The following is a 133,878-nucleotide window of genomic DNA, read 5'->3' as shown; positions in this document are numbered from 1 at the left end:
ACATTTTTAATGTAAAAAAAAAAAAAAAAAAGCCAAGTAAACTTCTAGCACTTGAGAGGCGAAGGCCAGAGAATTGAAATGTCAATACCAACCTGGGCTACATAATAAGTACAACGTCAGCCGAGGATACAAAAAATTACATAGAGGAAATGTATAAATTATCAATTCAACAGACACATACTGATTTTTCCTTCTACCTAGGTAGATGCTTTCTGGTAACCAAAGTATGAAGAGAAAACCAGTTAAATAATTCCTATCATAAGACTAATTACTAATGAAAACATTCTCTTTCTGCAGGTGATTCTAAAATGAGCTAGAATGAACATCTATTTTCTAATGTGTATAAGCTGGGGAATTTACATATGAGTTTACATGTGAATTCGCACACATTATTCTTTCGATGAGCATAATGTCAAGCCATTTTCCATGAAATGAAATGCAGGTTCTGATCTAGGGCTGCCTGATCCACAGGACTAAACCCCTTTTATATTTGCAACCCCCTTGCCTGAGCACTTTAAACCTACCAATCAAATTGCCTTACAGAGATCATAGATGCTCATCTGCTTTTGGTATTGTTTCTTATGAAATGTGTACATTGAAAACATGAGTGAGTAAGTCTCCATCTTGAGTATATGAAGAAAGCACAATTCAGTATGTTTCATCCCCTCAATAGAATTCTAAAAACCTAGACTGAATTAATCAAGCAGTTCATTTAGGACTCTGAATGTCAGCAGATTGGTGAAGACCTGAATTTGAGTAACCCTTTGTTTCATGGCTTTTCCCAAGGAGTCTTTCTATCCAGCCCAGAAAGAAGGGCAAAAGCAGAGAAACAACTGTACCCCAGGGCAGCTTTGTGAGCCAAGTCAGTGGAAGCCTTTCCAGAACATGGGTGAGGGCTTGCTTACAGCACAGAGAAGGCTCAGCAGAGAGCCCACTCCTGAGTGGGCAACATCTCACAAAACTTGCATCCCTTGAAGTCTCTGTACAGCCTGCAAATGACTCTGCTGGGGCATCATTGCCTTTCTCCCAGAAGATATTTAGTGCTTATAGGACCTCAAGGGAGTAGAGAGAGGGGCCTGTAAGTTTCTTGTGATTTGTGAGTCTTCAGAGATGACCTACTCTCTTTAGCAGTAGTGTATCAATCCAGAGGAAATACCACATTTCTGGCAGTCACTACTGCATTTTTCCTTCTCTAGTACCTGCTAACTTCATGATCAAAACTTGCATCCTGAATCCAGCCAGGTCAATTGTCTCCTTGTGATGGCTAGTCTTGGTTGTCGGTTTGATTATATGTGAAATCAACTAAAACCAAGCATCTGGCAATGCCTGTGAGGGATTTTCTTCACTGTATCATTTGAGGTGGAAATACCCACCTTAAATCTGGGTCACACCTTCTGGGGGCAGCTGTCATAAAAGGACATAGAATAAGAAAGCTTTTACTTTTTGCCTGCTTGTCATCACTCTCAAATTGATCTATCCAACCAATAAGGTAACCCTTTACTAGCATTAGAACATCCTTCTTCAGGATTCCAATATAGACTAAAGAATATAGCAGTTCTCTAGGAATTCCCTGCTACTCTGGCACCAGAATGGGACTGCTAAAACATCTAGTCTTGTGGATTGAACAGCTACTTGGCCTTTCCATTGAAAGACACCCATTGTAGGACTACCCTGACCATAACCTGTAGACTTCTCTAATACATCCTCTCTCTCTCTCTCTCTCTCTCTCTCTCTCTCTCTCTCTCTCTTTCTCTCTCTCTCTCTTTCTCTCCCACTCTGTCTGTGTGTGTGTGTGTGTGTGTGTGTGTGTGTGTGTGTGTGTGTACATACCTGGTTTAAATTAGAATGACTTCCATAGGCTCATACATTTGAATACTTGGTCTCTAGTTGGTGGAACTGTTCGGGAAGGATTAGGAGATATGGTCTTATTGCAGATGTGCTACTGGCCACACTGCCCTCCACCCTGCTGCTTTCTGTTGTGGATTGGGATGTAAGATCTCAGCTCCAGCTCCAGCACCATGCTTGCCTGCTTTCTGTCATATTCACCATCAGTTCTAACCCTCTAGAACTGAACTGTAAGAAATGTCTTTCTTCTATAAGTTGCCTTCTATAAGTCACAGTGTCTCTTTACAGCAATAGAAAAGGAACCAACACACACACACACACACACACACACACACGTATTCATTTTATTATCTATCTGTCTGTCTGTCTATCCATCTATATTCATTTTATCAATTCTATTTCTTTAGAGAATCCTAACATACTACTCAAAGAAAAATACTCAACACTCTTCACAGGATTTCAAAATAGCCTGGAGCCTTATAACAAAATGCCAAAGCATAATCCAGCATTGGAATAACAAGAAACTCTCAACTCTTGTAGAAAAAGACATTCAGCAAATGCCAACACCAAAATGACACATACATTAGGATTAGCTAGTAAAATCTTTACAACAGCTGTTACAAAAATGCTCTAAGAAGTAAGGGTAAACATTACTGAGACAAAATTTAAAAGAGAGAGAGAGAGAAATGTTCAGTAAGGAAATAGATGAGAGCTAGGGATGTGGCTCAGTGGGTACTGTGCTTGTCTGGGTTTGATCCAGGATGGCATAAATCAAGCATGATGGTGCACACCTGAAATCCCGGCCCCTGGGAGGTAGAGGTTGGAGGATCAGAAGTTCAAGGTTACCTTTATTTATATATTGAGTTTGAAACTAACCTAGGCCACATGAGGAACCCAAAGCACGAACAAAACCAAAACAACAACAACAAAAACTAAAATAAGATTTTAAACAATGAAGCAAATGATATATGTGTGTGTATATATATGTACACATATATGCATATATATATATTTACATACATACATATATATGGGAGCTGGAGAGATGGTTCAGTGGTTAAGAGCATTGACTATTCTTCTAGACGACTTGGGTTCAGTTCCCAGCACCCACACGGCAGCTCATAATTGTCTATCACTCCAATTTCAGGAGATCCAACACCCTTACATAGACACACATGTAGGCAAAATACTGTCAGTTTTAGAAAGTCACCTTTTCAAAAAAAAAAAAAAATTAAAAGTGAAAAAAAAAAGACAAATTTAAAAAGATCCCTGTGCTCAGAGAGCATTCAATCTAAATTCAAAAGGAGAAGAAACTAAAACACTGTCACAGTGTGTAAGAGAACAAGGATCCACATTGGCAGGCTGGAATCTGGTCGCAGATGTCATCAAACTTGGAGCACTTACTAAAATACAAAAGTCCTAGCACTGTATTGGGGAAGTCTGTGACTGAGGTATAAGAAGCAGAAGGTGGGAATGGCCCACCCAGGGAGCAGACTGTCACCATAGCTTGACTACAGCACCAGGTTGGCGCACAAAATGGCAGACACGCAAAATCATGACAGCTCCATTTCTTTCTTGCAAATACTGAAGGGCGGAACTCCAGGCTGAAGCTTTCTGGCCATGCATACACTAAACAGTCAGGAGGATATGGGGGAGGGAAAGTTACACTTGACTGACTTAAAAAGAGTTACTTTATTTTCTTTAAGTGTGTTTGTGTGAGTGGATATGTGCATGTGTTTGCAGATGCCTCAGGGTCCTCTGGAACCGGAGTGACAGGTGCTTGTGAGCCACTGGACTTGAACTGAACTCACACTGCAGAACCCAAGAAGCAGTGGTATCCAAACGCGGAACCGGCCTCATGTGGACGGCTAAGGCAGTGGCATCAGCACTCGCTTACTCAGTCTTTCTGTGTCACACAGAAATATTCATAACAGAATGCTGGGAATCATTTCCTGTTACCAGGTCCCTAGCCCTTTTAATTGCTCTGTTCTTCATGAGGGTTGACATCTCAGTGGCTTTATGCTTAATAAAGTGCCTTGCTATGCTCAGGCTTGGTGGTTGTGTTGGTTTGAAAGAAAACAGCCCCCAAAGGAAGTGGCACTATTAGGAGGTGTGGCCTTGTTGGAGGAAGTGTGTCACTGTGGGGGCAGGGTTTGAGGTCTCATATGCTCAAGCCATGCCCAGTGTTTCATTTTACTTCCTGTTGCCTGCGGGATCAAGATGCAACTCCTCCTTTCTCAGCTCCTTCTCCAGCATCATGCATGTCTGCATGCTGCCATGTCACATGTGATGATAATGGACTAAACCTGTGAAACTGTAAGTCCCCCAATTAAATGTTTTCCAATTAAATGTTGCCATGGTCATGGTGTCTCTTCATGACAAGAGAACCCCTAACTAGGACAGTGGACCTTCACTCACTACTGGAAAATGAAGAACATATTTTTTAAAATTTCTTTTTGGTCTGCTCATTTCTATTCTTAGAGCCTTATAATTAACACTATTGGGAATGTGCTATCATGCAGCCCTGGGTTATCCAGGGCCAGGCCTCACACATTATGTTTGCATCAAATGATACATTAAAGGGCAGTGACTATGAATTTGGGGTAAAGCAGAAACCAAACTTGGAACTTTCTAGTATTGTCCTTTTCACAGGTCTGTGCCTTCATAATAGGGACAAATTTTGACTCATGTATCTCAGGTTGACCTAGCCAAGGATGACCTTGAACTCTGGATCCTCTAGCCCTAGCTTCTAAATATCACATCTACAAAGGTCTGAACCCAAATCATCCTGAGAGCTGTAGTAGATAATTCTTTAAAAATTTTATTTACGTATGTATGTATGTATGTATGTATGTTATGAGTGCTCTACCTGAATGCCAGAAGAGGGCATCAGATCCCATTACAGATAGTTCTGAGCCACCTTGTAGTTGTTGGGAATTGAATTCAGGACCTCTGGAAGAACAGCCTATGTTCTTAACTGCTGAGCCATCTCTCAGGCCTGTATTAGATAGTTTTAAACTGATTGAGAAATTAAATTGATTGCTTTGATCAAATAGAACATTTTAAGTCATGAAGGTAAGACTGAATGAAAATTTCTCAAAATGTCAAGAAAAGCTTTCAGATCTGCTTGGGATAATATCCAGAGTCAAAAGTAACATTAAGAAAGGATTAAAAGACTACAGGGGGAAATCTCCATGATTTTGCTGTACAAAATCCAGCTCATTCAAAAAGATGAAGGGAGTATGCACACATCTACAAGAATGGCAAGTCAAGGTGGATTCCATCATGGTTAAGTGGTTAAATGTCTCTGTGAACAAGATGTGCTCAGTACATAGGCATCAGACAGAAACATATTCCTTGCTTTGACAAAAAGTTAAAAAGAAAAAAAAAGAAGAAGAAGAAAAGAAAAAAACAGCCAAGCAGGGATCCATAAACAACACTGCCAAGCAAAAGCTTTGTAAGAATCTTCTTCACAAGATAGCTCCACTGACTCCTCTCAAAGACTAAAGAAGAGTGTGTCCAAGATCAAGATTGATTGTTCAACCAGAAAGTGAAGAATTCATGAAGGTAAGTCACTGCTAGCTCTCAACCAAGATGAAACAAAACTGAGAAACAAATCTTTTATTGTTGCTGTTCTAAGAAAGAAAAAGTATGGTCCATTTCCAGAAGTGCCTTGAATCAGTACAGGCTCAGCTATAGGTGAATAGAAAACAAAGGGGCTCTACTGAGTCTGCTGGTCAACCTCCCACCCTCCAGACCCAGTCCAACTTTCTCAACATCCTGAAGATGCAACAACAGCATGCTAAACTCTAAAATAAACAAGGTGTGAACCTCAGAGATAACACAGGGTGGTGGTGGCTCACACCTTTAGTTCCAGCACTCTGGAGGCAGAGGTGGACAGATCTCTGTGAGTTCAAGGCCAGCTTGGTCTACAAGAGCTAGTTCCAGGACAGGCTCCAAAGCCACAGAGAAACCTTGTCTCGGAAAAAACAAACAAACAAACAAAAAAAAACCTTAGCGTCAAACCCAAGTCCTCATTTTTGTTAAGAGACAGATAAATGTCCCTGTGCTCAATCATCATGCTTGTTATTCTGGGCTAGCACCCAACTTCGCAAAGCCAAAAACTGCCTCATGTTTGGTGTTCTGAGTCTCCAGTGCTCTTATATGGAGTGTGAATCTTTGTTCCTCACACCCCATGGTTTTGAGATTGGAGGTTTATTTGCTGTCATGGCATAACTGACCTCCACTGACTGATACAATATTTAACAAAGCTAAGGTACAAGTGTATAGAAAGTTAAATAACAATTTTACATTGTTATTGTTTCTACTGTTATCTGTGTTTTAAAATACAAAGTGATTGTGATGAGAGGTAAAGTATCCAGCACTGAAAATAGTGTTATGAATTTAGAGAAGGGTAAGGTGGGATAATCTGCTGCTTTTTTTTTTGTTGTTGTTGTTTTGTTTTGTTTTGTTTTATTTTTTACTTTCAGGATAGCCTTTCTTTGTGTAATTCTGGCTGTCCTGGAACTTGCTCTGTAGACCAGGCTGACCTCAAATTCACAGAGATCTGCCTGCCTTTGCCTTCCAAGTGCTGGTATTAGATGCATGCCCCAATACTGCTGGGTGATTTGCATTGTTTTAAACAACAAAATCTGTAAGCAAAACTAATAGAATATGGTAGACTACTATAAGGCCATTAAAATGATAGCATAGACAGTTTCAAGGCACAAGAAGGGATCATAAACTTCTTAAAAATTACAAATAGAGGCCAGTGAGACAGCTCAGAGGGTAAGAGTACTTGCTGCTTTTGCAGAGGACCTTGGTTCTGTTCCCAGCACCCACATGGTGACTCACAACCATCTGTAACTCAATTTTCAGAGGATCCAGAGGAACTGTGCACTAGGCAAAAGAGGGCACTGAAAGATGACATCATTAACAATGCTGCTCTAAAATTGTGAGCAGAGGCATTTGGATCCCAAGGCCCTCATAGCAAGCCAGGGGTCCTTTCAACACCCATAAGCCTAGTTCTGAAGGGTCTAGAAGCAGAAGTGCCTCTGGAGTTTCCTGGCTTCCAGTCCAGCTGAGATGAACCCCCAGATCCAGGAAGAAACTCCGGCTCAGGGGAACAGGCAAAGGATGGTGGAGAAGGACACCAGACACCCTGTTCTGGTCTTTACACCTGCACACACATGCACTTGCACTCACACAGACACATACATACACATGTAAAATAATTTTTTTTTTGGGACAAAGTTTCCCTGTGTAGCTTTGGAGCCTGTCCTGGAACTCGCTCTTGTAGACCAGGCTGTCTTCGAACTCACGGAGATCAGGCTGCCTCACAAATGCTGGGATTAAAGGTATGCACCACCACTGCCTGGCTTGTAAAATATTTTTTAAAAGAAGAGAACTATATTAAACTAAACTAAAGGGCCCTAGGGAAAGGCCTGGTGATAGTAATAAGAATGGAAACGATAGCCGAGCAGTGGTAGCTGTGGAGTCTCAGACTTTCCTTCAAGCCTCTCAGGGAACTGCTATATCCCCACCCCATTTCTTTCTGCAACTCTCTAGTTCAGGCATCTGCATTTCTCCTGAATTATGGTGCTAGTCCTCCTCTAATTATGTCCTTCCCTATCTTCAATCCTCAGTTTTTATTTTTTTCTTGAGACAGGGCCTGGGAATCACTCTGTAGACCAGGCTGGCCTCGAACTCAGAAGTGTACCTCTACCTCCTGAGTGTTGGGATTAAAGATGTGTGCCATCATGGCTTGCTAATCTTTGCTCTTTGATAACTTCCAAGGCTTTATTCTAGGCAAGTGCTCTATCCCCAAGCTGCATCCCCAGCCTCAACATATGTTTCTAAAAATGCACATCTCATTATATCTCTTCACTATTTTAAATCCTTTGAAGGCTTCCCTGAGAGTTCAGGAAGAAGGAAGGAGGGAAGGGAAGAAGGAAGGATGGAAGGAAGGAATCAAGGGAGGGAAAGAAGGAGGGAGAAAAACAGAAGACAAAGAAAGGGGCCAGTGAAATGTCACCATGGCAGGAAGCATGGCAGAGTGCAGGCAGACATAGTGTTGGAGAGGTGGCTGAGAGTTCTGCATTCAGACTGGCAGGCAGCAGGAAGAGAGAATGGCATTGGGCCTGGCTGGAGCATTTCATACCTTAAAGCCCATCCCAGGGACGCACTTCCTCCAACAAGGCCACAGATGTTCCAACAAGGCCACCCCTCCTAATAATGCCGCTCCCGAAGTACTGCAAACAGGAAGCAAACTGGATATTATGTGTGTGGAAAGACCTGGGGAAGCTGAATTAAAAACAGAAGTGGCTTGGTGAGTACCAAGCCCAAGCACAGCTATTTTGTGATCCCTGTCACTCACCTGATGCAGGTACCTCCATACCAGGTCACAGGGAGCGGTTGCTGCTTACTGGCAGAGGATGCTTGCGTGGTACCCACTCAGTCGCTTGCAGGCTCTCCTTTCACTATGGATTTCTGCTGGTCAGCCATCTTCACATCACAGCTTCTCCTTTAGCTTTAAGACTAGACATCTCAGAGAAGCAAAAGATCAAATCTGTCTTCTCAGAAGTGACAGCTCACAACTCCGTTAACCCACATTTCACATGAAAATATGCTTCAGCTTCTAAAAAACGGAAAACACTGAACTGGAAGAGCAGATAAGAGAATCATCAGTGAGTAAAGAGATAGCACGAAACCCCAGTCACCAGGGATTAAAGGTGTGTGCCTCCATCCCTGGCCTATTTATTCCATTTTTCCCCTTTTCTCTCTCCCTCCCTCCCTCCCTCCCTCCCTCCCTCCCTCCCTCTCTCCTTCCCTTCCTCCCTCTCTTCCTTCCACCCTCTCTCCCTCCCTCCTTTCCTCCCTTCCTCTCTCCCTCACTCCCTCCCTCCCTCCCTTCTTCCTTCCTTCTTTTTTGAAACAGAGTCTGAGGTGGCCAAGCTGGCCTGGAATTTACCATTGAGCCAAGGATGACCTTGAACGTCTCTCTCAGTAGGTGTGTAATACCTGCTCTGATCATGTGGTGCTGAAAATCAAACCTAGGACTTTAAGCATGTTATGTAAGCTCTCTAATCACTGAGTTATATCTCCAGCCCAGTTTTTTTTTTAATAAATCTTTTAAATATTTTTTTATTTATTTAGTTTTTTTTTTACAGATGTGTGCTCTGTCTTTTTGAAAAGAGAATCAGATCTCATTGTAGAGGATTGTGAGCCACCATGGGGGTACTGGGAATTAAACTTAGGATCTCTGAAAGAGCAGACAGTGCTCGTAATCACTGAGCCATCTCTCCAACCCCCCACCCCAGTTTTGTAAAAATGCATCTCCGTTTTATACAATTGAGAATTGTTCTTTCTGGAGAAAGGTTGTTGAAAACCAAATACCATGAAGCCATCTCTAATGCAATCTTTCCCACCGGGTGCCCTAGTTGAGTCTGCACACATTTTCCTTCCCATACACTGAAGCTACTAACAGGGGCACGGCCCATGTGCCCCTTGAATGAGCTTTGCACAGGCTGAAACCGAGTTATTTTTTATCTCTGCTACAGATGTTAGCCTGTGTTCCATTTTTAACTGTGACGTCAGCCAGTACTGGTTGCCCAGGAGATAAGAATCTGGGCAACTACAGAAGGGTGGCCCTGGGGTAGCAAATACTATTTCTTTGTTGTCCTGCTCACTCACAGCTTCCAACTCTATTGTCACAGAGGCAAGTAGGTGTAACTGGTCCCTTCCTGGTTGGCAGCATCCGGGCCAGTGGGGGTCCTGATAATGACCTGGTCTCTTCTCAGGTTCCACATACTCAAAGGAGCCCACTCAAGCCTCCCTGGCTGAGACAAGGCTCACTGAGCACTCTCGGCACCCTGAGCTTATCCCAGGTCACACTGCTCTCTGCTGTGATTTTCCATGTAGTCCAGTGCTTGGTTAATGCCTCTATCTGGGATGTAAGGGTAGGGACTGTCTGCTGTTTAATAAGAACTGTGCCTCATGGATGTAAGTAAGTCTTTGAATGCTTGGTCTCCAGCTAGAGGCACAGCTTTGGAGGTAGAGGAGCCCAGCTGGAGGAAGCGAGACTCTGGGGGTGTGGTCTTGCCTGCTATCAGGCCACTTTACCTTCCCACTAGGAAGGACTGAACCCTCATGGAGTCGCCAAAATAACCCCCTCCCTCCCTTCCTCCCTCCCTCTCTCCCTCCCTCCCTTCCTCCCTCCCTCCTTCCCTCCCTCCCTCCCTTCCTACTATTGACTCTTGTCAGGTATTTGGCCACAGAGATGAGAACATAGCTAATACAATTTCCTCCCTAGAGTAGGTTCTTACTATGGCTTGTCCCGGACAAGCTCCTGTGTTAAATGTTAGTTCCCAGTTGCTGGTGTTAAGAGGTGGGGCTGGCTGAAGGCGGTGGGGATAGGGACAGCCTTTGAAGGTTACCTTGAGTCCCTGGTATGACCCTCTCTCTGAAGTTGCTCTGCCCTGACACATTCCTGATAAGATGGACAGCCACCTCTGAAAATTCTCCTTAAAGCTGTTTTCGGAGGGACTGTCAAGATACCTCATGGGGTAAAGGCACCTGCTGCCAAGCCAGATGATCTAATTCAATCCCTGGGGCCCACATGATAGAAGATAAAGGACCTCAAGTGGTCCTCTGACCTTCATACATGCCATGACACATGTGTACCCCACCTCCAAATAAGCGTATTGTTAAGAAAAACAAACAAAAAAAAATCAAAAGTTGTCAAGAATTTTGTTCCAAAAGTAATGACTACATCACTACATGCACTGTGTAAAATAATGGGTTCTGCACTATTGCCAGGGTAAAAGACCTTACACCAGGGCTGCCTAAACATTTCCACTCTGACCCCTTTTCACCTGAAAATGTTCACACAACTTCAGCTCTGTAGATATACAGAATAGTTGTGCAAATTGTCCTAGTTAGGGTTACTATTGCTTTGATGAAACAGAACACACAAGCACATCTATGGATTCATACAAAAACTCACTTTCATCTTTATAAATAATATATACTAAAGAAATATTTTAAATCATCTTACTTTTCATTTAATATCAGCAGTTGTTTGATTTGTTTGCCAGCTAGTTTTCATGATAATGTGACACAAATTGGAGTCGTCTGAGAGAAAGGAAAACTCAGATGAGAAAATGTCCCAATAAGATTGTGCAGCAGGCAAGCTCATAGGGCATTTTCTTAATTATTGATGGGGATAGGGGAGGGCCCAGCCCATTGTGGGTGGTACCATGCCTGGGCTAGAAGCCCTGGGCTCTATGACAAGGCCGGCTTAGCAAACCATGAAGAGCAAGCCTATAAGCAGTACCCTTACACAGACTCTGCATCATCTCCTACCTTCAGGTTCCTGCTCTATTTAAGAAGTGTATGCCAAATCTTTCCTCTGCAACTAACTTTTCATCATGGTGTTTCATGCCTGGTACTGGAAACCTACTCAATTTCCCAGGGTTAGTAAAGTCACATGTCTTAAGGAAGAACCCACAACCACTACTTTATTAAACCAGCATATTCTCTAACTACATTTGGCCTTACACTCACAGGCAAGCATAGTCTTCACTCCTCACTAAGAAACCACTCTTTGCAACAGACAGAGACCATTACAGAAAACCACAACCAATCAAAAATGCAGATTGTGGAGCCCAGTCTCAGATCATACATCTACAACACAAGTCCTGTACCTAAGGTTCAGGGGTTATTGAGGAAGAGAAGGGGGAGTTTGCTGAGAAATTCTGTATTCTAGAAATGTCAGTAATTCTCACCAACATGACTGCCTAACATAACATGAGCTGAATGAGGAGAGCACTAATACACATGCTGATATGGAAGTGGGACATTTATGAGCCCTCAACCCTAGACAAAGAACTGTAGGCTGTAGGTGTTCCACCAGCCAGCTCTTGATCAATAGCTTAGGTGTATTACAAACTAGCTGTCACAACTTAAATAAACCCATATTGCCTTTTTGCCATTTTTTAAATTAAGCTATACATCTCCCCTCCTCCCCTCTCCCCTTTCACCCTTTACCCTATTCCTCATGCTCCCAATTTATTCAGATCTTGTTTCTTTCCTCTTCCTGGGTGGATCTATATATGTCTCTCTTAGAGCCCTCTAGCTTCTCTGGGGTTGTGGCCTATAGGATAGTTGTCCTTTGCTTTATGTCTAATATCCACTTATGAGTGAGAACATATTATATTTGTCTTTCTGGGTTTGTGTTACCTCACTGGGGATGGCTTTATTTTTAGTTCCATCCATTTGCCTGCAAATTTCAAGATGTCATTGTTTTTATATGGCTGAGTAGTACTCTATTGTGTAAATGTACCACATTTTCCTTATCCATTCTTTGGTTGAGGGGCATCTAGGTTGATTCCAGATTCTGGCTATTATGAATAATGCTGCTATGAACATAGTTGAACAAATATCTCCAGGACCTTTATCATATAGGGATGTTGAATTTTGTCATGGAATATCTTGTTTGCTCCATCTATGACAATTGAAAGCATGGCTGGATATAGTAATCTGGACTAGCATCCATGTCTCTTAGTGTCTGTAGAACGCCTGACTAGGATCTTTTAGCTTTCATTGTTTCCATTGAGAAGTTGGGTGTAATTCTGATAAGTCTGCCTTTATATGTTACTTGGCCTTTTTCCTTTGCAGCTCTTAATATTTTGATTATTATGTGGCAATGGGACTTTGGTTTTTTTTTTTTTTTTTTGGTCCAATCTATCTGTAAGCTTCTTGTATTTTCATAGGCATGCCTTTCTTTAGGTTGGGAAATTTTTCTTCTATGATTTTTGTTGATGATATTTTCAGTGCCTTTGAACTTTTCCTTATATCCCCATTATTCTTAGGTTTGGTGTCCCAGATTTCCTGGATACTTTGTATTAAGAATTTGTTGGATTTAACATTTTCTTTGACTGATGAATCTATTTCCTCTATCGCATCTTCAACACCTGAGATTCTTTCTTTCATCTCTTGTATTCTGTTGTTGATGCTTATATCTGTGGTTCTTGATCATTTACCCAGATTTTCCATTTCCAGAGTTCCCTCACTTTGTGTTTTCTTTATTGCCTCTATTTCAGTTTTCAAGTCTTTTTTTTTTTTTAAGGAATTTGTTGATCTCTTCCAATTTTTGTTTATTTTTTCTTCCATTTCTTTATGGGAAATTTTAATTTCCTACTTAAGGGCCTCAATCATCTTCATAAAGTTATTTTTATTGTTGTTTTCTTCTGCTTCTTCTGTGTTGGGATGCTCAGTCTTGTTGCTGTAGAGGCACTAGTTTCTGGTGGTGCTGATTGCTCTTTGTCTTGGTGAGAGTATTCTTACCTGGTTGTCTATCCATCTCTTCCTCCAGTCGGTATAGGTGGAACCTGTGCTTCAGGGGATCCCTCTTCCCCATCTGGTGTGGGCTCTTAGTCATTAGTGATCTAGGTGTAGATAGGCCCAAGGATCAGATGTTTCTCCTCTTGATGTAGGCAGTGCCATGACTCTGGTGATGGCTCCTCTAGGTGCAGGCAGGGATGAGGCTAAGGCTCAGGAGATCAGATAGTTTCTGGTGGCAGCTGCTGTCACTGTGGCCTACCACGGTGCTGATGCTCTCCTTTGACATGCCTCCCAGCTCAGGCCTCTGGCCTCCTGACTGAGCCACTGATTCTCTCTCTCTGACTCTCTGGGCTTCCAGGCCTTTTGCTCAGCTGCTAATGTACTCTCTCTCTCTCGGCTTCTGGGCAGCTTGTTCAACAGTTGGCATACACATTCTCTCTCCTTTCTTCCCTCTCTTTCTCCCTCTCTCTCTTTCTCTCTTCTCCTCCCAGCTTCTGGGCCTCTCACTCACCACTGATTCTCTCCCTCTCCCCCCCCTCCTTCTGATCCTTTCACTCAGCCGCTGAAACTCTCTTTATCCATATTTCTTATCGCAGTCTACTGCATGGCTTAGTACCCTCTTTAACTCCAAATATTAATTTTGCACCACATCTCCTGGTGATCTCACCCTTCTTCATCCCAGAGATTTCTCCCTGTCTGCAAGTCTTGGGAACTGAGGCTGGGTCTATGATCAGCTATGGAACGAACCTTGGCTGAACTCTGGCTGTTTCTCTTGGCTGTACATTTAGAGCCTTCAGTTATACCATTAAGGTTTGATGATTTAGTAACTAGCCCTATTTAGTAAGATCAGCCTAGCATATAACCACTAGCCCCATTACCATAGTAACCTTTCTTGTTCTCATAACTCCTCATCTGTCCACCATGCCAACATCCATTCTTTGTCATTTCTATATTCTACTTGCAAGAACACCTGGTCCTCAACCATTCTCTTCACTTCCCCTACCCCCTTTCCTACATACTTGCTCTGCTGTCTACATAAACTCCGGGTAGAAAAATAAAAATTGCCACTTGATCAGAAACTTGTCTTGTTGTCAATTCCGGAGTATCCTGCCCCTGCCCCTGCCTCTCCCCCCCATCCCCTTTTTTGAGTCTTTGGGTTCTAGGTTGAAGTCTCTTGGGTTGAGGCATGCAAGTCCCATCTAATCTCTTCCTGCCTACTATCAACCATTTAGCTCTTAATTAAACCAGTGAGAGCAACATATCTTCACAGTATACAAAAAGACTATTCCACAACAACAGGCAATTAAGAAATGCTGAGAGCAGGAGACATAGTCTTCCCCAGGGAAATTCATACCAATTGGTTATCCAATTACAGATGGTCAGCCTTGAAAACAGGCATATGAGCAATGTTATAAAGACTGAGCATGTTGTACTTAGTATTTAGGAATCTATCTATCTATCATTTATCTGTTTCACAACAATGAAAGAAAATGAGGCTATGAATTTGAAAGACAATCATAGCTGAGTACATAGGGGGGTTGAATGGGGATAAGGGAAGGGAGGAAACGATGTAATTATAGTATAATCTCAAAAAAATACTTAAAAGATTGTTGTGTAATCTGTGTTCCGATACCAAGAGTAAGTTCATTTTATTACATGTTATAAAAACTTAATTCAGGAACATAACATTTTTTTAAATTCCATTTTTCAGCTGGACAGTGGTAGCACATGCCTTTAATCCTAGCACTTAGGAGCCAAAGGCAGGTGAATCTCTGTAAATTGGAGGCCAACATGGTCTACAGAGTTAGTTCCAGGACTGTCAAGGCTACACAGAGAAACTTTATCTTGAAAAGCCAAGCAACAAAACAAAACAAAAGATATGGTTTGGGTTTATACACAGGAGGGGGTATAGCATGTTCACATAGCAATTATATTACTTTTTAAAAGATTCTCCAGGCTGATTTGCATAATGGCTGTAATATGATGGGGGGATCCTTCTGTATACTGTGAATATATGTTTCTCTTATTGGCTTAATAAAATGATGATTGGCCAGTAGCCAGGTAGGAAGTATAGGTGGGGCTACCAGACTAGAAGAAGACTGGGAAGAGAAGGATGGAGAGAGAACTGTGAGAGAGACACCATGAGGCTGCTAAGGAAGAAAGAGACCCGGGCTTCACCGTAAGCCAGGACTATGTGGAGATACATAGATTAATAAACAGTCAATAAGAAGTCTTAGCCATTGGCTAAGCACTCTATAATTATAGAAACCTCTGTGTGTTTATCTGGGTCTAAACAGCTGCAGGGCTAGCTGAAACAGAAACCTCCATCTTCAGTAATAGTTTGTACTCCTAACAGCATCATTGCTGGCTCACCTTTCTCCGAAATCCTGATAGCATTTGTTGTCAGATTTCTGGATGATAACTGTTCTGACAGGGGTATCTCAGACTAGTTTGACCCTGTGGCTAGAATTGTTGGACATTTATTTTTTTAGTCGGTCCCTCTCTCTCTCTCTCTCTCTCTCTCTCTCTCTCTTTCTCTCTCTCTCTCTCTCTGGTGTGTGTGTGTCTGTGTGTCTGTATGTTGGTGTTGGGTCCCTTTGAAGCTTGACTTACAGATGGTGGTTATGAGCTTCCTGGTAGAGGTGCTGGGAATTGAACCCTTCAGAAGAACAGTTCATGCTCCTGAGAAACCCCTCTCTATGTATCCCAGGCTGTCCTGAAACTTGCTATGTAAATTAAACTGGCTGTGAACTCACTGCCATTGATTCCTGGGTGGTAGGATAGAAGCTTGCTCCACCAAGTTCAGCTGTTGGACAATTTTTAAATATTGTTTTGGTCATTTGTGTTTCTTCTTTTCAGCAGTGTCTGTCTGCTTTATTAGCCCATTTGTTGATTGGCAGTTGTGTGTGTGTTTAACTTCTAAATTATCTGTATTACCATTGTGTGATGGATAACTGGCAAAGATTGTTTTTCATTCTGTAGGCTTTTTGATCTGCTGATAGTTTCTTTTGCTGTGCAGAATGATTTTAGTTTCAGGTGGTCCTATCTGTTGATTCTGGGGCCGGTTCCTACTGAACTTCTGTTCAGAAAGTTCTTGCCCACACTAGAATACTGAAGATTAACCCCACACGTTTTTTCTCCAGCAGTTTCAGTGTTTCAAGCTTGAAATGAGGCCTTTGATCCACTTTTAGATGGCTTTTAATAGATTCATTTTATTTCATTTAAATGATTCACTTTTACTTTACATGTGCTCGTGTTTTGCCTGTGTGTATGTCTGTGTGAGGGTGTCAGATCCTGAGACTGGAGTTACAGACATGTGCCTGCTGGTAATTGAATCCAGGTCCTCTTGAATGGCAGCTAGTTCTTTTAACTGCTGAGCCATCTCTCCAAGCCATTAGAATGATTTTTAAATTACATGTATTTAGTATGTGTGTGGTACATGTACATGTGTTCATAAGTCATGGCACATACATGGAGTTCAGAGGATAATTATCTGGAGTCAGGCCCCTTCTTCTACCATTGGGGTCTCAAACACTGAACCATCTTGCCATTACAGCTGAGTTTGGTTAAGACTGACTTTGGAATTTTTGTGGGGATTGGATTGAATCTGTAGATTACTTCAGTAAATAGCCACTTTTTACAATATTAATTCAGCCAGTGGAGGAGCATAGAAGATTTTTAAATCTTCTAATACTGTCTTTAGTTTCCTTTTCATTGTCTGGAAATTTTTAATGTAGAGATCTCTCACTTCCTTGGTGTGTTAGTTACTTTCCTACTGCTGTGTGGTAAAACACCCCACGATTAAGTGAACTTAGAAAGTGTTTAATCCGGGGTTCTGGGTCCAGAGTGTTGTAGTCCATGATGTCAGAGCAAAGGCATGGCCAGAGGGACAATTGAGAACTCACAACTTGATCCACAGCCAAGAATCAGAGCAGAGTTGTGGAGGAGACTGCAGATGGTATGAGCATTTTGAAGCCTCAAAGCCCACCCCAGTGACACACTTACTTCAACAAGGCCACACCTTCCCAAGCAGTTCTACCAATTGGGAACTAAGTGATCAAACATATGTGCCTATGGGGGACATTCTCCTTCAAACCACCACACTTGGTTAGTTTTATTCCTAGGCACCTTATTTATTTTATTTTATCATTATTATTTATATTTGGAGCTCTTGTGAAGGAGATAGTTTTCCTAATGCCTTTTCATGAAAGTTTATTATTAGCATACACAAAGGCTATTGATTTTTGTATATTGATTTTATATCCGGTACCTTTGCTGAAAGTTTATGAGACCTAAGTGCTTTCCAGTTAGAGCCTAAAGGGTTTTAAGTATAGACATAAAGCATGTCATCGACTATAAATCGGGATATTCTGACCTCTTTCTTTCCTGTTTTTATCACTTTTATTTCTTTATCTTGTCTTAGTGCCATAGCTAAAACATCATCAACTCCTTTGCTATTTAAGAGGAAATGCTTCCAGTTTCCCTCATTTATTGTAATACTGGCTATGGGATTGTTGTATATGGCCTCTATTATTTTGAGTTATGTTCCAACTACAGTTAATGTCTTCAGGACTTTTATTATGAAGGCATATTGAAGTTTGTTAGGTGCCTTTCCAGTCTGTGGTTTCTGTCCTTAGGTGAAGGCAGGGTTTAAATGAGTCCACTAGACCCAAGATAAATAATAACTAGGTATTTATTAGGGAAGCACTTACACAGATAAGAGTACATAACCGCTGAGGTCTTCCTGCTAGACAAGATGCAGTCTCTGCCCTTCCAATGTTCTCACTGCAACCCAAGAGCTCAAGCCAGCTGCTCCTCTACCTTATAAGGGATCACGTCTGAACACCTGAAACCACGCCCATAGGGTGTGCAAGTTCACTAGCAAAGCAAGATGCCACTACAGTTCCCCTTTTGTTTAAATAAGAAAGATTTAAGTCTGATATAGAAACTATATACAATGATAACAAATGTCAAGTATAGTCCAGGAGAAGGAAATATAAAAACACACAAATTTAGACCTACAACTAGCAAGAGCAACATTAAGCAATATACACATACTAAATGTCCAATCCCAGGGTAATGGCATATAATAGAGATTATTCTAATTGCTGTCCTGTTCTGGAAAATCTAAGTTTTGTACCTAATACTTTCTAGCTAAGATAAGAGAGGATATTAGCTGTGACTATCTAGTCTTCAACTTCATCAAAAGCATAGAAGGAAAATAACATTACTAGAGTAAGCAGGAAGTGCAAGTGGGCAACTTTCTAAAGGTGCAAGCAATGACAGAAACCGCAGGCTACCTGGACAGTCACCCAAGGTCTCGCGGTTTCGTTGGGGCAACCAACTTTGGCTAAGGTCTAGAGTATCTGACAGACCATGTTAGAAGCAGAAGAATTTGAAAGACTGTGTCCTGTCCCGATTTAGCAAGGTTCAACAGTGTCTTTAAGTTTATCTCCTGCTAGCCCAGTTAGGACAGTGTGTTCAAAGTCAGCAGCCAAGGCAGAGGCAGTTCTTTGCCCAAAAGGCCAATATAGACAAGAAGAAAACAAACTCCAAATAGAGTGTCATTGGCGACCATCATATTCTCGGGAATAGCTTGGTGCTGTCAGGAGTATTGTGTCTCATGTCAACAGAGTCCTCCATTATTAAAACATTTAAATGCCATATTTTGTTGGTCTTTGAAGTATCTATGTTGGGTACATCTCTGAGCACGTATAGAACCTGACTAACATCATTAGGTATAAGAAGCATGGGTAACTATAATCTGTATTTCTCAGAAACATATATTGCTTATTGACTGAAGCTTCCCAAATATAAACCATCTTTAAATAGATGTGCAGCAAAAGGATAATGACCTTAAATTTGTAACTATATACAGATATGTGTAAATCTTTAAATCAGAGGTAGAATTGAAATATCTTGACCAGAGGTAGAACTGTATAGTGTAACATGATAAAAATATCCTAAATTGTATCAATATACAAAATATCTTAAGCATATGTAGAAATATACATACATACAATTTGATAAAGATAGTTTTACATTTGTGTACAAAAACATCATAAACAGAAAGAAAAGCCTACACAGTATAACAAATATTATTTCAAGTTTGAAACAATATACAAATTATTCAAGATAGAATTAATTTGACTTAAGATTTAATATACAAGAATCTATAACTATGTAAGTTGTCTATAGCTAATAGTTGCTGAAATAGTTCATAAGAAGATACACTAACCTGCCAAATCCCATCCCATCCATTCTCTTTATAGTTTTCTAAAAGAGATTCCTGAGTCTGAGCATCATTTTCCATTCCCAGCCCTACACAACATAAAACCAACCCCTTAACAGGTGGCAATTGTCAATTTTCTAGGTAAAAAACCAAAACACCATCTAAGCCAACTGTAGGGAAATGGGGGGTTGCTTTCTTAGAATTATTTCCAGTTGTCAAGGGGCAAAGGTGACTCTCTAGGATACTGTAGGACAAAAAGAAACTAAAGTAATGGTTCTCAAGAGGAGTAGCTGTAACATTTGTAGCTGGTCTCAGAGTAGCAGGTGATGCTTTTCTGAAGTTCTTATCTGAAGCTCTGGCCAGAGTGTTATAAGAAGGTGCACCATCTCAGCTAGCTAAACTGGAATTGTCTAGAGCAGTTTTAGTCCCAAGTCAGTGCTTTGAGTGGTGTTTACTAGTTCAAAGACATCAAGTTGAATCAAGTAGAATCGATAAAGTGGGGCCTCATCTTCTTTCTGGAGACTTTAAAGATTGCTGTTAGGAAATTTTATTATTCACTATGGAAGACTTAAACATTAATATCAACACAGAAAGTTTAAATTTTAGGTATGCATACTGGGAAAGGTATCAAAAAGGATGAAAATAAGTGTGAGGAAAATTAGGATTTTTTTTGAGAGATAACAGAGTTTTGATAGCAATAGTCCCCAGATTTTTGGTTTTTTTCTGTCTCATACCAGTTGGATCTTTTGTTATCTTTGACTTTTTCTTTTAATGACATGCTTGGATTTAGAGAAGGAAAGTCACAGTCCAACTCCAAAGCCAGCTTTGATTTTTATGTTGATTGGGACTACTACTGTACTGGGAAGGAGATACAGGTATTTAGGTAGAGATTTTTTATCCTGTATAGATATTGGTGCCATAGGTCAAATTCTTTTTTGTTTGGTGATGTGGGGGGGGAGGGGATTGGATAGCTATACTTTTTTTTTTTTTTTTTTTTTTTTTTTTTTTTTTTAGGCATCTGCATGTCTTTTGGCTTCTTGAAGATGGGTATTTTCTGTTTTCCTGCAAAAACAAGGACAGAACCCTGCCCCGACCTTTATGAGGCTTCCTTACAATTTGTGGGATATGCCATGGCAGATGAACTATCATATCTCCTCATCAAGAGGTTTCTCCTGTTCAAATTGGATCTTGATTAGCTTTGATGGTATCCATAGCCTTTCTTCTCCAAACCCCTTCCCCAACATAGCACATATCCTGGTTTCCATGATGAGCTCAACACATCCTTGAAGTATACTGGTTGATTTAGCTCAGAAGTTTTTTCTATTGTCTTATATCTTTTCTTGGCTGTTGTTCATTTCTCATTTGCATTAAGAAAGTTTAAGCTTAGTAAAGCCTTATGTAATCAGATTTGGGGGTTCTTGGTTCCCCCTGCCCATTTATAGAGCATTTCCTTTAAGGTATGGTTAGATCTCTCAACAAATTCTTGTCTTGTAGGATTGTGTGGTATACCTGTAATATGCTTTATGTTATAATATTTTTTAAAAACTGTTACAATTTACTGGAGACTTATGCTGGAGCATTGTCAGTTTTTATTTGTGCAGGTATATCCATAATAGCCATTACTTCTAATAGGTGTGTAATAACAGAATCCAAAATTAGCACTTTCAAAGCTGTTAATATGTAGTGTATTTGTTGAGCCAACCTTGGATTTCTGGAATGATACCCACTTGGTCATGATTTTCTTGAATTCCATTTCTATCAAAAAAAAAATTAAACTAACCATGCTAACACTATGTATATATGTATATATACATACACACACACATATATATATAGTAATATCAGTTATATATTACATGATGAGAACTATGATAAAAAATATTCTGCAAAAGCAGAAGTCTTAGTATGTACAGTAAATACACTGCATTTTAAAATGAACAACAGCCTCAAATCTGAGCTGAAGTGCCCCAGTCAGTGCTCCTTAGTGTAGCGTGGTACAATACATGCACAGTACAAAGTGCATATGTGTATTCACAAACAAGGTTGAAGTGGCATCATGTGACATACATGGGTCAGCATTGCTGTAATCACCTCATGTTTATTCCATGTTACATTTTGAATTCACTTTTGATTGTGTGTTCAAAAATTTTCCCAGTTGCCCAACTTTTTGTGATCCCCACCTTTAGTTAGAATATAACACACAGTGCAGGAGCTGCCTCAGAGGAAAGCTAGCACTTTCTTCATTTGACAGATGAATACTCGTGCTGAAGACATCGTCCCAGAGCATGCAGGTTTCCAGAGATGCAGCATCATAGAGAAATTGAAACCCTAGATGCTCAAGGCAGGATATACATATATATTCGTACATCATTTACCTGCTTGCAAATTATTTTACATATCTATGCTTCAGTCACCTATGAGGAAACCGGGGAAATGATAGTAGCTCATACAGTGACTAGACTTTCCATTTCAGGTACTATTGAGCACACACTGAATACTACATTGTACTATGTATTTGTTTAAAGAGAAGAGAAAAAGGGAAGGTGGACTGGGAATGAAGCTCAGTATTAAGAGTGTTTGCAGGAAAACCTGAATTTGGTCCCCAGCATTGCACAAATTGGGTGTGGTCACACACACCTGTAATCTCAGCATTCGGGAGGTAGAGACAGGAGGATCAAGAGTTCAAAGTCATCCTCTTTTATATAGTGAGTTTGAGGCCAGCCTGGGCTACATAAGGTCTTGTCTTAATAAACAAACAAACAAACAAACAAGAGTGGCTAGAAAATTCTGAATTCTATGTCTCTTGGTGCCTTCTCTATAGCTTTTTCTATTCTCATTCACAAAGATCAGAGTTGCTCAGCAGAACTGTTATGCTACATAGCAAGACCACGTCCTGTCCAACCCAGAAGCCTCAAGCTTCATTCAGCCCAACTCTTACAGTATAGCTGGCATTACCAGAAACACAAGTCATCATCTTAATTAAGTTTGAATTTAGGTTACTCTGAAGGACAGTCTGGAGCGGAAATCACTTCAAGGATCCAAAAATCCTGGGGACACTTCTAAATAGAGCATTGAGGAGTCTGGAAAGTCAAAAGATTGCCTCCATCTTCATTCTGGTCAGGACTGCCAGGCAGCCTGATGTCAATTTGCTGTTCTATCAGCTGGCCAGACCCCAGAGAGGGGCTTGAGTCAGTCCATTAAGAGTGGACTAAGTTTATTAGTTTATTTTTAGGACTGTGAACCACAAATTTAAAAACCACAATTTGAAGATAAACCAAACTTCCAAAGCCCCAGAGTGAACTTTGCTTTGACCAGCTTTGAAAATGTTTCAGATGCTCTGTTTGGAGACTGACTTTTCCAAATGCAGAACCATCTACTGCCGTCTAAAAAGGCAATCCAAGAAAAAAGGCAAGACCTTAACTGCTTGGTTTCCCAATTAAACTACAGCTTTAGCTAAAAATAGCTTGCCAGTGTTGAGAATATGTTCCCTGAATTTAAATGGCTTCTTTCTCTCCCAGAGGACAACACTCACTGTGTTCCATGGCAGGAGAGGGCTCTTGGTAAGCCAGCCTCATGCCTTCCCAGAATTCCAGTGTTTTCTGGGATCAAAACACAGTGAAGGAAACTGGAAATACTTTAGGTTCTGACATAAATATAACATAAATATAAGTAGTGTTTCTTAGTTGGAGTATGTGTATATGTATATCTGTGTGTGGGAATTTAGCTTCATGTGGATAAAAACTGTGTGTGTGTGCATAGAGACAGGGAAGATTCTTTTCCTTTTTCTTGACTGGGGAATGGTATGAAATAGATTTTACTTCTTTTTTCAACCATATTAACCATGTACTCTACTAATATTTATCTTTGCTTAGTTATAACTGAAAAACTGTGTGTATGTGTTTGTTTTAATATTATTGTTTCAAAACAATCCCTACTCTTTCTCTAGGGCTCCTGGATTCTTGGATGACTTTCTTGTGGTAAAGACCAAAAGCTGAAGAGAAGAGATGGTAAGTCACAAGATCCATATACAGTAAAATTCACTTTTAAAGTAAAGAAAGTATAAGGCATTTGTCATGTACAACATTTTTGTTTAAAATTTTTATTATCTGGGCTAGACATGGTCGAACATGTCTTTAATCCCAGTACTGGGGAGGCAGACTGCGGCAGATAAACTTCTGTGAGTTCAAGGTCAGCCTGGTCTACATAATGAGACACTGTCTTGATAAATAAATATATAAGAAAATGAATGAAAAAAGTCTTATTTTGATCTGTTATGTGGGTGCACAATTTAAATGATAAAAGAAGAGGCTGGGGAGATGGCTCAGTCTTCTTACTTGAGAATGAGGACCTGAGTTTGATCCCTCCATCCATTCACCCTACACCCACATAAAAGCCTAGTGCATACCCATACTCTCAGGGCAGTGAGTCAGAAACAGAGGGTTCCCTGGGGCTTGCTGGGCAGTCAGATGAGGCAAATTAGCAGACTCCAGGCACAGTGGGGGATCCTATGTCAACAAATAAGGTAGCTAAAGATTAGGGAAGACACCCGACATTGATTTCAGGCCTAAACACACACACACACACACACACACACACACACACACACACACACACACAGTCACACAGGATGAAACAAGTTTACAAAGCTTATTTTTACTGTTTTTCAAATGAGCAGCTTGTCTTTGCTGATGCCTCCACAGCTCTCCCTACTGATCCTCTTGTCCACGTGGACAATGCATTTCAAGGTTGACCATGCTTTTCATATATATATGGTTTTTTGAGACAGAGTTTCTCTATAGCATTGGATGCTGTGTTGGAACTCACTCAGTAGACCAGGCTGGCCTGGGATTAAAGGCATGCACCACCACCAGCCATCTAATTTATATTTTTATTATTTTTTAGAGAGGCTCCCACACTGCTCAGACTTGCCTCAAACTGGCTGAGGATAACCTTTAACTTCTGAAATCTCCTGTCTCCACCTCCCCAATTCTGGGATTTCAAGCTCCCTAGCATGTCTCATTTATACAACAGCAGCCAGAGTTCTGTAAGAACTCTGCCAGTACAGCCATATCTCCAAACCTTGATGTTCTCTTTCATTCAAAACATCATATGTCTATGAGAGTGGCCTGCTCCTGTAGTCCCAACCGCTCAGAACACTGAAGCAGAACACTCATTTGAGCTCAGGAGTGTGAAGCCAGCTAGGGCAACATGGAAAGACTCTGTCTCTTAAAAGTATAGTTTTGCTATGAAAAGTAACCTAACTCGCCTTTAATCCCAGCACTTGGGAGGCAGAGATAGGCAGATCTCTGTGAGTTTGAGGCCAGCCTGGTCTACAGAGCTAGTTCCAGGACAGGCTCCAAAGCAATACAGAGAAACACTGTCGTGAAAAACCAAAAAAAGAAAAAAAAAACCAAAAAAACAAAAAACAAACAAACAAACAGTAACAAGTCAGATGCACTATAGATTATTTACACTGAAAGCCGAAAGCCCTCTGTAACCTTGCCTCTCCATGGGTAACCACAGTCAGCATTTGGGATATTTGGGATTTAACCCTGCTGGTCTCTCCGATTCCAGCTATACTTGCTTGTTACTGGTGTGCCAGTACTTAAATTTCTTTATTTTATTCACATATGTGTATGCATGTGTGGGCATGTGTGTACGTATGTGTGTGGATGCCCGCAGAGACTAGACAAAACCATCAATTCCCCTTTACGTACTCCTCCATCACATTTTTTGAGTGATCGTACTAAGGGTGATGGCGACGGCATGGGTAAGTCAAGAGAGGAGCTAAGTAAGGCTTAGGCTGCTATGAAGCAGAGACAATGTCGTTGGCTGAAAGTAGACCACGATGTGCTCTGAGCTCAGCCAATGAGAGGGGTCCTATGAGGGAAGGGCTGGAACAGAACAGCCTCCCAACAGAAGCCACTGAGGTCAGGTTCGGGTATGGAGAGGATTGTACAAGATGGAAAATCTCTCAGGGTGGAGCCAATGCAAAGGACAATGACCTCAGGCCCAAAGGGCAGCATGGGGCTGCAAACCCAGAAGGTGTCTACGAGGAAGCTAGCAAGGATGCAGCCATTCAGGATGGCTACAGAGGTTGCTCCTCTGAGAGTGGCTAAGTCAGTTTCAGACAGAAAATATCCCGTTTTCCTTTATTTGTGGGTCCCAGAGCTTATATAGATACATAAAGCCATGTATGCACGGATGATTTGGAAGTAGAATTGAAGGGGAACAAAGGGGGCAGTCGGGATAAGGGATAGAAAGGAGAGTAGCAGTAAACTGGCACATATGCTTAAAGTACATTGTATACTTGCAAAAAAAAAAAAATGGCCTTGTGTAATCCAGTCTAATACATAAAATAGTTAAAATGTGCCTCAGGACAAGAGCCCCAGGCACACAGTGATACCGCTACACTGAGCTTCTGAAGTCACAGGACAAAGCCCCAAACCCCAATGCCAATTTTTTATATTGTATTCTTTTATTTTGTATATGGGTATTTTTCCTGCATGTACGTCTGTGCACCACACACATGCCTATGGAGGACATAAGAGGGCATTGGTTCCCCTGGGAACCAATTACTAGGAATTACAGATGGTTGGTGTGCCTCCATGTGTATGCTAGAATCAAACCAGGGTTCTAGCACTCTTAGCCACTGAGCCATCACCCAGCATCTGCCATTGTTACTTAGTGGTAGAGGCTATGAAGAAATAATAAAAATTAAATGAAGTTGTGGCCTCTCAGAGTTCATTGAGGTCACAGTGAGGCATGATGTACTAGAGAGGCTTCTGGGTCAGCAGGTTGATGTTGTCATCTGGGACATTCAGCTTCCAGAGCCATGAAAGTAAAAGGTCTGTTGTTGTGGAATATTACTTTAACTGTGTAAAGGCATGTTGCATTTGCTGATGCTGCATTTGTTTAACAATGTAAAGATGTGTTGCGTTGCCTACCTAAAGCACCTGCTTGGTCTAATAAAAAAGCTGAAGGCCAATAGCTAGGCAGTAGAGGCTTGCAGGCAGAGAGAATAAGTAGGAAGAAGAATCTAGGCTTGGGAGAGGACAGGGAAAAAGAGGGAGGTATCTGGGGCCTGCCAGGCAGCTGCCAGCAAAACATAGGGGAAGCCATGAAAGCAGGACATACAGAAAAAAGGAAGAGAGGGGGGGGGGGGGGAAGGAAGGAAGGTAAACAGGTAAAAAGCCCAGAGGCAAAACAGATGAAAAACAGGTTAATTTAAGTTATAAGAACTAGTGGGACAAGCATAAGCTAAAGCTGAACATTCATAACCAATAATAAGTCTCTGTGTCATGGTTTGGGGCCCAAAAGAAAGCCCGATACAGTCTGTGGCTTAAGTTACCTGACCTGTGGCATTTTGTTATTGTCACCCTTTCAACCACACAGGGCTTACTTAGCATTTGGTTTGGAGTATTTCTTCCTTCTTACTAAAAGTAAGCTTTACAAAAGTCAAGTCAAAATTATTGAATTGTTCTTATTACGCAGCCCCCTCCTCCATCTGAGCAAGAATGACTGGACCGACTTCTGGATTTTATTCTTATTTAATTTGACAGCCTTAAGTGAATACTTATTCATGTTTCCAGAATGTTTCCTTGCTAGACTCTTGCAAAGTCACACAGCACTCTGAGTAACTTCCTTGGAAGGCTCCTTGGCAAAACTCACAACAATGAAATGGCTGGGTAAGACCATGTTTACAATGTATCACTTGGGATTCCAAGCATTGTTGGTGGTAGGATCATTGAATTCTCCCACAGTCCTAGGTTGGTTACTATTACCATCACCCACTGTACAGAGGAGGAGACAGAACAGGGAGGCCAGGTGCCAACTGGCTCCAGGTCACCTGGATAAAAGAGGCCACAGTAAACTAAAAACTAAGCTGGGAATCGACTTAATCTCCTTAGACATTTGACCTTATTATTCAGCCTCTAAGAGGAAGTAAAACCCTCTGGCCACTTGGAGAGGATTTTATTTTTAGATGTGACTCACAATCTCAGAGGAAAATGAATTTTGTGGTGACATCTTGGCTACATGTGACGTGATGAACATTTGGCCTCCAACTCTTTCCAGACACCAGGCTCTCTGCCTCTTTCCTTCTGACTCCAATTGCTTATGTGCTCAAGTGTCCCTTGCACAGTTATGCCAACAGCAGTTTCTGGGAGAGAGAAAGCCAAGGCCACTCACTCGGCATCTTCATGCCACACTCTGTTTTGGACATCTCTCATTAACTCTTTATTGCAGAAGCCAGAGCCATGTGCCTGTGCCAAGACTGCTCTTACACTCTAGACTGAGTTGTATAAACTCCAAAAAGCAGAGAACAACTTTTCCTTCCTCTTTCTCTGTTATTTTGGTGATGCTTCCATGCTACACTTAGAAGATCCCCCAATAAACAGTTCTGAGTTGGAAGGGGGAACCTGGGTGGTGTGTGGCTTGTGGCTTTAATCCCAGTACTTGGGGGGGCAGAAGAAGGTGAGAATCTCTGTGAGTTTGAAGCCAGCCTGGTCTTCAGAGCTGGTTCCAGGACAGTCAGGGCTACACAGAGAAGCTCCTGTCTTGAAAAACAGAAAATAAAGTAATTTTCTATTTGACTAGTATGGATGGGCTTTATAGGGTGTACAGGCTTAAATGAACCAGGAGAGACCAGCACACCGCTCTGCAAGATGAGGGAAAGAAAGTTGTAACTTTACCCACTGCTTTGTAAAAGGGGTCTTTAGTAGTGAAATGGTTAAAGCGCAGGAGGTCTGGCTGCATCTGGAGGGTGTATTTATGCAGGGAGACAGGAAGTGTGAAGTCAATGACTTATGCTGGCAGGAAGGGGCCCAAAAGGAGGGGGAAGGAACAGGATGCCAGAGGGAAGATTCTTAGCTTTTCTCTGCCTTGAAGACTTTCTTTCAAGATATTGGCCAGAGAACTTTTCCCACTGCTCCAGAAAAGTGTAAAATGAGCAGAGTGCAGAGTGAAGCTAAAGCTGGGAGACACAGGCACTGTGCCCAGAACACAGTCCGAACCTTAACATTTGAATGGAGTAACACAAAAGTGGGAGCTAGGATGCCCAGACATCTAGGAACCCAGTTGGTAAAGTCTCCTTACATAATGATGACAAAAATACTTGACATTTATTTAACATTTTTACACAAGTGTGGCATGACAAGGTTTGTAGCCACCATCTCATGTAATCCTCAAGAACCATGTGAGGATTTACAAACTATTCCAGCTTCACAAACTATTCCTCTTTTTACAAGCATACACATGGGCTTTGAAGGCGAAATAGTTTGCCAAAGGAGAAATTTAAATCGTTTTCTTGTGCCAAAATGCAATTTCAAAAAGTTAGAAATATAATGTTTCTTAAATCGAATAGTAAATGACTTAAAATAAGTATTCAAAAATAATATTTGAGGTTTTTAGTCACTATTGCATCACAATTGTATTACAATTCTAAGTTTCATATTGATACATATATTCATATTTATATATTTGACAAGCACATATATACATATATATATATGTATGTAATTTATTATTGGATATGTGTTTATGATGTTTGTTATGAGCCACATAAAAGGATAGGGAAGAAGGAAACATGGCTTTTGCCTGCTTGCCTTCATTCTCACTCTCCTGTTGCTGTGCAGGTATTAAATTCAATGCAGCCTGAAGACCAGCCCCTCTGCAGAGATCTCTCAGGACTCTGCCACCAGCTGAGGACTGCTGACACATACATCCAGCAGCTGAGCTGCACTACCAGATTCTCAGCCTGTCTGTCCTGTCCTGAGTTGGACATTGTTGGACTAGCTAGGTCACGTTCTGTATGCCAGCCTAATAAATACTCTGTCTGTGTGTGTTTGTGTGTGTGTGTGTGTGTGAGAGAGAGAGAGAGAGAGAGAGAGAGAGAGAGAGAGAGAAGGAGACAGAGAGAGAGAGAGAGCACATGTGTGCCTAATACAACTATTATGTTCATTTCATGGCCCATTGCTTTGGAAGAGTATGGTCTACAGATTACCCACAGAGCTACAAATGCAGGAATCCTTGAGGAACATAGTTATAAGTGATTATGTTATGATTGGCATGAAGACACATAATGTGTCTTCACTTTCCCATGATATTACTTATTGAGATTATCATCTCAGAGTTTGAAAACCCACTTAGGATGGTTTCAAAATGAAATTATCTCCCATAGGCCCATAGGTCATATGTTTGGGACTACAGGCTCTATTTTGGAAAGTGATGGAAACTTTAGAAGGCAGAACCTCACTAGAGGAGGTAGGTCACTAAGGGGTGGTCCAGAATCCTTTTTTCTTCTGCTATCTGTCTGTCATTGGGTGAATGTCCCCTGCCTGTTTCCCATCACCATGATTACAAGTCAACGCGGTCCTGAGCCCAGTAAATAACAGTACTGGAACCTCAGAAACCATGAGTTAAGAGCATTTTGCCCCTTGAGTTGTTCATGTCATGTATCTGTCAGCTACACAAACCTGAACAACATGCTTGAGAGAATTTTTCATTCTAGGGGTGACTAGGCAACATCTCTCCCCATTCCTCCTCATACAATTCCTAAAGGCAAGCCAGGATCATACTACAGCAGACTTCACCAGGAGGAACTGGAGGGTTTGGTAGACTTAGTCACAGATCAATGGGTGAGGAGTTCAGCCAAGAGTATAAGTGACCCAAAGCATCACCCCTGCAGTGTGGATGATGGCTGGCCTTTGACTTTGGAGAGGGATGCCTCCTTCCCAGTCTTTCCCAGCCCATATACTGTAGCCTCTCTCTGACCTCAGGGCCATGTGCAAATTAGAGCAAATTTACATATAACTTGTCAGGAGGTATGGGCAGATACTCAGGAAAGGATCCTATGACACTCCTGTCCTCCTACTGTGAGATAATGTCAACAGTCAACATATCCAGCTGTGGTTATCTCTTGAAAGAAAGCCCATCTGATCTGTGGATGGTGGAGGTGGTTTGGCTCAGAGGATGCCCGGGAGTGTAGTCTGTCACTCTGTTACTGCAGAATTTCTGCTTTGAAAGGTTGGGGAGACAGCTCAATGGGTGAAGTGCCTGTGGTACAAGCATAAGACCCAATTTGCACATAGAAGCCATGTATGTTCCTGCCATTTGTAAACTAAGCATTGGGTAAGGGAACAAGAGGATCCTCAGAGCTCACTGGCCAGCTCACTAGTAAATCAGTGAGTTGTGGTTCAGTGAGAGACTCTGTCTCAAAAAGATAAGGTGGACAGAAACTGAGAAAAACTCAGGATGTTGACCTCTGACTTCCATAGACACACATATGAGCACACTCCTGTGCTTGTCTGAGTGGATGCACAAAGCATGCATATACATACACCACACGCAAATTTCTACTTTGAAGTTTCGTCATCACATCTCATAGAATGTGTTGGTTTGAATGAGAATGTCCTCCCTAGTATCACATATTCAAATGCTGGTCTCCAGTTAGTGGAACTGTTTGGCCTTGTTGGAGGAGGTGCACCACTGTATTAAGGTTTCAAAAGTCTATGCCAGGCTTACTGTCTTTCTTTCTTTCTGTCCGCAATTTGTAAATCAGAATTGAGCTCTCAGCCACTTCTCCAGCACCATGTGTGCCTGCATGCTGCCCTGCTCCCCACCATGATGATAATGGACTTCAACCTCTGAGACTAAGTGAGCCTCCACTTTCCTTTACAAGTTTCCTGGACCATGGTTCTCTTCACAGCAATATAACATTAACTAAGACAGAGAATAACCCAGCATTCACTCAAGTGTGCAAATAAGTTTCAACTTTGTCTTTAAACAAATGAGTGGGTTCCTGTGCAATGAGTAATAACATCTTCCTGGGAGGTGGGATCGTTGGCATGGGAAAAGGAGGAGGAGAGAATTACTTTGAAATAACCATTGGGTTGGGTTCCTTTTTCAGATCTGGACCTTCCTGATTGAATTTTGAAGATAAGAGTCATGTCGTGACAACTCCTTTGGTCCTTACTTAGGTCAGTTAGCCAGTCATTGACTATCGGGAGATGCCACTTTGGTGCCTGGAGTTGCCCAGGACTATTGATATACTCTGAAGTGTCCATCTTTATATACCATGTGAAAACCAGTGTGGCACTCAGATCTAGATGCAATCTGACCTACCCTAAGCTCCTGTCCCTCATGGGCATGTGAGCTCTGTGTTCAATGCTCTGGGTTCTAGTGGTGACCCGCCCCGTTGCCATCTATGCTCTCGCTTCTGCTGCTCACTTCACTTAGCCACCTTTTTGAACACTTGGTTCTGGCAGACTGCTCCCATGAAGAGACCCATGAGTCTCGGTCTCAGAGCCCCATCTGGCTCACTTTCCTCCCCCAATTTAGTTTCTTCACCAGCGGAAAAGAGGAGGCCATACTGACATTTCTACACTGGCGAAGACAGCTCACTCAGCAGCCTGTGGAGTGATAATGAGTGTGGAACCAATGGGGATGGAGAGGAGGCTCAGCAGTTACGGGCATGTTCTGCTCTTTCAGGAGACCTGAGCGTGTGTTCCAGCACTCATGCCGGGCAGCTTGCCTGTAAGTACACTTCCAGGAGATCCAATGTCTCCGGTTTCTGCAGGCTCCTGCACTCCACTCGAGGACACAAACAGACACATATGCATACATATAATTAAAAGACAAGCAACTAGCTGGGTGGTGGAGGTGAACACCTTTAATCCTGTATTCAGGAGGCAGATGCAGGTGCATCTCTGTGAGTTTGAGGCCAGCCTGGTCTATACAGTGAGTTCCAGGACACTGAGGACTACACCGAGAAACCCCGTCTCAAAAAAAAAAAAAAACCCGAAACGAAAACAAAAAGAGTACAAAATGTTCAGAACATCAAAATTAAAAATATGCCACCAGAAGCAGAATATCTAGGGTGAGGTGTCACTGATAGTACAGTGCTTGCCCAGCAGGTGTGAGGTCCTGCAGCCCCTACACGGGAAAAAGACCACAGTCGTTTTTCTTATTTATCCCAAAGATCTCAAGTTAATATCACAATATCCACTTCACAGCTACCAATCTCCACTCCACAGCTACCAATGTTCTTGGTGGTCATCCCACAGTCCTGACACCTCTAATATGTTGGGGTCTCCACTGCAATAGAGGCTGTACCTATGATCTCCAGGCCTTTCCCAGTGCCAAGCCTCCCACATTTTCTCTACACTAACTCTTTGATCCTAAGGTCTCCGCTGCAATTGTGGCTGCACCTTCTTCCCCAATAGCCTGTCTCTTAGGCTCTCTTCGGGGCCTCTGACCCTGCCTTGTAGCAACAAGCCTCAGCTGCTTTCAGTCACCCCTTATGCTTTCCGAAACAGTACCACCTTGACACCGTGCTGGGTAAGAGGTGAGTACGCTGTGAATGGCTTTCCAAGCCCTTTGAAGGAGCCCAGAAGATGGTGAGTGACTCCCAAGTGTCAGATGCGAACGAAGCTTTACACTGTTGGGCTTTGGTTTTGATTAATCGTGACTGTGTCCTCTTGGAGTAAGAGAATATTTAGCTTATTTTGACTTTGCAGGAGATAACAGTTGACAGAGTTTGGGCTATTTTAACACTCCTGTGTTAAACAGATTTGGGCTATTTTGAAGACTTTGGATATTTTAGGGACCTTGAACTTTGAGAGTTGGGAAGTTTTAAGGAGATGTAACATTTAAGTGTTTGAATTTGTAAAGACTACGACTTTTAAAAGTTGGAATGTTTTATATTGTGATATTAATATTAATATGTGATCTTGGCAATGAACAATAAAGGGAAGGTTATGGTTTAACTATAATGTGTTTGCATGTCCTGTTAATATGAAGTCAGTGGTACTGGCTAGCTTTTATGTCAACGTGACTCAACCTAGAGTCATTGTGCAAGAGGGAACCTCAAATGAGAAAATACCCCCACCAGACTGACCTAGGAGAAAAGCCATGCTGTGTTTGCTTGATTGAGGTAGATGTGGGAGGGCCAGGCTCACTGTGGGCTGTGCCACACTTGGGCAGCTCCCTTACAGTCTCCTGCCTCCAGGTTCCTGTCCTGAATTATTATTTGGCTTCCCTCAGTGATGAACTTATAAGCTGCGAGGTGAAAATAACCCAAGTTACTTTTTTATTCCAGCAAAAGAAACCTTAACCAAAACAGAGACTCTTAAATATTATCAAACTCAGCTGCCAGTTCAATGTGGCCTTGACACCCCTGGGCCTGTGCTTCCGTGTGTGAATATGAGGGCCACTTCTCAGAAGATCTCACCTCAGTTAAACAGGCCTCAGCTTCATCATGCTGAGCTCCAGAGGACCACCATCAATTGCCCTAGTAAAGTATAGGCTTCAGTGACAGGATGCTGGTGTCTTATTAATCACAGCGTAGTCTTAAGCCTATGTTGAACAGAAACCTTAGGTTCTTAGTTCAGAATATCACATGAATGGCCCCAACAGAGTTTTGCGGGACACTGAAACTTCATGAGCCAAGCCTATGTTGTCTACATTGCTTTCAACCATCACCCAATCCCCAAACTAGTAGATCTTAAGTTCTATGCCCTCCTAGCTCGAAGCTCCAAATGCTTCTGCAACCACTCTTTGCCAAAACAACACAGCTATGTATATCACAGCAACAGCTCACTCTCTGGTACTGATGTCTGTTCACACAGACACACAGGCAGACAGACAGACAGACAAGAAAGTAGAAGAGTAGCTATCTAGAAAGAAGAGAATCAGTAAGAGTGGAGGGGACAAGAGAGTAATGGGCGAATGTAGTAATATATATCTGAAAATATGAAGATTGAGTCGGGGGACGAATAGCCGAGAGCAAAAAAAAAAAAAAAAAAGAGATACCATAATTAATAGAGGGAGCCATTATAGCTCTGAAGAGAAGAAAACTGACTCTACAAAAATGTCCAGTGACCTTCAAGGATGACCCCAACTAACAATCCGAGCAACAGTAGAAAGGCTACCTTAAATGCCCTTTCTTGATAATGAGATTGATGACTAACTTATCCACTATCATAGAGCCTTCATCTAGTAGCTTAAAAAAACAGAAGCAGACACCCACAGCTAAACACTGAGCCTAACTCCTGGGATCCAGTTGCAGAGAGGGAGGAGTGATATAAAAGTGGGGGGGGGGCTCATGGACAGGGGGGAGCTAATGGGCCCCCAGACTGATAGCTGGGAATCCAGCATGGAACTGACTCCCTGAACATGGGTCTCAGAAGGCCTGAGTAGTCTAAGGGACCTCTGACAGTGGAACCAGGATGTATCTGGATGCATGAAAGGACTTTGGGAGCACATCCCCATGGAGGGATACTCCCTTAGCCTAGAGACGGGAGGACCTAGTCCCTACTCCAAATGACTTGACAGATTTTGATGATCCCTCCTGGAAGACCTCAACCTCCCTGTGGAGTGGGGGAATGGGTGGGATGGGAGGGGGGAATGAGAGGGAAGGAGGGAGGAAGGGAGAGGGAGCTGGGATCAATATGTAAAATAAGCAAAAATAATAAATTATAAAAAATATCATTATGAAACATGTTAGTGTATATAATGAGTATATACGAATAAGACTTTTTTAATTCCCTAAAATTATGCAAGCTTTTGGTGTCATTATTTCCTAAATAGTTATTTTTAACAACTATTTACATAGCATTTAAATATGTTAACCATTTTGAGTAACTAGAGATGCTTTGAATGAGGGTAGGTAGGTACCTTATGGGCAAAAGCAGCCATTCTCTACTGAACATTTGTTTTGGTAACTTCACTAAGTGCTGGTACAGTCCTCTGATAGATACCCAGTGATAGCTGGTTGCCTTTTAAAAAACAGATATGATTTTCCCATGCCTGTCTTTAAGGTAAATAGGTCTTTCTATTGACTTTACCAAAACTTTACCTCTTCATGTATTTCTTCACGGGTGTGTGGTGGGGGGACATGGGTATAGAAAAGACTTGCTCGTTCTTGCCAAATCCAGCCATGGAATACAGAGCTGCAGAAACAGATATGGGAGCTCATTCCTGCACTTCCAAGTCTGGGTTTTTGTGAATTTCATCAAGTTGGATGTGTCATGAGTTTTAAATACTGTGTATCTGATTCTAAAAGAGGAAAAATAAGTATGTTGTCCTTTCTTGAAGTCTTGTGTCTGGTCATTACCCTGGCAACCCTTACAAATGGAAACTGAGATGAAGACGAGAGAGAGGGAACAGTGCTGAGGGCTGCACTCCATGCATTCGAGATAACCCATAGAATCACAGTCTCTAGCTGCTTCTCAAGGACTTGGAAATCCAAAAAACATCTGAGTTCCAACATAAATGGATGAGCATCCATTTGTTGTTTGGCTTAGGTGTTCTGTCCCACAGAGCTGCCAAGGAGCACCATAAATCCCAAATAACTCGAAGTTTCCATTTTGTTCTAGATGTAGTTTTCTCCAACATTTTATTGTGTGAAAAACCTCAGGCATAGCAAGCTGAAATAAGGCTAATATAGACACCCATGCATTTATTACAGATTCTTTCATTGTCAATATCCCCTAAAAGCCTTATCATGATGTGTCTGTCTGTCCATTTGTTCATGCATCCAATCGTGCATCTACCTACCATCCTATCCATTTCTTTATCTATCACTTATCTATCCATTCATCACCTAACCATGTATTTATCTACCCTTCCACCCATTCATCATCCATCTATCCACTCATCTATACATCCATTTATCTGTCCTTCCATTCATGCACCCTTCTATCATCTATTCATCATCCATCCATCCATCTATCTACATATACATTCTCCATCCATTCACTTAACCTCTATTCATATAGCAATACTTCTGATTTTGATGTATTGCAAAATAAGTTTCTCCCTTTGTGGTTTCAGTTTACTTACCATTAACTACAATTCAATACTTATTTGTGGAGTTTCTTCTGATACATGTAATATGCAGAATATTAAATATACATTGCTGAATACAACTCCATCAAGGTATAAAACTTGGATTGGTGAGATGGCTCAATGGATAAGAGTATTTGTTTCTCTTGCAGAAGACTCAAATTCAGTTCCCAGCAGCCACATGGTGGCAGCTCACAACTATTTGTAACCCAAGTTCCAGAGGATCTGATGCCCTCTTCAGGCCTCCCCAGGCACTGCACAGACATGGTGCACACACATACATGTAGAGGGCAGTTTCTGTCCTACCTGGTCCCTTAACTGTTTAGTTGCAAATAAGCACACGGAAACTTTTATTAATTATAAACTGTTTGACTGATGGCTCAGCCTTCTTATTGGCTAGCTCTCCCTTAATTACTAACCCATTTCTATTAATCTGTGTATTTCCACATGGTCTTGGTTTACCAGTAATGCCTGGGCCTCTTGCTTTCTCTGTAGCTACATGGCATCTCCTTGACTCCATGTACTACCTTTCTCTATCCTTATTTGGATTTCCTGCCTGGCTAAATCCTGCCTGTCCATTGACTGAAACAGCTTTGTTCATCAACCAATAAGAGAAACATATATTCACAGCATACAGAAGGGCATCCCCTATCACATACATACAAGCAAAACACCCATACACATAAAATACAAATAAATACATTTTTTTTCAAAAAGATACCAAGCTTGTCATGTCTTAAACCCTGATCCTCAGAAGGCAGAGGCAGGTTGATCTCTATGAGTTTGAGGTCAGTCTTGTTTAACACAGTGAGTTTTAGGCTTGACAGGGCTATAAAGTCTCATAAATTAAAAAGTAAAAAAAAAATGTAAAAGTTATAGAACTTTATTACCACCTAGATGATCCCTACTCTACTTTCTCCCCCCAGACAGCAACCGTTCTGACTAGTCTGGCCTCAAACTGATAGTCATCATTTGTTCCATCCTCCCTAGTGAAAAGTCACCACGCTTGGCATTGACTCCCTTCACAATGGCTTCTGGTCTTTAACTCCTGGAGATGTGATGTGTGGAGGTGGTTTCTCAATCACAGCTAGCTGTCTGTGAAGGAGGATCTGCTCCCAAACTAATTCCCCAACCCTGGCCTTGAGGCCTCAAGACCACAGAGTGCTGGGTTAAGACTGGCTTCTGTTGTCACAGTTGGGGCTGTCATACACTCTAGGCTTACCTCATGTTAGCAACGTTGGAGTCTGCTCCACTTTTTCTATAATAGGTCTTTCTTTGGACCACCCACTTCCAAACAATGACGCTGGGACTTTTTATTAATTATGAAAGTTCAGTCTTAGCTTAGGTTTGTTTCCTACTAGCTCTTAAAATTTAAATTAACCCATTTACATTAATCTACTTTCTGCCACATGACTTGTTACCTCTCCTCAGTACCATACATCCAATTTCTCTGTGCCTATCTGGTGAATCTCTCTCACCAGATTCTTTTCCAGAGTTCCTATCTTTGCTACCCATCCTCTTGTGACTACTTTGGCCATTCAGTTCTTTACTAAACCAATCAGGAGACTTAGGCAGGTGAGGTAAAACAGATACATCTTTACACAGAGGACAAAAAGATAATCCCAACAGTTTCCCCATTGTATGAGGGGATTTTTGTATAGTGGATAATAATCCTTTCTCAGATAGTATGTTTTATAAATGCAAATGTTTGCCTTCCTTCCTCCCTTCCTTCCTGTCTGTGACTTGTCTTTTTATCCTCTTGATGTTTTAGAAGAGCTATCTTTTTCTCTTTCTTTTTTCTTTCATTTAATGAGGGGTGGGACAGTAAACAGGAGGTCATCATCATCTGGAACCTGCATTTCAATGGCAGGTGTAATGACAGAAACGAGGAAACATGTAACAAAAGAGTCCTGGTGTGAAGTGGGCAACCCCAGCACTAGGGTGGCAGATACAGCAATGTCACCATAAGTTCCAGGCCAGCCTACAAAGAAAGCTCCAGGCCAGAGCAAGTGAGCAAGACTCTGTCTCAACAACACCAATAATACAAGCAAAACCCCAAAGACCTGGGCTGAGGAGATGGTTCAGTAGGAAAAGTGCTTGCCTAATAAGCATGGAGAGCTGAGTGGGAATCCCCAGAGCCCAAGTAAAGCTTGTTGTGCATGGCTGCAAACCTAGGGCTCTAGAGTAGGATGGGAAGTAGAGACCAGAGAGTTCCCAGAGTTAGTCTGCTGTAGATGGTGGGGAAAACAACAACAAAGATACTCTGTCTCAGACAGAGCAGAAAGGCAGAGCATACCCAAGGCTGTCCTCTGCTCCCGTGAGCAGTTACACACATAAACATGCACACACAGAGATAAAAATGAAGAACAGCAAAACCACAAAGCATGCATGATAGGTATTAAAGCGGTTGAGGTTTCCAGGGTGAAATCCCTACATGATACACGATACACGATAGAGAAGGCTCTCTCTGGCCGCCTAAAGACCTAGGGGGCTCAGACTGTCATCAAGCAGGAGGTAGGTACAATCATGAACTGAGAGGTGACAGGGCATGAAAGTGGCAAGAAGCACCCAGATTTCAGGCATTTCTTCCATTTGGTTATGAATAGGAGTCAAAGGAGAGTCTGCAAGAGAGAAACCAGGTGTGGGCTTATGCAACTGAATGATGAAAGTAGGAGGGGACAGAAGGAAAGGAATAGGGGACAAGATTTGGGGTGGGGCTTTCATGTAAAAATTCAAATGGAGGCATCCAGGTGGGGCATCATGATTCATCCTGGAACATGGCGTTGAAGATGTACAAATCTGAGTGTCTGCAATCTGCAACATTCATACACAACACCATATCCATTTTCCATGCCCTGAGTCAGTGGACTCCATCCATTTGGTTTCTACTTGAATTGATCCAGCCTGCTTGGTAGCAGGTCAGAAACAAGAAAGGTAAAGGAAAGTGCTTTCCTTCTGCAGGCTCCCTTCCTGAAGTTTCCACTAGGCCCCTTGTTTGAGTTTCTAGAGAGATGGATCAGTGTGAGCATGAGGATGAGAGTTTGGATCCCCAGAAACCTATGTAAATTCTGGGTGGTATGGAGGCCTCAGTAAGTGGGGACAGGAGATCCCAGAGCATGCTGGCTAATGAGAATAGCCATATTGGTTAGCTCTGCATGTGACTGAGAGGCTGCTTCCACGACTAAGGTGGGAGAATGCCAAGGATGATGCCTCTACATACACATGTGCATGTGTGTGCAACCACACATGTGGAAATAGCCACACACAAGAAAAAATACATGCATATACACCCACAACATACCAAACACAGACAAAGAAAATTTGGGGGGGATCCTATCTCTTCTTAGGCATATACCTTAGGACCCTTTCTGTTGGGAGTCAAGTATTGATTTATAAAGAAAAGAACTCAGGGTTCTGAGGGTGAAGAAGTTCCCACAGTTGAGCATCCAAGTCTGGCCTGTTTCTGTTGAAGAGCTCTTGCTGCTTCAGCTCATGGTAGAAAGAGGAAAGGCAAGTGGTCATGGAGGAAGGGCCATGTTACTTTAAGCAAGAACTCCCTCAGTGAGGAAAGCATTGATTCTTCAAGAGAACCTACTAATTCCTTAAAGGCTTTGCCTCTTAGCATCCAGAAAATGACCATCAGATTTTAATATGAGTTTTGGAGGGGACAAACCACAGCATCCGCCTTCACTTAGTGGTCCCATTCCAGCAGTAACCACTCCTGATTGGCTGAGACTGGATGGCATTGCTTAGACACTCATACTAATCAAAAGAGAAGTGGAGGAAGAAGAGGATGGTTCCACTGGTGTGGGGGGTTCAACAGAGCTGAAAAAAGACCAAGAATGTAGGAATGTGTGGTGTCTGGTGTCCCGTTGACAGCCAGAGGAGATGGTCCAGGAAGAATTTCTCTTGAGGTCCCCAAGTCACCACATCCCTGGCGCCCCAGGACCTGCTGCTGCTTTGATCATCACTCTTGACCTTTCCTCCCCTCAGGGGTCATGGGACTGCTTTGCAACCTGTCTTCCGGCACATCTGGATCAGATGATACTGTGTGTCACAGCCCTCAGGAAGTGATGGATGGAGCTAGCTCTCAGCAGCTCGGTGTGTCCACAGATATGTCAGATAGGAGGGCAGAACAGAGACATGTGAAGTCCTGGGGAACACACACAGGGACATACACCATTACAGTACCTTTGATCTCACTCTAGACTGAGACCATGGCCAAGGCTGGAACTAACCTCTAACTGCCCACTGATACTAAGTAAAAGCATCGTATCCATTTACACAATGGCTGCTCCGTAAATCTTTTATGAGTAATTTTTAAAAATGGTTACTGTGAGCCATCAAGATTGCTCAGTGGATAAAGGTGTTTGCTGCCAAGACCGATGACTTAAGTTCGATCCCTGACACACACATGATGGGAGGACGGATCCTTTCCAGTTGTCTTCTGACCCTGACAGTGGTCTCATGTGATACTCATCTCACACACACGTGTGTGTGCATGTGTATATGATGTAATGTTAAATAAAAATACAAATCTACTGTGATATAGTTATACTTTTATACATGAAGGTCCTTTCCCAAATCTGGCATCATTCCTTGAATTCCTCTATTACCCTACATTGCCTATTATACTTTTGAATATTACATAATGCCTGGGTGTGAATGCAATTAAAAAAAATAACAGCATCATATTAAGAAGATGACAAGATACACTGTGGAAACAAAGGCCACGGATTTAGGCTACTTGGGCTCTGAGCTGCTGAGGAAATGTGTTCCTCTCTGTGCTCCCCATAAGAGTGTCCCTTGTTTCACAATGTGACACTTACACACTACAGTCCTTGTGCCATTCTCAGAAAGTGGCCTTCAGAAGCAACAAGTGAGAACAAAGACCGGTCTGTGTTTACAGTCTTCATGTTAGGTAGCTTGGCAGATTTCTCCAACTTTTATTCTCTACGTCAGCTTAGGTAAAATGGCTCCCTCGTCTGCAGAATTTTTATAATCAATGAACATTTTGAAATGGAAATGCATGTTGACATTTCTCTTTCTGGGGATACAGCTTGGTTGGTGGAGTGCTTGCCTAGCAGGCTTGAGGCCTTGGTTTTCATCTTCAGAACCAGGTAGGCTGGGTATAGTGACATACACCTGTGGAAGTGCAGCACTAGGAGGCAAAGGCAAAAGGGCCAGAAGTTCAAGGTCATCCTTGACTATCACGAGACTGCGGCCAGCCTGGGCTACATGACATTGTTCCAAGTGAGAGAGGAAAGTATATGATTTGCCACACTGCATATCTGCAAGGGTGAGTTTGCACACAGGCTTTAGAGTCTCAACCTCAGCACCACAGAGATGCAGGAGAGCAGTGGAGAAGAGGGACAAATCTGTGGAGACTGAAGAAGCCACAGCCTAGGGCATGAGATGACTCAACATCCCTCATAAGGAATCTTGGTTGTTGATGACAGAAATCTAACCCAAAATAGAATAAGGGAGATGGAAATTTTTGTTTTGCAACTGCTGGGGAAGGGGTGGGCACTAGAGGGCCCCAGGGACTCTAGGAGGCAGGAAGAAAGAGCTGTCGAAATTCCCTGCCTTGAACTCTTTCCTGGGAAGTTTTGCTGGCTGAAAGGCCCAGGGTTGCCCCCAGAGTCATATACACAGACTCCTACTAAGGGGACAGTTTTGAAAAGTCTGAAGAGGGATTCTGACAGGCCTGATCTGTTCACCTGCCCACTGCTGGGATAGGGTTCTCTCCCTGTAGCTCCCAGGGGAGGGGAAGTTTGGGGCAGACAGGAAGGAGCCCAGCTGTTAGGCTCAGCCCAGCTGTTTGCTCTGGTGGACCAGTTGGTCAGACTGCTGGGATGAACTCTTGAACTATAAGTGACCTTAAACTCAGGCTGACCCCTGACTTCAAGTCCCTTAAAAGGATGGGCATCTGCATTTAGGGGAGTTTTGCGATGGGAAAAACTTGCTTTTTTTTTGTGTGTGTGTGTGTGTTTGAGTTATTAAACTTCCCCTTTCCAAAATATGTGCACCTTTCAGTGCTTCTCATCAAAATACGGGATGTGAAAGCCTTCTCAGAAAAGCAGAGAGGAGACATCTGTGAGAGCCCTGTTATCCACCGTCCAGGTGCAGCTGTGCTGTGGAAAATAGAGCCCAAACATCAAGGCAGAGGCGGGGGTGGGGTGGGCTAGTTTGTAAGAATTCTTTCTGCTGATGATGAAGATGATGAAGATGATCCAAACATCAAGGCGGAGGTTGGGAGGGGGCACCAGGAGGGGGTGCGGAAGGGAAGCAAGTATCAAACCTAAGTCAGGGTCCAGTAGATTGTGTTTCTCAATATGAATAGATCTAAGCTGAAGATGAATGCCTGGGTGAAGGGCTTGAAAATTTCCTTGGAGAGTGTGAGGACCTGAGTCTGGAGTCGGAGCACTCACAGTAAAACGTTCTGGAGGACCTGGCCCTGAGGGGCAAGGTGGGAGGCTCCTGGGGGCTCACTGGCCAGCTGATTAGGTGAAACCGTCTCTCCAGGTTCAGTGAAAGTCCTGGTCTCCTTCTCTACGAAACAAACAAAGTGTAAATTTAAAATAAGCAGAACCGTGATTAAAGACACCCAACATTGATTTTTAATCTCCATACATACCTGGTCCTTCCCTCTTTCCCATACACAGGGTCCTTGGAGCACTGAGTGAGTGTGCTGTCACTGTTAGCAATCTTGTGATACTGTAGCCAAGATCAACACCACTTTCGAATCTGGTTTTTAGGCGGCAAATGCCATCGCGTTCGTGTGAAAGAAAAGGAGGGAAAACGAGGAGAAAAGGAAACACTCCCTGTAGGTGAGGTGAGCCAGAAGAGCAAATGAGGAGTGACTGAACTCCAAATCAGGAAAGAGGCACAGGCTGGGGGGTGTAATGTGTTGAACTGTGTCCCTTCCCCCTCAGAAAGAGATAGCCCAAAGACCTAACCTGTTCTACCTGAGGTTGTGACTCCATGGTGTGCGTGCATATGGATTTATGGGCAGACTCACTCTGCATCACTGGAGTCCATATAAGAACAGGAAACGTGGACAAAGACATCTTCTCACAGGGAAAGACAATGCTGAGACAAAGGAGAAAGAAGGGGTCTGGTGAGGACTGGTGACAGGCACAGAGTCTGTGGTGGCCACCAGAAGCTGACCTAGCCGCTGGCAGACTTGAGGAGAGATCCCCCTCTAGTGGCTTCCAGAGGGATGATACGTTTTCAACCAGGGCTGAGAGTTGTAGACTAGATCTGCAAAACAATGCATGTCTGTTGTGTTTAAGCCACCAATGTCATGACAAACACAGGAAATGGATTCTGTTGGGGAACTGGAAGTTAGGGAGCTGGACCAAAAATGAATTGGGAGAAACTCTAACTCCATCATAGATGTGAGAGGACTTATCTATGTAAAATTATAATATGTGTATATGTATAAAGAAATGTAAATTAAAGTCGAATATAAGATGTTTCCTTCACATTCTAACAAAATAAGTAGACATTGATTTTATTTGGATTTACCAGCATCTACTTTAAACTGCGGACATCCCTGGGGAGTTTACTGAACAGCCCTAAATAGTTAATGGGAGACAGTCAATCAAAGTACTCCTTTCTTAATGTTCAACACATATAAGGATAGAGGAACTCTGGGTTTCTGCTTATGAAGGCCACAGTATAATTATCTTAACCATATTTCAACACTGACCTTTTCCTATTTTTTCTTGTCAATTCTGTTGCACTTGTTAGAACTCACCTGAGCATTTGTTTTAAAGACTATAACATATGGGGGAACTCTGAGTATAAATAGAATTCATTAGTAAGAGGGTTTCAGATGAGAAAGGGTCAAGGGAGGTCAAGGTCTTCTGTGAGAATAGGCTGGTTTCAGGGTGGCTGAGAAAAATTTTGCTGACAGTCACCCTTAAGAAAACTGCTTGGTAAGGACATGGATAACACAAGCACTAAGAGCAACAATTAATAAGCAGGACCTCAGGGAAACTGAGAAGCTTCTGTATGTTAAAGGACAGCATCATTTCAGACAAAGCAGCAGCCTACATCATGTGAAGAGATCTATCATTTACACATCCAACAGAGGTTTAATGTCTAAAATATATAAAGAACTAAAACAAAACAAAACTGGGCATCAAGAAATCAAGCAATTCAAATTAATAATGGGTACAGAAAAAGAGAGTTTTCTAAAGATGAACTACAAATGGCTGAGAAACAAAGAAATGTTCAACGTCCTTAGTCATTAGGAAAATGCAAATTAAAACTACTTCGAGATTTCATCTTATCCCAGTCAGAACTGCTCAGATCAATAAAACAAGTGGTAGGTCATGCAGGCAAGGATGTGGAGTAAGGGGAACACTCATTCATTGCTGGTGGGAGTGCAAACTTGTACAGCCACTCACCATGTTAATTAGTGTTGCAGTTCCTTAGGAAGCAGGGAGTAGATCTACCTTAAGGTCTAGCTATACCCAAAGGACTCTATATCCTACTACAGAGATACCTGTTCATCCATGTTCATTGCTACTTTATTCAAAATAGCCAGAAATGGAAAACAGCCTAGATGTCTATCAACTAATGAATTACATTTATACAATGAAGCTGGTAAAAACAAAATTATGAATTTCACAGATAAATATATGAAGCTAGAAAAAAATCATCCTGAGTGAGATAACCCAGTCCCCAAAAGACAATTATTGTATGTTTCCTCTTACATGTGTATGTTAGCTTTTAAGCCTTTGATAGGTGTACAACAATCCATATAACCACAGAGGATAGGGAATCACATGAGGACCTGGTGAGAAGAGAGGAAACCCCCAAAGATGGGGAAATAGAGTATATAGTTATGGGGGGAGGAGACTGGATGAGAAAGTTAAATGGAGAGGTAGTATTGAGGCTAAATAAGGATCAGGATAAACAAATAGGTCGAATAGATGTTTATTCAGGGAGAAATAACTTACAACCTAGACAGATGAACACCAGCAAGTTCCACTGGATGCTCTCTTCTCCAAGTCCTGTCAGCAAGAGAGTGTTCCCAGGCTCCTCCTCAGACCTCGTTCACAGGTCACTCCTGCCCCTCGCTCCACCCCCCAATGGGCACAGTCAGTGCCACAGAAGGAGACAAAGTGAATATCCCACTACAAGGTAGGGGAGGGGGGGGTAATAGAAGGAATATGGTAAACACTAAGAGACATTTGAAGGACCTGTGGAAACCTACTCTTGTAGAAGCATATATATATATATATATATATATATATATATATATATATATGCAAAGAGAGAGAGAGAGAGCGAGAGAGAGAGTCATAAAATTACAAGAAAGACAATTTTTTTTTTATCACCAAGTAAAACTTCTAACACCAGGAATAGGTTGCATCTAATTGAGTCATTGACCAAAGGGCCCTATGGAAACCCCCAAACAATCCAGGCTATTGGCTGCTCTCCACAAACTGATGATAAGGCCCTATTGCTAAAAACATTTATGTCCCTCATTGAACATAGACAGTTCAACTGGTGCCTAACTAGATAGGGCTCATGGTACTGAAAGGTAGTTTGCATGCTATCATGGGAGAAAGGTAACCACCAATGCAGTTACAAACCCTGTGAGCAACAAGCATGACCTGTCTGCATGACACACTGGTGTTATAGCATCAAAAACACTGTGAAAGTGACCAGCCATTCTCTCCTGGATTTGAGGCTCACTCTGCATGACAGAGCCCATGCCTGATGCTGGTTGGGTGGCCAAGAATGGAGACTATTTAGGTCACAGGTTCAGGGAAAACCCAATACTTTATTCTGTTAAAGAGCATAACAATAAAATGACTCCTAACGGCATTCTGCTATACTTATAGATCAGTGTCTCACTCAGCCACTGTCAGAGAAACTTCTCGTAGCTGATGAAGACTAATTCAGAGACCCACAACTGGACAATGTGCTGAGACTGAGAGACTTTGGAACACTCAGTCCTCAGTGGGATGTCTTCATCAAATTCCTACCTCAGGACTCAGGGAGCTATGAGGAAGAAGAGGTAGAAAGATGGAAAGAACCAGAGGGATTGAACCCAGCACTTGGGAGGCAGAGGCAGGCAGATCTCTGTGAGTTCCCTAGTGCCAGGCTCCAAAGCTACACAGAGAAACTCCTTCTCAAAAAACAAAACAAACAAACAAAAAAAAAAAAAGCCCAGAAAAAAAAATCAGGGCTGTCATGTATCCAGACCATTAAACATTAATATTGTTTTAATGATCCACAAAAGGATTTGAAGGTGAGCACTTTATTGGATGAGGTACTTTATTAGATCGTGTGTGTGTGTGTGTGTGTGTGTGTGTGTGTGTAGAGCTGGTGCTGGTACATAAATATTGGTAATAACTATGCAGTGCCCTGAAATAACTTAATAATCTATTAGACAAGATGAAATGTGCACAGCAATAGGTAGAATTTTAGAGACATTCCAAGCGCTGTTTGAGTTCTTACGAGAGCATTTGATCTCCTTGAAGGGTTACAGGATGAGGTGGGGCTGGGCTGGTTTCTGAGAAGCAGATTGGCTTAGATATGCAGAAATCAAGAAAGCTAAAAGAATATAGGGCAGTGAGTGACGCCCACGGCAACGAAGCCCAGGGAATGACCAGTGACCAGTTTGGGTGTCTCAGAGTCTATGTAAGAGGAGCTGGAGAGATGACTCCACAGGGAAGAGTGCATACTTGATGCACTCACTTATCTAATTATTCTTTACCAATAAAAACTCACGACTCAGATATCGGGGTAAGAACCCTGATCAGTGAAGCAGTGGAGAAGGACTCAGTGACCTTCCAGTCACTGTTCCTCCATCCAAAAGGCCTAAGACCCTCTCTAAGCCCCGCTCTAATACTTCCTGTGTCTATCTGTCCCGTCCTCCAAAACCTCTATGGTTAATTTTGGTAGGCTAGTTGCTAATTCTGCCCTCTGATTTAAAGCAAACTTTATTGTCATAATGTAACCAAAATATCACATAACACACACTGTTCTTCAGAGGACGCAAATTCAGTTCCTAGCACCCATGTGAGGCAGTTCACAAATGCCTGTAACTCAAACACCAGGGGTCCAGCATTCTCTTCTGGCCTCTGAGGGTACCTAAACACACATACACATACCCTTCTATATATGTAATTAAAAGTAAAATAAATACATCTTTAAATAATTAATATGATGCTACAATCCATAGAGCCAGAGAGGCTAAGTAACATGAAGGCTCAAGTGGGCATGCTTGGATTTCCCTAAGGAAGGGGAAATAGATTTTATAGGTAGACTGGAGATATAGGAATGGAAATGTGAGGGATGGGGGTCAGAGAGTACTGAAAGAGATGACTGGAAGAGGCAGGGGGGCATTTCCGGGTAAGGTAGAAACCTAATCCAAGGGAACCTCCCAGGAATCTACAGGAATGGCCCCACTAAGACACCTAGCATTAAGGGATACATAGCCTAAACTGGACATCTCCTATGAACAAGCAAGACTTCCAGTGGAGGGATTGGGACACCAACACAGCCACATAACCTTAGGCCTACAGTCTGTCTTGCCTATGGGATGTTCTGGGATTGGTGCCTAGCCCAGATGTCATTAGAGAGGCTTTGTTCACCAATTGATGGGAACATACAGAGATGCACAGCCAAACATTAGGTAAAGCTTGGGGAACACTGTGGGAGAAGGGGAAGAAGACATGTAGCAACCAGAGGGGTCAAGCCACCACAGGAAAACCCACAGAATCAACTAACCTGGGTTCACAGAGACTGAACTGACAGCCAAGGAGCCTGCATGGGACTGACCTTGGCACTCTGCACATATGTTACCGTTGTGTAGCTTGGTCTTCTTGTGGGTCTCCTAACAGTGGGAACAGGGCCTGTCTCTGACTCTTTTGCCAGCCTTTGGGACCCTTTCCTCATCCTGGGTCACCTTGTCCAGTCTTAATATGAGAGGAGGTGCTTAGTCTTACTGCAGCTTGATATGCTATGTTTTGTCTATATCCATGAGAGGCCTGCCCTTTTCTGAATAGAGATGGAGGAGTAGATGAAGGGCACAGGGGAGGGAGGGAGAGGAGCTGGAAGGAAAGGAGGAAGAGAGAAGGGAGAGAAACTGTGGCTGAAATGTAAAAAATAAAATAAACCAAAAAATTAATGTGAGCCATCAGGACATAGGGGTGATGGTATCATCTGAATTGGCCCCATATGTTCAAGTCATAATCCCAGTACCTCAGATGAGGCCATGTATGAAGATAATGTCTTTAAGTGAAGTTACTTTGTGGTCTTCAGTGTGGGACCTGACCCAATATTGTAGAAGAGGAATTTAGGCAAAGACACACAAGAACACACACAGGGGAAGCAGCCAATGGCAACTCAAGAGAGGCCTCAGAAGAAATGAAACATCAACAGCTTGATCACAGGCTGTTAGTGTCATATCGGGGTCTCAATTGCTGTGTTAAAATGGGCATGCTGCAAATTTTAATAATGTGGAAGTTTGAATGAGAATGTCCCCTCACCTAGGCTCATATATTTGAATGCTTGACTGGCACTTAGTAATACTGTTTGAGAAGGGTTAGGAGATGTGTCCTTCTTTGAGTAAGTGTAGTCTTTTTTTTTAAGGGGTTGTGTCACTGGAGGTGAGTTTTAAGGTTTCAAATCCATTCCAGGTCTAGTGTCTCTTTCCCTTTGCCTGTCTGCTACTCACCAGGATGATGATGGACTAACCCTCCTAAACTGTACACAAGCCCTCATAAAATGCTTTCTTTTATAAAAGTGCTGTGGAAAGTATTAGTACACTGTAAATATGTATAACTCTTGTTGGTTAATAAAGAGCTGATTGGCCTATACCTGGTTAAGAAGAGATTGGGTGGGAAAGCCAGACTAGGGGAAGAGGAAGGGCAGAGTCATGGGAGTCTCAAGGAGGCAAGGACAGAAGCAAGATGGATGTGCCATGCTGAAAGAAGATACCACCAAATGACAGAAGATAGATAAGAAATATGAGTTGATTTAAAATATAAGAGTTAGCTAGTTACAAGTCTGAACTATTATCTGAGAATATATAATTAATAATAAGTCTCTGTGTGGTTATTTGGGAGTGGCTGCCTACAGGAAATCAGATTAGGTATTCAAGCAGGGCAGAAAACTTGGGGCAGGGACCTTGAGGCAGGAAATGGAGTAGAGACTATGGAGAAATTCTGGTTACTGGTTTGTTTCTCATTGATGTATACTGTGAATATATGTTGCTTTTATTGGTTGATTAATAAATCTGCTTTGGCCTAGGTAGGGCAAAATATAGCTAGGTGGTAAATCCAGAGATCCATGGAGGATACAGGGATACATTTAACTTAAATGTAAAAGCTAGCTAGTAATAAGCCTGAGCCATTGACCAAGCAATTATAGTTAATATTAAGTCTCTGAGTGATTATTTCACGAGTGGTTGTGGGACTGGGTAGGACACGGAAAAGCTTCCAGCTACACCTCATGACTTGCTTAGCTTGCTTTCTTAAATCACTTAGAGTCATTTCATTTGAATTATAAGTGAAATGGTTAGCAGAAGTCTTCTTATCCTAATGGCAAGCACACATGCAAATTTTACCCAGTATCTTAGTCAGCATTCTATTGCTGTGAAGAGACACCATGGCTACAACAACCCTTATAAAAGAAAGCATTTAATCAGGGAGGCTTGCTTACGGTTTCAGAGGTTTAGTTCATTATCCTCATGGCGAGGAACATGGTGGTACATAGGTGTGCATGGAATCTGAGAGTCCTGTAATCTGTATTTGAAGGCAGCAGGAAGAGAGACACTGACCTTGGTTTGAGCATTTGAAACCCCAAATCCCACCCCAGTGGGACATTTCCTCCAGCAAGGCCACGTCTACTTCAACAAGGCCACACCTCCTAACCCCTGTTAAGTAGCTCTACTTCCTAATGACCAAGCATTCAAATATATGGCCCTATGAGAACCAACCCTATTCAAACCACCACACCCCTGTGATAAGAAGTCCAGATCTCAGTTGCCTGTTACCTCAGCAATGCTTGAACAAAATGTCAGTAAACAAGATGGTGCTTTCTATGCCTCCCCATATATATATACATGTAGCATTGCAAAAAATGTCTATGTTGAAACTTGCCTTTATTGCTTATGTATTTTACAGTATGAAGTAATTCTAGGTCTATCTCCTTTTCTTTTTAAAAAGTTCTTATTTTTTGACAGAGATGGTCTTCTGAATTTGTTTTCTAACTTGTGTCTAACAGTTATAGCTTTTACCTTCAGTGACTTTAATAAAAGCTATGGAAGAGATCTTTGAGGTTACATAGTGACTGCTGCATGGACCGGCTGTGCCAGTGATAGCTGGTGTGGTACTACAAGGACAGGAGACTAGCGCTCCCATGGGGTGAAGCTAGAAGTTGCACCTAGGAACACAGGAAATTCTCCATGCTTGGATATTACTGAGGTTTTTCAAAGTGCAATGTCTATTGATTTGGACTCAGAGTCAGTCTTTGAGTGTCTTAGTTAGGGTTTCTATGGCTGTGAAGAGACACCATGACCATGGCAACTCTCTCTCTTTTTTTTTCTTAAAAAAATGTTCAGTTTACATACCAACTCCTGTTCCCCTTCCCTCCCATCCACATCCCCCAGCCAGTCCTCATAGGGAGTAAGGCCTTCCTTGGGGAGTCTAGTCTATCAAGTCTAGTGTACCAAGTTGAGGCAGGACGAAGCCCCTCCCCTGCATCAAGGCTGAGCAAAAGTATCCCACCATAGGGAATGGGCTCCAAAAAGCCAGTTCATATCCCTGGGATAGGTCCTGGTGCACTGCCAGCCTCACCCCCGCAACAGATCAAGTTGCATAACTGTCGCCCACATTCAGAGGGTCTAGTTCAGGTCTATGCAGGTTCCCCAGCTGTCAGTCCATAGTCCATGAGCTTCCACTAGCTCAGGTCAGCTGTCTCCGTGGCCATAGGACCATGGCCACTCTTATAAAGGCAAACATTTAATTGAGCTGGCAGCTAATAGTTTCAGAGATACGGTCCATTATTATGGTGGGGAACATTGTGGCAGGCGTGCAGGCAGACATGGTGCTGGCTACAACTTGATCAGAAGGCAACAGGAAATGGACTCAGACACTGAGCAGTATCTTGGGCATAGGAAACCTCAAAGTTCACACTTCCTCCAACAAAGCCACACCTACTCCAACAAAGCCACACCTCCTAACAGTACCACACCCTATAAGCTAATGAGGGCCAATTACTACCACACTGAGCATCTGCTGTTTGGCCAGATGACTTTACTTGCATGGGTCTTCAATGTATATTGCCTCTAGATTGGTGTACCTAGTGTCCAGATTTAGAAAGAAGTGATCCAAGTATGAATAGGGACAACTGGATTGCTTTCTTTTGTAGCTCAGAGCCCTGAACATGCTAATCATACACACTGCCGCTGAGCTACTCCCCTATCCCACACACTTCCAGTTGTGATAGCTGTACTTGGGAGAGGTAAAGAAACAGCCAATAATAGTCTTGAGTTGTTTTTGTTCTTTAATCTGACTGAGAGGCAACCAAGACTGTAGACAATAGGCTACAGGGGAGAAATAGTCATATAAAAAACATCTTACAGCTCTCAGATATTGTATATAACATATAGTACAGACTCTGGTGTTTTGTGGTGTGTTGGGGATCAGGCCCATTATTTTTCTCTTTTATGTATTGTGTAGTAGTTTCTTTTGTTTCTCTTTTTCTTTTTCTTATTTTGGTTTTCCTTGGCAGGGTTTTGTCAGGTGTTGCGTTGAATGGGCCATTCAAAGAAGGAGAGTCACCCCAGAATTTAATTTTAGACTCTCTGGCAGGAGAGAGGAACAGTTTTTTGTGAACTGAATCTCAAAGTCCATTCAGAAGAGTATTTATTGGTTGTACACAACAATTTGCTCATATCAAGCCCCCTTTGATGTATTTTATATGTTCTCTAAAGGAAATCATCACAGCCCTGCAACTTTAGCACTTATTGTGCACTTTTGGAGTATCCAATAATTCAAGACCTCCAAGGAAGTTCCTATAAACCACAGAAAACAGTCACTGTTTTCTAATGCCTTTTCTTCAAGGTCTAGGTACCTTCAACAAACACTGATACATACTACTGTTACCTTAAATACAGTAAGAAACAACTTTTCATTCTAATGTTTACCCTAGATACAATGACTTTACTAGATTTCCACTACAGGGTTTCTCTGTGCAGCTTTGGCTGTCCTGGAACTCACTTTATAGGCAAGGCTGGCCTCTAACTCAGAGATCCACCTGCCTCTGCCTCCCAAGTGCTGGATTAAAGGCCTGTGCCGCCACCACCACCACCTGGCAGTTTTCCAATTTTTGAAGACATATTTTGTTTGTGTAGATGTTTTGTCTGCATGTATGTCTGTGCATCATGTGTGTGCAGTGTCTGGGGAGGTTAGAAAATGGTGTCAGATCCCCAGGAACTGGAGATATAGATGATTGTGAGCTGCCATGTGGGTCTTGTACTTGGGTCTTCTGCAAGAGCAACGAGTGCTCTTAACCACTAAACCATCTCTCCAGCTCCAAATTTCCTATATTTAAGAATTAAAAAAAAACCCACAAATTTCTTCTGAGGATGGTGGTGGTGCATGTCTTTAATCCCAGCACGAGAAAGAAGCAGAGAGAGAGAGAGGCAGAGAGAGGAAGAGAGGCAGAGAGAGAGAGAAAGAGGTGGAGGGAGGGAGGGAGAGAGAGGCAGAGGCAGAGGCAGAGGCAGAGGCAGAGGCAGGCGAATCTTTGAATTTGAGGTGAGTCTGGTCTATAGAGGGAGCTCCAGGACAGTCAGGGCTACACTGAGAAACTGTCCCCAAAACTAACCAAACACACACACACACAATCTGCATTACTGTATCATATCAAAGGAAGTAATGTTATGATTACTGAGTTCTCTTAGGCTGTTTCTTAATTTTTCTTTCCCAGCAGATTGTTCTACAATTCAACACTTTAGGGTCATTAATTTTAGAGTCATGTTTCACTTTTTAATAATTAGCTGAGGTGGTAGAGTGCTTCCCGAGCATTGTGCAGCCCTAGTTCTGATCCTCTGCATAGTGTTAAGCAAGGTGTAGGTGTGGTGGTCCATGCCTAGACCACTGGAGGTGGAGGCAGGAAGATCAGATATTTGAGGCCATCTTATGCCACATAGTGAGTTCAAGGCCAGCCTGGATGTAAGAGATCTTGTTTTAAAAAAGAATTATCAAAGGCTTAAGTGTGTGCTTTCATGTATTTAATGTGTGGTTAGTCCTAACACATCAGATATAGAGTGAGGAAGTTAATTTGAAGGTTACCAAATAGGTTCATTAAGTCACTGAGACAGCTGAATTGACATTATGAATGAATGATATGTTTTCTAATATCTTTATCTTTTACTTTGTCAAAAACATCTAAGCACAGCTTCCCAACAATCTTTCAAGTTGTCTTCTTTGCCCTTGGTGCAAGAGTTATAGCTCTGAAGGGAAAGGTATCCTGGCAGAATTGTTACATTTCTGCTCCAGCTGGGGACAGTTTCCCCAGCAAAGTGTTACAGTCCTTGCTCAGGAAACATTTCCCTGATGCAAGTGTAATAACTCTGCTGGGCTCTGGCTCAGCTCTACTCTGCAGAAGTGTTCTAGCTCTTCTCAGCTCCCCTGGAGTAACAACTCTGCTCCAGTAAAACTGATACAGATCTGCTCTGCTCCAGCTGCGCTCCACTTACAGCCCTTCTTTGCTGAGGGGAAGTTTCCCCAAGGAAGTGTAGCAGTTCTCCTCTACTACAGTGAGAGCCATTACATCTCTGCTCTGCTCTGGTCAAAGAAAGTTGTGACAACAAACCCTACAAGAGATTTATCAGGAGTGAGTGGCTGACTCTGCCAGGGTAGAAAAAGGTAGCCCCAAATTGACAAATTCAGGGCTTATATAGGGTTTCTTGGGTTGAAGCTTTCTAGGGTGAAGATTTTCAGGGTGGGAATTGGTAGGATCTCAAGCCTTGAGCTTGGAACAAGCTCAGAGAGTGGTTGGATTTTGTGCTCATGGATTGTTTGGATTTCAAGTCCTGAGTTGTTTAGGAGCAGGGTGTTTCCTTGGCTCTGGTGTTCTGGCTAGGGTGTTTTGAAACTGACCCTTTTTACCCTACATTTAGACTTTGGATTCTTCTGGGTTATGTGCAGCTAGCTCAGAATGCTATCATCAGACCGGATGAACAGTTTTGACTTCTGTTGAACTCTGGACTAATGGGACTAGTGGGACAAATATTTGATTCTTCCTCAGCCCAAAGAGTTATTATTGTTCCAGAGTATACTCTCTTAACATTGATGGGAGATATTCCAGATACATGTGAGGGATATACATGTGTAAATCCATCAAACTTGTAAATGAATTGCTAAGTGTTTAAATGGTAATGATTTGAATGTATTACTATATATGTTAAACTAAAAACATGTCTCTTAAATATTTCATTATTGGATACATAGTCTTTTTTGGGGGGCAGAGGGACAGAGTTTCATTATGTAGCCCTGGCTGGCCTGGAACTCACTATGTAGACCAGGCTAACTTCAAACTCACAGAAATCCACCTGCCTCTGCCTCTTAAATTCTGGGACTAAAAGTGTGTGCCTTGGAATCACGGTCCCTTATAACTAACTCATCAGCTTTCTTTAGTCAAGCATGAAACACAGACTAGAAATAGAACTATTTTGGGGTGCTGATCTGCAGTAAGCACGATGATCATGTGGACCACAACACACAGCAGTCAGGCAGGCTGTGTTAGGTGTCTGAGAAGTAAGCAAGCCCTCCCAGTAGGTCACTCGGCAGCAAACATGCTTCATCTACAGTGTAATCAGGTACATAGCTTCAATCATACTTACTAGCTCTGCTATTAGAGCCAAAGCAGTGAATACATTTGGTTATGCCACAACAAAACTTAGCTTAAGTTTATTGACATGTATCATAGGATTCTTAAAAATGTTTCTGAGCCACATAAAATGTAATGATGGCACACACCTACAGACAGCTCTAGAACCAAGGAGGCAGAGGCAGGATTGCAGCTTGGAGACTAGTTTGGCCTACACAGTGAAACCTTGTTTCAAATCTGTGTTCCCCAACCTTAGCCATCACTGTTAGATTACAGCACACCATATCAGCTGAACAGGAAAGTGTTATTTAATAGCTGTATTTTCCATTCTTGACAGGTCAATTTCTGCCACCTAGCTGGCACTGAAATGGATGGGGTTTTACTCAACTTTCCTTAGACCCTTGACACTCCAATTTAAGTACTGCTATTAGTTATGAAGATACATGTAATCTCAACTTTGAGTATTGAAATGACACAAGTTTGGGCATTTTTATAGATCAAGCTGTCTGTAAAGCCTGAAGAAGCAGAGGGAACAAACTGTTGCAGTAATCCCGGGAAGAAAAGACAGTGTTCTGAACAACACTGGCAGAAATGGAGACGAAGAAAGTAGACACAGATTGGGGATATATTTAGAACTGGGTGCTTCCTTGACTGGAGCTCCATTTTTATTTGGTGAATGAGTTTTTTTTCTTGGTGAATGACTTTCATGGGATGAAAGAAATTGATGTCATGATTTTTTTTTCCAGTACTGTCTGAATCTAGTCGGAATAATATACTGTCTCTTATTATAGATAGCCATTTTTTTAATGCAGTAATATATTATTATATCTGATTTGTTGATCGTTTTAAAGTGTAACACACTTTTATTTCACGTATGTTAGTTAAAGTTTTTTCTGATTAAAAAAAAAAGTCTGAATTCATCACAATCCAAGGTCAGGAATTTCTAGGAGGTAATTCTAATTCAATTTCCAGACTCCTTGTCGGCACCCGCCTTTCTCCGCCTGGGCTCCCATTGGCTGCTGGGGTCGGCCTCTCTCCACGACCACAGCGCGGTTGCTGGTGCAGCCTGGCTTCATAACTCCCAAGTACCTCATTAGATCACCCTTAAGACCCCGCCCACTCCCACGAAGTTCCTCCCACTCGCCCGCCCACCTGAAAATCCCCTCCCACTCTCTTCGCGCGCGACGCCCAGTTCACTGTCTCCCATCTGTTTGTGGAAGCTCCGCCCACTCTACCGCTCGCTCGCGAGCCTCCGCCCACTTCACCCGTCGCAAAGCTCCGCCCCCTCCTGCCCGTACCCCAACTCTTTCCCTTCTTCCGTCGTTTCTACCTCTCCCCGCCCCCACAGCTGTCTTTCATTGGCTCAAAAGGCTAAACCGCGCGGGGATGCAGCAGAGCCACATTCTGATTGGCTAAAGGCTAAGCCGGGCTTCTTCTCATTGGTTGATACAAGACACCAGCAAGAGTGGCTGTGCAGCGGGCGTGCGGCCGCTGCTTTGTTGCCGGAGGGGGCGGCGTTGGAAGTTGCAGGCTTGCGGGACCAGCGTTCTCGGGAAGTGGAGTCGCGGCCGCTGATATCTTTCCCCCGGTAGTCTTCGGCCAGTCCCCGCCAGACAGCAGCCATGAGCGGCGGCGTGTACGGCGGAGGTGAGTGAGCGCGGCGGTGCCTCAGGGTATGCGGGCCGGAACGACCGGCCCGGTCCCTGGCCGCTTCCGTTTCCCTCCGGTCCCCGGCGGACCCTTCCGGTCTTTGGCCGGTTCTTCCGGTCTCCGTTCGGGCCTCGGCCTCTCCGCCTCTTCGGACCCGGAGCCCCGCGTGCCGTGGGCTCTCGGAGATGGCCTCGAGGGAGGAGCTTGCCGCGTCTTGCACCTGGGGCTCCAGGACCGGCGGGACTCTGATGGCAGTCACCTGGCTCGCCGGGTCCCTCACCGTACCGGTTCCGCAGCGCGGCAGCTCGCGGAGGTTTTGGGCCCTCGGGGTGGGCGCTGGGTGCGAGTCGCACACGGTGTTGACGCTGCTGCTACAGACTACACCTTGTTCCTGGTGTGCCCGGTCTCAAGATGAGCGGAGTGCTGAGGTGCACGCTGGTGTTCCCGTCCAAACGGGCAGGAGCCTTTTATAGATTGACAATAACGAAGTCAAGGCTCCCAAGTACTTGTTTTGTCACGTGCAACTAGTTAGGGACTCTTCTCTGCGAGGATGCTGACAGAAGATGGGGCCTCTATCCCCCGCGTTAATGAAGAAAGCATTGGAAAAGTTAAACAACAAGCCAAAAATTAAGACTTCCTTTGTAAGTTGGGAGCAAATAGTTTCTGGGATGAGGAAAAGGCCATTTCTTTCTCTGCTGTGTACCGATAACATGCACCCAATAGTATCGTCACACACTACACATTGGCATCTGTATTGAGTCAGTAAATAATTGCCCACTCCTTTTAAGTATGTTTTGTATGAATGAACTGTAGCTGCTTCTCTAGAAACTGTTAAGTTTATATGTCTTTTCCCTGGCAAGAAATGTGACAGTAATAACTACAGTTAGCTAATATTTATTGTGCTTATTTATCAGCACTATTCGAAGTGCTTTTATACGTTAAAGCATTGAAGATATGTTGTTATTATAGTATTCTATGAGATAGGAAATATTAAGTACATTTTACAAATTAGGAAACTAAGGCAGAGACGTTAAATTACCCAGTTCACATGGTGTAGCAGTCACTTTTCTGTTATTGTGATTAAAACAGAACAACAGCAACAAAAACCCATGCCCAGGGCAACTTCTAGAAGGAAGAATTTAATTTAGCTTATGAATCCAGAGGGAGAAGAGTCCATCGTGTCAGGGAGGCATTGCAGGTATGGTGGTAGAAGCAGGAATCTCTGAGCTCACATATTGAAACCCAGGCATGAAGCTGAGAAAGCAAACTTGGCAAACTGGGAATGATGAGACTTTAAATTCAAAGTCTGAGCCCAGTGACTACTTCCTACATCAAAGCTCATGCTTTCTAAATCTCCCCAGATATCAGGGGTGATAGGAGACATTTTCATTGAAACAATTGCATGTGTGTTTCCTTTTAAAATAGGAATTGCACTAAGCTGGATGTCTGAATAGCTGTTTAATTTCTCTTTGGGTGTCTGTAGGTAGCACTGAACTGCACATAGTGGCTGTTGTGATTTATAGCTTTAGTTAGCATTATAGAAGACCTTCTCTTAAGGTCTTAGCAATTCAATGATGGTAAATAGTATTAGTGTTTTAAATATTGGGGAAGAAATCCTTTGACAAGTCAGCACTGAAAAACCAAAATGCATTGTTTTGGGATGCTTGCTGTTTGGGATGAAAAAGATGAATGGAGGCTTTTCCCTGAATTTGAAAAAAATTTGCCAGCTTTCTTATTCAACATTAAACCATCTCCTAATGTCTAGGATGTGTAGCTTCAGTGAGACCTTCATTTAATGCTTTTTATTTGGCCTGTATAATTACACTCTAAAACTCAGATTCTCCACGCTCTCCAGTTTTCATGTTTTGCTGAGTTTCTTGATTACATGAAACATAATTTCTTATAGATAAGGAAATGGTTCTCTGATATACTAGGTGAGGTGTGTTTTGTTGTTTTTGTTGTTTGTCTTGTTCTGGTTTGGTTTTTGTCACCAAGATTGCCTTGTTGCCATTTGCATTCTTCCTGTGCCTATAGAGAGATGGCCTCAGTGGTTTCCTTGGCCTCTGGTTTTAGCTTTGATTTGGTGACAGCAGGCTAACTGTACTTCTTGCCTGCACCTTTTGTTGTAGGATAATCATTAAAAGCTGGTGCCTCTGACCCAAGTTAAAAGTATTCCAGTTTGGATGCTAGATTATAGAATCTCCCTGGAGGTTGGAGTCTATGAGCTTGGTCCTCCCTCCCTGAGCAGGCAGCCATAGCTCACTGTAATGTCATAGCTCCCAACTGCTCTCCCCACACAAAATCTTCTCTCTGAGGTTCTGGTAACAATTCCTTGTTTCCTCAATTCAAAGGATTACCAGGGCGATGGGCTTCCCTTCTTCCTGTCATTCATTCATTCATTCATTCATTCATTCATTCATTCATTCATTCAGTTTGTCTCCTTATACTGTGACTATAGGTGTTTATAAACAGCCCCTTTAAGAGTAAGGGAACTTCCTGTTTGTGTACCATGTCTTTCCTGATTAAACCTCTATTGGTAAGCAATGTTAAATAAATTTGGAGGTATATTTAAAACCAGGTTTAAGCCTGATAGACATGGTAGTGCATGCCTGTATTTCCAGCACTTGGGAGGTAGAGATCGCTGGGTCTCTGTGAGTTCCAGGACAATTAGCATCACAAAGAGAGACCCTGTTTGAAAACAATGACAAAAGCTAGCTTCTAGCTAATAGTATATGAAAGTAATGAATTTTTGCAAATAGTCTGATTTCATACACAAAATATGTTACTTGCTAGTAGTATTCTCATTCTCTCCTCTCTCTCTCTTTCTCTCTCTCTCTCTCAGTTTGTTTGTTTTCTTTTTTGAGACAGTTTCTCTGTGTAGCCCTGACTGCCTGGAACTAGTTCTGTACACCAGTCTGGTCTGGAACTCAGAGATTTGTCTGCCTCTACTCTGTCTCCCTCAATGGGATTAAAGCCATGTATAATTGTCTTTTAATCTTTTCAGATGAAGTTGGTGCCCTTGTTTTTGACATTGGATCGTATACAGTGAGGGCTGGTTATGCTGGTGAGGATTGCCCTAAGGTAAGAACAGTGATAAGAATTACTTAGACAAGAGTCATCTGTACAAAATTAAAATTAAATTCAAACAGAAACTCAAAACAAAAATGGCACTAGATATTAGAAATACCCCCCAACGAAAGCAGATATTACTTCATACTGTGTTTAACTCTCCCAGGTTGATTTCCCCACGGCTATTGGTATGGTGTTGGAGAGAGATGATGGAAGCACCATGATGGAAATAGATGGTGACAAAGGCAAACAGGGTGGTCCCACCTATTACATAGATACCAATGCGCTCCGCGTACCCAGGGAGAACATGGAAGCCATCTCACCACTCAAGAATGGAATGGGTATGGATTTGATTATAAATAGTGCTCACAGTCATTTTAGATATAAAATGGTAACTGATAGATATCAGGTATGTGTTTATTTTAATTCCACAAAGTAATATTTTGGGTACTGAGAATATAAAGATGTACAGGAAGTATTCTTTCCCTTAAACGTGGTCTGGAGAGTTTGGTATATGCACAGGAAACTGTATATTGTATATTGGGTAAGAGCTATGTAGGTGTGGTCAGGAAACAATGGTATTAGAGGTGTGTAGCTTGAATTCTAATTGTTCTTAATAAAAACCCAGAGCTAGATATCAGGGTAAATGCTAAAAGATCAGAGAAACAAAGGAGCAAGCCACAGCCACCTCTTATTTCGCCAACTGCTCAGCCTGAAAGGGCAAGATCCTGTCTCTACAAATTCTCAGGCTGAAAGCGACCCTGTTTCTAAGAATCCTCATACTGAATGCAGTAAGCTCCTGTCTCCTCCTGCTTTATATTTCCCTCTCCTTCCATTCATATCCCTTCCTGTCTCCACCTCTCTAGTACTGGAATTAAAGGTATATGATCCAAGGTACTGGGATTGATGGTGTGAGCCACCACTGACTGGCTCTGTTTCTCTTTTAGACTGGATCAATCTTGGGTAGCCCAGGGTGGCCTGGAACTCACCAAAATCCATCTGCCTCTGCTCCCGGGTGCTGGGATTAAAAGTGTGTGATACCACTGTATGACCTCTATGGCTAACTAGTGGCTAGCTCCTCACTCTGATCTTCAGGCAAGCTTTATTTGTTAAAACACAAACAAAATATCACAATAGTGATAGGAGAGGAGAAAGTTTCCAATGGAAATGAGGGTTTAAACCCCTGATGGCAGAGATCCTGAAGTGGCTTTTAGGGATCCAGATGGCACTAAGAGCCTGAAGAGGCAGAAAGGAGAGGAGAATGAAGTTTCCTAGAACTTCAGTTGAGGGGACAAATAAATAAATACATTCACTAAGATAAGAATTTAAGGGGGAGGAGGAAGGGTTATAGTATTGGGATAAAACTTGGAGGTAAGCTACTCCTAGGACTCATGGGACCATACTGAAAAGACACATGAGTCCAAGGAAAAAGGGAAAGGGGATGGAATCCAGAGGAGACCAAGCCTTGTCACTGTGGATGCGTGGGATATGTTTCCTGTTTCAACTGCACAGAATGGCAATATGTGTATTGTCCACCAAGGGCTCAGCAGAGACTCTGTATATAAGGCTTTAATTGAGGCTGGTCACATAGGACCACCACCTTCTATCTTGTGCCCATAGCTCTAAAAACACAGGAGGGAAGTGGTAGTCAACATAGGCCACTGTGCAAACAAGTTGAATACCATACAAGGGACGTTTGATGTCAGTGCCAGGAACCGTTGACTAGATGAGTGCCAGACAGCATGCTGTAGAGAGTCAGGTTTGCATGGCCCCACACAGCAAGTGAATGGCCTGACTCAGGTAGTGTGGGACATCGGTTATGAAGTCACGAGAAAACATTGAAGATGTGGAATTGCACTGTATGTCCCAGAAAGGACATGGGACTGACTTATAAGAGGTTAAGAATAAGAATGGGCTTTCTGTTGAAAACTGGTTCAGTATTGGCTAGTAGAGAGGAGTGCTCAGGAAGGAGGATAAACAGTCTCATGTTAGGGGTGGTGGGGGGAGAGTCAAGTGGTGGTCAGTTTTCTCAGAGGTAGGTTGAGGTTACACTGAGGGAAACATATGTCCCAGCTACTGGTGAAGTCCACAGACTCAAAAAAAAAAAAAAAAGATCCAATGGGCTTGTGGGAGAAAACATTGTAAACCATTGTAAACAATAGTGCCAATTAATTTCAAAAGGTCACATGCATTTTAAATTACTAATTGTCCAGTAGAACTGTCACCAGTTAACTAGTACCTCAGGAACAGTAGAAGGGGATGCCAGAAGACATCTGTGGTTTTGTTTGTTTTGTTTCTTGAGCCAAAGCTTATCTCTAGTCCTGGCTGACCATGAACTCAAGAGACCTGCCTGCCTCTGCCTCCCCAGTGGTATCTATGTACAGGGATTAAAGGCATGCACTGCCATGTTTGGCTACTCTCTGAATTCTTAGTAATGCCTTTAAATCTTATTTTTCTGATAGCAAGTTTTTGTTGTTGTTGTTTGTTTTCCTGGTTTCCGGGTTGTAGCTGTGTCTAGCCCGAAAGCTGCTTTCCTTTGTCTTCTTTCTCTTCTGATCACTCACCTGGCCCCTAGCTAAAACTGTTGTCTTTTAAGCACTCCACTTATATTTGGGGCAGATCTGAGGCCCACCTGGAAGAACCAGATATATTTTATATGCAGAAAATAACACTGGCCTCTTCTGTAATGTTCTGTGTTACAAAGTAGATTCTGTATATTCAGGTATTAATTTGTAAGTCACAGAAACAGTCTGTCCACCTTAGAAGATGCTCATTCATTCATCGTCAGCTAAGCTTTGTTTCAGACCATGACTCTCTGTTTTAGTTGAAGACTGGGATAGTTTCCAGGCTATTTTGGATCACACCTATAAGATGCATGTGAAATCTGAAGCCAGCCTGCATCCTGTTCTCATGTCAGAAGCACCGGTGAGGCCCACTGCCATTTTCTTCTTTTACTCTCTGCTCATCTGTAGCGTTTCTTTTTAAAAAGCAACTCATTAATTTGTCATGTGTGTGTTTACACATACATAGGTGCTCATGTGCCAGGCACACTTGTAGAAGTCAGATAGCAACATGAAGTCATTGGGTTCCAGGGATCTCACTAGGGTTATCAGGCTTGGTGGTGAAATCCTGCTGAGCCTTCTTACTGGTCCTCCTTTTAAAGAGTCATTGGAATTTATGTTTTGAGTTTGGAAATTTAGGGAAAGCTTAATTTTTATTATTGTTAAAACATTCCAGCAAATGAAATAATTGGCTTTGTTTGTGAGTACCAGCTACAACAGGGATAATTGGTTGTTTTAAATTTAGGATTTTGGTTACCAGATTTAATATCTAATAATACTTTGGCTTTTAGAATCTTGATTTCCCTATGATTTGAAAAGTCTTTATTTTTAGAACTCATAGCAGCTGACAGTTTTACCTATTTAATAATAGCCTGTTATGATTTATTTAAAAAGGCAGTTCTTAATATCATTGTTTTTCTTTTTGTTGTTGTTTTTTTTTTCCCCACCAATATGGCTCTGTAAAGTAGCATGAAATAGCCATTGCTTTAATATCTATACATTGAATAACCTGGATCCTTCCTCCCTTCTGCAGTGGAACACCAGGGCAAAGAGAGAGAAACTGACAGAGTTGATGTTCGAGCACTACAGCATTCCTGCATTCTTCTTGTGCAAAACTGCAGTTTTGACAGCGTATCCTTCAACAATGTGATGACTTTTCTTTGTGTGTCTAAGATATTAGTGAAGAAGTGTTTTCCTTTTTTCTAGTCTTCTACCTATCTTTGAGTATTTTTAAGCTTTTTTTTCCTGTTGTTGGTATATAATCATTATACATAGTGCTGGGTTTTATAAACACAGTCTCCTTCAAATATATCATGTACCTAAACCATATTCACCCACTTCCTCTCCTTAAACCCCCCTTGGATTACGTGTGCTCTAATAGTCTCTCTTCTTTCTTTTTCCACTCTGCCTTCCAGGGTGTGTGTGTGTGTGTGTGTGTGTGTGTGTGTGTGTGTGTGTGTGCATGAGCACACGCACGATTATTTGTGCACTCAAATGCACGTGTTTGTAATGTATCTGTGAAGAATTCTTGAATTTACAAATAACATTGCATGTATATCTGTTTGCCTTGTCTCATGTAATTTGATCTCCAATTTTCAAGCAAGCAGCATTATTTCATTCCTTCTGGCTGATCAAAGCTCCAGTGTATGTGTAGACCAGTTCTCTTCATGTTGATGGACACTTAGGCTGACTTTATGACTTGACTATTTTAAGTAGTGCTGTGATGAGCGTGGGTATGCAGGTATCTCTATGCTGTGTTCACTTAGTTCTTTTGGCCTAGCCCTAGTAGACCTAACTGGATACTAAGTAATGTTTTGAGGACCTTCTTTACTGATTTTCATAGTGGCTGGACTAATTTACATTATCACTAGCAATGAGTTCTAATTTCCCATATCCTCATCAGCTTCTGTTGTCTGTTCTTTTGCTGATAGCCATTCTGATTTGGGTGAGATCAAATTTCATTGTGGTTTTAATTTGTGTTTTTGTGGTAGATTTAAGGGTGTTGAACATTTTCCCATGTTATTGGCTGTTGATAATTCATCTTTGAAGAGCTCTGTATTCATGTCATTAGGCCTTTATTGTGGTCTTCGGTGTAGTGTTTGAGTTAGGTATGTATTCAGATAGTAATCCTGTGTCTGATGTGTAGGCAGCAGATTGCAGCTTTGGTAGGTACTGTGTGCTTCTGGAGTCTTTCTGAACTCATTCTGTGCTGAGTCAGGATGGTTTTCTGGGTTCCTTTTCTCTTCTCTATTTTGAGGCTATTCTGAGCCTACCATGTTCTCTTGCCTCTTGTATCTCCTACTTGCTCCTATTCCATCCTCATCCTCCACCAGGTTACTGTTGAAATCCCAGGAATAGGTAGGGTGGTTTCTTCCTCATCTTTCCAGGACATGCAAGCTTTTCTTTTTGCAGATAAACTGACCTCCGCTTTATTAAACAAGATACCCTTAGGGAAGAGATGGATTGGATTAGTTTTGTGTATCTTCTGCCTTTAAGGAATGTTAGTGGCAGCCTTGTTGTGCCCTCTACCCCCACCCATCTTTTTTGTTTACCTCCTCTGAAATGTTATTAGTCACCAGACTCGGGGGGGTGGGGTGGCGTAATAGTTAAGGAACCAGTGAAAGGCCCAAACTTGCATATAGGTCTGTTGTGTGCAGTCGGGGAAATGGGGGAATTGCTTGTTGGGCTTACTGGGGTAGATGCTGGAACTACCCCTAGCTGCCTTCTCAGCACAGTGCTTCTCCAGCATTCCCCACCCCAAGGGTCACAGCTTTTTGCCTTGTGTAAGTTTTGTTTAAAAAATTTCTCAATTTTTGTAAGCCTTTTGGTCAATTGTAGAGGTTTTCAATATGCCCATTTTAACCAGCTTAATTAAAAAAGTGTTCTGCATAGAAACCACTCTGGGAGTCCTGCCTGTGGAAGTTTGTTTTCAAGATAGATAAATTACTGACACCCGTTTTTCTCCCTTGACAAGCTTTTATACAATGTAAATGATACAGTATGTTTAAAGAACCAGCTTGAACACTACAAGAGCCATTCTGTCATAATCAGCGTTATCCTTGGAGCCTCGATGCTTTTTTCCTTAGTGCTTTAAACTAGATTTGCTAATGGTCGTTCTACTGGGCTGATTTTGGACAGTGGAGCCACCCACACCACTGCAATTCCAGTCCATGATGGCTATGTCCTTCAACAAGGTAACTACTTAATGAGGGCACAAGGTGACTTTCCTTGTTATGAGGACACAGATAATGAAAACAGACCAGGCTATATTGGAGCCCATTCATTCCCAAGTGATATGTTTTAAATGAATATATGGCTTCATGCTTTGAGAGGATAGTTTGGATAATTCTACTAAAAGAAATCTACACATATTCACAGTCCCAAGGGATTCATACTTTTGGCATCTTTAACCTTGTTTGATTTGATTCTCAGGCATTGTGAAATCCCCTCTTGCTGGAGACTTCATTACCATGCAGTGCAGAGAACTCTTCCAGGAAATGAATATAGAACTCATTCCTCCATATATGATTGCATCAAAAGTAAGTAGCGTGAGAAGTTTCTTAGTGAGCCCTGCCTTGTGCTTCCGCTCCTGTGTGGGGAAGACTCTTAGTTAGCATGTGCTCTTGGTGTTCTCAGGAGGCTGTTCGGGAAGGCTCTCCAGCCAACTGGAAAAGAAAAGAGAAATTGCCCCAGGTTACAAGGTCTTGGCACAATTACATGTGCAATGTAAGTAATCCCTAATGTCTTTATAAAGTGTTGGTTCTAAGTTGCATGTTTTTTAACATTTGACAAAAAGAATACCTTAGGGGTGGGGAGCACTTGCCATATTATCAAAGAGTCTCTATAAACAAACTGCTACATAGCAGTTTGAAAAATGGAAGAAGTCTTGGTTTTAGTTTAGAAATAGTTTTAGCACACTGTTTTATACTGTTGTTAAGATGCTTTTAGCTAGGCACAAGTTGGAGGTCAGCCTGGTCTACAGAGTGAAGTTCAGTACAGCCAGGGGTACACAGAGAAACCCAAAAAACAAAAAAGATGCTTTTAGTTCATGTCAAACTTGGTATAACTTAGGTATGATTTCTTCTCCAGCATTAATTAGACATGCAGAAGTATGTCTCATTGCTTCCACAGTTAGCCAATGAGACTTTTTATTGAATGTGTAGACCTATGTGGGTGAGAGGTCGGTGGGTAAATTTGCCATTCCTTAGGTACTAATTTCTAGTAGTAAAGGGATATGAAAGCCATAATTGACTAAGTGTATTCTGAGAGCATGTTGCACCCAAGGTTGTATATGTTAGAATGTGTAGTGATGATTCTGTGCAGACATTAGACAAGGTTTCCCATATCAGCCTGTAGTCACTAGAAATTTTTATATAAGATGTGAACTGTCTGCATGTCACGTATCCAGGTGATAAAATCTTGCTTTTAAAATCCAGGAATTTTTAAGGAAGATAATGATGAGGCAGTGTTGTAATCTCTTTTCATTATTCCATAAGTACTGTAATTGAAATGTACTTAAATTGTGTAATACAGCTGTAGAAATGAATTTAATTTGTGTTCTAAGTTGTTAATCCCAGGTAACTGTAGAATTGGGTGTGTTGCTGCTCACTCAGCTATGTGAAACTGATGTGATGTCATTCACAGTGTCACAACGAGGTCGGTTACACAGGCAACTCTGCATCTTGTTTCTTACTTCTCTCTGTCCACAGTGTGTCATCCAGGATTTTCAAGCTTCAGTCCTTCAGGTGTCAGACTCCACCTACGATGAACAGTATGTTTTCTGTGTGACTACCTTCGGGAATAAGGGCTATTGTTTGTTTACACATAAAGAGTTGGAAAGTGTGTGTAGCCCAAAAACAAAGTATATTCTGATGCTGCTCTTAGGTATTTGTACCCTGACCCCTCACAGATTGGTAATTCTTTATAGGTGGTTTATCATTTGAATAGGGTTATTTGCTTTTTATGAAATACTGTTTGCTGTTTGCAGAGTGGCTGCGCAGATGCCAACTGTCCACTACGAATTCCCCAATGGTTACAACTGTGATTTTGGTGCAGAGCGGCTAAAAATTCCTGAAGGATTATTTGACCCTTCCAATGTAAAGGTATGAAGCCAATTTTTTAAAAAGTCATTTTCATATGACTTTGATAAAGTCATATACAACTATGTGTTTATGGCCCTTTTATACAAAGTGTGGCTTTCTTGTGTGGAGATCTTAGTCTAAATTTGGCAGTAGGGATTTCCATGTGAATGCTTGCACTCTTGTTTCAGGGATTATCTGGGAACACAATGCTGGGAGTCAGTCATGTTGTCACGACAAGTGTTGGAATGTGTGACATTGACATCAGACCGGTAAGTGCCAGTCTCCTGTTACTGTCTCTTATGGCAGTTAAATGTCCCACCTAGATTAGGTGTGCTGCTTTGACCACTGACCTTGAGGGCTGTTGGTAACCATGTATAAGGAGATGGACACCAGGAAAGGGGTGTGTGACCAACGATGCCCAGTACAGCCGACACTCACTCAGCTCAGATCCTGAACTGCACTCTCCAGCTCAGATCCTGAACTGCACTCTCCTTTCTGTGAATATGGTTTGTGGCTGCTCACCTGGACAGGGCACATTCCTAGAACACTTCCATCCTCATAAAGTTTCTTTGGACATTGCTACTTTAGATCTCTAAAATGTAGTAAATCAAAGTACATAGAAATTGGTGACTTCTTGACATTTACTTTTCAGAAAGGTGTGGTTTAAAATATGCGGCTTTTACATGGATTGTATTAGATTATTTTTGTATTCTGCTCTGTCCACTATAAAATGCTAACACACTATATTGACTTGATTATATACTGTGCTTATTTAGATTAGTTATAATTTATTAAGCTATAGATTTATTTCATAATCTACTGTTTTCTTCAAGTTAATTTGCTTAAAGTGTGGGTGTGAATAGTGTAAACAGCATATTCACAAAAGGCTTTTGAATGACCATGAAAATAATTTCTTCCAGGATAGTGGAAGTGTTAGTTTAGAATTTTAAAAAGAATTGACTTCTTGTGTGTTGTGTATGGAGGGTCAGTTTTGTGAACATTATATGGGTTCCAGGAGTCAAACTCGTGGCCAGCATGCACAACCATCACCTCTAACCAGCCCACTGAGCTATTTTTCTGCTCTTAAGTTTTGAATTTTTTTTTTTCTCCCATGCAAGGTCACTTCAGGGTAGGGAATTAAATAAATCTGCAAGAATAGGATGTTTGTACTGAAGTTGTTTTCTGTTTACTTAATTAGCAGGTGGGGCCCAATTTTTGCATTTTCTGTTTTAAAACTTAGATGATTTAGATGCTTGGAGCAGGTTTTAAAACTAAGAACATAGCCAATTAAAAGAGAAGGCTGACATTTACATTTTGATAAATACATACATACAAATTAGGAGTAAATATATCCCTATGAATATGAAGTTGTTTTACTTAGGAGGCTTAGCCTGTGTTAAAACTATTGCATCATCCCCACAAAAGAGAAAAAGCAAAGGAACATTATCTCTCATGATCATAAAACAATTGTGTCTAATTTAAAATACGATGACTTCCAGATGAACGCAGATGAGTACCAAATGTACCACTGATATTAGTTTCTGTCTGCCAATAAGAACAAATACAAATTTAAGAATAATTGTTTTAAGTTAGTGGCTCTGGGCTGGCAAGATGGCTCAGTGTGTAAAGGTGCTTGCTACCAGAGCCTGTTGACCTAAAGAATCCCCAGAATCCACATGCTTGAAAAGAACACTTACAAATGCCCTCCAATTTCTACACATAAACTGTGACATGTTCTCTCTCTCTCTCTCTCTCTCTCTCTCTCTCTCTCTCTCTCTTTCTCTCTTACACACACCACAAACACACACACACACACTAAATAAATGGGAAAACAATGAAGTTGGTAGCTGGGTCCAACTCCCAACACCAAACCATACTATAGGGTTGTTGGAAATGTTTGAAAATGATGTTTCTCTTCTAGGGTCTCTATGGCAGTGTGATTGTAGCAGGAGGAAACACGCTAATACAGAGTTTCACTGACAGGTTAAATAGAGAACTTTCTCAGAAAACTCCACCAGTAAGTTTTCTTTGTTCTTTGTGTTATTTAGTTTTATGGAATTTAATAGTTAATTGTGTGCCTTTACAGTGTGAATAATGTCTGTTATTAATCAAGATGTCCTACTTGGTTCCTCTTCTATTACTTGAATCTCTTTGATGTTTGTGTGTGCTGTGTGTACATGTGTGGGTGCATTCTCTCTGCATTTCTGTCTTTCTCCACCTTATTGACACACGTACACATTGGCATATAAGTGTGCACACATACAGGGCACATGGTAATTTTCAAAGGAGAGAACCTGGAGAGGTCATTTACATGTATCAATATAATACCAGGTGTAATAGGCTTTAAAAGGTATTGTATGTGTGTAGAAATGGTCTGGTTTTGGCTGCTCCTGTTTTACATGTGCTGTATGTTTATAGTTAGAAGTGCTATTTGGGTATCTATACATTTTCATTGTTGACATCTGCCTTCACCAACTGCATTGTTGGATGCTCTAGACCAGTGGTTCTCAACCTTCCTACTACTGCGATCCTTTGATACAGTTCATGTTGTGGCGACTCCTGACCACAACATTATTTTTTGTTGCTATTTCATAACTATAATTTTGCTACTGTTAAGAATCGTAATGTAAATATCTGATATGAGACTCCTGTAAAAGGGTCATTTGACCCTAAAGAGGAACCTGCAGTAGTTGTTCTGACCATTGGATTTCATAGGAAGTCTACCAATACAACTATAGACGTGAATGGTCTGAGGTCCATTAAAGAGTAATTTAGGGGCTGCAGTATGTCTGTGCTTCACCTGTGTAAACTGAGTCCCCAGAACCTATATAGGCCCATCATACCTCCTGTAACTCTAGGGATCCAGTGCCCTCTCTTGTCTCTTCAGGCACTAGCATTCCTATGCATATATTTTCACAGAGGCATACACAAACATAATTAAGATAATGAGTCTTTTGTTGTTGTTGTTGCTTTAAAGAGTAATTTAGAAACTCTTGTCCTTTAGGGAGTAATTAAAATCAGTGAAAATATCAGGAGAAAAGTTCATACTGGAACAGATACCTGTACCAGCGCCTCCCCTGGTCCTATGCTCTACCCCACCACATAATGTTTATTTCATTATGAAATACTCCATATGTGTTGTGTAGCATGTCTCTGGTATGGATGCCTTGGAAATTATCCCCAGAGGTAGATTCCTAGGGAGGAGGAAAACATCCCTTAATACAATAAGTGAGATTAAATATAGTATTGAAGCAGCCTAGTGCAGCTACTGGGGGCTGAGGCAGAAAGATCATAAGTTCAAGGTCAGCCTGGGCTGTTCCATGTCCAAAACAGAAGTACTAAGTCTTTAGTTTTTTGAGATGAGGCATATATTGTAGTACCATTGTAGAACAGACTAGCTTAACTCAGCATTCTGCACCCCCCCTACCCCCCCGCCTGAATGCTGGGGTTGCAGATAGGAGCCGCCCTGCTGGCTTCCTGATTTGGAAGACAAGCAGGATGAATTAAAAGTTACATGATCTGGCATTTTGTTGGGTAGAGTTGAGATATAGGGTGCTCTGGTGGGAGGCTCAAGGTGCAAATGAATAAAACACCTACCTAGTGTGAAGTATGTGTATGAATTGCAAGTGCTGTCCTTTTACTATGCAGTTTCAAAAGCTTTTGTTTATATTGGTTTGTCAACTTGTTATGTTTAACAATTGAGTTATATACACATATAATTTCCATATTTACATCTCTAAATGAGATCACAAAGTAACAGTGTCAGTGTTTAAAGGAGCTTCATAAAACATTATTAGTGGAACTGTTCAAGGGACAAAGACTTCCAGCTGCATGTAGTCTCTTTGTTGCTGCAGAAATGAAATTTGAAGGGGAGTATTATGCTGAGGGTATTCAGATAATTTATGGGCATTGAAAGTTAGAGCTCAGTTTCAGTTTTTATAGGCCAGTGTGTCTTCCTACTTGGCAAGGTGCTAGCTGCCTGTATTTGTCCAGTTCTGAGTTGTACAATTTATTTTCTGTATTGGGACCTTGCTTGTGAAGTAGTCTAACCTATGTCATCTATTGGCTTAGCTACCTGACAACATGTAAAATTACTTGATGTCAAGCAAGTATTTTTCCCTTTTTGTGTGTAGGTGCTTGTGTATTGGGTGGGGGCGAGGGGAAAGCAAAGGAAGGAGGGAGGGAGGGGTGTATGATATGGATGTTATCTAATCCTGGCTGTAGACCAGAATGGCTAGAAACTCAGAGATCTGCCTGTCCCTGTGTCCCAAGTGCAGGGATTAATTGTGTGTGCCAGCATGGCCCTGGAGTTTTCTCAGCACTGAATCTCCAGGTTGGCTGTTGTGGCTGTCCCGATATCCTAATGCTTCCTGTCTTACAGAGCATGCGGTTGAAACTGATTGCAAACAACACGACGGTGGAGCGGAGGTTCAGTTCATGGATCGGAGGCTCCATTCTAGCATCTTTGGTTAGTAGATGAGCTGCTTTATAGGAATGAAGATAGGAGGGGGAACTGTGAGAGTGGGATTGATGTGCAGCAGTTTATGAAGAGAATTTTATTATCTGACAGTGTTCCATCTTTTTCTCTGAAAAATTATTTATTACATCTCTCCTGTTATTGTTGGGACTCAAAATGCTTTTTAATATTTATTCTATACTGATAAACATCTTTTTTGGAACTATTAGTAACTATTCCTGACTCAGTTTTTTTCCTAGAACAGCACTGGTTTTCCTGGTAGTGATTTTTTTTATTAAATATTGAGTTATAAATTTTCAATACAAGCAGAAATTTCCATCAAAACAATGACTCTTTGACTTAAATATACCATTGAAAATACTAAGTTTAATAAAAAAAAAATACTAAGAATTATTTTGGTGCTTTATTGATCTTTGCACTTAAAAGCTGACAGATGAGTGGAAGACCTGGTAGGTATCTACTTAAACATTTACATGTAATGATGACACCCCACCCTCCAACAACCTCAGGCTGGCCTCCACCTTGCCATTTTCTTCCTCAGCCTCCAGAACGCTGAGACTACAGGTCTGCTCCAGTGCACTTGTCTCCATGTTGGGGTACATTTATTAGGGGACATTTGTCAGCCTATAGTGAGTCTCCCTTTTCAGGGAGAGCCCCTGTTTATAATACCTCTTTTGGCACTGGGCAGGCCTAGGTGTAATGAACTTAGTTATAAGTTATTCCTTCTTGAAGTTTGGTTATTTCCCAACTCCTGATAAGGCTATCAGGAGTTGGCTCTGTGGGCCAAGTGAGATTACTGTGCTGGGTCTTGATGGGATAATCAGATTGTGTCTCAGGAGGCCAGATGTAGAGCATTCCCTCTTTTCTCCTACGATCTGAAATACTGGCATGGGCCTAGTGACAGGTTCCATTACTGTCTTAGGACCATTTGTCTTATCTTTACCAGCCCCTTTGTAATTCCTATTCGCTGTAACAGGTATAGAGAGGCTTAATGTTCTCTTAGACCCAAAAGGTTAGGGTAGACTAAACAGTGTCTCTGAGTTTGAGGAAGGCAAAAGGCATAGGGGTACAGTACTATTTTGGAGGAGGGATTTTAATAGTGTAGCAGTTGTTAAAGACATTTATGAGTAAAAACACTACCTTCTAATAAAAAGTGAGGCATAATTATGTAATATTTCTTTCCATCTTACAGGGTACTTTTCAACAGATGTGGATTTCCAAACAGGAATATGAAGAAGGAGGGAAGCAGTGTGTAGAAAGAAAATGTCCTTGAAGGGTCCCACCCTACCTGCCCATCACCTCACGTCTGTAGCTTTAGTACACTCAGGAAAAGATGACATCTTTTGTAGAATGTTTATAAATGTTTGCATATTTCAATGTCCACTTAAAGTTTTTAAGGCTTTAACTGGCTCTATAAATTGAGTTTGTGCTTTCCTTGAAATGCACTTATTCTTATTACAGGCATTTTATAATTTTGTATGAATGTCTATTTTCTCTAAATATTTTCTTTCAGAAAGTACTTTCCAGCCCTCCTGTGGGTTGGTGGAGTTACTTTTTATTGACTAGTCAAAGTTACTGCCTATGCTTTTTACCTTAGGCTTACAAAACTAAATAAAAATCACTACCAGTCCTAGAAGGGTTTTGGATTCTTGTCTGTGTTGTGACTTGATATTGTCATTACTTCTTTTACCATTATTTTGATGGTAGGAAGTGATCACTGTTTTGCTAACAGTATCCGTGTCCCTTTCATGCTTAAAAAATTATGTGTGGGTATTTCATCTGCACCACACTTGTGCTTGGTGCTTGTGGAAGCCAGAAGAGGGTGTTGACTGCCCTACAAGTGGAGTTTCAGATGGTTCTAAGTCTCCATGTTTGTGCTGGGAATCAAATCTGGGTGCTCTGGAAGAGCAATTAGTACTCTTAAGCTCCCTACCCCTTCACACTTTTATAGTAGTGGTGAAAACAGCATTCCCAAATGGACTTGATTCTAGCATCACTTGGCAGACAGCTTCAGATTTATACCAAGACATCAGGTGCTATTAAACCTGCTCAGCGGTCAGGACCTGTTCAGTGGGAACTGAACTTGAACTCTATGCCTGGTTTTGGTAGAAGCGGCACCATTTCTAGGGTTAATTAACATGCCATATTATCCAGAAAAACTGATGTCATTTGAACAAGAGCATTATTTTATAAACTGCTTAACAGACATTCACATCAGGACCCAGAGTGCTTTAAGAACAGAACTGGACTTATGGATCTCATCTTAGACAGTACTTGATTTCCGCTCTTTAGATAGGTGTGGGAACTTTGCCTGGAGAATTTTTTCTTTCTTTTTCTGTAAACTTTTCTTTCTTGCTTCAATCCGAGCTTGTTTCTCAAGTCTTAGTCTAGAATAAAAATGTAATTGCAATTAGACAAAAATCATTCCATTTTGCAAAGCATGTCCAAGCCAAGTATATAAGTCACAGTCATGTCAGCAGTACTTGGTGATCACTACAAACAAGATGGTGGAAGTCGAACCACCTCAATACTGTGCCTGCAGAAACTGAAGAGAAGTGACGGAGCAGAGTTCTTCAACCACTTGGCTTATTAGCTAGATGTAGCTTATTAGCTAGATCAACATCAGGGGGCGGGAATGAACAAGGTGTGTTAGGGAAAGTTGTCACTGATGAAGGGCGCACCTAACTAGAGTGGGTGGTATTGAGTATGGCTGTATTTTGGAGATACAAAGCTAGTTTCTTAAGTATCAGCTGGTATCTTGGGCAACTAACTGCAATCCTGTAACAGAAGCACCATGTTTTCCGTCTCATAAACTCAATGCAGAATACCTTGGGAAATGCTTGAGGTAACAAACAGCTTGTAGCACCACACCATCTCAGACCCCCTCCATTTCCATGAGCCCTGGAACAGGAGCTCACACTCCACATGGTACAGTAGGATTTCCCTCTTATTTCCAGACATATACAAGTCATATGAACTATTGGTACAGTGACTTTATGGAGGGTAAGATTTCAGATATATGGCTTCAATTTTTTTTTTTTTTTTTTAAAAAAATCTGGTGCTATTTAAGGTAATGAAAGAATTACTTATGTAATGGAAATCAAGGTATAAAGGCAGCTGAGGGCATAAGCCATATGGTGTACGGAGGCAGCTTCATCAAGAAGGTATTGTGCTTACCTGATAAAGTGATCCACATAAGGCATCGTGAAGAACCGTTTCCTGTTGTATCTTTTATTTAGGTACCAAGGTAGAGGCCACTGCTTGAATTTGTGCCTGCCAAAAAAAAAAGTAAAGTTATTGCTTTAGACAAAATATTTCATACAGTTTCTTAAAATTTTCATTGTTCTCTAAGTAACCTAAAATAACAATTATTATTAGCAAATGGGGCCGGTGGGACAGCTAAGCAAGAAGGTCCTTGCCATCTGAGTTCAATTGCTAGGATGTGTGTGAACACAGGGAAGGAACTGACTCCTGGTAAGTTCACTCTGACCTCCACACATGTGCCACAGCACATACAAGCATACATACAAACAGGTAGTGTTAAAAAAAAATTTTTTTTAAAGTTATTAGAAAATGCAATTAAAATTGAATGCTGGAGGTTTTTCAAATAAGTGCTATATCCCTAAATCCTTGGAAGAGCTTTGTTGTTAATTTTTTTTTTTTTTCTTTTTTAAGACAGGGTTTCTATGTAGCCTTGGCTGTCCTGGAACTCACTCTGTAGAGTAAGCTGGCCTTGAACTTTTAGGTCCGCCTGCCTCTGCCTCCCAAGCGCTGGCATTAAAGGTGTGGGCCACCACAGCCCAGTTCCTCAGAAGAGCTTTAAGTGAGAAGTTTTGGCAATTTCTCTTTCTGCAGTGATTAGATGGTTCTGGACTGGATGGCTGAAATCCCACATCAAATGAGAAGGTGCTGTCTGTTAGGGTTAGGTCTGGAGAATGTTCTAGACACCTTAAGCCTCTCCACTTGCCAACTCACATTTAAGGTACATGTTAGCTTATCCTGGCTCCTCTGGGGTGAGTTAGCTTATCCTGGCTCCTCTGGGTCCTTTATTCCTCAGAGTCCATGCTGACACCCAGATCCTTCCCTGGAAGGAGGTAAGCTGTACATTACTTGGCTCAGAGCTTATCCTGATGGTCAGTGAAACAAATTGACCTTGTTACTCAGAACTTTCAAGTCTCAGGTTCTTACGGGGCAAGGTGGGCAAAGGAGTATCTGAAATTAGCTCTTTGCGTTTTAGAATCCAAAATTACATGTTAATAGGCAGATTTTTGTGTCAGAGTATCTTAACTTTCATGAAATCCTTGAAAGGACTCAGGATTCACACAAGACAAGAATCCATGGGGATGAGTTGTGTGGTTTGGAATTTATTTTACCAGACAAAGCAACCTTGGTGCACATTTTCTATTCCTAGGGTATGGGGACCTCTCTTTACATGAGATCTCTATGTATCCACAGGGGAAGTATTTGAAAGGCACTGAGAGGGGTACCAAGGCAAGTGATCTCCACTCTTAGAAGTCACAGTGTAATCACATACCAGATAATTCGTCCGAAGATGTCCCTTCTCCAAGCACCAGGTCTTGCCTTTTCTTGCCCGGTCTGAAGAAGCCTTAGAGCATCTTCCCTCTCCTGGACAACTTTATCTAAGGCATCCATGGAATCAACAACCTGAGGTGACAAAAAGACAGCTAACTTCAGCTGTCACCTACAATTGCAATCCACAGGAACTCAATATTTATAAAGCAGGGGAGCTATGACATTTTTATTTAGAAACTGCGCTTTACAGCACTTTCTAGGAAGCCCTTCTGGCACAAGTGTATGCGTCGGTCCATTGATGGCTACAGTATGACTTCCTGTAACTTCTTTAAAGTTTTATCATTTCATTTCTTAATTACTAGTTTTCACGTATCAGTCTGTTTGGAATGGACACAGCTCTAATGCTGTTTGAAAGTGCAGTAAGTTAATGAGATGCATAACCACGGCTGCCGTTGTCAGCAAAACCCTTGACAGGTCCCTGCTTCCCTCACACATTCAGCAGGGACTCTGGCATACTTGGCAACTCATGCTTTCACAGGGAAGGATGTTAAGATTATTGTGATGCAAGAGAATGCTTTTTTCTTTTTATTCTTCTCTCATATATTATATCCTGACTGCAATTTCCCCTCCCTTCTCTCCTCCCAGTTCTTCTCCCACTCCCTTCCCCCTCTAGATCCACTTCTCTGTTTCCCTTCAGAAAAGGGCAGGCCTCCAAGGGATATCAACCAAATATGGCATATCAAGCTGTAATAAGACTAGGCACATCCCAATCTCAAACAACCACTCAGAGTCTTAATATTAATTACAAAGGCTTAGCTGAAAGCTCAGGCTTGTTACTACCTAACTCTTACATTTAAATGAGCCTATATTTATTATCTATGTTATGCCATGTGGCTCATGTTATATTACCTCATTTTCTACACATCCTGCTTCCTTGGAGTCTAGCTGGCTGGTGTCTCCCTGATTCCACCTTCCCTCATTCCAGCATCCTCAGTTTGATTGTCCAGCCTAACTTCATCCTGCTTTGCTACAGGCCAATCAGCTTCTTTATTAACCAATGAGAGTAATACATATTCACAATGTACAGAAGGGTTATTCCACAGCATTTTCACTATTTTGTCTAATTAAAAAGGTTTAAACCTTAATATAGGAAAAATTGTACATAACAAAATAGTAAGAATTACTGTTGCATATCCAGCCCATTTGTATTTTACAGAATTAGAGAAAATATTCTATTATCTATATTATCTTGGTGAGTCTAAAGTTTTATACCTAATTTGCTTTCTATCATAACTACAGAAAACTATATGTTTAACTATTTAGTCTTTAACTCCATCAAAGACTCCAGAAAGGTGAAATGTTACCTAATGACAAGGACATCAGTCTGTCTGGACAGACACCCAAAGTTCCTCTGTAACACTGAGGCATCCAACTCTGGGCTACAGCCCTAGCATATCTGACAGACTTTAAGCAGGGAAGTATGAGGCTGTTGATGAACTACACTGGAGCCTACCAAAGCCAGGGCAGGGCTGGAGGGCCAACAGAACTCTACTGAGGTTGGTAGTCCACAGCTGCTAAGTTCACAGAGTGAGCATTACATGTTTTCACATCAAAGGGTCTATCAGCAGAGCATCATTACATGTTCAAACCAACAGTATTAGCAGGGCATTATTACATGTTCACACCAATGGTCTATCAGCAGTGAGCATTACATGTTTACACCAACGGTCTATTAGCAGAGCATCATTACATGTTCACACCAAAGGTCTATCAGCGGTGAGCATTACATGTTTACACCAACGGTCTATTAGCTGAGCATCATTACATGTTCACACCAACGGTCTATCAGCAGTGAGCATTACACATGTTCACACCAATGGTCTCTTAGAGCAGCACTTCAATGTTCAGAGTTTTGGCTGTGGAACATTTTGGATTTCAGGCTAGGGATAATCAACTGATATTCCCAAATTAAAACAAAAACAAACCAAAAACCCTCCAAAATAGAAATACCACTGGCCCAAGCTTATCAAAAGGGACACTTATCAGCACATACTAATTAGGTCTATCTCACTCAAAGCGAGCCTCCAGAATTCTCTTGCTATAAATGATACTGTTAAGAAACTCTATACAAGGGAAATAAGACCTATGGATTATACTATCACATCAATGTTCATTTCCTGATTTTTATTTTTATGTGTATTGGTATTTTGCTATAGGTGTTGGGTCTCCTGGAACTGGAATTACAGACAGTTGTGAGCTGCCATATGGGTGATGGGAATTGAACCTGGGTCCTCTGGAAGAGCAGTCAGTGCTCTTAACCACTGAGCCATCTCTCCAGCCCCTTGTTTCCTTATTTTAAGTGTGAAATGATTATATATGAAATGGTATTTGGAAATTTGTAATTAAATTCTATGGAATGTCCTACTTTACTCTCAAACAGTCAAGAAAACAGTGTTACTACACATGTAATCAGGGTGAAGGCATGCAAGATGTGTTTATACTGTTCATGTAACTCTGCACCTAATGTTACATAAAATCAAGTTTAAAACTCAAAACAAAACTCAACTCTTAGTATGTCACCATAAGGGAAATAACTAGCACTCCTGTCTGACTTTTGCTGGGGACACCATGTCCTGTCCTGTCCTCTGTGGGAGTGTGGTGAGACTGCTTATTAATAGTGTGGGGAAGGGAAGGCAAATGAGCTAAGAGGCTCCATTCCACAGCAGTTACAAATCTCAGCTCTTACTGACTACACATGGCAGAAAAATCAAGTGCTGACCTTTAGAATAATCCAGGGGGTAGAGAATAAAACATAGAAAAGCAAAACACAACAACAACAAAAACAACTTCACCCTAAAAATTGGGCTAAGTTATTGGAGAAAAGCAAAACTGGAGCTAGAATAACTACTTTGCTACAGCTGGGGATACTGGACACCAAATCTGGGCTTCATGGCACGTGCTAACTGTACATGGCTGCTTCAGAAAGCAGTTCAAGAGAGACTTACTGTATGACCTGGCGATTTTACTCCCAGGTAGCTGCTCAAGATAAACAAAAACAAATACCCATCTGTAGGTTGGAAGTTGCAACTAAGAATAAGGAAACATGACACTTGTTTTTTTTTTTTTGGGGGGGGGGGGGGGGGGACACAATTCTCTCAAGTGCAAGTGTTGCAATGGTGTATAAAACTCTGCAAATTAAAAAAAAAAAAAAACCATACACACAAATAGAAAGAAGGTTTGAAAGAAATATAAGAACCATATATTCAGTCTTTGCTCCCACAAGCCTACCTTTTCTAACCGCTCTGGACTTGGCATTGGCAATCTCTGTCGCTTGGCCTCCTGCTCTAGAGTTAGAAGCATGTTTCTTTCCTTCAGAAGGACATACCTGTACCAAATACAAAGCCATGATGCTATTCTATAGTGATTAGTGACATCAAAATTAAAAGCCCCTGAAGTCTTGAAGTCCTCTGGAAACCTAACACTGGGCAGCATTCAGAAGAGCCGTGCACCAGGCTGTGCACCTTGTGAGGCGTCGGGGAGGGTTATTAAAGCATCAGCTACAGTCCTCCCCTCCACTGGGAAGGAAGGTGAGTAACATCTACCGAGGAGCTAGTTCACACCCCAGTGTTGAGCATTCCAATCTCCTCACAACCTTTGGAGTAGGCACAACTAAAGCCCCCTCTCTAATGAAGACAATGCAAAGCAAATTCTGGATTCAAATATTAGACCCGTTGTGTAAATTCTACCACTAGCCTGCAATGCCACTGTGACTTACTGGGTAAGAGAGAGGACATGTATTACAAGAGTAAAAGAGTGATGTGAGACACCTATCTCCTCTAGAGCTAAGGTGACCAGGGAAAGTCTCCTAGTGACGGGATTTAAGATGGAAGGAGACAAAGCAGACATTATACATAGAGCACTGACCTGGCTGAGCTAGGGCGAGGGCTTTGTGAATACCATTTCAGAATTAAAGCAATAACTTTGGAGGGTAGTGCAAATGAGACAAGGGAACCAGGCGGGAGCTTTACACTAGGGACTACAGTCCTGGGGGAAGGAGTGGCAGAAGACACTGGTTTTAGCACAGTGAATGCTGAAATAGCCCCAAGTTCACCTTTACTGATAACTCATAATAACAGTGTTTTAACTCAATCTTACTTTTCTATAACAAATAAGCACAGTATGAGTGGTTTTTGTAAACACTGTAATTCTTTAATCTGCCAAGAAAGAGAAATAACCCTTCAAATTGGGACAAAAAGTTAAATGTCTACTGGAGTGCCCAGGCAGATAATAATTATGTGTGAAGTAAGTTAAGTGACAGCAGACAGATGAGGAGCTGGGGAGGCATTGCTGCACATACTGTCAAAGAGTCTAATTAGTCAAGAGAAGCCTAAAGCCTATATACATCAAGTGAAACTTCCCTCAAACAAGTATAATTTAAACAAAACAGCTTTGGGCTAAATATTAGACTGTAACCTTGTCTTAACAGGCTCAGACTTACCAGGGCCATGTGCCCACATTCACAATTAATGTACCCTATGACACAAACCACCGGGACAATAGGCTAAAACCCAGGCCATGAAATGGAATAAAAAGGAAGGCAGAAGTTGTGAATGATCTGGCTCATGGCTAGACTTAGGTTGGAGACATTATCTTCTGAATGTTCTTTTAGAACAGAGAAAAAGAACCCTGCTTGAAATGGAACATTTCTGTTCTTTTGTTTAATATTTCTAATTTTTAAACAGCCTTCCAAACAAGCGGGGTGGGAAAAGAAACAGGAGTGTATTTAGGGCAATGAACTCAGGATCTCAGCAGTGCATGTTGCACCTGCTACAGACTTTTAGAGGGCGAGGGCCTTCTTTCTCAGTTTTGTCTTCTCTGTATGCATGCTGTTTATGTCAAAGACCGCACATTTTGTTAAATGGTTATGTTATTGTCCTGGAAACCTACCTAGCCTCTTGTTCCTAATTAGGGTTCAAGGCTCCTATGAGTTGCAGATAAGAGAGTACATCTGAACAAGCAGGAGGAGAGTCACCTTTTGGGCTGTAAATAAGGACTGTCTACAAGGTCTTTACAGCTTCCTGTCAGCATTTATATTAAGCAATAAATTAACAGGAAAGGGGGAAAAAGGAAGGCAGTGTAAATGTGGCCAACCAGTCCCCATGTCTTCTCTGAGTGTGTTTTTTGACACTACTGGTCTAATGGCATCAGTCTGCCTCTTACAGCACTTGCAGCACAACCTTACATTTCCTACTACCTTTGACCTGTGAAACATCTCTGTCATACTTAGACAAAGCTCATATGATCACCCATGGTTATCAGGAAACAAACCATTTTGCTCAATTCTTTACCACATGGGTATAGTTTTGACCTCACTGTTAAACTGTAACATTTCAATATGCAGAACACCCACCAAAGTTTATGTAAATCTTCATTACTTTTGTTCCTTAGCTGCTGGCAGGTCCATGAAGCTCCTATGAGTAAGAGAAAAGTGTAACATTAAGTGATGCTTCTAAATCTGCCCCTGGCTAATTACCCACTCTAGAAATCTGTTTCTGTGAAACGTGGGACAAAATATATTATATTAGACTAGAATTCAATTAAGTAACATGAAACTATCAGTAACATTTCTCTAACAACATTCAAAGACCGTTAGTATTTGTGTCAAATGCATTTCTATTCCCTAATGTCACTACAATTTATTTTAAATTAGTACTTAACACCCTAAAATAAACCCAAACCTCATGTTAGCTGACACTTTCAAAGCACCCTTCTTTTAAACATCCCACCAACATGCCAAGGAAGTTATGAGAATGACCTTTAAAATGCAAAGGAAATTTTAACAGGAAATCCTAAACTGGTGAATCCTAGGATGATGGAGGGCCCAATTCATTAATTCAAACCATTTTAAAGAACTTACCAGATTTGACCTTTTCTTCCCCCCAGTTCTTTGGGTCATCAAAAAATTCTTCTAGTCCTTTCCTTGACAATGTGGTGTGAAGTAATTTACACTGGAGAAAAGATGTGACATGTGGTGTGTTCTTATGCAACAAACTAAGAGAAAACCTGCAATTGAACACAAGTAAATAATGGTTAACGATTATAACGTTTGGATTTTATAAGTAAGAAATATTTCTTTATTACAATGCTAAAAATTCTACCCAGGATTTTGACCCCAGAGGCAGTAAACTTTTTAAATGTGTTAGAAAGTATCTTTTATTGTACAGACTGCTACCCTATAGTTTCAGAGACAACGTAATGACACAATTATATGTGTATATCTTTTTACTTTATTTACTATTAGTGCCATGGCACACGTAGAGGTCAGAGGAAACGTGGGTTCTCTTCTTCCACCTTGCTGAGGCACCGTCTCTAACTCATACTGCTTTGCTGAATACTCCAGGTTAGCAGGTCTGAAAGCTTCTCTTTTCTCTGCCTCCTATCTGGACATAGGAATGCTGGGATCCCAGATAGGCTTGAATGGCAAGTACGTTTTACCTCCTGAGCCATCTGCTGGCCCCCACAATTATATTTTAGAGTAACATTTTTAGATGCTTCCTCCACTGTAGCAAATAAATCTATGAGTACAACAAAACCATTCTGAAAGTGACTTTGCAACACTGAAAAGGCACAATGTTTTCTCCTTTAAGTCAGTAACTCTGTATCTAGAGATTTTTTTTTAACATCAGAGATGGAAACTCACAGGTTAAGATGTCCACAAAGGGGTTAAATGTGGTATCAAAGCAATGTGAATTACATAAACATACAACTAATAACTGTGCAACTGCATGAGAATCTTATGTAGTAATTTAGAAATTATGCTTCTAAAATTATTTAATGACCTGGTAAAATGGCCTAAAAACAAAATGTGAAGTTTCTCAAGTGCTGTCTTGTGAGCCAAGAGTATATGCTTGACTCCACATCTGTTTTTATGTGTACTGGGGGCTGAGCCCAGGGCCTCAGCATGTTAGGTAAGTGCTCTACCACTGTGCTACATACCTACTCTTGACTTGAATCTAATTATGATCAAATGGAGGCATGTTCTAAACAAACAAACAAAACCCAAAACACTAATTTTACCCAAAATGCCGGTGTAGCAACAAAGAAATAAAGAAACATAATGTATTAATGGCAACCAGGGCAATAAATAATTCTTTATTGGGTCCCAAACAAAAGAATGGAACTGGGGATAAAACAGAAAGAAAAAGAATAAAGAAAGAAATTTTCTTTTTTATTTTTGCAATTTTCATTTTTATTTTTGATTGCAGCTAAATAACGGCAGTGTATTCGCAAAAATAACCACTGGGTCATACTTGATAAGGCAATGTTTGAAATTTGACTTCTGTATAGTACAGAAAAAGGAGCATAAACACAGGAGCTTTGAAAAATGTGACAAGATGCCAATGACTGGTTACTCTGGGTGAAAAGTATATAGTTACTTTTTTACTCTAATAACTTTTCTATTGTTCTGAGGAAATAATGGTAAATGAAGTGTGTTTACCTGCAAAATTAAAGGACAAATGGCAATTAATCCACAACTGCCTTTACCATCTTCAAAAACCTGGCCTCTCTTCTGAGTGATAGGTATTTATTTTGTTAAAAAGAACACACTAAAATTCTCTCACTAAAAATTTTAATGCTTATGTATATGAACGTTTTCTTTGCATATGTGTGTACCACGAGTGCGTGGCTGAAGTCTTCAGATGTCTGAAGGAAGGCCTCGGATCCCCAGTTAAAGATGTTGGTGAGGAACCTAACTTCGGTCCTCTTTAAGTGCAAGTTCTCTTAACCACTGAGCCCCAAATTACTATCTCTCCAGCCCCAAATTATTTCATTTTTAAGGAAAATAAAGATGACGAAGACGAAGTCATTCAAATTTTCCACCTTGATCAAGTAACAGCTCTGCAAAATTTTTAAAAAGCTAATTTCCGAAGTTAGTGTTAATAACACAGAGCATAACAGATGCACAGAAGCTGTGTGTTCAACCAAACATGGGTTGCTTCCTTCAATTATAAAACTCGGCTCCTGTAGGCAAATGTCAAGGAGGAGTAAGTTGACTCTTTCTCACACTTGCAGAAACCCCTGTTAACTCAGCTACTCTCATCACTCAGTATCTGCCAGACAACAATTTGGGTCAAACCCGACGATACCATTCCCTTTCTGTCTCTCACCTGGCAAAGCCTTCCGTTCCCAGCTCGACTCCTCGGAAGCGTCTCTCCCGACCCGCCCAGCCTCAGCACAGAGCGCGTCCGGGTAAACCCGGAGCATCTGAAACTCCTGGGCCTCCAGACCCACCGCCAGCCGGCAGCACCAGAACGCTGGCCCAGGAACGGGACGCGCCAGGGTGGGCGACTCCAAGGTCACGCCCTCTGCCCCCGAGGGGGCCTCCGTCCCAGGGCAATGCTCTGTGCAACAGGCACCCAAAGGCGGGGCCAGTCATCCCTTCTTTCAGCACTTACCCGGAACGCGCGGGGGCCTGGGGACTTACTAGGGAACCGACAGCCTTCAGGAACGCGGAGACTCTCCTGCAGGCACCCACTACACTGGCCGCAGCCATGTTTCTAAAGCAGACCCACTGTGCCGGGGGCCCACAGTGTCACTTCCGGTGTTGCGTGCCGACTAGTGAAGCAAGCAAGAACGGGCTTTGCCCTTATTAAACATGGCCGCTCTCACTGCTTTCACCCCCCTCCACCCACCCTTAATCCATCATGGAGCCTCTAGCGGCTCTCTTCGCACTCCCCACCTACGATGTCGTCACTTCTGTCCGCGAGCTCCTACATTTGAAGCGAACAGGAACCCGCCGCTGCCCTTACTCAACATGGCCACCTCTAGCTTTCGCCGTCACAGGTAGATTGTCCCTCCCGGCTCCCGTTGCTCACTACACTTCCTCCCCTGCCAGGAGAAGCCATGGCGGCTATGAGCCTGCTGCAGCGGGCTTCGGTCTCCGCGCTGACAGTGCTGTCTGGCCGCGGTGCTGGCTCTAGACTCGGAGCGGGAAGTTTCCTCACGCGGACCTTTCCGAAGGCTGTCGGTGGGTGCAGGCCTTGGAGACGCGGGCGAGGGGTGGGAGGGCTGTTCCCAGGTGACCTTGGGGGCCGCTGAGGGAGGGAGCAGGGACAAAGTTGGCCTGGGGTTCCTAGAGGACGCGCGGCGCTGGCTGTGTGAGGAGCTGCTGCAGAAATCGACGGCCCTGTTTTAGCGTTTGTGAAGCACGCTGTCGCTCACTGTGCCTGGTGCTGCTTCTCACTTGCTGCCGGCTAGACTGGCCTGGAGCTGCGGCCCGCGTCTCCAAGGGCAACACATTGTTATTGAGACAAGGTCTGGTCAAGTGCTACCCTGGAGGTCCGAACTTCCCACCCTCCGGCCCCAGTCTGGATAGGTGGCACTGCAGCCGCTTCTAACCCGCAGATAGGAAGTTGCTGAGAAGCCCACCGAAGTGATGTTCATAGGCACGAGTGGAAAAAGGCTCCTGGTGACAGCCCCATTAGGCACAGTAGTAACTGCCCGTGCAGCTCACGACGTTTTAGAAGTCCACGAAAATGTTTGTTTTTTGAAAAAATACTGTAGTGTTAATGAGTGTGTGATGATGAGTTCAGCCCAAATTGTATCAGTTGTATGTTAATGCAGTTGTAACTTTACTATCTTGCAGTGGTTCTCAACCTGTGGGTGGGTCACGACCCCAGGTTTCACAGGGGTCTCCTAAGACCATCGGAAAAAACCAGATGTTTACATTATGATTTATAACTAGCAAAATTACAATTATGGAATAGCAACAAAAATAATTTTATGATTGGGGTCGTCATAACATGAGGAATTGCATTAGAATGTCTCAGCAATTGGAAAGTTGAGGACCACTTCTATCTTAGAAAGGAGCCTAAGAGGACTAAAGAGTTCAGGTCTGAGGACAGTCATAGTGAGGGCCTAGGAACCTGACCCGGTAAACATAGCTTTAGAATTCCATTTATTTTCTCTCTCCAGAGGCTCTGGAAAGTAAATGCAATGTTATTCCCTCACTTTTACAAAAGTGAAAACCGACGTAATTAATATTAAAAATAATGCACCACTCTATTACATTAGCAATAATGGTGACCAATGTTTACTGAGCATCTGTCTGTTAAGAGCCAGGCACCATTTTAAGTGTTAAATCAGTTAATCCTCTTGGTCAGAGATACAGTTTATTTTCCTTGTGCAGTACAAAGAAATGAAAATTTTACCCTAAAACCAAAAATATCCACTCTCTAAATATCCAATATGCAAGGGGACCTTCTGGAATATTATCGAAAAGATGGGTGCTTTTAAATTTTCCAGCAGGAATTTAAACTTCATGCAAACTTAGTAAAATCTTTGTGCAAACCATTTTTCCCTCTTTCTGTACTATTCCCCACTCCTGCAATTTTGAGAGGATCCTAGGGAGTCAATGTCCTTTCTAATGAAAGCATGGGATGTCTACTAGCCGCTTGTTCCGGATAGTGATTGTTTCTCTGTATCACCGCTTTCATAGGCATACCATGTCTCCTGAAAGTTTTCATCTCTTCCACCATTTCCTTGATTATCCTAGAAAGATTGTTAAGCCCTGCCCCCATCTTGTTTTTTTTTTTTTTTCCTGTCACTGGACTGCCTAGATTCAATCCTGCTTGCAGAATTTAGAAGCTCTGTGACCTTGAGTCAACATCTCTTGGAAGCTAAAGTGGAAGGCACTTACTTGGTCCTGCTCTTCATTTCCTCATCTAGAAGATGATCATTGTTGACATCACAGAGCTGTGAAGTGTTGAGTAGGAAACGTTTCTAGCACCATGCACCTGTATCCATGCATTTTGCACTCATACACTATGCATCTGTACCCAGGCATTAGTCTTTCCAAAACAAATTATAAAATACACACAGCATTTATTTATTTGTTTCTTTGGTACTGCTGATGAAATACAAGCCTTTGCATATGCTCGTCAGCTGAGTTCTTTCCCGTGGGTTGCATCCCTAAGCCCTCTTTTTCCTTTCTCTATATGAAAATTTGAGACAGAGCCTGGCTAAGTTGCCCAGGCTGGTCTTGAATACACTCTGCATTACAAGCTGGCTTTGAATTGTAGGCAGACTTTTCTTTCCCAGCTGACAGTTTCCAAATAACTGACACAGAGACTTATTATTATGAAAGCTTGGCTTTACACTTGTTATTAGCTAGCTCTTATAACTTAAATTAACCTGTTTCTATTTATTTGCTTGCTGCCACATGACTCATGGATCCTTACCTCATTTTGTACATGTCCTGCTTCCTCTGTGTCTGGCAACTCTCAGACTCTGTACTTTCTCCCAGTGTCCTCCTAGTCTTACTCTCCTGCCCCATCTCTTCCTGCTCAGCTATTGGCCAACCAGCTCTTTATTAGCCAATGAGAATAATATTTTTATAGTGTACAAAGATTGTTCCACAGCACTGAATCTGTCATGTTCTTGCCCCCAATCTTCCAAGTAGCTGGATTGAGCATCAGAGAGGTGCAATTCCAATCTAAGATCTTCTTGTCATTGAAGTTGTGCCCTTGAAGGGAATATTTGGGGCACCAGCTCCTCCTCTTCCTCTCTCTGCTTCCTGGCCTCTAGAAGATAAGTAGTTTGTTATACTACATACTCCCCATCATACTTTGCCACAGGCTCATACAGCTTATGAATGGAAAACACTGAACTCCTTTCCATTCTAGAGCTAATGTGTCATAGATATATGAACACAAAGTACTGTGAACTCAGACAAGGAATGTCTGTAAAATGAATATAAGTATCATTTTAACAAGGGAAACTGGCAGAAGTAGGTGGGTTTTTTGGTGTCTGGATGTGGGGCTTTTGGAAGACCTAGGTGTTAAGAGAGTTGGGCCAAAGGTGGTCAGCACCTGATTGGGGTGGAGGAGGAGGACCTGGACACAAAACCTAAGTGTCTGTATATAGAGAGGTCAGATGACAACTTGTGGGAAGCAGTTCTCCTTCTACTGTGTGGGAACCTGGAGGCAGAAGCTGATATAGAAGCCATAGAGGGGTGCTGCTTACTGGCTTGCTCAGCCTGCTTTCTTAGGGAGCCTAGGAGCACCAGTCCAGGGATAGCACCACCCACAATGGGCTGGGCATAGCTAGATCTTAGTGAGGCATTTCCTCAATTGAGGTTCCCTCCTTTTCATATAACTTTAGCTTGTATTGAGTTGACATAAAACTAACCAGCACAATTGACCCTTTGCCAACTTAACATGCAAACACATCTCTGTTAAGCCATAGCCTTTCCATTCTTGTTTTTCCCCAAGATCATACTTTAATATCAACATTAAATTGTAAACATTCCAACTTTTTATACTTTTTTATTTAAATTTAAAACAAGCTTGTTTTACATGTTAATCCCAATTCCCTCACCCTCCCATCTTCCCCTGTCCCCCCGCCCCCCCACCAGCCCCCATCCCATCCGCTTTCTGCTCCCCAGGGAGGGTATCTTCAAAGTCATATCATTTGGAGCAGGGCCTAGACCCTCCCCCGTGTGTTTAGGCTGAGGGAGTATCCCTCTATGTGGAATGAGCTCTCAAAGTCCATTCATATACTAGGGATAAATACTGATCCACTACCAGAGGCCCCATAGACTTCTCAGTACTCCCAACTATAACCACATTCAGGGGGCTGGGTCAGTCCTATGCTGGTTTCCCACCTATCAGTCTGGGGGAGCTCCCCCTTGTTCAGATCAGCTGTCTCTCTGGGTTTCTCCAGCCTGGTCTTGACCCCTTTGCTCATCACTCCTCCCTCTCTGCAACTGGATTCCAGGAGTTTAGCACAGTGTTTAGCTGTAGGTGTCTTCTTCTGCTTCCATCAACTACTAGATGAGGGCTCTGGTATAGCATATAAGGTAGTTATCGATCTCATTATCAGGGAAGGACATTTAAGGTAGCCTCTCCACTATTGCTCAGATTAGTTAGTTGGGGTCATCTTTGTAAATCTCTGGACATTTCCCTAGTGCCAGATTTCCAAATTTTAAAGGTCACACAATCTTTAAAAATTCAAACACTTATAAATTCAGTCTTTTAAAAATAGCCAGTCTCTTTTAAAATCCAAAGTTGTTTAAAATTCAAAATCGATCAATGTGGCTTCCTGTGAAATAAAAAATAAGGTACCTTCTTACTTCAGCAGGGAAGAATCAGGGTACAGTCACAATCTAACAAAGCAAAACTGAACTCCAATTGTATAAGTAACTTAATGTCCAATGTTTGGGACTTATAGTCTGCTGGGTTCCTGCAAAGGGCTTGGGTCTGTCTCTTCTCTGGCTCTGCCCTTTGCAGTGTACATAGCTTATATTCTAGGCTCCCACTGGCTCCATTCTGCCATTGTGGCTATTCTTGGTGTTCATCCTGTACTAGCATCTCTAAAATGCTGGGGTCACTTACGTGCCTGGGCTGCACTTTCACCAGTAGCTTCTGGTGGGCTCTTCAGCAATTGCAGCCTTACCACACAGTACCAGGCCTCAGCTGCTCTCCATGCCCCCTTCATGCCTTCTAAACCAGTTATACCTGGGTGACCCATACACCCAGCAAGAGGTACAACTTTGGTTGCTCTGGAACACAGTTTCCATGTGCTGACCCTGAGGAAATACTTCTGAGAAGAATTGGGATGCTGCTGCTGTCTTCCTAGTCACGGCCGGTTCTTCAGCCCAAGCTGGCCAGCATCCATTGTCCCAGCAAAGCAAAGGTTTTACTTCAGTGGTTCTGGTCTGTTGTTAATCTCAGGCAATTCTTCAGCAGCAGCTGACCAGATACCTCAGCTTCTTCACACAAGAGGCCCTGTAGAGTCATTGCTTCCCTCTGAAACTGTACAAGCCATGTTTCCATCAACCTTACTGCTCTGAACATTTTTATCTGCCCAGCGCCTACAGAACAGCTCACTGAGCTCTGAGTATACAATGGACTCCAGTCCACAGTTCCAAAGTCCTTTCACAGTCCTCCCCAAAACAACATGATCAGGTCTGACACAGCAATACTCCCTGTTCTGGTACCAATTTGTCTTAGTTAGGGTTTCTGTTGCTGTGATGAAACATCATGACCAAAAACAAGTTGGAGAAGAAGGGTTTTATTGGTTTACACTTCCACATTGTAGTCTATCACTGGAGGAGGCCAGGACAGGAACTCAATCAGGGCAGGAACCTACCTGGAGGCAAGAACTGATGCAGAGACCATGGAGGGTGCTCAGCCTGTGTATTTTTTTTTCTTCCTTCCTTCCTTCCTTTCTTTTTTTTTTTTTTTTTTCCTGAGGTAATTTTTATATAAAGTCAGGTGGGTTTTGTTTATCTATTTATTTATTTTTCTTATTTTATATATCGATCCCAGTTCCCTCTCCTTCCCTCCCTCCCTCTCTCCCACCCTTCTATGCCCCCCCCCCCCCGCACTCGACATGTAGGGTGATGCCTTCCAGGAGGGGTCATCTACATCTGTCAAGTCATTTGGAGTAGGGACTAGGCCCTCCCTCCTGCCTCTAGATTAAGGGAGTATCCCTCCATGGGGAATGTTCTCCCAAAGTCCCTTTGTGCACCAGGGAATCATCCTGGTTCCACTGTCTGAGGTCCCTTAGACTTCTCAGGCCTTCTGAGACCCATGTTCAGGGGGTCTGAGTCAGTCCAATGCTGGATTCCCAACTATCAGTTTGGGGGCCCATTAGCTCCTCCTTGTTCAGGTCAGCTGTCTCTGTGGGTTTCTGTAGCCTGGTCTTGTCCTCCCTCTTTGCATCTGGATCCCAGTTCGGCTCAGTGTTTAGCTGTGGGTGTCTGCTTCTGTTTCCATCAGCTACTAGATGAGGGCTCAATGATGGTAGATAAATTAGTCATCAATTTCATTATCAGGGAAGGGCTTTTATAGTAGGGTTTCTACTGTTGCTCATATTGTTAGTTGGGGTCAGTCTTGTAGGTCTCTGGACATTTCTCTAGAGTCGGTTTTCTCTTCAAACCTATAATGGCTCCCTCTTTTATGCTCTCTCTCTCGCTCTCTCTCTCTCTCTCTCTCTCTCTCTCTCTCTCTCTCTCTCTCTCTCTCATCTATTCCTCCCCTGACTCAATCTTTCTAGTCTCACCTGCTTTCCTCTCCTCCCTTTCTCCCTATCCTAGCCCCCTCTCCACTCACTGCCACCCATCTCCCAATATGGCTCAGCCTGCTTTCTTATAGAACTCAGGACCACCAGCCCAAGCATGGCCCTCCCCCATAAATCACTAAAAGAAAATGACCTACAGGCTTACCTACAGCCCAGTCTTATGGAGACATTTTCTCACTTGAGGCTTCCTCCTCTCCAATGACTCTAGCTTGTGTCCAGTTGACATAAAAGTAGCCAGCACCACAACCAACTTCTTCCCTAAGTGAGCAGTGCTTCTCTGCTCCCTCCACTGGCCTCTCTGAACTGGCTCTTCCTCTGGGCCCGTTCTCTACTGCTGGCTATGTTCCTTCCCTTTGCTACCCAAAGTGGACTTTCTAGCCCTTGTCCACTGTTTTTCCCCCACTGGGTCTGTACTCATCTTGGACCTGCACACAGATAAGCGTTTCAGTCCTTAGTGAATAGTGAATGATTTATGGTATTATTCAGATGACTTTCTTCTATAATGGTAACTTTTAAAAGGGTTTGCGAAGACATGTCAGGGTCTCTTAATCTTGTCACTTCTGTAGTGTTAGTAGTGTGATTTGTATTTAGCATATGCAAGGTCCCGAGTTTATCCCAGAGCACACCACACACACACACACACACACACACACACACACACACACACACACCACACGAGATAGAGTGTGTAGTCTGCAATACTCAGGTTTCTGCTGGAGATTGGAATAGATACTGCCCAGTCCTGTCCATCTGTGTTGCAGCACCTTCCTGCCTTCCACTTTCTTGTGCTACAAGGCATCCTTCACCTTTGTTTGTAGGTAGCTTTAGCGTGTTTGTTTATTGTCAGGGAAACAAAGCTTGTCAGGAGCAGCTGCCTTCCCTGCCTGCTTCTAAGGTACACTGAAGGGATTGCTCGATGTTGCTACAGGAATTGAAGTGAGCAGCACTCTAACTGTGGAACACGTAACCACATGTGTGAAGACTGGGCTTCACCTATTACTCCTAAAAATACAAGCAAACAATGCAGCAGCTATCTTTGAGAACAGCATGCCAGTCTCGAAACTTGACCTACTCATTCTGATGTGCAAGCAAAGCACATTTACTCATAGTGTCCCATGGTCTTCTCTGCCCACCCCCTGCATGAGCCCTGTTAAACAGTCTCACATTTCCAGCTCCTGTGCGGCACAGTGGGAACCATGGCAAGAGACTGTTTGTCATCAAGCCCTCTTCATTTTATGACAGTCGCTTTTTGAGGTTACTGGTGAGTTGAACATGTTACTGACTACAAAATGTTTGTGTGGGGGGGGCAGGATATTCCTATTTAGGAGATGGTTTTCATTTTAAAATTACTATTCCCCCAGGAGATACTGAGATTGTGTAGTAAGTTCTTGATTTACTACTGAATTTTTTTATATTTTTGGTTGTGAGCCTAGTCTTTAACGGCTGTGCCATCTCTCCTGAATTTTTAACTGTTAGAACCCTTTTTTCAAACAAGAGTTCATGCTGACTGCAGGTCAGGTGCCAGCCATTCCTTCTGTTCAGGATTATGGGGTCTGAAGTCGAATGTGTGCTTCTTCCTGAACTATAAAAATGACCTGCAGCATCAGGTGGGTAACGGCTGCCCAGTGCATGTCTGCCTCAGGTCCTACCATCCATTCCCAGCACCATGAAAAACTGAAGGTTTTCAGAACTTAAAAGCTGAGCCAGTCAGCTTGTTATTTGTATCACAAAGACAGTTGTGAATTAGCAAAAGATCCACTGGAAGATTTGTATTGAATGTGATTTTTTTTTTTTTTAAATTTATGCTATTTGAGGACTGGTTTTAAGGTGACATTCTTAATTTAGCAGTTGTGCAAATAATCTGCTTATTTAGAATGCTACTTGTCTATCTCATGGACTAAAAGAGTACCATCCAGAGGCTTAAAAATGGAGGGTTGTTTGGACTCTGCTATTTCTCATCAACAGAGCTCTGGCCACTCCCTCCCATTGCTCTCACTGCCTCTCCTTAGCCCTCTCAGGATAACAGGACCTTTTGTTATCCCAGACTGGCCTCAAACTTGCTATGTAGCCAAGCAAGGCTGACTTTTAACTCCTGATCCTCCTGCCTCTTCCTCCTGACTGCTGGATTCCCACATGTGTGCTATCACACCCAAGGAGAGCCCTCTTTTCTTACCATGACCAACTCCAGTGACATTCACTGGCTAAAATGCTGTTATTTTCATACTTTGTTCCAATACAGAATTTTCTTTATTGTGTTGCTTTAAGCAAGAAGTCAAAGTCATTTCACATATATTGTACTGTACTAAATAGTTGTGTTTAATGGTGGTGCATGCCTTTAATCCCAGCACTTGGGAGGCAGTGGCAGGTAAATCTCAGTGAGTTCAAGGCCAGTCTGATCTACAGACGTAATTCAAGGACAGGACAGGTTCCAAAACAATACAGAGAAACCCTGTCTTGAAAAACAAACAAACAAACAAACAAACCAAAAAAAAAAAAAACTAAAGCAGAGGAATGTGGCAGAAATCAGTAATTCTGTTTCCTAAATTGACATGTTTGTTTTTAGTAAGAGTATTAAGGAAATTGAATGAGGATAATTTTGGTGGGAAAAGTAGGAATGATCATGAGAAACGTTTTTGTTTTTCTTCATAGAGATTCTACATTTTGTTGACTGGGATTCCAGTTGTAATTGGCATAACACTGGTGAACATATTTATTGGTAAGTCCCTCATCTAGGCTTCACTCCATGAAACAATAACATTTGTAAACATATACACAACATTTTTAAAAAGGAAATTATGAAACATTTACATAGCTGTGACCAACAATCTGACATAGACAGTATAAGGAAGGAAGGTGCATTTTGCCATGGTTTCAGAGAGACATTGTTCGGCCATGAGATGGATGCTGGAGTAGGAGGGTACCAGGAAGCAAGAGAAAGCTTGCTGGAATCAGGTGGTCTTGACCTTTGAAGGCTGCTTCTAGTCACTGATTCCTCCCTCCAGGTCCCACCTCCTAAAAGCTCTGGGACCTCTAAAATAGCATGTGCGCCTGTGGGGACATTTCTACAGAGGTGGAGGCTTCTCAAGCCTTATCTTCCTTCTCTCCCTTGTCTTAGTCACTGCTCTATTGCTGTGAAGAGATACCATGACCATGCCAACTCTTAAAAAAGAAAGCACTGAATTGGAGACTTGCTTACAGTTCCCATTATTATAGTGGGGGCACGGTGGCAGGCATGGTGCTGGAGCAGTAGCTGAGAGCTATATCCTGATCCATAAGCAGGAAGAGAAACTGGGTCTGGTGTGGACTTTTGGAACCGCAAAGCCCAGCCCCCATGACACACTTCCTCCAATAAGGCCACGCCTCCTAATCCTTCTAACCCTTTCAAACAGTTCTGCTACCTTGTGACTAAGTATTCAAGTATATGAGCCTAGAAGAGCATTCTTCTCCAAACCACTACATCTCCTTTCCAAAGCCAGTTTTGTCAAGCTGGGTCAGGAAAGTAGAGTAACAGTGGGGAAGAGAGAGGGAGGGAAGGAGGGAGGAAGGGGGGGGAGAGAGAGAGAGAGCCTGGAGCCTCTAAGTTTTATGTGCATATAAAAGGTCTTCTGAGTAGTATCTTAAAATGCTGAATTATTTTGAGTCTTAGAATATTTTGCCTGGTAGGTACAGAGAGGAGCAAAAAATAAAAAGCGTGTCCTTTATTATTTCTTGTTATATAAGAGCAATATGGGAAGTTCTGCTGAGATGCTAGAGGTCCAGTTGTAAATTTAGAAGATGGCTAGAACCTGTCATGAGGGACTGATCTTCCCCCAGTGAGTTTAGCGTATTAGAGGGAGCAGCCCTTAGAACCATGTGAAGCTGGCTGCTGACTGCTCTGAGACAGCTGGTGTGGGGCTGGTGACTGGCACTGCTAACTGAGCACCATCATCATTTTCTCTCTCTCTAGGTGAAGCTGAACTCGCAGAAATCCCAGAAGGCTACATCCCAGAACATTGGGAGTATTACAAGGTTTGCATAGTTCTTTAAAATTGGATAGCTTGTTAATGTTGTGGTAAATTAGACAAAAATGATACCATTTTCCATATCAAGTAGATGGTAATTTTTAACTTAAAAAGTCTTCTTTAGATTTTGTATGATTGGGTATTTTGCCTAAATATATGACATACTCCACATGTGTCCTTGGTACCCAAGGAGGTCAGAAGAGGGTGCCAGATCCCCTGGAAGTGGAGTCTTTTGCCTAAATATATGACATACTCCACATGTGTCCTTGGTACCCAAGGAGGTCAGAAGAGGGTGCCAGATCCCCTGGAAGTGGAGTCACTAGGAGTTATGAGCCACAAAGTGGGAATTGAACCCAGATCATCTGCAAGAGCAACAAATGATCTAAAATGTTGAGCCATCTTTCTAGCCTACAGTATTTTTTAATTTTTTATAAGTAATGATTCTTGGCACTTTTTTCATTAAAAATTATGAATATGCTTATTTCTGCAGTCTAGTGGAAAGGTCTTTTGCATTTGTATCCATAGAATTTGGTTTGCTTCCTGCCCTGCCCTGCCCTTGAACTGTAGCCCCTCAGTGCAGTGTGAAGGGAGCACATAGGCTGACTGCCCAAATGCTGCTACCCTGGTGCTTATCTCAAAAGTGGGAGCAAAATAGTGTGAACCTAGTGTTTAAAATGGTTTAAATGTGTGAAAGCTGTTGGCAGATAGTGCTTTAGTCATTTGAAACAGTAGTCAACCAGAAAAACAAACATCCTTCAGAAGATAATTGATTTTAAATAAATGTTTCCTTAGCATCCAATATCAAGATGGATTGCCCGAACTTTCTTTGATTGTCCTGAAAAGAATTATGAAAAAACCCTGGCTGTCCTCCAGATTGAATCTGAAAAGGCTGACTTACGGTAGGAGAAAGGGATGGGAAGGATTGATAGCATGCGAGGCTGTGGAGAGGGCTCACCTGGTAGGAGGAAGGACTGTGTTGCTGATTGGGGAGATGATAGTGCATATCAAAAGGAACACTCTTCTTTTTTATCTTATGGTTATGGATATGTCTCTGTGTACATGTGTTCACTGTGTGTGTGCAGGCCATGGAGGTCACAAGAGGGCAGCTGATCTTCTGGAGCTAGACTGACAGGCCTTTGTGAGGCACCAGACATCAGTGCAGCAATGCTCTTAACAGCTGAGCCGTGTCTGCTGCCCTGGAAAGGAACTCTTCAATTAGCTGCTCTGTGCACAGACTGGTGCACTCCACACCTCTGATATATATATCCTTCTGGCCCACATCCTTAGAAACTGCCCTATACAGCCATTATAAACTACCCATATGCAACCCTGTGAGCCTAGAGAAAATACTTGTCTAATATTAAGTTACATCATACAGACCCTACCTAGCACCGTGCCTTTCAGCTAACGAACTGCCTGTCATGATGCGTGCCTGGAATACTGTGCTTCTTTCAGTCCAGGGATTGCCTTAGTTTTGTTTTTTTGTCTTTGTTTGGTTCTGATTTTGTTTTTCTTGTTGTGTGTCTGTGTGCAGGTATGTGTGTAAGTATGAGTACAGCTGTGTGTGTGCATGGGGGGGGGGTGCCTATGGAAGCCAGAGAGCAATCTCAGGTATTCTCACTCTCTGCATACCATTTTTTTTTTTTTTTTTTTTTTTTTTTTTTTTAATTTTGAGACAGGGTCTCTCACTGGCCTGGAGCTTGTTAAGTAACTAGTCTGGCAGTTGACTAGCAAGCCTATGATCTGTTTCTACATCCTCAGCATTGGAATATGAGCCCAGATGATTTTACATGGCTTTTCAGCCAGCACTTTGCTGCCTGAGCCATTTCCTCAGCCTTGGGTTTTTGTTTTTTTGGCTGCATCTTATTTTATAAGAACTTTCTGCATGAGTGCTATATTTACATCATTTCTATTCCCCTTCCTTTCCTCACTCTTAACTCCTCCCACTCCTTCTCAAATTTATGAACTCTTTCTCGTTAATTACTATCGTTACACATTTTATGTAATGATATTTAAAAGAATAGGGAAAAGAAGGATTGTATTTAGTCTTTAGGTCATAGTTACAAATGTATATAATCTTGTAAGTAATGTTAGAAAGCTGGTTAATGTACAATTCTTGTCATAAAAAGATTAATATGTGTATTTCAGAAGGTCAAGGGTTGATGGAGAATTGGCCTTGGGTGAAGCATAGGGAAAGCATCTTGTGCAGTCAAGATCACCCAGATCAAAGGATGACAGCTGAGTGGGACTCTGAGTTGAGGATGTTTTCAGAAGTTCCCTTTCCTAACAGTGATAGCAGCAGTATAGGCAGAGGGCAGCGGGTCCTTCACAAGGGCAGACATATCACCCTACAGCACAGGACTCACTCTCATATGGGCACATTCACAGGTCCTCTGTAGCTAACTGTACTAACATTGAGATGGTGGGAAAACAGGGCCGCAGAGCAGGGCCTGTGGGGAGAATTGATCAATGTAAGCGATGCTTTAACTACATAAGTAACATGGGCAAAATCACGAATCCCTGACTTTGTGGATGTCTAGTAGATGTCTGTCTCCATGTGGCTGTGTGCATAAGAGCCAGACACTAATGTGTACAATGATCAAATCTGTAGCTGGGATTATCAGATTATTTTCTTTTTTTCTTTTTTTTTTTTTTTGAAGTATAAAATAATGACTTTCCTGATAACATCTGTATAAATGTATTTCCTTGTACATTACTCATCTTTACCTTCTCTTATCCTCTCTTCTGCTTTCTTCCTGAACTCCTTCCTCCCTTCCATTGGCCCCTTTTTGCCCCTAGTAGTTCTCCATCTGCTTTTGTGTCCTGTGTATATCTGCATATATCAGTATGTATGAACTCTAGATTCCACATAAGAGAGAAGACATGTCATGCTTGTCTGGCTTTATCACTTGACACGATGATCTCCAGCTTCATGGTTTCTCTGCCTATGGCATGATTGCATTTTTCTGTGACTGAATAGAATTCCATTGTGTACATGTACCACATTTTCTTTATCCATTCGTCTGTTAATGACCTGCTAGGTTGCTTCCATATCTTAGCCATTGAGAACAGGAACATGGATGGTCAGCTGCGTGTCTGGTGTGCTGACTTAGACCCATGAGCAGTGTAACTGTGTCCTATGCTGGTTTTGTTCTCTGAGAACCTCTGTGCTGACTGCTGCAGTAGCTGCACCTGCTTCTGTGTCCATTCTCACACTTTTATTATTTCCTTTGTTTCAGGATAAAGGAACTGGAAGTTCGAAGACTGATGCGTTCCCGGGGTGACGGACCCTGGTTTCAATATCCAACCCTTGAGAAGGAATTCATTGATTATTCTCCAAAAGCAACTCCTGACAACTGACAACTCACTTGTCTAAGAACAGCATGTTCTCCCTAGTGGAAAGAAATGAATAAATAGTCTGTATTTTTACTCTGATGCACACAAGCTTCCATGGCTGTTTTTTCATGTGGCTCAATTCCATGTGGGCTTTTCAGCTTCTCTGTTGACATTTACAGGGTAGTAAGAAGAACTGGAGGTCTGGAACACTGTAATGAGCAGCCCAGCTCTTTGTCTGGCAGGTACAAGTACACAGGTACTGTGAGTAGTCAGGAACTGTAGTCTATATACTGCATTGAGGATAGGGGTTATTCAGGACTACTTGGAATTTTAACTTTCATGAGAAATGCAGAACAATCATATAAAGAAGTCAGCACCATAATAAACAAATGTTAGTAAACTAGTCTTAGTGCTTATGTTGTGACATCTTGCTTTTTTACTGGTGCTGGTGTATGAACCCAGGGCCTTCAGTAGGCTAAACACACTCACCTCTGGCCATGTCTTCAGTCTCCATTTGTGTTTTGACTTTTATATCCTTTAGAAGGACACTGTAGGGCTGAGGATTTGGGAGAGTGGCAGAGTGCTGGCCCAGCATGCATGAAGCCATAGGTTTGGTCTCCATTACTGCATGAGGTGTGAGTGAAAGCTAACTCCTGGCTGTGGTTATCAATCATTTACTGTCTGCCAATTATGGCACCAAAGCACTGCCTCTTTCCAAAATCACCATGCCAATCGTCTTCTGTTTTACAGGCGAGGATTAGAGACTTCAGACATGTCGAGCGTCTCCTCTTTCTTTCAGTGTTTTCATCTTTAACTCAGCATGGGCTTTCTGTCTTCATTTCATTCTTCGTGACAGTGAAGTGAACTCAGATTGTGTAGATTCAAGCCAGTGGTTTTGCAGCTGCTGCCCTTGGCCACACAGGAAGGTGTCTTTTACTATCTATATAAAGTGATGGAAGTGAAAGGCTGCCGGGCCACTGTCATGCTGCTGCACTTGACATCACCAAGGGCTTCGGGAGTGCTTGCAGTTCCTTGACTCCCCAGAAGGGGTGGCCAAACCCCAGCACCCCAAAGTTTCATGGTGAGGATTCCCTATGCAATCAAATTACCATCTCATAATTCTGCCTACTTACTGAGAGGAGGGCATAAGGTCTCCAGGCCCCTGTTTATGCAAACCAGTTTTTAGGAGAAATAGGAAAGAAGGCCCTGGTCGTGTTGGTTATAGAAGCAGCGTTCATCTTTATGGATTTTAGGTTGTTTTTGTTTTTTTTATTCTTTCATACAATAATCCAGATCTCAGTTTCCCCTCCCTTCACTCCTCTCAGTGCCCCCCCACCAGTAGTAGATTTCACTTTACCATTGTACTAATATGAGGAATAAATTGTTCCTTATATTCTGTTAATATAAGGAAAGCAAGGCACAGGAAGAATACAGTCCTCTTAGAAGTAGCTGTCATTAAGGAACTCAGCATATGTTATCTAACTCCTTACAATCATGCATACACACACCATTCTCACTTTAGTTGGCTTTGAAAAGTTGAATAAGTCACATTAGGTTACATCTGATAAAAGTTCTTCCTTTTGGAGGAAAGTTAAAGTTATCAGTTAAAGTTACTCTTTTGGGATGTTTTAGTGAAGTACAGGAGACCAAACTCAGGGTTTCATATATGCTGGGCCAGCACTCTGCCATTTTTCCAAATCCTTAGCCCTATATCAGCCTCCTAAAAGGATCTGAAAGTAAAAACACATGCTGGAGACTGAAGATATGCCAGAGGTAAGTGTGTATTGGGCCTACTGAAGGCTGTGGGTTCAAACACCAGCACCAGCATTAGCAAAGAAGCACCTTGACTGCGCCTGGGACATACCTGTCTTGTAAGCCCCTTTCCATGGGTATACAAACTTTGTTCAATGATGTTCTTTTGCCAACAGTTATTTTGCCTTGAATTTCATAGCTAAATACCACCACGCACTTATAATGGGTTTGATGGAGTGTGTCTGTAATTCCAGCACAGAGAGGCAGAGACATAAAGACACTGGTAGCTCACTAGCTTCTACCAATCAAGCTCTAGGTTTAGTGGTAGACTTTTAAGATAGAGTAAGGCCCTACATCCAGTTCTCAGCTCTCCAAAGACAGACAGAGACAGACAGACAGACAGATAGATACATCAACCTCAGGCTTCCTTATGAACTCTCCCAGGCTTGTGGTGGAAGAAAACAAACTCCTGCAAATTGGCCTCTGACCTCTATGTGTATGCTGTGACACAAACACATACACACACATAAATGTGAAAAAAAAAAACTTTTTAAAAATCATCCCTGGACTGTCATGACAGCTCAGAGGTGAAAAGTGCTTGCTGTGCAATCCTAATAGCTTATGTCTGATTCCTGAATCCCAAAGTGGAAGGAGATAACCGACTCTTTTGTGGCTTTTATGTGTGTGCTGTGTCACGCACAGCTGGTACTCAAACACACATACACACACACACACACACACACACACACACACACACACACACACACACGGGAGAGAGAGAGAGAGAGAGAGAGCACTTAAAATTAGGTGTATGTCATGAGCAGCACATAGTTTATTTTTAGGGCATTAATGATTGTTAAGAAGTTCCTTCTCAGGGCACAAACAACACAAAAATAAAAACAACTCCCATGAACTGACATGGCTCTATTAAATGGACTCACAGCTCTCTGACAAAGCTAGCTAGTTGGGCCAACTGTCAGCCACAGGCATTGGAATGAAAAGGACTAGACCACAGTTCAGGTATTTTTTCAGTAAGATAGAAAGAATGTTTTCTAGGCTCTTGGCTGGCTTGCCAACCATGTTATTGGGGCCAGGTTTGGGCTATCTGTGAGCAAGGTTCTTGGCCTCTTATTCGAAGGGTTGATGTAAGGGCACATACAGAGTTTCCAAAGCAGCAAGGTGACTTCATTCAAAACTAGCTGACTTTAAAAGACAGGTACACTGTTGAGCCTGAGAACCCACCATATGAGTGAGGACACTCGCTGTGGTTAGTTTTTATGGGGTTCAGAGACAGGAGTTCAGTGGCTGGGAATATAGTTTGGATAGACTTGGACAATGTAAGTAACATGATCAATGGTTCATGTTCCTTCCCATTATGCATCAGATTTTAGTCATATGCATATTGTACCACACTTTTTATTTGTGGCTACCAACCAGATCCCAAATCATGACATGGAGACTTGTTATTAAGAATGCTCAGCCTAAAAGGATACAATCAACAAGATAAAATGGCATCCCACAGAATGGGAAAAGATCTTCACCAACCCCACATCTGACAAAGGGCTGATTTCCAAAATATACAAAGAATTCAAGAAGCTAGTCAGCAAACACCAAATAATCCAATTAAAAAGTGGGATACAGAACTAAGTAGAGAATTGTCAATAGAGGAATCCAAAATGGCTGAAAGACACTGAAGAAAGTGCCCAACATCCTTAGTCACCAGGGAAATGCAAATTAAAACAACTCTGAAATACCATCTTACACCTGTCAAAATGGCTAAAACCAAAAACACCACAGTTTATGCTAGGGAGGATATGGAGAAAAGGGAACACTCCTCCATTGCGGGTGGGAGTGTAAATTTGTGTAGCCACTTTGGGAATCAGTATAGTGGTTTCTCAGGAAAATGGGAATCAGTCTACCTCAAGGTCCAGTAATTCCACTCTTAGGCATATACCCAAAAGATGCACATTCATACAACAAGGACATCTGTTCAACTATGTTCATAGCAGCATTATTTGTAATAGCCAGAACCTGGATGAGGGAAGAAGGAAGTAGGAGGGAGAGGAAGGGAGAGGAGAACACGAGGGAGCAGGAAGATTGAGTCAGGGGAAGAATAGAGGAGAGCAAGAAATTAGATACCATAATAGAAGGAGCCATTATAGGATTAAAGAGAAATCTGGCACTAGGGAAATGTCCAGGAATCCTTAAGGATGACCCCAACTAACAATCTAAGCAATAGTGGAGAGGCTACCTTAAATGCCCTTCTCCTATAATGAGAAGGATGACTACCTTAAATGACATCTTAGAGCCTTCATCCAGTAGCTGATGAGAGCAGAAGCACAGATCCACAGCTAATCACTGAGCTGAACTCCTGGAATCCAGTTGTAGAGAGGGAGGAGTGATGAACAAAGGGGTCAAGACCATCTAGGGAAACCCACAGATACAGCTGACCTGAGCAAGTGGGAGTACACAGACCCCAGTCTGACAGCTGGGGAACCAGCATAAGACGGAGACAGGCCCCCTGAATGTGGGTGTCAGTTAGGAGGCCAGGGCAGTCTATGGAGCCTCTGGCAGTAGAACCAGTATTTATCCCTAGTGCACAAATGGGTTTTGGGAGCCCATTCCCCATGGAGGGATACTCTCTCAGCCTAGACACACAGGGGAGCACCTTGACCCTGCCCCAAATGATGTGACAGACTTTGATGATGCCCCATGGGAGGCCTCATCCTCCTTGGGGAGTGGATGAGGGTGGTGGGATGAGGGGTTCAGTGGGGGACATGGGAGGACCGAAGGGAGAGGGAACTGGGATTGGTGTGTAAAATAAGATCGTAATTTGGAGGGGAAAAAAAAAAAAAAACCCGCTTGGCCTAGATTAGGCTTGCTTCTGGCTAGCTCTTTTAATTAACGTGTTTCTTTTTACCTTTGGCCTTGGGGTTTTTACCTTTCTCCTTTCTTGTGCTTCTTGTGGCTGCTGCCTGGCTTCCAGCTCTGAGCATCTCCCCCTTCTTTCTCAAGCCTAGATTTCTCCTCCTATTTATTCTCTCTCCACTGGCCAGACCTGCCTATCCTTTCTTTGCCTAGCTGTTGACCATTCAGCTCTTTACTAGACCAATCGGGTGCCTTAGGCAGGGAAGGGGAAAGCAATGCAACACATCTTTACATAATTAAACACACATCCTTACATTGTTAAACAAATGCAGCATAAACAAATGTAACACACCTCTACACAGTTAAAGTAATATTCTGCAGCATAAGGGAATGTCACACATCTTTGCCTAGTTAAAATAATATTCCACAGCAGCATATCTAATTATGCATATCTAATTATGAGATGGTAAATAGGTGATTCTCTCTAAAGCCTCACTTAGAGAACACAGTTTTTTGCCCTATTGTAAGGCACCCAAGACCAGTTCAGAACAGATCAACCTTCCTTCTTAGATATTGGGACCACACTTGAATAGAAACTGTTTGATGATTACTGAAGGGAGGAGACACTTACCCATTGTTTATCCTCCTTCTTTTAAGTGAGCAAGTACAGTTTGATGTAGATGAGGGTCCTGGGTTGCTAACAGGTGGCTAGATGCAGTGTTTGAGAAGAGTGTGTGTACATGGATGAGGATCTTAGGTTTTCAAGTGCATTGTTAGAAGAGGGTATGTAAGATACCAAACCAAGCGGAGTCCCAGGTTGCTATGCTAGTCCCCACGTTTGCTTGCTTCACTGGGACCTGTAACCTCTTTTTCACTTCCCTGTTGCCATAAGGAGAGCAACTGCTTCCACCAGGCAATCCCATGAATTGATATACTATCTTGCCACAGGCCCAAAAGCAACAGGACTAATTGTATGGTGCATGGAAGTCTTTGTGTTCACAGACGTGTGGTAGGGGAGTCTGGAATATTAAGCATACAGGGTTGCTCCTTCAAGGGAAGGATTGCAAAAGCCTATTTTCTTCCCAGAAGGCTGGAGTGGACATGCTTTCTAGCCTGGTGGCCTTTGCACAATCTGTGTGGCTAGAGACTTTGTGGCACAGGACCCTCTTCCAGCCAATGTATAGAACCTATCTTTATTGAAGATGTCACATATACTTTCCAAAGTGTTTTGATGTAGTCACATTTGAACTGTGTTTGATTTACTTATTCATCGATGAGACTTAGGTGTACTTTGTTGTGCACAAAGGGTTGAGATAACCATCACAAGGACAGTTTTCATCAGATAGTGCTGAGCTTAAATACGACCGCAGTATACCACTTGGGGTCAGACTCCTGCAGTTTCAGTCAGCTGTCTACTGAGCATGCTGTGCTGCAGGGCCTTCATGCCTCCCTCGGTTTGTCAGTCTGCAGGTGAAGGTTGCAGAAAACCCACAACTAATCAATTATAAAATCCCTCATCAGGAGTGACAATAAACCTCTGTCTTAAATCGATTGTCTCAGCTGCTTTGTTACCAAACATGGCAAACTGGCTAACAGTGACCAAGATCAACTTGCATTCAAACCAACATGGTGCTTATATAAAGGGAGAGACATTGAATAGTAATACAAGGCTCTTTCAGATTCTACAAAAGATGTGAAATCATAGGGGCTGATGCTGAGGCCATCTGGTCTACAAAGTGAGTCCCAGGACAGCCAGGATTACACAGAGAAACCCTGTGTCAAAGAAGGAGGAGGAGGAGAAAGAAAAAGAAAAAGGTGTGAGGGGCGCTGATCAAAAGTGGTGAACATATTTAATAATGGGGTTAAATTTATGATAAAAAGATGATTTCAAGGTAATGAATGACTGGCACTCATTGTCTTGTTTTTGTTTGTTTGTTTGTTTGTTTTTTTAAATTGTTGTGAAGAGACATCATAACCATGGCAACTCTTAAAAAGAAAACATTTAGCTGGGCAGTGGTGATGTGTAAGGAGTACAGGTTTTTCCGCCCGCCACCTGGTCTGGTCCCGCCGCCACGCCAGCCCCAAATAACACACAGAGACTCTGTATATGATATAATTCTGTTGGCCAGTTACTAGTTTCTTATCGGCTAGCTCTGTGTTAATTATTAACCCATTTTTATGTATTTCCACGTGGTCTTACCAGCGAGAGGCAGCTGGTGGTTCTAGTCTCTCCAGACTCTCCATGTTGACCCCTCCTTCCTCCTTCCTATTTCCTCCTTGTCTCCTAGTCCCTCCTATCTTCCTTTCCTATTGGCCAACAGTGCTTTATTCATTAACCAGTATGAGAAACATATACAGAATGACATCTCCCATCAGTGATGCATGCCTTTAATCCCAGAGGCAGGCAGATCACAGTGAGTTCCAGGTCAGCCTGGTCTACAAAGAGATTTCCAGGACAGCCAGGACTGTTACACTGAGAAAACCTGTCTTGAAAAACCAAAACCAAAACCAAAACAAAACAAAACCCACAAAAGAAAACACTTAACTGAGGCGGTTTCAGAGGTTCAGTCCATTAGTATCACTGTGGAGAGCATGGAGGTGTGCAGGCAGATCTTGACCAGAAGGCAGCAGGAAGTAGACTGACTGTCACACTGAGTAAAACTTGAGGAAAGAGACCTAAACGCCAGCCCCCACAGTGACACACTTCCTCCAACAAGGCCACACCTACTCCAAAAGGCCACACCTTCTAATAGCACCACTCCCATTTGGGGCAGATTTCTTTCAAACCACCGCTTTCATGAAGGAAGCTCACATATTCTGGAACCAGTTAAATAACTAGACTCCTGTGCCCGTAGGTCCTGGTGTGTTGGGGCTTCAGGCAGCAGCTCCCTAGGTAGTGCACACAGCCTTCTGCTTCATGAGTTGTCTCTAGGGACCTTAGAGAGCTTTGGAGAGGACAGTAATGTTTTCTGGGAGCTCTGCTACCTGGAACATGGCATCCACCCATGTTCCAGGCTGCTAAGTGAGACAACCACTGCAGGAGACTTCTTCAACACATTCTTCAGAGACGCAGATTCTGGCAGGGGGACTGTGCTCATAGGTGTGAAGCTGACAGCCATTGGTGAGTTGAAGAGCTCTGGCCTTCCTTCATCATCACATACTGAGTGTCTCCTTCAAGACTTGCTGGGTATGAACAATAACAGGAAGTATACAAACTCATGGAAGCTGAAAAACTTACTACTGAATGACAATTGGGTCAAGAAGGAAATTTAAAACTTTTTTTTTTCCAAGATAGGGAGGGTTTCTCTGTGTATCTTTGTCTGTCCTGGAACTCATTCTGAAGACCAGGCTGACCTCGAATTCTTGGAGATCCACCTGACTGCCTCTGCTTCCTAAATGCTGGGATTAAAGGTGTATGCCACCACACTTGCCTTTTAAAACTTTTAAGAACCGAATGGAATTGAAAACACAACAAACCCAAACCTGTGGGAGACAACAGAAGCAATTCCAAGAAGCAAGTTTATAGCACTACATCCCTACACGTAAACAAAACAAAACAAAAACAAAATCCTGGAGAAATCTCATATTAATAACATACTCAAAAGCTCTAGCAAAACAAGAAGAAATAATGTTAAAAAAGAATTGACAGGTAGAAATTTTGGTGGTATTTTGTTTATGATCTAACAAATAAAGCTTGCCTGAAGATCAAAGTGCAAAGCTAGCCACACTAGCTAGCCATAGAGGCCAGGCAGTGGTGGCACATACCTTTAATCCCAGCAGCCACACTAGTTAGCCATAGAGGCCAGGCAGTGGTGGTACACACCTGTAATTCCAGCATTCTGGAAACAAAAGCAGACAGAGCTCTGTTAATTGAAGGTCACTCAGAGTTACAGGAACTTGATCCAATCTAAAGAGAAATAGAGCTCACACAAAGGTGATCTCAGTTCTTGGGATTCCACACCTTTAATCCCAGAACTGGAAAGAATATCCAGCAGGAGGAGACAGAGGCAGTCTGAGGCACTCTGAGGTTTGGTGGAGACAGATGCAATCTAGAGCTGCAGTCTGAGAGCAGGATCGTCCTTTTGGTCTAAGCATTGGTAGAGGTGAGAACTCTCTAGTGGCTGGTTGCTTTGATTCTCTGACCTTCAGCTTTAACCCCAGTATCTGTCTCTGGGTTTTTATTATTTGTGCTACAAGAAATAATCAAACTTAAAGCTGAAATCAATGAAATGTAAACAAAGAACAATGCAAAAATCAATGCAATGAAGACTTGATTCTTTTAAAACATCGACAAGATTGGAAAACTTTAAGCCAAATTAACTAAAAGTCATAGAGAGAATATCCAGATTCATAAAATTACAGATTACAGGAGAGACATTACAATGAATACCAAAGAAATTCAGAAAACTATAAGGACATGCTTTAAACTGGAAAATCTAAAAGAAATTGATGAATTTCATAATAAATACAACAAACATACCAAAATTATAATGAGGACCAAATAAACAATTTAAACAAATCTATAATTTCCTATTGCAGCAATAAAAATCCTCCCAACCAAATACACACACACACACACACACACACACACACACACACACACACACACCACAAAAACAAAAAGCCCAGGGCCAGATGGATTCAGCACAGAATTCTTGTAGACAGACCTTCAAAAAAGAATCAATGCCAATACTCCTGAAATTATTTCACAAAATGGAAACTGAAGGAACATTGCCTAATTCTTTTAGTGAGGCCACAATGCCCTGATACTTAAACCATATATGGACCCAACAAAAAAGAAAATTACATACCAATTTCCCTTTTGCATATAGATGCAAAATTCTCCATAAATGCTTGCAAACCAAATCCAAGAACACATCAACAAGCTCGTCCACCATGGTCAAATAGACTTCATCTTAGAGATGCAGGGATGGCTCAATATATGAAGATCAATAAATGTGATTCATCTGTCTTAGTTAGGATTTCTATTGTTGTGAAGAGACTGTGACCATGGCAACTCTTATTTATAAAGGAAAAGATTTAATGGGGTAGCTTACAGTTTCAGAGGTTTAGTACATTACCATCATGGTGTGACATGGTGGTATGCAGGCAGACATGGTGATGGAGAAGGAGCCAAGAATTCTTTATCTTGTTCAGAAGGCAACGGGAAGTGAACTGGGAACTGGGCATGGATTGAGCATATATGAGACTTCAAAGCCCACCCCACATTGATACACTTCTTCCAACAAGGTCACACCTATTGCAACAAAGCCATACCTCCTAATAGTACCACCCCCTATGAGCTTGTGGAGACCAATTAAATTTAAACTAATATACCACTGCATAAACAGACTTTAAAAAACCCCATATGATCTTATCATTAGATTCAGAAAATATGTTGATAAAATCCAACATCCATTTATGAGGAAAGTCCTGTAGAGAGTAGGAATATAAGGGACATATCTCACCACAACAAAGTCAGTTTACAGCAAGCCCACAGACAACACCAGGCTGAATGGAGAGAAATATCTACAGCTTACAATTTCTGTAAGGTAGGAGCCTTCAGTAGAATTAGCATACAAAAATAAGCTTTTTTCATCTACAAATGACAGACTGAGGAAGAAATCAGGGAAACAATACCTTTCATAATACCCTCAAAAATTTAAAATATCTTAGGGTAATTCTAACTAAACAAGTGAAAAACTCATATATTAAAAACTTTGAGACACTAAAGGAAAAACTTGAAGAAGACACCAGAAACTAAAAATTATCTACCATGCTCATGGATTAAAATAGAAGTCATACTCTGAAAATTCTCATCCTACCAAAAGCAATCTACACACTCAATGCAATCCCCATCAAAATTATAACACAATTCTTCAGTTAAACTGAAAAATAATTTTCAGTTTTGTACAGAAGGATAGAAAAGCTATTATTATAGAACAATACTGGACAATAAGAGAATTCTTGGATGTATCACTCTCAGGTTTTATTACAAGTTGTATTACAGAGATATAATAATAGAAATGGCATGGTATTGGCATAACAATAGATACACTGATTAATGGAAGTGAATTGAAGACCACACCAATATAGGTCCACACACCAATAAACAACTAATTTTTAACAAAGAAGCAAAAATACACTCAGGAGAAAACACAGCATCTTCAACAAACAGTGCCAGTTAAACTGAATAGCTGTATGAAGAATGCAAATAGATTCAGATTCATATCTATCATCTCGCACAAAACTCAACTCCAGGTATATCAAGAACTTCAACAAAAGACCAAAGCACCTGAATCTGAGACAAGGAAAGCGGGGAATTGGCTAGAACTCACTCGCAGAGGAAAGGACTTTTGGAATGGAACACTATTGGCACAGGTGCTATATTCATAGACTAATGTATTGTTCAACCCTCATCAGAGAATGGTTACTAATAAAGAGACCCACAATTGAACAGTGTGCAGGGAGTAAGAGACTTGGAACACTCAGTCCTAAGTGGATTTCTTCATTGGATCCTTCCTTTCAAGGCTCAGTGATCTGTGTTGAAGAGGAAGTAGAGAGTGTAAGAGGCAGAGGTAGTGGATGACTCCAAGCAAATGGCATCTTCCAGATACATATGAACTCGTGGAGAATGAGAGAACCCATAAGTATCCACACAGGTTCAGACCCACAAAGCCCCAGCCCCGAGAAGGAGAAGTGGACACAAAGTCCTATCCCTGACCAAGAAGCTGTTTGCAATCAATGTCTTCTGGGAAAGGGAAAATCTGTTTTCTCGGTGAAAAGTATATTAACCCACTCCAGGCATGCCCCATGTCCCAGAGTAGTCGACCAACACAAAACATACTCCATGTTTATTTGTGGGCTTTTTATTTCATTTTATATGGCTATGTTTTCGGCCTTGCTGTTTTCTTGTTTCTTTATTTTTTTCTTCTTTTCTTGCAGTGTGAGAGCAAGAATTTGGGTGGGTGGGGAGGTAGAGAGGACCTTGGAGAAGTTAGGGGAGGAGAAATGAGCAAAATATACTGTATGAAAAATTTTAAGTTAAAAGGTTTCGCATGTTGAGGTTGCATTACTGTTGCCGTGTTAACTTTCCTGAGCACCAGTTCTCTCATTTGTTATGGAGAATGGGAAATACAGAAGAAACTCATGTCTGGACAGATTCTTCACAAACGCTGTTGTTTTCACAGTTTAGTGTTTTAGAACACGAAGAGAAGAATTTACAGAACACAAGCAGACAGATGTTTACCTGAACCTTTTGCAGTCCTGTCTGGGATCCTGTCTAGGAGCTTTGTGGAGAGTTATGATTGTTTCCATTTTTTATATAATTTATTTAGCTTTATTTTATGTGCATTGGTGTGAAGGTATCAGGTCCCCTGGAACTGGACTTGCAGCCTAGTAACTAGAACTGGAGTTACAGACAGTAAGCTGCCATGTAGTGCTGGGAAATGAACCCGAGTCCTCTGGAAGAGCAGCTGGTGCTCTCTCTACTCCCTGATTGCTTCCTTTTAAACCACTCTGGGTGCAGCCATTGCCATGCACCCGACAAGTGCACGTGACCATCACAGCTCTGCTTTCACATGCCCATCAATGAATTCATGGGTAATGAAATGTGGCACATAGAGACACTGGAATATTCAGCTGCAATTAGCATCTATCTTAGTTATTGTTTACTGTGATAAAACACCTTGTCCGAGGCAACTTATAAAGGATTTAATTAACTCTAACTCACTAAAACTATTTTTAATAATGAAGCCATTTTTTCCAAGGTTTCTGCAATGCCAGCTTGGTTGTATTTGTTAGCTTTATGATTAACTATTTCTGAATTCAAAGTTCTGTAAACTGTTCCTGTCAGTCTCATATGAACTCAGCATTTTGAATTTTCAAAACAAAGCTTTTAAATGAAAAGATAATACTGATTTGTGTTGTCAAATAAATTAATTTTTTGCCCTAGCAAAGACAAAACCTTCTCCCCCAAAAAAACATGCCCCCCAAAGTTAGTGTTGGGGAAAGGTTTTGTTTTTGTCTTTCCAGGAGAATAAAAGCATCCAACTAAGGAATCCAGAGACCACTGGACAAGTGAGATATCTAAAGAAGGATGGATCAACAAGAGAAAATGTCCCAGGAAAAAGATTAAATTGACCAAGAGGGAACACCCACCTCCAGCTGTAACACAAAGCATAAAAAGGCACAAAGACAAATATTGGGGTTCAAGCCTCAAGCTGAAGATCAGAGAAGCAAAGCAGCTAAGCCAGTAGATCTTACCTCTACTCAGCTGTAATGGCAATCCTGTCTCCAGGAATCCTCAGAGGCAAAAGCTCTCAGTTCCTGTCTCTTCCTCCTCCTATTTCTCTCTCTCCCTAGCCATATCCTCCTGTCTCCCTGGTGCTGGGAATAAAGGTGGGAGCTCTGTTACTCTTCACTCTTGTGTAAGACAGGGTGACCTTGAACTCAGAGAGATTCATCTGCCTGTCTCCTGACTCTTGGGATTAAAGGTGTGTGCCACCATTGCCTAGCTTCTTCAGCTAACTAGTTTGGCTGGCTTTGCTTTCTGATACTTCAGGCAATTTTATTAAATCATAAATAATATATCACCACGTTTAGCCTCTTCTACCACCAAGTCCTGCACAGTGAACACCTTTGAGGTCTCATTATCAGGGAAGGACATTTATGGTAGCCTTTCCACCATTGCTCAGATTGTTAATTGGGGTCAGTCTTGTAGGTCTCTGGACATTTCTCTAGAGTCAGTTTTCTCTTCAAACCTATAATGGCTCCCCCTTTTTTGGCATCTCTCTCTCTGCCTCTCTGTCTCTGTCTCTGTATCTTTCTCTTCTCTATTCTTTCCCTGACTCAATCTTCCTAGTCCCACATGCTTTCCTCTCCTCCCCTTCTCTTTCTCCTAGCTCCCTTTCCACTCACTGCCCCCCCCACTCCCAATACATTCAGGAGATCTTGTTCCTTTCCCCTTCTGTGAGGGACATTGTATGACTCTCTTAGATTCCTCCTTGTATCCTAGTTTCTCTGGCAGTGTGAATTATGGGTTGGTGATCCTTTGCTCTATATCTAAAATTTATATATGAGCTAGTACATACCATGTTCCTCTTTTTGTGACTGGGTTACCTCATTCAGGGTGATTTCTTCCATGAAAAGTTGATTATTATCCTTTCAAGGTCAGTGAAGAATTGTGCTGGGATTTTGATGGGGATTGCATTGAATCTATAGATCGCTTTAGGCAAGATTGCCATTTTTTACTATGTTTATCCTACTTATCCAAGAGCATGGGAGATCTTTCCATTTTCTGGTGTCTTCTTTAATTCCTTTCTTTAAAGACACAAAATTCTTGCTATATAGGTCTTTCACTCGTTTGGTAAGCATTACCCCAAGATAATTTATGTTGTTTGTGGCTATTGTAAAGGGTGATGTTTCTCTGATTTCATTCTCAGCCCCTTTGTTGTCTGAATAAAGTAGGGCTACTGATCTTTTTTTTTTTTTTTTTTTTTTTTTTTTTTTTTTTTGAGTTTATCTTGTATCCTGTTAGTTTTCCTAAGGTGTTTATCAGCTGAAGGAGTTCCCTGGTAGAGTTTTTTGGGTCGCTTATGTAAACTATCATATCATCTGCAAATAGAGACAGTTTGACTTCCTCCTTTCCAATTTGGATCCCCTTGATCTCCTTTTGTTGTCTTATTGCTTTAGCTAAACTTCAAGTACGATATTGAAGAGATATGGGGAGAGAGGGCAGCCTTGTCTTGTTCCTGATTTTAGAAGAATCATCTTAAGCTTCTCTCCATTCAGTTTGATGTTGGCTATTGGTTTACTGTATATTGCTTTTATTATGTTTAGGTATGTTCCTATTATCCCTGATCTCTCCAAGACCTTTATCATGAAAGGGTGTTGAATTTTGTCAAAGGCTTTTTCAGCATTTAGTGAGATGATCATGTGGTTTTTCTTTTTCAGTTTGTTTATATGGTGGATCACATTGATAGATTTTTCATATGTTGAACCATCCCTGCAACAGAGGGATGAAGCCTACTTGGTCATGGTGGATGATTTCTCTGATGTGTTCTTGGATTTGATTTGCTAGTATTTTATTGAGTATTTTTGTATCAATGTTCATGAGGAATATTGGTCCGTAGTTCTCTTTCTTAGCTGTGTGTTTGTGTGGCTTGGGTACCAAGGTAATTGTGGCCTCGTAAAAAGAGTTTGGTAATGAACCTTCTACTTCTATTGTGTCGAACAATTTGAGGAGTATTGGAACTATCCATGGGCCTCTTTTTGGTTGGGAGGCTTTTTGATGACTGCTTCTATTTCATTAGGGGTTATAGGTCTATATAAGTTGCTTATCTGTTCTTAATTTAATAATGGTAAGTGATAGTTATTCAGAAATTTGTCCATTTCCTTTGAATTTTCAATTTTTGTGGAGTACAGGTTTTCAAAGTATGACCTGAAAATTTTCTGGATTTCCTCAGTGTCTTTTGTTATGTCCCCCTTTTTGTTTCTGATTTTGTTAATTTGCATGTTCTCTCTCTGCTTTTTCATTAGTTTGGATAAAGGTGTGTCTATCTTGTTGATTTTCTTGAAAAAAACCAACTCTTTGTTGCATTGATTTCTTTTCTTTTTCTTTTTTTTTTTTTTTTTTGTATTGTTTTTCTGGTTTCTACTTTATTGACTTCTACTTTATTGATTATTTCCTGGCATCTACTCCTCTGGGTGAATTTGCTTCTTTTTGTTCTAAGGCTTTCAGTTGTGATGTTAATTCTCTAATGTGACTATCCTCCATTTTCTTTATATGGGTACTTAGTGCAATGAACTTCTCTTGTAGCACTGCTTTCAAAGTGTCCCATAAGTTCGGGTATGTTGTATCCTCATTCTCGTTGAATTCTAGGAAGTTTTTAATTTCTTTCTTTATTTTTTCTTTGACTCAGGTATGGTGCAATTGTGCATTGTTCAGTTTCCATGAGTACGTAGGGTTTCTGCAGTTTGTGTTGTTGAATTCCAACTTTAAAGCATGGTGTTCTGATAAGATACAGGGGACTATTCCAATTTTTTTTGTATCTATTGAGGTTTGTTTTTTATTTTATTTTATTTTATATAACAAAGTCCAATTAAATGAAAACAAAACATTTATACACAATATTTGGGAATTTGGGCGTCGTTCTTTCCAAACTACTTCCTGCTGGTAAGGGGCGCTGTCATGGGGGATTTGAAGAAGATTCAGAAATCTTGGCTGTAGTCTGTAGGGCTGCTTAGTCCAGCTGTTTTGATCCCTGGTGCACAAAAAGGACTTTGCGAACATATCCCCCATGGAGGGATAACTGCCTTAATCTAGAGACAGGAGAGAAGCCCTAGTCCCTACTTCACATGACCTGTCACATCTACATGACCCCAACTGGATGGCATTCCTCTATTGAGGTTTGTTATGTTCCCTAGTGTGTGGTCAATTTTAGAGAAGGTTCCATGTGGAGCTGAGAAGAAGGTATATTCTTTTGTGTTTGGATGGAATGTTCTATAGATGTCTGTTAAACCCAATTGAGACATAACTTCTGTTAGTTCTTTTGTTTCTTTGTTAAGTTTCTGTGTAGTTTTCCTGTCTAGTGGTGAGAGTCTCCCACTATGAGTGTGTGAGGTTTTATGTGAGCTTTGAGTTTTAGTAGTGTTTCTTTTATGAATGTGGGTGCCTTAGATAGGGGCCCGGTGATTGGGGTCCCATTTTAAATCTCTTAAATGTGTTTTTAATACCAAACAACAAAAGAAATCATTTTTGTTGAAAACTCAAAAGCAGATGTCAAAGGTAGTGTGGCTACGTATGATAATCTACAGTCTAACATTTAAGACATGTGGCTTAAGAAAATCCATTTTCCTTTCATGCCAATAAGGCAAATGCCTTTGGTAAATTATCATTCAAAAATATTGTTTTTCTAAATTTTTATTTTTCATAACTGATCAAATGAAAGACATTTGTTAGTCTTTGTAAGTTGGGGAGGTCTCACCTATTCAAATCTAATCTTCATGAATCTTGGTTGTAGATAGAAGTTTCTGTTCTGCTTGGTCCCACAGCTGTTTAGTCCCAAATAAACACACAGGCTTATATCAATTATAAACTGTTTGACCAGCTCAGGCTTTTACTGACTAGCTCTCTCTTAATTATTTTTATTTATTTTTTTTCTGGGGTTGTGGATTGTAGGCTGGTTATCCTTTGCTCTATGTCTAATATTCACTTATGAATGAGTACATACAAAGTCTGTATTTCTGTGTCTGGGTCACCTCACTCAGGATAGTTTCTTCTAGTTCCATCCATTTGCCTGCAAATTTCAAGATTCCATTTTTTTTTCTTTTTTTTAACTGCTGAGTAGTAGTCTATGGTGTTTATCTATCACATTTTCTTTATCTATTCTTTGGTTGAGGCGCATCTAGGTTGCTTCCAGGTTCTGGCTATTACAAATAATGCTGCTATGAACATAGTTGAACAGATGTCCTTGTGATATGGATGCATGTCCAGGTGATATGGACAATGAATGGAAAAGCTTGTGACATTCAGGGAGGGCTTGGGAGTGGGAGTGGGGCAGCTCTCTATTATCTAAGTTGTTCTATTACCAGTAAAGACTCAGGAGTCAAATGTTGGGGTGAAAACCTGATGTACCAAAGAAGCAGAGGAGGAATGATCAACTGACTCCCCCCACTTTTTATTTTTAACCAGAAACCCAACAAATGCATCTGTGTCCATATGGCCCTGATCAAGGAGACTGTGAAATCTCTATGTCCCTTCCTACTCCTTCCTTGGGTGTCTTATCTATCCATGTCCCTGGGTTCTTTATGGCTAATTCTGGTCAGTCACTGGCTCCACCCCCTGATTCAAGGTTAATTTTAATAGCACAGTCTTTGGGTATCACAGTGCAATCAAATATTCCACAATATTATGTAACACATATCAGATCTCATATGATTCTACCAGGATCTCTAGCACAAGATAATGATGAAATTGATCAGCTATTGGTAAAAAAAAAAATGTGCTAGTAGCCTCAGAATTTTATAAGAAACACCATGTTAATAGCAAAGGTTTAAAGAAAGATTTTTCTAATACTTGGCAACAAGCCAAGGAAATTAAAAGGAACTGTACTACATGCTTGCTGTATAATCATACTCTAACTAACTGCAGGAAGTAACCCACAAGGAACCCAAAAAATGAAATTTGGCAAATAATGTTTCATTTTGCAGTGTTTGGAAAGTTAAAATATGTGCACCATACCATAGATACATATTCAGGATCTCAATGGCCAACTGCTTTGAGTTCTGAAAAGGCTGATTCTGTAATTACACATTTATTCAAAGTTATGAGCATTATGGGAATACCTGTACAAGTTAAGACTGACAATGCTCCAGCATACGTCTCTAGTAAAATGAAAGTTTTTTTTTGCATATTACAAGATAATAATAAATCATATTACAGGTTTCCCACATATTCCTACAGGACAAGCAATTGATAGAAAGATCTAATCACCCTTTAAAGATATTCTTAAGAAAGAGAAAGGAGTAATAAAAAGCCTCAGAGATAGAGTATACAGTGCTTTATTAATTTTAATTTTAAAAAACTAATGAGAAAGCAACAATGGCTGAGGAAAGACATTGGATAGTAGGGAAAAAAAACCTACTGAATTAAATCAGCCCGTATATTTTAAAAATGTGTTGACCTCAGAATGGGAACCAGAAGAGGAGAGAGGATATTGATACAAACTTAAGTTTTTTGTTTTAGCATACTGTGCTATTCCTCTATTCTTGTTTAAGGAATTGTACCTACGCAAAGTTAACCATAGAGGTTTTACAGGACTGAAGGCAGAGAGATAGGAAATAGTGGGGTGTAGCTCAGAGAGTCTTTGCCCTTTTTTGGATTGAGGAATGAGAAGGGGTGGGGTGGGGGAGAATAGGTCACTGGTTGCTTCTCTGATCATTCAGGTTCTTACCATGATATCTGACTTCCAAGTTTCTATCGAGAAAGAATAATTAGGTAAACACTTCATCCAGTATCTGACTCAGGACACTAAATCATGAGGGAGCTGCTCCCCCTTGGCTTTTCAGCAGCTGGGGCTGCTGTGGCTGCTGTGGCTGCCTTTTCCTCTCTCATTCCAAGCCCTCTGAGTGAGTCTGGGATTTTCCTGTCGTAGACTCCCTACAACAACCTCCAGCTGCCACCCATTCCTGGTCCCAGACACCACAGGCGCCAAATTCTTGCGGTATCCGGGCTCCAAACACTGCTGGAATTAGGCACCCACCGCAGGGTGGCTCTGCGGATCAAGATGTGAACCTCAGCTCCTTCCCCAGGACCGTGTCTGCCTGCATGCTATGTTTCCCACAATGAGGATAGTGGACTAAACCTCTGAAACTAAGCCAGCCCCAATGAAATATTTGCCATTATAAGAGTTGCTGTGGTCATGGTGTCTCTTTACAGCAATAAAAACTCTATGCTAGAAACTTACTACTATAGAAATTTACGTATATATACATATATACATATACATATATATATACACACACACACACACACACACACACATATATATATACACACACACATATATATGTGAATGAAGTTCAAATGTAGTTACCATACAATGGTGGGATGATGCCTTTCCCAGACACCACAGGCTATCAAATAAAATAACTCAGTATTGTTTATAGGCTATCTCTTTTTGATTAATCGGTCAGTGAGTTCAAACAGGGCTCCCCAAAATATTACAGACTATTGCCAATGCTCTTGGTTACCCTCCAGTACTTAACGGTAAGGTTGTATTGCTGAAGACACCATATACTTGATTCATAGGACATAGAGAAATCAAGGTGGTTCCAACCAGGAATCCTCATCCTTACTAGCTTTCATAGTGCTGAAAGTCTCTTTGCATTCTACCAGAGGGAAAACATAAGCAATAGTCTTATCCAGCTGTGAACCCCATGAGCTACAATAATAGCTGTCCAGGTAAGATATGTCCACTGGTAGAGTAGTGGCATAAATGTTACAGGAGTGACTAACCACTTTTGGATTGGATTTAAGGTCTGATCCACAAGATGAAACTCATGCTTTGCACTATTAATTGGGCCAAAAACTCATGGCTGGCTATGTCACAGGGTATAGTTCAATAGTATTATTACCCTCCTAAATGGACAAAGAAATAAACTGGCTTCTGAATTCTTACTCATTTACCCATAGATTAGGGCATCTCTCAACCCTTATCAAATGAATTGTAGTAAGTGACAATTAATGCAAAAACTCATGACTGGTTAACATATGGAGAATATGAGAGCATGTTGTGCTCAGTTCTAAAAGGACTTATAATTTCACTTGTCCTTGTTTGAGTCATCTAGGAAGAGGAAGTTCAATGGAAAACTATACTTTATCAGATTGACCTGTGGGGCATTTTCTAGATTAATTATTGTGTGGGTAGGCCCAGCCCACTGTGGTTGGTGCTACTCCTGGGCCAGTAGTCATGACTCGTGTAAGAAATCAAATTGACCAAGTCAGGAGGAACAAGCCAGTAAATAGTGTTCTTTCATGCTTTCTGCTTCAGTTCTTGCCTCCATGTTCCTTCCATGATTTCCCTCAGTGATGGACAATCTAATGGAACTGTAAGTCAAATAAACCCTTTCCTTTCTAAATTGATTTTAGTCAGTATTTTACTACAGCAATAGAAGCCAAACTAAGACAACACCAAGTTCCCCAAGAATCTAGCCAGTATTCTATTGATGTGAAGGGACACCATGACCATGGCAACTCTTATAAAGGAGAACTTTTAATTGGGGAGGCTTATAGTTTCAGAAGCTTAGTCCATTATCATCATGGCAGCAGGTATGGTGGCGTGCAGGTAGACACGGTGCTGGAGAAGTTCTCATGTAGCTGAGAGTTCTACATCTTGATGCACAGACAATGGAAGAAGTCTGTGTAACACACTATGTGTAACTTGAGCATGCGAGACCTCAAAGTCCATCTCTACAGTGACACACTTCTTCCATCAAGGCCACACCTACTCCAACAAGGCCACATACTCCTTATGGGCCAAACATTCAAAAACATGACTCTATGGGGGCCATACCTATTCAAACCACCACAGCCTTACTATGTAACCAGGGCTGGCCTTGAACTTGTGATCATCTTGTCTGAACCTCTAGGCTTACAGACCAGCAGAACAGAGCCACCAAATTACCTGGCTTGAGAAAACAGTTTAAATTTTTTCTTTTTAGATCTTGTACTCCAAAGAAAGGGAAGAATTGATACCACCAGGATGACAGGTCAATTCTTGACCAAATGAGGGCCTGGGGTGGGAGTAGGGTCACCCCGGTCAGGTTCTTATAGAGAAGAGAGATAGGAAAGAAAGGAAAGTCAGGTTACATATCTAATTTATGTCTATTTGGAGCTAAATGTATGTGAGATACTGTCATAGTCAGGGTTTACATTGCTGCAATGAAACACCATGACCAAAAAACAAGGGGAGAAAAGGTTTAATTGGCATATACTTCATCATTGTGTTTATCACTGAGGGAAGCCAGGACAGGAACTCTAACAGGGCAGGAACATGGAGGCAAGAGCTGATGCAGAGGTCATGGAGGGGAACTGCTTATTGGCTTGCTTCTCCAGGGCCTGTTCAGCCCACCTTCTTATGGAACCCAGGACCACCTGGCAAGGTATGGCACCACTCACCATGGTCTGGGTCCTCCTTAAATGATCACTAAATGAGAAAATGCCTTACGTCTGGGTCTCATTGAGGTATTTCTTCAACTGAGTCTCCTTCCTCTCTGTGTGTCAAGGTGGCACTCAAAGCCAGCCAGTACAGAGAGTGTGGTGGCGTTAATAAGAATGACCTTCACAGGTGCATATGTTTGAGTACTTGGTTCCCAGTTGGCAGAACTGTTTGGGAAGGGTTAGGACGTGTGACCTTGTTGGAGGAGGTGCACCACTGGGGATGGGCTTTGAGGATTCAAAAGACTCAGTTTTATCTACATCCTTCAAGAGCAAAAACATAAAATACACAAAAAGTAATTTTAGAAGATACAGGTTTTATTCATGAAAAATAACAGCAAAAGGGTCAAAGTTTAGTCAGTATGTGACTGCTGTAGCAGTAAGACAAGACACATTTAAGCTTGACCAGTTGCCATTTGCTATGGTAATTGCTGGCCTCTGTATTTGGTGACTTGCAATAATGGGTAACTATTTCTTGTTTATAAGGTTGAGGGTTACCTTTGCATCTGCTGGGCTTGGCTGGGCTCTGCTTGGGGAGGTTACTTGTATTTTCTCTTGCTGAGTATCCAGTGTCTCCATAGCACTGGGGTGTGGAAAACACTCTGTCCACAGGAAACATGAAAGGACAGACAATGCGTTAGGGTCTGGACCTTGATCCCATACTATCAGGCCTCATTTGGATTACACATTTTACTTGGCCCTTCAATGCATGAGACTGATTGTAAGCTGTCTTCTCTTTCTTCTTTTGTTTTAGAGACAGGGTTTCAGTATGTAGCCGGGCTGTCCAAGAACTCACTATGTAGATGTACTGGCTAGTTGTTTTTTGTTTGTTTGTTTTTGTTTTTTGTCACTCTGACACAGGATATAGAGTAAATGCCTCTATCAGGTTGGCCTGTAGGAGAGTCTGTGGGGGCTTGTTTTTTGATTAAAATGTGAGAGGGCCAAGCCCACTGTGGGTGCTACCACCCTTAAGAAGGTAGTCCCAGGTTGTATAAGAAAGCAGGCTGAGCAAGCCACAGAGAGCAAACACATAATGCCCTTCATTTGCTGCCTCCAGGTTCCTCCTTGAGTTTTTCCCTGACTTCCTTTCATGAAGGACTGTGAGCTACAAGTGGAAATAAACCTTTTTCTGCCCATGTTGCTTTTGACCATGGTATTTATCATAACAATGGAAACCATACTAGGTTAGTGGACTGCAATGTCTACAAAGTTACAGAGATCTACAGGTGGCTACAGATCTCCTGGGTGCTGGCATTAAATCTGCCTTATTAACTCTTAATGATCCTTGGTCCAGTTTGGAGTGTTTTCAGTTCAGAGTGAATTGCTAAATGACAGCCATCAGTTCTGAGCACCAAGGTGTGCCTGTACATCACCCTTGCATGCTCTTTCTTAATCTGCCACTGCTTCTTTCTTTTTGTGTTTTAAGGTCTAGTTACTTACTATGTACAGTGTTCTGCCTGCATGTATCCCTGCAGGCCAGAAGAGGGCACTAGATCTCATTACAGATGGTTTAGAGCCTATGGTTGCTGGGAATTGAACTCAGGACCTCTGAAGAGCAGCCACTGCTCTTAACTGCTAGGCTATCTATTCTTTCTTTTCTTAAAAATGCATTTTAACTGGGCCTGGTAGCACATGCCTTTAATTCCAGTAGTCACAAGTCAGTGGCAGGTAGATCTCTGTGATTCAAGGCTAGCTTGCTCTATATAATGAGTTCCAGACCAAACAGGGCTATACAGTTATATTATCTCTCAAAAATACATTTAATTTTATTCATTATTACTTTCTTCCCTCTCCTCCGCCCCCGTGTGTGTGTATGTACATGTCATAGGGTGTTAGTTATTTTTCTATTGTAATAGACACTATTACCAAAACAACTTATAAAAGAAAGCATTTAATTAGCTTACTGTTCCAGAGGGCTAGAGACCTTCATATTGGAGCAAGCCCACCCCATTGACACACCTCTTCCAATAAAGCCACACCCGCTAATCCTTCTCCAACAGTTCCATTTACTGAAAACCAAATATTCAAACATATGTGCCTATGGGGGACATAATCATCCAAACTGCCACACATGGCCTGAGTGTGGAGGTCAGAGGATAATAATATGAGGTTTGTTCTCTACTTACAACTTTTTTGTGGGTTCTGAGGATCAAACTTGGTCACCAAGCTTGAGCAGCAAGTGCTTTTACCTGTGGAGTCATCTTTGCCCCTTTCTTCTCATGTCTCTTTCAGAGGACAGACTTTTCTTGAGAGTTATTCAAGTGTCTAAACTGTTTTTGCAGACTACTTGCTTTGGATGAGACTGTCCACATGACACTAGAAACAAAAGCAGTTTATATAATGAGTCTCATAATTCTGTTGGTAATATTAATCCACTGTGATATCCTCTTACATTCTCACGTTCTCTCTAGCATGGTCGTTTGTAAATTCAGCTTTTCAGGGAGGCTCCTCCCTGTGCGAGTCTAAACACAATAGAAAAGGAGGTGATAAGAACATTTTATGAATGATTGAAGTGTGCAGCCAGAGTTCCATTTTTCCAGGCTGTTCTGGAACTTGCCATCTAGTCTAGGGTAGCCTCAAACTTGTGATACTCCCATCTCAGTATCCTGATTGTGAGGTTACAGATCTGGTTTATTGCATTCAGTAAGGTAAGTGGTATTAGATTAGTTTCCCGTGGCTGTGACAAGGGGCCATAGACATGGCAGTTTAGAGCAATGGGATTCTATTCTGTCTAGTTCTGGAGGCTGAATCTGAACCAGTGCCACTGCACCAAGATCTTGGCCTTTACAGTCACATTTCTCTTCCCTCGTCTGCACGGGTCAGCCTGCTTCTCCTCATACTTACTTTGCCCTACTTACTTGTGGGGCCGATTCTGATAACCCAGGCTAGTTTCTTCACCTCCAGATCTTTAACTATAGGCAGGGATTTCTCATCCCACAGCCAATCTCAAATAATCATTCAGAGGCTTAATATTAATTACAAATGCTCAGCCAATAGCTCAGGCTTGTTACTACCTAACTTCTAAGTTTAAATTAACCCATATTTCTTACCCATGTTTTGCTATGGGGCTCATTGCTTGTTATCTCATTTTCTACACGTCCTGCCTCCTTGGAGCTGGTGGGTATCTCCCTGAGTCCACTCTCCTTCTTCCCATCATTCTCCTAGTTTGTTAGTCCTACCTATACTTCATGCCTGGCTACAAGACAACCAACTTTTTTGTAAACCATTCTGAGTGACAGTACAAAAGGAGTATTACACAGCACTTAACTGAAGACCTTCTTTGCATGTAAGGCCATTTTCCCAGGGATAGGGCATAGGAACCTCCGAGGAGCCATTTTGCCTTCTCTAGGGCCTAGCTGCAGGTGATTTTGGGGAGTTGTCTTTCTCTGCTTGATCCTTTAACATGATCTACTCAGTGCTCATTGGTCCCCAATGAGCGATCTGGCTTCTGTGCTTTTGCTCATGATGAATCTGATTGGAAGAAGTGCTCCTTCATTCAGTCCCCTTTTCTAAGTTCTGCTTACCCCACATTTTTAGAAATTCTAGTAGACACATTATCCATTATTCATCACACAATAAAACAAATTTTAGGACTTAGTTTATTTGTGCACTTTGCCTTCCTAGCTAGATTTCAAGACACTTGAGAGCAGAGACCATCTTCATACACCTTGTATCACAGGGATGGTACACTATTTCTCAGAAAAACATTAACAACTTAAATTTTAGAGGTGACTAGGATAAGAAACACTTGTAAAGCCCTGGCAGCTGGTCTGATGCTGGAAGAGGGACAGGCAGTAGCTCCAGGCCAGCTGTTAGGTGTTTTACAAATGTTTCCTATGCTCAACCGGTTTTCAAGGCATCATTATTTACTGTCTTGTTTATTTATAATAGCCTCATTTTTTCTTTGATGAATGACTTCTACCCTATCGTAGGCCTGGCTCGGTATATTCTGAGGCTTAGCTAAGTAGATTGTTTTCTAGAAACCTGGATCTTGGGTTGGCTATCTGAAGAGGGAAGGCATTTCGTTAGCTGATGGTGTATCCAGAAGGAAAGCCTCTCTCTACCTCTCTACCCTCCCCCCATTTTTTTTTTTTGAGACTGGGTTTCTCTGTGCAATAGCCCTAGCTGTCCTGTCCTGGAACTCACTTTATAGATCAGGCTGGCTTCAAACTCACAGAAATCCACCTGCCTCTGCCTCCCAAGTGCTAGGAATAAAGACATGTGCCACCATGCCCGGCCTAAGGAAAGTCTCTTAAGTAGATGCTGTCTTGCTGAGTGTCTAACTACAGGGCCTTTGGTACCAGAGTCACTCTTACTCTCCAACTAAATTCTTCCTGTTGATTATTCAAAGCTAGATTCTAGCATTTGCTGTGGTAGGGTCCTGGTTGGTTTCCGAGAACATGCTACAATCTGCAGAACCTTGGGGACAGGAAGGATGCTTTGCAATACGTTTCAGTTCTGAGTTGATGGAAGGCAGGGGCTATCACTTCAGCTTCCAATGAGGAAGCGGCAGAGCACAGTGCTCAGATGGGAAGTCAGTCAATCAAGTTAGCAACTATGTTGTCTGAGGCTGTATGCCAGAGCTGCAGACAGGTATCCAGTATCCTAGACATACAGTGGAGAGGAAGGAGGGCAAGCAGTGCTCTTTTAAAAGACATCAGGTAGTGTAATGCAAGGGTCAGACATGCTCAAATCTTTAAAAATGTCAAAGAATAGGATGAACCTATTGTCTATGTGAACGTGAAAAAAAGAATTCATTTCCAGCTAGATGTGGTTGGTAGCACACATCTGTAATCCTAATATTCAGGAAGCTGAGGTAGGAGGAGGCCCCTGTAAAGAGAGAAAGTGTGTGTGTGTGTGTGTGTGTGTGTGTGTGTGTGTGTGTGTGTAGAGAGAGAGAGAGAAAGAGGGAAGTATGGAGGGAGGTAGAGAGAAGTTACCTTTGTGTCTATGCAATATAAGGGTATCACATGTCCTTATAATTAGTCATAATTAAAATAGAGACATCTAGGACTATGTGGGCACTGGTAGATGTTCGATTCTGAAGTTCTTCTGAACAAGTGCCATTTTCCTTCTGTAATGAACTTGAAATTTCCCCCCTGGAGCTAGCTAGCGTTTTCTCCATTGTCCAACACTTGTATGTTCTCTATGGATAACCATTTCATGTAACAACTCAGTGTGGAAAAAAAAATCCAGGGGTTATCCTGAAAATCATAGGAATCAACACATTTTTTTAAAAAAATGGGCTGTGATTGTAGGGCTAGAGTTTGAAAATATTTGACATAGGAACTCCAGCTATAAGTTTAAATCCATCAAATTTTGTTGATCATGATATACTTAGAGATAGCCTCAGCATGCACTAGGATTCTGGTGCTAGCCTTGGATGCCAGGTGCAAAGCCTGGACCAGGCTGCATGGTGACAAGGGCTAGATGTCTTTTGGCGAGACAGAGGACTCAAGAGACAGAGCTGCTGAGTCTAGCCCACTTAGTATGTTTCTAGTAGGGTCTGGAATCTTTTCAAGGCAATTTATTAATTGGTCCTCCTGGCTCAGAATGCTAGTGACAGGAGTCACTGATGTGGCCGACTTTCTTATGCCTATGGTGTTGACAGAGGCTTGCATGGACATCCTGTGTGGTAATGATTCTCTGCCAGAAGCAAATCTGGTGTGTTTATTATCACATCAGGCAGAGACCCAGTGACTAATTCACACAGCTCTGTCTGCAGTTCATCACAAATGCGTAAGAGTGAAGAACGCAGGGTTTCCACTAAGCTGTCTCATTCCTCCCTCACCAACTCCATGGCTTACAGAGTGGCCTGAGGCAAGCCACCAAACACTGTAGTTAGTGGTCATAGCCATAATGATATTGAAAGCCCCAGAGCTCCGTGGTGGAAAAGGAGGCCAGACTCTTGGAAGAAAGGAGATACAATGTTGCATACAGAAGCTGTGGACATTCCCCACTTCTCTCCGTAGCCAAAGAGCTGCGTGTCTCAGGTCCTTTAGAGACCATTAGAAACTGGATTTGAGCAAAACTGGAGCATGTTTAGGTGCCTATCTTTTCTGCCAGGAGTAGCTTATTGGGGCTAGCAATGTCTTGGTCTCTTGCTGGGCAGAGGGTGAGAGAGAGAGATACTATGAGGAAATACAGGGCATACTATTGGGTGAAATTTTGGGGGGACGGGTTAAAAATTTTTGGTTGCCTTTGTGTCCTTGTGACCATGGTATCTGACAGAAAACAATTTAAGCTGTTAGAGGAGGAAGAATTTATTTTGGCTTACAGTTCATCATGGTGGGGAGGGCACGGTGGGGCAGCTAGGCTGACATGATGGTGACCAGAAAGAAGAGAAAAGGGAAGATCTGCTCAGCTGCCTCACTACACAGGATATGTGTGTATGGGCTGACAGGCCCTGGGTGTACTGTTCATATTCAGATAAATCTTTCCCCTCAGTTAATGCTTTCTGAAAATGTCCTCCTGGACACTCCCAGAAGTGAGCCTCATTGATCTCTTCTGGGTGATTTTCCAACCAGAAAGCAAGGCCCAGTGACTCATTGACTCATGCCTATAATCACAGCCCTTGGGAGGCAAAGTGGATGGGAACCACTAGGAGTTCAAAGCCAGCATGAGCTATAGAGTGAGACCTGTTCTAAAAAAAAAAAAAAAAAAAAAAGCAAGACAAACAAACAAACAAAAACCTAAAACCTGAACAGGCATGCAATCAAGTTAGCAACGAAGACTAATAATAATCTAGAAAGTGAAGCTCAAAATTTTCCTCTTTGCTGCCTACCATTAGGAAAGGCATAATATCCAGTGAGCTTCATGTCACGCTAAAGATTTTGCTTTGACCGACCTGCTAGGCTTCAAGACACAGTGCTGGAGGAATGACTGGCATGTATGAACCATACATGAAAAAATGACATTTAATAACATAAAGCAAAACTCATCACATTGAGTCTGGACAAGGCAGCCCAACAGAAGGAAAAGAGTCCTAAGGGCAGGCACAAGAATGAGAGACCCACTTATTCTCATACTCGGGAGTCCCATAAAAACATTAAGCTGAAAGCTATAATTGTAAGCCAAGGTGAGTTCCGGATTTGGGCACCAAAATGTAAGCGGAGTGTGAGTGTTAACAGCTCTGGAGCCGCAAAGGTGTCCTGCCTGACTTATTGGGAAGCCAGGCTACTTAGGTTGTGGTAGGGGATGGACTCCCCGCATGATATAGTAATCCTTCTCCTCTCCTAGAAAGGGCCCTAATAGCTAAGCTCTGCTCTGTTCCCATAAGGGAATGTCCTAGCAGAGCTATACGCTCTTTAGCTCTTCTTCAGTTACATTCTACTAAAGGGGAAGCCCTTGCAGAAATGTAGCAATCTTCTCCAGCTCTGGTGACGAATTGTTACTTTTCTTCTATAGACTTGCTCAGTCCGCATAAGGGTATGTCTCAGCGAGCTTCTTCGGTTCTTCTGTTCTCAGCCTTGCACAGTCCTCCTAAGGGAACATCCCAGCAAGTTTCTTCTGTTCTTTGTAGCCTTGTTCAGTTCCCCTAAGGGAACATCTCAGCAAGTTCTTCTAATCTGTGCTGGTGAATGGAGATCTTCACCCAAGACTCTTTTGAGAAAGATATTTATTTGGGAAGGAGGAGTCCAGGAGAGGGACTGCCTCTACCAGGGTGGGAAAGGACAGCCAGCAACTGAGCTGGCAGAGGGGCTTATACAGGGCTTCTTTGGGGCAGCGTTTTCCCAGGGAGAGGTTTTTCTGCCCAGGGATTGGCCAGTTTTCCTGCTCAGGGATTGGTTAGTTTAATTGGTCAGGGGCAGAGATGGCTATGATTTCAGGGCCAAATTGTGTTTTTGTTTTGTTTTGTTTTGTTTTTTTCCACTGGAACTTTTTAGCCTTTTGGCTCTAATTTAAGACCAGGGTGTACTTCTTTCACTGACTCTGATTCCAGGGACAAAGTGTGTTTCTTCTGGTTTCAGGGTCAGGTTCTGTTTCTTTGGTTCTGGGTTCAGGGATAAAGTGTTTCCTTCACTGGCTCTGGGTTCAGGGTCAGGATGTAGCCCCCGTGCCTACTGCTTCAGTCTCTGTGAGTTCATATGAGCTTTGCTTAGTTGATTTCGAGGGCCTTGTTCCCTTGGCTCTTACACTCTTTCTGGTTCCTCTTCTGTTGTACACCCTGAACTCTGAGGGGAGAGATTTGATGGAGAGATCCTATTTAGACCCTGTCTCCATATAATGTCTGACTGTGGGTCTCTGCACCTGCTTTTATGTACTTCAGGAGGAAGCCTCTCTGACGATGACTGAATAACACACTTATCTATGAGTTTAGCAGGATATCATTAGGTGACTCAGATGTTCTAAACCTCTTCCAGGCAGCCCAGCTGGTCTCTTCTTCCGGGCAGCTGGTCTGATCTAAGAGTCTTTACAGCTTGACTTGTCTGAGGGTAACTTTCAGCAGCCTTTACTGTTTGCTCTTGGAAGGGAGTGAATATGATCAGTTTCATGGACTTCCTGAAATTATTTTGAGTTGTTTGCCTTCTGGCTTAAGAAGCTTCCTTAAAGAATGAAATGTACCCATCTCAGAGGAAACAGCCACCAAATTCTTGGGCAACAAGCTAGTGATGGCCTCTGCTTCGGTTCCTGCCTTGGCTTCCTTCCATTGATGACGCCATGCCATTTTTATTTCCTAAGCCACTAAGTCCATCGAGTGCTGCCTGCTGCAGTGTCGTCTGAAGTCGCTAGCTTGATCTTGTACATGTCTTGTGCAGGAAACTGCAGTTGCAGCATGTCCATGGTGCAATGGCTGTGCCATTCCTAGAAGACAGCCTTTCATAGCACTTCTCTTCACCTTCTGCCTCTTCTAGTCTGCTTCTTCTTCCTTGATGTTGTTAATGGGGCTGAGCATGCAACAGTACTTACTCCGGACAAGTTGAATAGTTATGAGAAAACATTTCTCTGAACAAGGTTGAGAACTGTACTACTGATACAACAGTACTTATTTAGAAGGCAGTTTGACATGTTCGTTTAGCTACACATTAATAGGTTCCCTGCTGGGGCTTATGACTTCCTGAGCCCATGTGCTTTTGACTATGTTTACACTATCAGTCATGAGTTCTCTCCTGAGGAACAGGCTTCAAATTAGATTTGAAAGTGGTATTGTGGCATTCAGTATTCTCTGCTAGCTAAGAGCACTGATCCCTTTTCCACTTCAGTGTCCCGCGTAGCATCTACCACCACAATGAAAGCTAGCCAGCAGGGAAGACATTTACAGCTTGATTTTTTCCATGCTCTGCAGCCAAGGGTGTTGTATCTTCATCAATAAAGTCCAACTATCTAGTTATGGTAGGCAATCATCAACAATAATATCCAGCTTCCAGCTCTTTCTTTTTTAATTTTGGACATTGGGTATTTGAACTCCAGTCTTCATATTTGCATAGCACGTGCTCTTACCCACTGAGTCATCTCCTTATCCTTTGGATAATCTACATAAGCTTCATGGCTTTTTAGAATTGTATCAAGGAGAAAACACATAATTTTCTTTCATAAGTGTCGAGTATTTTTTAGTTAACAAATGGTGCTTCTCATGAAGGCTATCCACAGACAGAAGATCTTATGGTTCACTCTCTGTGAGTGTCACCATAAGTGGCTTTTTTGGGATCACTGACATTACTGGCAAACCTCTGAGGTCAAGAGATATTTCATTAATTGAAATAATTATGATATCATTTCTACACTGTAGATTCCCTCGATTTTTCCTTTTGGCATTAGTCATTATAACTAATATTCATATCACATTTGATGTAACCTCTGTCAGTTCTTGGAATAACATTTGTGCAGCAATGGATTTTACCAAAAAAGCACAAAACTGGTTGCAGAGAGCATTTATTACAATGTCACTAAGGTGAGTCAGTCACTTGTCAGGACTTATTCAATGCCCCAAATAGAACTATTCTGGGCAGTCAGCATTGCACAAACACAGAGCTCAAGGAACCTATGCTAAGGAACAAGACATGTTATAATGGAGTTTCTGATGAGAGGCAACAAGCATTATAGTTTTGGTTGGCATTTATTTTTATGTGCCCAGGATCAAATGCAGGGTTCTGCATATGTTAAGTAAGCATTCTCTACCACCGAGATGCTGTAATTTTTATTACTGTTTTAAATTATTTGCATACTCACATGCATGCATTTTACACTCATGTTCAGGCAGGATACCTGTGAAGGTGAGAAGTATTGGATCCCTCTGGAGCTGGAGTTACAGGTAGCTGTGAACCTGGTTTGGGTGCCTGGAACTGAACTTGGGTTCCTTATAAGAGCAGTATACTTTCTTACCTGCTGAGTTCACTGCTATCATTTGTAAGGGTGGATCTCTGAGTTGTTGGAGCTGGCAGAAAGGACTTCATGGAAAAGCAACTGCATTTGAGAGGACTGAGGTGTAGACATTAGGGAATAATAAGTTGATTTCTTCAGAAGTACTGAAGGGCACAGGAGGGGCCCCAGAATGCTGCCTGCTTTTGGGCTCTGCCAGGACATCCTGGGAGAGGCGTGGCAGAAGCAGAATGGCTTGTGCCTGTAGTCCTTTGATCTGGCAAAAGTGAGTCTGAAATGTCGAGACATTGGATTTGTTAGAAGTCAAGTGTTTATTCATCATTGCTTCTTCAGTCTACTTGTTGGTTGAGGGTTATGTGCAGAAACTGAGCTCGAAATAAAAGCAGTTCAGTTATGAGTTCATATCTAAAATTTGAAAAACTACATGAAAAGTTTGCAGGAATTTAGCCAGATTTTCCTCCTGTGTCTTCATTTCCTTGTTCCTTCTCTTCCCTCCCTCCCTCCTTCCTTTCCTCCTTCCCTTCTTCCTTTCCTCCCTCCTCCCTTCCCTCCCTCCCTTCCCCCATCCTCCCCCCTCTCTCTCTCCCTCACTTCTCCCTTCCTTCCCTTCCTTTTTTCCTCTCTCTCCTGTTTTCTTTCATTTGGGTAGACTCAGTATGTTGCACAGGCTGGTGTTGAACTCCTGGACAAAGACATCCATTTCCCTCAGCTTTCCAAGTAGATGGGACTACATGCATGTCCTACTGTATCCAGCCTTAAAATGTCTTGATTAAGTCATTTTTTTAATTCAATGAAGTTTATTTTACTCACATTTTTCTTTATAATGTTTTATATTATGCAACACATGTAATGGTATTACACAAGAATTCTATATTAACTAAGATACAGTAAAGATATTAAGACAAAGTTCATAGTGATCATTTTAAGATTTGCATATGTGAGTGGATGTACATGGTGCAATTATCTCTGTATGTTTAGTTGTTGTCCATTTCCCCCTCTTGTGATGCCACCGGCACTCTGCTATGCAGACAGGTTTTTACATCTATCTGTTTCTGTACATGGTGTTTCCATGCATGTAAATGTATATGTTTATATGTTAGCATACTTGACACACACTCATTAGCTCTCTGGAAGGTGGGGCGTGAAGTTATCAGCCACCAGACTAGTCACTTCTGCTGTAGGAATCCTCTTTTACTGTGAAGTGTTCTACAAATACCACTTTCTGAAATTTGTTTTATTTTGAGATGGGTTCTTTTTGTAGCTCAGGCTGGCCCAGAACTCAGTGTGTAGCCAATGCTGGCCTTGAATTTATGATATCTTCTGCCCCCCCACCTCCTGGGATTACAGGCATGTAACACTATTTACTTATTGCCCTGTCATTCTACGAAAAGGGTTGATGTGCATTGTAATGATGCAGTGATAGACTTCAACTTCTGTTACTAGTTATTGAACCTAAGGTGTTTTTATAATTGAATTTTAGTTAATTATTTTTATTGGAATCTCTCTCTTTCTCTCTCTCTCTGTGTGTGTGTGTGTGTTCTGCCACTTTGAGTGTGGAGAGGTCAGAAGACACCTTTGAGAGTCAATTCTCTGTTTCTACCTTCATGTGGACTCTGGGGCTTGACCTCAGGTAATTGGGTTTAAGCAGCATGCACTGTTACTTCCTGCTGAGCCATATCATAAGGCCTGGTTTTAGTTAGTAATGCATGTACCTAATAAAACATTGAAACTGGGCATTGGGCTCACAGCCTGTAACCTCAGCTACTGGGAACACTTAGCTAGGCAATTCAAAACCAGCCTGAACAACTTAGCTAGACCCTGTTTCAATATAGGCTTTTAAAAAGCACTGGGGACATAGCTTAGTGGCAAAGTACTTGACTAGTAGCAACAGGCTCTTGGGTTCAATACCAGTGTCACAGACCAGCAAAGAGAGATAAAAACCATTAGAATCATACAAAAAATACAGGGTGATAATGCATTCCCTGTGACTGCTCTTTCTACTCCTCCCCAGTCTTATTATATAACTTGCACATTTTCTGAGTAATATATGGGGGCCAAAAGGCAGGCATACTAATGGATACAGGAACTGGCAGAGCTGACAGGACACTGTAGGTGGCCAGCCTCACACACATCCCTGGCTTTCACACACTGAATTGCATTTTGTTCCCATCTAGTGATGTGACTGATGACAGTGCAGAGTGATGTCATTGTTTTCAGTCGTGCTCTACAGTAACTACTTCCTGTCCATGGATCTTTCCTTTGTTCTTGGTCTCCTGCTATAAGCAGTGCTCCAACAAGTAGCCTACCCAAACTGAATTTAAATGTGGCATAAATGCCACACAGGAGATTTCCAGGAAAACAGTATAGTCATATAAAATTAACATCAGTGTTATTAAATTTCCTTCCAGAAAGCCAGGTATGGTGGCACAGGCCTGAAATCTCAGCTCTGAGGAACCAAGTGAGGATGATGGGTTAGGCTGAGGCAGGAAGATCATCAGTTCAAGCCTGGAATACAAAGTGAGACTCTGTTTCAAACAGTGACAAAAAATAGAAACAAAAATCCCTTTCAGGGGTTTGCATTTTTGTTCCACCAACAATGTGTATGATGGCATTTCTCAAGCTGATAAATCTTTTATCAGCTACCAAGATGAGAAACAAATCTCACTGATTTGATTTAATCCATCATTGGATTTTAAGCTTTGGACATTTTAAATCAAGTTTCTCTCTATAACCAATTTGTGAACACACACAGATCCTACAAGATAGCGGGGGGGGGGGGGGGGAGCTAAGAGGTATGTCTAATTCTTTGTTCTGTAGCAATAGGAGGAAGAGAAATTTAGTAACAGCAATGACTTTAAGGCCTGTCCTGTCTGGATTTGCTGCTTCTAGGTATGGTGAATTGCTATGTGCTCCTAAAACACAGTGTGTAGTTAGCTAATCTGAAGCAAGAGGGCTTGTGCTGAAAGAATAGAACCAAATCGCATTGTAGGAGAGGTGGATATCTTTTGTTTGTTGTTTTTATAAGACAGCATCTCATGTAGCTAAGCCCAGGCTACTCTTGAGCTTCCATGGGTCATTTACTTATCCTTTTTTTTTTTTTTTTAAAGAAAATTATAGAAATGAGAGCATTGCCATGGGTCATGCTCTGTTGGCATATTATTAAGCCCCCAAAGCCCCCAATCCATTATTTTATTTTGAAGAACCAACAAGCAAGGGCAGATCCTCAAATCAGGATCCACATAGATCCTCAAACCAGGCCACTGAATGTTTGACAGGGAACCTTGAATCATA

General features: G+C 41.9%; 3 protein-coding genes and 1 pseudogene across 4 annotated transcripts; 3 read left to right on the top strand and 1 right to left on the bottom strand.

Moving 5' to 3' along the window:
- The first annotated feature begins 56,481 nt into the window (after positions 1-56,481).
- On the top strand, positions 56,482-73,609 carry Actl6a (actin like 6A). Of its 2 annotated transcripts, none has more exons than XM_051185838.1 (14): positions 56,482-56,782; positions 59,790-59,866; positions 60,021-60,195; positions 62,679-62,779; positions 63,449-63,546; positions 65,515-65,609; positions 65,848-65,954; positions 66,052-66,141; positions 67,125-67,186; positions 67,403-67,517; positions 67,685-67,765; positions 69,418-69,513; positions 71,878-71,964; positions 73,166-73,609. In XM_051185838.1, exons 1-14 carry the CDS (start codon positions 56,758-56,760, stop codon positions 73,244-73,246), a joined length of 1,290 nt encoding a protein of 429 aa, XP_051041795.1. In that variant the 5' UTR covers positions 56,482-56,757; the 3' UTR covers positions 73,247-73,609. The 2 variants fall into 2 exon arrangements, with proteins under 2 accessions (XP_051041795.1, XP_051041796.1); XM_051185839.1 differs by lacking the exon at positions 56,482-56,782 and adding an exon at positions 57,190-57,426.
- A 529-nt stretch (positions 73,610-74,138) lies between these two features.
- Mrpl47 (mitochondrial ribosomal protein L47) lies at positions 74,139-85,078 on the bottom strand. Its single transcript, XM_051185841.1, has 7 exons — positions 84,963-85,078; positions 82,424-82,569; positions 81,917-81,977; positions 79,795-79,891; positions 76,508-76,638; positions 75,151-75,246; positions 74,139-74,360 (listed from the first exon to the last, which is right to left on the bottom strand). Exons 1-7 carry the CDS (start codon positions 85,058-85,060, stop codon positions 74,237-74,239), a joined length of 753 nt encoding a protein of 250 aa, XP_051041798.1. The 5' UTR covers positions 85,061-85,078; the 3' UTR covers positions 74,139-74,236.
- A 297-nt stretch (positions 85,079-85,375) lies between these two features.
- On the top strand, positions 85,376-99,026 carry Ndufb5 (NADH:ubiquinone oxidoreductase subunit B5). Its single transcript, XM_051185843.1, has 6 exons — positions 85,376-85,534; positions 92,763-92,851; positions 94,240-94,306; positions 95,537-95,598; positions 96,384-96,490; positions 98,831-99,026. The coding sequence occupies exons 1-6, from the start codon at positions 85,411-85,413 to the stop codon at positions 98,949-98,951; spliced, it is 570 nt and encodes a 189-aa protein (XP_051041800.1). The 5' UTR covers positions 85,376-85,410; the 3' UTR covers positions 98,952-99,026.
- Positions 99,027-106,368: 7,342 nt separating this feature from the next.
- Positions 106,369-106,496, top strand: LOC127223776 (uncharacterized; annotated as a pseudogene).
- Positions 106,497-133,878: the final 27,382 nt, after the last annotated feature.

This window comes from Phodopus roborovskii, unplaced genomic scaffold (assembly GCF_943737965.1).
Source record: "Phodopus roborovskii unplaced genomic scaffold, PHOROB, whole genome shotgun sequence".
NCBI classification, from domain to species: Eukaryota; Metazoa; Chordata; class Mammalia; order Rodentia; family Cricetidae; genus Phodopus; species Phodopus roborovskii.
This window is presented reverse-complemented; position numbering and strand designations above follow the sequence as displayed.

What these genes read in the sequence shown, in the direction of transcription:
- Actl6a (XM_051185838.1), top strand. Translation starts at nt 56,758, where the DNA reads ATGAGCGGCGGCGTGTACGGCGGAG. An exon ending in GGCACAATTACATGTGCAAT is followed by an intron (nt 66,142 to 67,124) that starts GTAAGTAATCCC and finishes CTCTGTCCACAG; the next exon opens with TGTGTCATCCAGGATTTTCA. An exon ending in GACTCCACCTACGATGAACA is followed by an intron (nt 67,187 to 67,402) that starts GTATGTTTTCTG and finishes TGCTGTTTGCAG; the next exon opens with AGTGGCTGCGCAGATGCCAA.
- Mrpl47 (XM_051185841.1), bottom strand. Translation starts at nt 85,060, where the DNA reads ATGGCTGCGGCCAGTGTAGTGGGTGCCTGCAGGAGAGTCTCCGCGTTC. An exon ending in GGAAGAAAAGGTCAAATCTG is followed by an intron (nt 81,978 to 82,423) that starts GTAAGTTCTTTA and finishes TCTTACTCATAG; the next exon opens with GAGCTTCATGGACCTGCCAG. An exon ending in GTCCAGAGCGGTTAGAAAAG is followed by an intron (nt 76,639 to 79,794) that starts GTAGGCTTGTGG and finishes TTGTCACCTCAG; the next exon opens with GTTGTTGATTCCATGGATGC.
- Ndufb5 (XM_051185843.1), top strand. Translation starts at nt 85,411, where the DNA reads ATGGCGGCTATGAGCCTGCTGCAGCGGGCTTCGGTCTCCGCGCTGACA. An exon ending in GTCGCTTTTTGAGGTTACTG is followed by an intron (nt 92,852 to 94,239) that starts GTGAGTTGAACA and finishes TTTTCTTCATAG; the next exon opens with AGATTCTACATTTTGTTGAC. An exon ending in AACATTGGGAGTATTACAAG is followed by an intron (nt 95,599 to 96,383) that starts GTTTGCATAGTT and finishes ATGTTTCCTTAG; the next exon opens with CATCCAATATCAAGATGGAT.